General features: G+C 41.4%; 1 protein-coding gene and 1 pseudogene across 2 annotated transcripts; both read right to left on the reverse strand.

Annotated features, from left to right (window-relative positions):
• Nucleotides 1-940: 940 nt before the first annotated feature.
• Nucleotides 941-106,788, reverse strand: MANBA (mannosidase beta). Of its 2 annotated transcripts, none has more exons than XM_036340974.1 (17): nucleotides 106,560-106,788; nucleotides 90,767-90,861; nucleotides 85,466-85,571; nucleotides 84,475-84,645; nucleotides 78,523-78,646; nucleotides 64,739-64,914; nucleotides 63,748-63,858; nucleotides 50,184-50,335; nucleotides 48,845-48,962; nucleotides 46,613-46,699; nucleotides 42,495-42,662; nucleotides 30,344-30,562; nucleotides 21,334-21,498; nucleotides 8,208-8,352; nucleotides 6,328-6,470; nucleotides 5,054-5,311; nucleotides 941-1,797 (listed from the first exon to the last, which is right to left on the reverse strand). In XM_036340974.1, the coding sequence occupies exons 1-17, from the start codon at nucleotides 106,611-106,613 to the stop codon at nucleotides 1,573-1,575; spliced, it is 2,517 nt and encodes an 838-aa protein (XP_036196867.1). In that variant the 5' UTR covers nucleotides 106,614-106,788; the 3' UTR covers nucleotides 941-1,572. The 2 variants fall into 2 exon arrangements, with proteins under 2 accessions (XP_036196867.1, XP_036196857.1); XM_036340964.1 differs by lacking the exon at nucleotides 106,560-106,788 and adding an exon at nucleotides 105,858-106,141.
• On the reverse strand, nucleotides 33,698-35,198 carry LOC118671905 (annotated as a pseudogene).
• Nucleotides 106,789-107,023: the final 235 nt, after the last annotated feature.

The raw sequence follows: 107,023 nt of genomic DNA on the forward strand, positions 1-107,023 counted from the left end.
CTATTCATCAGGCATGGTGTCAGATTCCTTGCATCACCTTTCAACATCTTGTGGAGTCAATGCCAAGAAGAATCGCTGCAGTAATGAAGGCAAAAGGTGGCCCAACAAAGTCCTGATGGGGTGGTCATAATAATCTGGCCACTCAGTGTATACACACACACACACACACACACACACACACACACACACACACACACTAGAGGCCCGATGCATAGATTTGTGCATATTCAAAGGAAATTAATTAGAAAAAATATTTTAGAGGCCAAGGAGGGATTGTGGGAGGGCTCCAGGGGACATCGAGCCCGTCTTGCCCAGTCCCAATCGGCTGGACCCCAGCAGCAAGCTAACCTAATGGTCAAAGCGTCTGCCCCCTGGTGGTCAGTGCACATAAGCGAATGATGGACCAGTCAAACGAATGGTTGGACACTTAGCATATTAGGCTTTTATTATATAGGATGTATATATGTGTGTGTATATATATACACATATTTATATATATATTCATATGTATTCACATTCACTGTAAGTCATATATATATATATATATATGTGTGTGTGTGTGTGTGTGTGTGTAAATAACACATAATATGAGGAAACTCTTGGATATTGAATGAAAGGCCTGGATTGTCTGCATTTATTTTCTTTTTGGTTACTGAACCATATCTCAAACTTCTCAGTATTAAAATCAAATCTATTACCTAATCAGTCTTGATTTTAAAACCAAACTCTCAATGGTGGCCTATTTCATAAAAAACTACATGATTCTTCGCAGAGAAAAACCCTCAAATATCTCTGTCAGATTCTCCAAACTCTCCCAATTTATCAACTAGAATAAAAACTTGGCCAGAGCTAAATGGGAATTAACGGTAAGCACAGTATTGGGCACAATGGAATATTTATGGAATGATTAAATAAGCCAGAGATGAAATAAGCCACTTGATGCAATTTATGTACATTTTAATTTTTTATATGATTTCAAACTTACAGGAAGTTGCAAAAGAGTACAAAAAATCCCTACAGACCTTTACCAAAATTATTACAATTTATTAACAATTTTCCCCATTTGCTTTATCAACGTAATTTTATGAACATGATCATGTGTAATAAAGTAATATGTAGCCTCTTATAATTAATCAACCGATGTAAAATGATTTAAACCCAAACTAAAAAGAACGCCACTTTTCCGCCAGAGTCAACAGTCTAAATCTAATTCCTCTGAACGGAAAAGCTCCTTGGATTGAGCCAAATCGGAAGCCCTGTGGTCATGTCCCTGTGGATCCCCAGAGGCTGACGTGTGCAGACATCCTTCTCTGGGGAGGGAGGGGCAGTTGGGTTATAACTGGCTCATGTGGTGGTGAAGCTAGGAGGGGAAACCGAACAGCACCGACCTGGCACAGCTCGCTGGAGGGGCCCTGAGCACACAGCTGCCCTGAGAGGGGCTGTGCACACCGCTGGGGGAGTGATGCACCAGATGCCTGGCACAGGTGGACCTTCCGGCTCCATCCCTGGTCTCTGGCTGCCTGCAGCTCTCGCAGGTGGCTTAGAAGTGCTTTCGAAAGCAGCTGGGTCCCCTTAGTAAATATCAGCCAAGGAAGTCACATGAAGAGATTGCTCCAATTCACTCTTGCTGGTGGGCCTCCAGGGGTAAAAAAATATAGTCCGCGTCTTCTCCGTCATGAGGAAACCATTGTCACTGAATCTCCCCGGGACGCTCCCTACATCCAACCACACAAAGGGCGCCACGGCCTTCGTTTCCAGATCAAACACAAAGGTGTCCTTGTGCTGAGAGATGATGGCCTGAAAGGAAAAGATAAATGAAGTGAAGGATGAGGGACAAGCTCTCCGTTCCATAGCCGATGCCTATCAGAGCGTGTTTCTGTGGGCCTACCAGGGAGTCTATGTCCTACAACTTTGGTTCAGCGGCTGCTAAAGTCATATATTCCATGCACTGTGTCAGACACTGAGAAATACATGGAAATCTGTTAAGGCTCTGGGAAATGGCCAAATTGTAATCTCAAACCAAGTGCAGAAATGTGAGAGACTATTTCACGAGAAGCTCAAAGCTTTCTATCATTTACAGTGTTTCTCAGGGTATCATCAAGAGAGGAACGTCTTTGCATAACTGCTGGGCCGCTTAATGACTTTCTCGGTTTCTATCTGGAGCCAGCCGCAGAGCACAACCCCGGAGCTCACCTCCTGGTCCTCTGAAAAGATCCAGAAATCTAGACAGCAGCCTGCCGGCCATGTACAGCAGGTCTAGCGTGAGAGCTTTCTCTTCTTCCTTACATAGAACTGCAAAGCCACAATCATGAGCACTTGTAAGACGTGTGAACCCCACACAGTATCAGCAAACAAAAGCACAGTTTAAATCTTGTCATTTGTCAACGAGCAGCACGTGCACAGTGAGGCTGAGCTCAGCCCGAGAGGTGGGGGTTCGAGAGCCTCTCTGAGAGAGCATGGATGAGTGTGACCTGGTCGTCCAAGCTCGGCCTTCATCATGAAAAACGAGTCCTTAGCATGGGTACATGCCACACCATAGGTCTGACATTATGTTATGTGTGGCATCAAGAATTTCCAAGGAGAATTTTTACTATACATAACTTTAGCCTTACACACTTGTCTGATTGCCATTCAGAGTTCCAAGCTACAAACAATAAAACAAACCTACTGTGGTAGAAGCAGAAATGAAAATTAAGTACATTAGGTAGCTCGCAGACGGTCAGAGATTCAGGCTTGAAGCTAGATGTCAGATTCCCAAATCAATCGTCCACCTGTTCCGGTAAAGCAGTCACAGCACGCGATTCACACAGCTGGCCCTGGCCAGCCCGCACGGCTGCTACGGAGGCCCCGGTCACTGCTGCGCCAAGGCCAAGGCCAAAAGTGACTCTGGTACCTGCTCACTCTTGTTGCCTTCTTCCAACTGGGATCTCATTTCAATGCATCTGACTATGGAGCCTGGGGCTCAAGCTTGCACCCTGGCTTCAGGGAGGCAGAGAAAACAAATTTCTGCTATCCACCTGGGGACAGAACACTCAAGTGCCTGGCCTATGTTAAGCCTGCAATAAATGCTTTGTTGTTGTTGTTATTGTATCCCTTTAGGAAAGGCAAGTCTCACTAAAATTCAAATGTGGTAGAAAAAAATAAAGAAGTCCTACTTCTCTCCAACCCTGAATTATCCCAAGATAATGAAGGCTTAGCTAAGGAAAGAGAAAGAATTGTTTTCAAAATCCGAGGTCTAGTCTGCTACATAGTGGGGTGTTGTTGTTTTTTCTTTTCTGGAAAAAAACTACTTAAATATATGTCATTTCCTTCTTATCTGTTGTTACAGATAACTTAGATTTCATTACATGAATCTTTCATTACTGGGAAAGAAGATACATGTTTTTAAAATCAAGGATTAAGAATTTCTATATCATTACTTCTAAAGTAAATGTAAAAAATCCTCCCACTTAAGGCTTCTCAATGAAGACACACTTAAAATTCACTAAAACTAGCCCTAAACCGGTTTGGCTCAGTGGATAGAGCATCGGCCTCCGGACTGAATGGTCCCAGGTTTGATTCCGGTCAAGGGCATGTACCTTGGTTGCAGGCACATCCCCAGTAGGGGGAGTACAGGAGGCAGCTGATCAATGTTTCTCTCTCATCGATGTTTCTAACTCTCTATCCCTCTCCCTTCCTCTCTGTAAAAAAATCAATAAAATATATATTTTTTTAATTCGCTAAAACTAGAGAATGGACCTTCCTAGAAAAATATTTTCAATCACTATGTGTAGGAGGAAAAGGAAGGACAGGGTTTCAATTGACTAAAGAGATTCCAAATTCTCCAGCTGCAGTTTCATAACAGTACAGCCTGATCATGCTATTGTTTCTCTTGGCAATTATAAAGAGATTTGATAATTAAGCTACTTTGTAGCAAGAAATCAAGGAGCATAGAATGAAAATTTTAAAGATTAATAGACTCTACTTAAAAATCTCAAAATCAGAGTGCTCCCCCGGCTCTGATGCTTCCCTGAGCACATTCCTTGAGCATGTCAGTCCCTCTAGACTAGTTTGCTCACTTGTAAACACAGATGATAAAGTGAATGAAAAATGGGGTTCTGTGGAAAGTAACTTCATAGGGTGCTCTGATCATAAATTCCTAACTGGGCAGGTCATGGTGGGTGGTCACGCCCACACCTATAACTTCTTTAGTAAAAGGTTTATCTTTGCCTTAAGTAAACCCTGCCCATCATTGCCGTGTATCTAGGTTAACACACCTTTGAAAAACCAGAAGTGATAGAAGGAGACTCAACTGGGGTGGTGAATACACCATACAGTACACAGATGATATGTTGTGGAATTACTAGTATGCACCTGAAACCTGTATAATTTTGTTAACCAGTATCTAGCTATAGGTAGATAGATTAGATTAAAATAAAAAATAAATACAGAAAGAAAGTACAGAAGTAATAACCTGGAAGGGGTATTAACACTCCAGACAGCACACAATCTTGTTAACTATCCTGTAATACAATCCCTGTGTTGCTTCCTCCCACCTTCATGCAATCTTCCTTGTTCCCTCCTTAATTTCATATGCATAAAAGAAGCTGCAAAGCTGTTATTCTCTGGAGGTTTTAAGATCTTACTCCTCAGCATGTACCATCAATTTGGCTCAAATAAACTCTTTACGAAAATTCTCTACAGGTTTGACCATTTCTTACATCAACAATAATACTTCGGGGTTGGTGCCCTAAAGCCACAGGACCGAGTTTGACACTCTGGGGGGGGGGGGGGAGAGAGGGAATCCCTGATGACACTGGTGCCTCTCCCTCCACTGTCCCATGAGGGAGGGCTGATGGGACAGTAGGAGTATCAGGAACCAAAAACTTTGACAAATGCTGAATTAGAAATAAAAATCATTTGGCCTTTGCTTCCAGTGGGAAGGAGCCAAAATTCCCAGGCCTTGGGGAAACTCTGTTCCAAGGGAAAAGTTTGCAAACAGCAAGATGCAGTGTGCCTGCCCAGGAGCAGAGCAGCTCCCGAGGCCACGGTGACCCCACCGACCGGTGCTTACAGTGATGCCTGCCTTCTGGAGCCCCTCGGCTTTCTTCGGTGAGGACAGGAAGTGATAGTTGGTTGAGCTCAAGGGTTTGCTGTTGGCTGACAGGTAAAAGGAAACCACACAGCTTTGCCGTGTACAATGCCCACATCTCTGCAGCATTGCAGACACCGGCTCCTGATAGAGGAGGACAGCCTTCCCTGCTCTCATCACAAGATCCGGGGTCCTGTGAGAGCACACAGGCTCCAGGGAACTCCACCGGTGCACTCTCACCTGTGGAGAAACAACACAAAACAAAAGCAAACGTTCCTGGGTCACTACTTTTTTAAGAGGAAAATAGTAGTAATCATTGACGAAAGGCAGAACAGCAGGAACGGTTAAGAGACTATGAAATCCGGGTTTAACCTCCGCCCCACCAAGTGCTGGCTGTGTAACTGAGCAAGTTAACCAGGTTCTCAGCGTCTCTGTTTCTTCCTTTGTAGCATGCGAATAACAGCAGCACTAACTCTGCGGGCTGTTGAGAATTCAGTGAAGCGAGCTATGGGAGGCACAGTGCCCAGGCACCGCCATTCCTCCATAAGCATGACCTGTGCTCAATGTCCTCCATACCGCTGCCGCCCAAGATGAGTTTCTACCCTTTCTTTTCGCCTAGATTGTTTTCGATCCAAGTCTACTTTCCCACGTATGCATTCTCCATAAAGCTACTTCCTGCTTTCCGTGATTATCAATAAGCTTACATTTAAGTGGCACTTTATAATTCAGTTGCCTCTAATTCTTTTATCCACTACCCATAGGAAGCCTTTTAGAAAATAGGCTGGCCCGCCTGACGTTGCTCAGTGGTTGAGTGTCAACCTATGAACAAGGAGGTCAGGGTTCAATTCCCGGTCAGGGCACATGCCCAGGTTTCAGGCTCAGTCCCCAGTGGGGGGCATGGAGGAGGCAGCCCATCAATGATTCTCATCATTGATGTTTCTATCTCTCTCTCCTCCTCCCTTCTTCTCTGAAATCAATAAAAATATATTTTTTTAAAAAGAAGATAGGCTGGTATCATTTTACAGATGAGGAAACTGAATCACTAAGACATTAGGCTTAAGGTCACAGAATAAACAACAGTTTTACCCTGAAAAGAGATATGCTGACTCTGGGACAGCCCGTTTTCTACTCCAGGCGCTGGAAACATTTTGGTACAAATTAATTTCTCTTTTCTCTTTCCCAAAAGAAAAGGCACCGAATAACTAAAGAAATAACCTAAAACTCTCCATCACAGAGAGAAAAGCCAGTCGACTTACAGTGAGCGTCACCATGCGGTCCGAGTGAAGGTCTGACACCCCGTAGACAAAAAACACTCCTTTATCCTCAAAACCCACTGGCCACAGTGGCGCGAAGAAATGCTGAGAGAAGTAATGAAGCATTTTCCACTTTCCTCCGTATTCTACAAAACAGTCAGGAAAGTTAGTAGGTGGGCAGGGCCAAGCGTCAGTCAGAATCATCACCCACACGGCCCAGTGAGCATGAATCTGTCATGATCCTAAGGACTGCGAGTGGAAGGGAGACCCAGAAAGCTCGGGAACCCACGTTTGCTGAGGGCTCTGAGCATTTTGGACGTTACCACGTATTATCCTCACATCTGGGGGAGGCAGACATTAACATCCATTTTCAAATGAGGAACCAGGGGCTCAAGCAGTTAAGTCAAACATGCCACAGGCCCGTCTTTTGGGCCCAGAGCTGACTCCTTGCTTCTGGGAGCTCAAGGCGCCCCTGCTCCTTTTCACTATACACATGTGAAGAAGGAAGCCAGCAGCACCAGCAGAGAGCACCGGTTACGAATAGTCCTTTGTAAGAATGACTTGGGACTTAGTCTCCTGTTCCCATGAGCACAGTCCCCTGAGGGAGACAAAACAAGCTCTGTCACTAATGTGGCCGGCAAGTTCCAACTGCAGAACACCCAGCCGACAGCAATTAATGACAGTGCCTCACATACAGTTACAAGGTGCCGAGGACCTGCAGAATGCTGTGCCCTGTTGGCAAGTCTGGTATGCTAACTCCACAAACTAAAAAATATTTCGCCCTGGCTGGTGTTGCTCAGTTGGTCATCCCATGTGCCGAAAGGTTGCCAGTTCGATTCCCGGTCAGGGCATATGCCCAGGTTGCAAGCTCAGTCCCTGGTAGGTACATGGTGAAGGCAGTCGATTGATGTTTTGCTCTCACATGGATGTTTCTCTCCCTCCCCCTCTCTCTTCCTCTATAAATAAATAAGTAAATACTGCCCAAGTGTCTCTAAACAGTATTTCTTCATCCTGTGTTAAGGACTATTCCCCCCATGCTCTACCTGTGATTTTCATCCAATACCCTTTTGTCTGGTTGGTGTTGATAAAGGGTTTAGCCAGATTAACTTGATCAAAACTCCAGTGCCCCTCAAGAGGTGACCTGGCACTAATCAAAGCCTGTGGAGAATGGATTTTAGATTTGTATCCATAGCTGGTTTAAGGCCTTACCCTTTGCCTCATTTTTGACCCCAAACTTTTGTTGGCATTAACTGAACTTTGCTTCAAACCACCTCGGGTGAAGGCGAAAGATTTATCATTACTTCTGGATGGTTTTTCACGTCCCAAAGAAGAATAATTCAAACTGCAAGTGCCATGCCAGTCATCTCACCTATTGTTAGTTGGACTGCTTCAATTGAGAACCTTTCCTACTTGGACTTCTGACTACAACCTCCCCTTTCAAGAGATAAATAGGGCAGAATAAAAATGGCTTCATGGTCTTAAACGGGAGTCAAGCAAAGGGACATTTTAACACTTAGTGGGGCCAACCTTCCACATGGTTGAAGTCTCCTAAACGGAAGAAGAGATGCTTAAGTAAATGCTCCTTTGCCTTGGAAAGTCCTCTTAAATAAATTCAAATCTAAGCAATGATTATGACACGTAACAGATCTCCGTGCATGAATCTACCCACCTTGTTAGCCCGCTTTTGTGATATTGCACAGCACAGAACTCATAGCGAGGCTGCCTCTCAGGCTCCTGGGAAGACTGTGAAGGTAGTGGGTGGGGATCCAGTTCATTGACCAGATGCTGGAGAATCTCCTTACCTCGGCCTCTGGGTTTTCTCAGCACCTCTCCCCACAAGTATTGCTTTCTCTCTCATACACAAGGAATGCTGAAACACTTGCCTAGAGAGGCCCAGGAAGGAGCCTGCCAGATGTCATTCAGCTGCCAATACAGTGCCCCCATGGTGTGCCCTTTTCCGTCCACTATCTCGCTGCGACTGCGGCGGTAGAATTCAGTTTCTGTTTTGACACACTGGGCCTGCATCACCTGAGTCGGGGAGAACATTAAAACACAGGTGTGATTGTTTGATGTAGGCTGTCCAGATCTGAGAAAATTACAGACTGTTTGTTTTTAAAGCAAATGGAATAAATCAGAGAATTTGATTAGCATTACATATACCATTATTATACTAGATCTGGAACTACCCCCTTAGCATGAGAGAAGCTATTGTCTGTAAAAGCTGGCTGGTTTGGGAGGCTTGGTGTTTGATTCATTATAACAATTGGGTAATCAAAGAAGCAGGACAGTGTAAAGGTTCTTTGCTAACGGTAGTGTAGGCAATGATGGGAAACGAAGACTTACTCCGGAGCAAATGCTATATGTGGTGAAACACTAAGGTTTTTGCAGTGATGGGCTTTACTAACATTTGCAGAGTTGTTGTTTTAAAGCTTTATTAGAAAAAATTCTGTAGGAAAAATACCTTTATTTTGAGTCTGATCCTGACCAATCCCAATCCCCTTTTTTCCTAGTCAAGCAATTGTTTTTAAATCATGACTTTTGAGAATGTAAAATTTCTTAAGAATGCAATTCCTTCATCATGGCAGAAGAGATGGTAAACTGCAGCAATGAGACAAGCGAGTTTAGTTGTTGTTTGCGAGGCAATAACAAATTCATGTAGGATCCTTAATTACTGCCATTATCATTGAAAATCAATCTCTTTTATTGCTGCTGTTGCTGAGACTGTGGGTGTCACACACTCCCAGCTTGGAGTTGTAGCTCAGAAAGGCTCATAAATGGGAGCTCATTAGGAGACGTCACCAAGGGGAACCCAGAAAGATGGTCAGGGCTGCAAGGACTCCTCAGTCAGAGGAAAGGATGGCCTTAGAGGAAGAAAGAAGGTTTGCATATCTGGTCACTAGAAGACTAAGCCCAGATGCCTTCTTATAAAGCTGGAAAAACTAGATAAAGGTAGAGCCTTTAGATAGAAGTAGGCTGGCTAGGGAAGAAGTCATAGATGAAGTGATAACTTACATGAGGCAGAGCCATAAAATTCCAGAAGGGTAAACCAAGAAGAAATCGTGGTCATTCAATAAATATTTACAAGCACATACAGCATGTGTTACAAGCTGGCAATGGTAAGCCCCTCTCTCAGCCAAAAAGATACAGCCCACCCTTGCGGAGCTTACTGGTTTATGTAGAAACAGGTCTTAATCCAAGAATCACACAAATAAAGGTGAACTTTAAACAGGAATGAGTGCTAAGGAGGAGAGGTATGCAACGTTAGGAGCTTGGATGTTAGGGCGCAGCTGAGGGATGAGGACTGGCCTCAAAAAAGAGGAAAGAGGCAGAACCTGGCTGCAGAGAGGACAACATGTGGTTGAGGAGAAAGCCCGAGTGAAGAGCCGCAAGAAGGCTCAGGTGCCCAGAGCACAGAGAACTGAGAGCCCCAGGAGAGAGGCTAAGGAGAGGCGGGACCTGGGAAGGTTTTCCTGTGCAGCCTAAAGGCCACTGGAAAGCACAGAAGCTTTTAAGCTAAAGGGTGACGGGACCAGAGTTGTATTTCCAAAAGACAACTCTGGCTACGGAAAGGAGAACGGATTGCAGGGGGCCAGAATGGATTCAGGGACACCATGCAGACAGCTATTAAAATCTTCCAAGCAAGAGACGCCTTTAGCTGTGAGCAGATAAAGAAATGTGCTTCTCATTCAGGAACCAGACCACAGGGAGAACCACAGGGAGGACCACAGGCAAATACGCTAAGAAACTAAGAATCTCACACACAAAGCAGCAATGGGGCCAACTCAAAATGATCACAAAATACCATCTGAATGCAGTGGTCTAACACTAAGTCAGAGGGGGTGCAATAGAAAAACAGACCGGAGAACTGTGCTTTATGTCAGTCAAGCTACCTGCAATTAGGCTCAGGATCTCCAGCCAAGATCCTTGCAAAAACATCATTAGCTCAACCGAAGAAAGCGATTTATCTACCTGTAGGCCTAGATTGCTGGGCACAGAGGAATTAAGTCGCTTGAGTAAGCATTCACAGACATGTTGAGTTATTGTACAAAATTAGTGTTGTGGAGCAACTTCTAAAAAGTTCAGTAATGATGAAGCAACCAAGAAGTGAAATCTCAGTAGAAACTAATCTGAGAGCAACACCAATGATCAATCCACGCCCCCCCATCAGCACGGAAAGTAACCTTTATGTTTGTGTCAAAGAGTTGCTGAATCTGAACTCTTTTAAATCACCCTGAGCTTCCAAATAATGCCCCACCAACCCAGCTATAATTGGCCTATGACACAACATCCAGTCCCTGTCCCTGTAGCAATTACACCTGAGGCCCAGAAAGACAAGAAATCTCTGTCTTCATCCCAAGATTCCTGCAAAAGCAGCCACTGCTTTATGGGCTGTGTGAGAAGGGAGCACAAGAGGGAGACAGAGGAGGCCCTCATCACACCAATGACTAACAACAGGGGGAGTGGGGTCCTGGTCACCCTCAGACATTTCAGGAGCTGCTGGCCAAGCACAAGCATCGAGTGGCAACCACCATGGACACTCCACTCCGGTGGCGGCCACATTCTGGAAACCCCAGGACCTGAAGCAAAGTCTGGGCCATTTCTGAAGCCAAAGAACCTGGAACATCCTGACATTACCCCCAGGGACGTGGCTCGGTGCCTCCTCATGAATGGCATAAAAGGAGGGGTTCACTCAAGAAGTTTGGGACAGGAATCACTTTCCTTGGATCCATATTTATAAAGTAGAGTGGATAGGAAAAAAGTAAAACACAGAATTCTGAGGCTTGAACAAAATATCAGTGTATAACAGAGAAAGTAATCAAGTCATCTCTTTCAGGTAAAAATGACCACTTTTTTATAGGACAAAGCTATAACCTATTGAAACAGTCATACTCCTGCTTAGATGGAATCCAAAGGACAATTAGATATTTTACCGATGTGCTTCATAGAGATGGCCTGCATTGTCTTTTTCTTCCTGGTGAATTTAAGCTTCTTTTCAGGAAAAAGAAATCTGATGACCGTCAAATTATTTACATCGCTCACATTTTTTCCCCAATCTTTGTTAACATATAACTCATTTACATTTATAATTTACATTCTACTCTCACTTAATTTTCACATAGATATATTTCCATGTGCTGGCACTTTCTATATATTTCTGTGCTTTAAACAGTTATGTAGTTATATCACAATTTGAATCATTCTCCAAATATTAAGCCAGTTTTTTTCTTTAAATAAAAAAGCAAAGAACATTTTATATCCCAATTAATTTCTTCACTTCCTGCATTGCCTTTTTTGATAACATGGCAAATTTTAAAGTCCTTGTTCCATATTCCTATATTATGATCCAGTCAAGAGGTTGCCATAAACTGGTGGCCTCCAGGCTAAACTTAGCCCCACATGGATTTTAATTGGCCCACATGCAGGTGTTTTATGTTTCTTGTTGTTGATGTTGTCATTGTTTAATGTCTTAAGACAGGGCCTCTACACTCTATTTTGCCACGATTCCCAATAATCATACTCTCATCCATTCAAAATTACCTGCCTATAAACATTTGAGTTTTCAGTCCCTAAACTATTCCAATTTTCAAAAGTCCCTGCAATAATTATTTATTTCTGTTCCCAAGTTCCTTGCAGTAATTTACCTTTTGTAATTTAATAGGTAAATATTAATAATGCTTTAAGCCGAAACCGGTTTGGCTCAGTGGATAGAGCGTCGGCCTGCTGACTGAAAGGTCCCAGGTTCGATTCCGGTCAAGGGCATGTACTTGGGTTGCGGGCACATCCCCAGTAGGAGATGTGCAGGAGGCGGCTGATCAATGTTTCTCTCTCATCGATGTTTCTAACTCTCTATCCTTCTCCCTTCCTCTCTGTAAAAAATCAATAAAATATATTTTTTAAAAAAATAATGCTTTAAATTTTTAAATTAAAAATTTTTTAATGCAAGCAGAGCTTCTAACCCTTGCAAGCTCTAACTGGTCGCCTATCATACCGTAACTTAGTGTGAAGGGGAGAAATCAAGACTCTTGAGTACTCCGGGCTCTGCATGGTGAAGTACACTCAACAGACAGATGGTGCCGTGCCAATAACATGGACCTGGATTTACCCAAACCAATGGGTGCCTGTCAGGACTAATGAATGGCATGTTTGTTCAAAAAAAATGCAGAAGGCCACTTCCCACTATTCTTCCAAGGGAAGTTGTACAATCCTAGATCTCTGGACTCCCTCTGGAACTGACTCTTTCCCTTTAAAATTGTACCTGTATTTGTACACCCATGCACACTTTCCTAAAGAGGGCAATCTTCACATATTTAAGATAAATGCTTAGTCATTTCCAAGGTTACTCAGTCCCAATGTTAGCAGACAAATCTTATTTTAGTTTCAAAAATATGCCTATATTCAGCAGCTTGCCTGATTACACTCATGAAATCGGTCTCCTTAGAGAAACAGATGGTATGGTAAAAAGAAATTGGACCAGGACACCAAGACCTAAGGTTCCAATTCCAGCTCTGCTCTGTGATGGAGGTTACCAGCTGTCTACAAAAACCCATCCTCCCCTTCCTTCTGAGTGGCAGATTTGTAGGTGACCTGCATGTTCCAGAATCGCACTCCAACCCTTGGAACTAGGAGTAGCCATGTGGCTAAGTTCTGACAGATGTGATTTATATCCTTTATATAATTACTTAAAGTTATCTTGACAATAAGAATCTTCCAAGAAAGCTGTTGTCCTAAACTAAGATATAATTCACCCTTTGAGTTTACGATTCATTGGGGTTTTTTTTCTATATTAAGTTTATTGGAGTGACATTAGTTAATAAAATTATATAGGTTTCCAGTGTTCAATATACATCATCTGTACATTGCATTGTGTGTTTACCACCCATAGTCAAATCTCCCTCCATCACCATATATTTGACCCCCTTTACCCTTTACTACCTGCCCCCACTGTTGTCTGCGTCCATCTATGAGTTTCTGTCTGTCTTGTTTGTTCATTTGTTGCTTTCAGTTTTATATCCCACATGTGAGTGAAATCATATGGTTCTTGCCTTTTTCTGTCTGACTTATTTTGCTTAGCATGATATTCTCAAGCTCTATCCATGCTATCGCAAATAGAAGTATTTCATCTTTTCTTATGGTTGAGTAGCATTCCATTATTTATATCTACCACATCTTCTTTATCCAATGATCTATCAAGGGACACTGGTTGTTTCCATGTCTTGGCCTCAGTATAGTTACTGGTTGTACATCACCTAATTCCAGCATATTTTCACCACCCCAAAAACAAACACTGTAATGGCTAACAGTCACTCCTCTTTCTTCCCTCTTCTTTGCTTCTGAAAACACTAATCCACTTTGTTTCTATGGATTTGCCTATTCTGAACATTTCATATAAGTGGAATAATGCAATATGTGGCCTTTTATGACTGGCTTCCTTCCCTTACCATGTTTTCAAGGTTCATCCGTGGTGTATGCATCAGTATTTTATTCTTTTTTATTGCTGAATAACATTTCATTGTATGGATATGTACCACATTTTTCTTATCCATTCATCAGTTGATATATGTTTGGACTGTTTTAGCTTTTTGGCTATTATGAAAAATACTATGAACATTTATGTACAAGCTTTTGTGTCAACGCGTTGTTTTCCATTTTCTTGGATATATACCTAAGAGTAATATTTCTGGGTCCTATGATAATTCAATATTTAACTCTTTGAAAAACTTTTCCACAGCAGTTGTACCATTTTACATTCCCACCAGCAACATACGTATAGGGTCCAATTTCTCCACATCCTTACTGCGATGATTAACGTTCTGTGTAAACTTGACTGAATTAAAGAATGCCCAAATAGCTGGTAAAACATTATTTCTGGGTGTGACTGTGAGGATGTTTCCGGTGATTCAGTAGATTGAGTAAAGAAGATCCATCCTCACCACGGTCAGTGGGCGTCATCCAATCAATTGAGGGCCTGAGTAGGCAGAGAAAGGGCGAATTCTCTCTCTCTTGTTGAATTGGGGCATCCAACTTCTCCTGCCCTCGGACATTGGAGCTCCTCGTTCTCAGGCCTTCAAATTCCAGGACTTGCACCAATGGCTTCTCAGATCTCAGGCCTTCAGCCTCAAACTGAATTACATCACTGGCTTTCCTGGTTTCCCATCTTGCACATGGCAGATTTTAGCACTTCTTAGCCTCCATAACCATGTGAGTCAATAACTATAATAAATCTCCATATATACTAGTATTTTTACTTTCTTTTTTTAATTCTAGATATCTCACTATCTATGTATCTCACTGTGGTTTTGATTTGCATTTCCTTAGTGACTAATGATATTGAGCATCATTTCATGTACTTACTGGTCATTTTCTTTGGAGCAATACCTATTCAAATCTCTTACCCATTTTTAATTGGGGTATCTTTTTCATTATTGTGCTGGATTTTTTAAATGATTTTTCTTCATCTATTGAGATGATTATATGGTTATTTTTTCCTTCATTCTTGTGTTTGACTTTCATATGATGAGCCATTGTTGCATTCCTGGGATGAATTGCAGTTGATTATGGTACATAATTTTTTTTATATGCTGCTAGATTTGGATTGCTAGTATTTTGTTGAAGATTTTTCCTGTCTATATTTATAAGGAATATTTATCTATAGTTTGCTTTTCTTGATATGTCTTTATCTAGTTTTGATACAAGGGTAATAGTGGCTTAAAAACAAGTTAGGAGGTGGTTTCCCCTCTTCTATTTTTTGGAAGCGTTTGTGAAGGATTGGTGTTAATTCTTATGTTTTTAGAATTCACTAGTGAAGCCATCTTTGTAAAAAGACATTTTTATTTTTATTACTGACTCAATCTCTTTAATTATAGATTTTTTTTCAGATTTTCTATTTCTTCTTGAGTTAGATTTCATAGCTTGTGTCTAGGAATTTGTCCATTTCATCTAGGTGATATGACTTATTGTCATACAATTGTTTATAGTCTTCCTTTATTGCCCTTTTTAGTTCTATAAGGTCAATAGTAATACTTCCTTTTTCATTCCTGCTTTAGTAATTTGAGTCTTCTCTCTCTTTTTTTCCCCCTGGGCCAGTCTGGCTAAAAGTTTTTTATTTTGCTCATCTTTTCAAAGAACTAACTTTTGGTTTTGTTGATTTTCTCTATTATTCCAATAAGGCCTTTTTTGTTAATGTACCAAATTTCTGATGTCTATCTACTTATCTGCTGAAAATAGATGTTTTAATTCAACCAAATACCTCAGTAGTTATAGAATTCCTCTTATCACAATTGTGATGGGATATAATTTTAAAAGTAGAAACCTGCTCCATATATTGCCCTGAGAATTTTGACAAAAATACTTAGTCTTTCTGAGCCTCTGTTTTCTCACATAATAAATGAAAAGTAACACAGATGTCTGGAGATGTTAGAATTACATGAGAAGGCATATACAAAGCACCTCATCGCCTGGGGCCAGTCATTTAGTAGACACTCAAAGAATGCTGATCATCTGCCTGACTGCTAAATTACATGATGCATATAAATATAATATACTAGTATGTAATAGACTATGTTAGTAATCTCACTTTCATTCCTCTCAAAGCTCAGCATGGCCTGGATCTTCCATCATGACTCAGTGATGTTTACCAAACAAATAACTATTCTAGGGTAGCAACTGTCATTAACACCTGGGCCCACTGAGGCACAGCCTGGCTTTTGTTCTTCTTATGATCAAGTTACTTGCCACATGGGGAGATAAAATGGAGCCCTAAAGAATATGAATCTCTCAAGGACATCCTCAAGCCTCTAGCCCCCATTACACACTCAATAAGTATGTGAAAGAATAAATAAAAACACTAGAGGGGATATGAGCTAAGGGGTTATTAAAGACTGTCACTAACCCAGCTTCCTCTCTAAGAGCCTAGTAAGAGGCCAAGCTGCAGAGTAAGTCACCTAACAGTTAGTTCAGATGTGTCGGTGTAGCTAACCAGTCCTCAGCTAAGCAGTGAGGTATGTGTGACACAGCTGACGAGGGTGTGCCTGGGTATGTAGGCTACGCGGAATATAGTACAATAGCATGTGGTAGAAGAATGAAAGGTGAGGAAAGATTCATTTGGAATATTAGAAGAATTAAAGAGGCAAGAGCCTCCCGGCATACCTGTGCAGTTTATAAGATAAAGAGAAGATAGGGAAGCATCTAAATGTGAAGAAACTTACTGCACAGCTTCCTCAGCTAAGGTTTGGCTCAGTGGATAGAGCGTTGATCTGTGGACTGAAGGGTCCCAGGTTCGATTCCTGGTCACAGCATATGCCTGGGTTTTGAGCTCGATCCCCAGTGGGGGGCATGCAGGAAGCAGCTGGTCAATGATTCTCTCTCATCATTGATGTTTCTATCTCTCCCTCTCCCATCCTCTCTGAAATCAATAAAAAAAAATTTTTAAATAAAAGAAAGCTATGAAAAATAATGCTTAATAGAATGTTTTGAAAAAGTGGCACACAGGTCAGTTCCCTGTTCTTGAGAACAGTATGGCAGTCGGTGAGAAAAACAACAACAGGGGCAGTGGGAACAAAGAAAGTGGACCACAGAAGGCTTTACATGGTTAAAGGTGACTGTTCTAAAATCAAGGTAGTAAGAGGGGAAACACTTTTTTACCCCAGCCTTCTCTGTTTGTCTTTCAGTCAAGAAAATCCAGCACTAAAAAACAAAAAAATCCTAATTTGCATTTTTTTTCATCTTACATCCCATCTAATATAGCAGAAAGTCCCAAGGTGGGACTAGCAAAGACAGGTACAGTTGTGAGCCAAGACCTGATGGAACATTAATACTCAATTGTCAGACAAAACCATCACCAACAAAAACTAGCAACATAGACGTACACTTGCCCACCCAGTTCCTAACTACCTCAAATGCTAACGAGTTCAGAAAGAATTCTTTCTGTCAGTTCTCTGAATATGGTTTTGAGGAAACAGAATAAAATATCAGTCATAAAGTGAACAGCTGGGAGGAGGGAAGCCAGCATGAAAAACAACAGCTGAAAAGGTTCACACACACACACACACACACACACACACACACACACACAGATAATCTTGTTTCATATATTAAAATTGAGAGACTTTTACAAAATATTCGTTACAAAAAGCTAATAATAATGAAATGTTACACTTTCAAAGGGTCAGATATCAACCTTATCTTTACACTTGTGTTCTGTGAGGTAATTTCATAAATTACACATCACAATGGCAAAACTTCCCTAATTGATAAGATTATTATTGAAACTTTGAAATTCTCTTAACCAGTTTTTTTGCCTTTTAACAAAGGGTATTCTTTTGGCTTACAGTTTTCTGCTTCAGCTTCTATCTGAGGCTTTGCATTTTCATACGGGGGAAAACTGATGAGGGTGAGCATGAGTTTAGATAGAAATTGGTACATTTTTAGGCACTAAGATGCAAAAATGTAAATATGATCATGTTTGACAAAAAACTTGTGATCTATCTCAGATCAACTCACATGACGGGGATTAGGCTCTTACCTTTTTTCTCAGAACTTGAAATGGCAAAACAACAAATAACTAAGCAGAGGCTTTAATATAGTTTCACATAGTTCTCAGTTTCATGAAATTTTAGCAAATAAAAAAAGTAAAATGGGAACATTCAAATGAAATTATTATCCAAAATTCAGTTCAATAGTTTCGTAAAAAGTTAAACATAAATTTCCTACATAACTCAGGAATTTCACTCATATATTTCTATGTTAGAGAAATTAAAATACATGCACAAAGATCTGTATGTAAGTATTCATAGCAGTATTATCATAACAGTCAAAAGTTAGCAATGATCCAAATGTCCCTCAACTAATGAGTAGATGAATAAAAAATGGCATATTCATTCAAGAGAATACCATTTAGCAAGAAGGAGGAATGAGGTATAGATATATACTGTATCATGGAAGAACTTCAAAAACATTATAGTCAGAAAAAAAAAAAAAGCCAAATGCAAAAAGATCACATATTATACGATTCCAGTTACATGGAATGCTGAAAAAAGTAAAATCTGTAGAGATAGAAAGCAGATTAATGTTTGCCTGGGGCTGAAGGGGAGAAAAGAGAGTGAGTGCAAATAGGCACAAGGAATCCTTTTGAGATATAAGAAATGTTCTAAAATTGAAACCTGGGACAGTTACAAGACTTGATAAATATAGTAAAAACCACTTCACTGTACACTTAACATGAGTGAATTTTATGGTCTGTCAATTATATTTCAATAGAGCTGTTTTGGAAAAAGTCTAGGAAGGTGCAAAATGTAACATACACAGATCATAAGTGTACAATCCAGTGACTTTTAACATATGTTTACACCATGGAACCAGCACCCAGATCAAGATATAACAGTTTTAGTACTCAGGACAGTTTCCTTGTACCCTTTCTTATTCGTAGTTCACCATCTCCCTCCACAAGAGTGGGCACCACTAATTTGTTCTCTATCATCTGGATTCATTTTGTCTATATTGAAACTTTAGTGTTTCTTTTGCTCAATATAATGCCTGTGAGATTCATCCAAGTTGATGCTAATATTAGTAGTTCATTGTTTTTTTATTGCTGTAGAGTATTCACTGTAGTATAAATATACCACTTTTTGCTTATAAATTCTTCTGTTAAAGAATATTTAAGTTGTTTCCAGTTTGGGGGTATTATGAATAAAGTTGCTATGAACACTTGTTTTAGATGTCTGCTGACAGACGTATGCACTCAATTTTCTAGGGTACGTAGCTAGAAATAGAAATGCTGACTCAAAAGTAAGCAAATGTTTAGCTTGGGTAGAAATTGCCATAGCATTTCCCAAAGTGGTTAAACAAATTTCCACTCCTACTAACAATGTCTACAAGTTTCAAAAAAAAAGTTTCAGCTGTCCTACCTCCTCACCAACAGTTGGTAATGTCAATCTTTTTAATTTTAGCCATTGTGCTAAAATTGTACTGCAAGTAGAGGTATCCTGGCATGCCTTTAATTTGCATTTGCTTCATTAAGAATGGAATTGAGCAGACTTTCCTATACTTTCTATTTGGATATCGTCTTTGGTGAAGTGCCTATTTGAAGCTTTTTTCCATTTTTTAATAGGTTATCTGTCTTTTTCTTACTGCTTTATAGAAGTTCTTTATTGTATAATATACAAATCTTTTATCAGGTATATGTATTACAAATATTGTTCCCTAATCCGTGGCTAACCTTTTCTCTATCTTAATGGTGCTATTGATATACAAATGTCCATGTTAATGAAGTACAATTTATCATTCCTTTCTTTCACAGTTATAGTTGTTACTAGAGGCCCAGTGCACAAAAATTTGTGCACTCAGGGGGTCCCTCAGCCCGGCCTTTGCCCCTGGGGGGATCAGGCCTAAGCTGGCAGCCAGACATCCCTCTGGCAGCCCAGGAGCCCTTGGGGGATGTCCACTTGCCAGCGGGGAGCAGGACTAAGATGCAGTCAGACATCCTTAGCACTGCTGAGGAGGCAGGAGAGGTTCCCGCCACCACCACTACACTGGCTTGTGGCTGAGCAGAGCTCCCCCTGTGGGAGCACACTGACCACCAGGGGGCAGCTCCTGCATTGAGCGTCTGCCCCCTGGTGGTCATTGTGTGTCATAGTGACCAGTCATTCCCAGTCATTCTGCTGTTAGTGTCAGTTTGCATATTACCCTTTTATTATATAGGATAGAGGCCTGGTGCACGGGTGGGGGCCAGCTGCTTTGCCCTGAAGGATGTTCCGGATCAGGGTGGGGGTCCTGCTGGGGTTCCTGGCCAGCCTGAGTGAGAGGCTGGTAGCTGTTTGCAGGCTGGCCACAGTCCCCCAGCAGGGACCCTCACCCCATGGGGGTCTGGCCAGCCTGGGTGAGGGGTTGAGGTCTGTTTTCAGGCTGGCCACACCCCCTTCAGGGTGGAGGTCCCTGCTGGGGTGCCTGGCCAGCCTGGGTGAGGGGCTGATGGCTGTTTGCAGGCTGGCCACAGCCCTTTCGGGGGGGGGGGGGGGTCCCACTGGGGTGCCTGGCCAGCCTGGGTGAGGGGCTAATGGCCGTTTTCAGGCTGGCCACACCCTCCAGCGACCCAAGCTCCCAGCCTCTCCTTTTTTTCTTTTTTTTTCCAGCGCCTCCTTGAGCAGAGGCCAGGGTGGGCTGGAAGCAGGTATCTGGGATTTATTTATCTTCTATAATTGAAACTTTGTAGCCTTGAGCGGAGCCCAAGGCCAGCCAGGGAAGGCAGGAAGCTTGACTTCCTCCATTGCTGGGGGCAACCCAAGCCTCCTGCTCGCTCCAGCTCCACGGCTGCCACCATCTTAGTTGGGTTAATTTGCATATTCGCTTCTGATTGGCTGGTGGGTGTTTGGCGGAGTGGCAGAGTGATGGTTAATTTGCATCTTTCTCTTTTATTAGTGTAGATGTCCTGTTTAAGAAATCTTTCCCTATGCCAATATAATGAAGTATTCTCTTATGTTTTCTCCTAGAAGCCTTATTGTACTACCTTTCACAGTGTAATCTTTAATCACTGATGAAATTACTTTTTGTCTATAGTGTCACAGTTCATTTATTTTCCCCTAAAGATACCCACCATCTATAGCACTGTTCACTGATAAGACTATCCCTTCCCACAAGACTGCAGTGGTATCGTGTCCATAAGTCAGGAGACTATCTTTTACATGAGTCTATTTCTTGACTCTATTATGTCCCATTGCTCCATTTTATCCTTGGGAAATGCTACTGTCTTAATTCCTGGAACGTTATAGTAATCCTGAGCTGGGAAACATTTTAATGCATACATTTTTGTAGAACTTTCTGAGCTATTCTTGTAAGAGAGACAAATGCCAAAAATTAACTATTTCAAGTCTTACATGGCATCATACATCAATTTTGAAGGTCAATTCCTTAATCAGTAAAATGAAAAAAAGTTTTCACCACATAGGTTTACAAAACTTATATGATCTCTTATGTTAATTGCAGGAGCCTTTTGAACTCCATTTGAGAATGCCTTACCTGGGTAAGGTAAATGGTATCTTTGAATTCACGTAATGGATCTGTGCTATGCGGGAGTTTGAAATGAAGTCCAACCTGAAAAAGCATTTCTTCGTTACCATTTTCATGATGCTGTCGATGACTTGAAAAGCTGCTGTTGTAAGACCAGTCTACTTTAGATGAAACCTTTTGAGTAAAGAATAAGAGGTACACATTGAGAAATCAGGAGTACTTTTCTACACATTTCTGATAAACTCTATACACTGGAATAATATCACAGATGTTTTTTTCATCACATTTGTTGGTGGTGAAAGACCAGCCTTGTACAAAATTGAATCACAAAACCAGGATTTGGCACCTATACCCTTCCTTGTTCAAACCTAAGAAATTACAATGTGATATTTCCATTGAAGGTCCTATCAAAATATTGTTCCTTTTATAAACATTAGTTATGTGTATTTTTTACCTACAAAAATTTAATCCTCACATGAGGATATGTTTTTATTGATTTTAGAGATAGAGGGAGAGGGAGAGAGAGAGAGAGAGAGAGAGAGAGAGAGAGAGAGAGAGAGAGAGAGAGAAACATCCACGTGAGAGTGAAGCATCGATTGGTTGTCTCTCGCACACACCCTAATTGGGGATCAAACCTGCAACCTGGGTATGTGCCCTGACCCAGAATCAAACACACAACCTTTCGATGTATGGGATGACACTCCAACCAACTGAGTCACACTGGCCACGGCTAGTTATGTGTATTTTTAAATGTCATTTTATCTATTTAAGTAATCAAATTGTCAAAACTGAATAATGAACTGAAATCAACATTTTGTTAAAACTGTCAGTTCTTTAACAGGAATGAAATATCACTATTAAGATGGCAAATGCTGCCCTGACCGGCTTAGCTCAGCGGATAGAGCATCGGCCTGCGGACTCAAGGGTCCCAGGTTCGATTCTGGTCAAGGGCATGTACCTTGGTTGTGGGCACATCCCCAGTGGGGAGTGTGCAGGAGCTCTATCCCTCTCCCTTCCTCTCTGTAAAAAATCAATAAAATATTTTTTTTAAAAAAAAGATGGCAAATGCTTTAGCACTTGCTCATCTGTTTCTCAGTGATTACTAAATATATTTGAAATGTTTAATTTTGGTCAATCGAGCTAATCAATGATTCTCTCTCATCATTGATGTTTCTATGTCTCTCTCCCTTCTTTTCTCTGAAATCAATAAAAACGTTTAAAAAAGAATACAGCAATTTAAAAAATCATTTTTAAATAAAATATGACTTATAATCCCCAGTAATCAGGCATTGCTCAGACCAATCACCTTAAGAGGAAAAAGTTATTCTTTAGGTGTTTATTTATACCAAACTTAAGTAATGCACATTAGCCATATTTAATGTGGAAGTTTTTCTAAATGTTATATAGTTTAGAGACAGTTTAGAGAACATGAATTACTCCTGTAATTTATTTAAAATAGAGATATTAGTATTACAGTCATCTGTACACATCTGAGATGCACATATCAATAATATTTCTTTTTTTAATGTTTCTTCCTTTTTAAAGTCTGAAACACACCTCTGGACCTCCCAACCCTCTCTCTGATTGGTAATGATTTGAATGTATCCCATAATCACAACCCTATTCTTCTGTTATGTGGGAAACTGCCTACCTTCTGATAGTTGTGTTTTGGAAGTCTTATAAACTTCATCTATAACAATGTTACCAGAAAAAATTAGAAAGTGCCAGGTAAGGTTCTAATTGCTTTTAAGAATATTAATTCATTTAATCCTCATAACAACCAAACAGAGTAGACACTATTATCACCCTGGAAAGAAAGTGATCAGATTTGGGTCTGATAATAAGTTTGAATTACTATGTAGGGATAGAGTTAGAACTTTCACTCTCCACTGCCTTGGTTTCCTCCTGGGCCTCAGTGAAAGCAGAAGAGGGTGAATTACTGTTAAATAAAACATTTCATTCCTTCTTTCCCATTCTCAGTACTTGTTTCTGACTAAGTCAGAATACTGGGATACTGTACTTCCTCCTCCTGCATTTTAAAATAATATCATTCCCAAAAGACCAGCCCCCCAATATGAGAGTAATAAAACTAAGTTTATAACACTACTATGAAAGCTACAAATACAATATTACTTTGATATCTAGAAGCAAATATAGTTGTGTTCAGGCGGTGAAATTGAGGAAGATTTTGAAATTGTTTTAAAACTTTGTGGTTACGTTACACAAGTGATGGGGGAGGGGGTTAAGAACTACCTGATCATTTCAATAGATGAACAGAAAGCATTAGACAAAATCCAAAACCCTTTCATGACATAAACATTCAACAAAGTAGGAGTAAAAGGGAACTGTCTCAACCTGATAAAGGGCACCTGTGAAACACCTACAGTTAACATCATACTAAATGGTGAAGACTGAAAACTTTCTCCCTGGGAAAGCAATGGGGCAAGGATGTCTGGTCTTGCCACTTCTATTCTACATTGTACTAGAGGTCCCAGCCAGAGCAATTAGGCAAGAAAAGTAAATAAAAGGCATCCAGATTGCAAAGGAAGAAATACAACTATTTCTATCTGCAGATGACATGCTCTTTTATATAGAAACCTCTAAAAATTTTTAGAAAAAAAAAACCTATTAGAGTTAATAAATGAGTTCTGTAAGGTTGCAGAACATAAGTTCAGTAAACAAAATAAATCAATTGTATCTTTATATCACTAAACAATTTCATTTACAATAGCACCAAAAAAAAGAATAAAATAGGAATAAATTTAACCTAAGTATAAGACTTGTACACTAAAAACTACAAAATTAGCCCAGTAGGTGTGGCTCAGTTGGTTGAGCATCATCCTGTGCACCAAAAAGTTGCCAGTTCAATTCCCAGTCAGAGCATATACTTGGGTTGCAGGTTCGATCCCCAGTCGGGGCACATACAAAAGGCAACTGATCTCTCTCTCTCTGTCTCTCTGTCTCTCTGTCTCTCTCTCTCTCTCTCTCTCTCTCTCTCTCTCTCTCTCTCTCTCTTTCTGTCTTTCCCTTCCTCTCTCTAAGCATGTCCTCAGGTGAAGATTTAAAAAAAACCTACAAAATTAAAGAAGATAGCACATGTTCCTGAATCAGAAGACAATATTGTTATGATGGCAATACTTTGCAAAGTGATCTACAGACTCAACCCAATCCCTATCAAAATCCCAGCTGGCTTTTTGCAGAAACTGTCAAGGTGATCCTAAAATTCATATAGAAATGCAAAACACCCACAAAAGTCAAAACATCTTGAAAGAAGAACAAAGTTGGTAGACTCATACTTCCTGCTTTCAAAACTTACTACAAAGCTTCAGTAATCATGACAGTGCATACTCCCATAAAATAGACACACAAATCAATGGAACAAAACTGAAAATCCAAAAAGAAATCTTAACAATTGAGCCAATTGATTTTTGACAAAGGGGTCAGGAGAATTCAGTGAGGGAAGGAATAGTTTTGTCAATAAATAGTGTTGGGTCAATTGGCCATCCACATCCAAAGAATGAACCTAGACACCTACCTCACACCATCAGGACAATAAGTCACAGACCTGCCCTGACTGGTTTGGCTCAGTGGATAGAGTGTCGGCCTGCGGACTGGAAGGTCCCAGGTTCGATTCCGGTCAAGGGCATATACTTGGTTGCAGGCACATCCCCAGTGGGGGTGTTCAGGAGGCAGCTGATCGATGTTTCTCTCTCATTGATGTTTAACTCTCTATCTCTCTCCCTTCCTCTCTGTAAAAAATCAATAAAATATATTTAAAAAAAAATAAGTCACAGACCTAAATTTAAAATCTAAAACTAGAAGACAACATTGAAATAATCCTTTGTGATGTACATTAGGCAATGATTTCTTAGGTTCAACACTAAAAGCACAAGAGACAAAAGAGAAGATTGCTAAGTAGAACTTCATCAAAATTAAAAATGGCCCTGACTGGTTTGGCTCAGTGGATGGAGCATCGGCCTGCGGACTGAAAGGTCCCAGGTTTGATTCCGGGCAAGGGCGTGTGCCTTGGTTGCGGACACATCCCCAGTGGGAGGTGTGCAGGAGGCAGCTGATCGATATTTCTCTCTAATTGATGTTTCTTACTCTCTATCCCTCTCCCTTCCTCTCTGTAAAAAAACAATAAAATATATTTAAAAAATTTAAAATGTTTGTACTTTCAAGGATACTATCAAAAAAGTAGAAAGACAACCCATAAATTGGGAGAAAATATTTGTAAATCATATACATGATAAAGAACATATCTAAAAAATATATATTTTACAACTCAATAATAAAAAGACAAATAACCCAATTTAAAAATGGGCTAAATATTTGAATATACATTTCTCAAAGGAAGATATTTAAATAAACACCAAGCACTTGAAAACATGATCAAATGATTAGCCAAAGAAATGCAAATTTTCTATAAATATAAATGTCCAGGGAAATGCAAAAAAAAAAAAAAAAGGAGAAAATGGGAAATAACAAGTGTGTACTGGCAAGAATGTGTAGAAACTGAAACCCTCATACACTGTTGGCAGGAATGTAAAATGGTGGAACTGCTATGGTAAACAGTTTGGTAGTTCCTTGGAATGTTAAACAGTTAACATATGACCCAGAAACTCCATTCCTTGGTATAACTTAGTAGATGGTCACACAAATACAGGTATTCAAGTGTTCATAGCAGCATTATTCATAATAGCACAAAAGTGGGACTAATACAAATATACATTAAATAATACATGGATAGACAGAATATAATATATATTCATGCAATGGAGTATTATTCAGCAATAAAAATGAGTGACATACTAATAAATGATACAACATGGATGGACCTTGAAAATTTTTGCTAGGTGAAAGAAGCCAGTCTCAAATGATCACATATTTTATGATTCCAATTATATGAAATGTGCAGAACAAGCAAATATATAGAAATGCAAAAGTGAGTAGTGGTGCCTACAGCTGGGATGGGACTGTCAGAGAGAGTTGGGAGTGACTGCTACATACAGAGTTTCCTTGGAGGTGATGAAAACATTCTAAAATTAGATCATGTTGATGGCTGCATAACTCTGGAAATACACTGAAAACCATTAAACTGCACACATTAAATGGTCAGAGAATTACATCTCACTAATGTTGTTTTTAAAAGAACACACAACCTAACCCTCAGGTAGGATTTAGGCTAAGACCCGAAGACCTGAAGAAGTCTGGATTTCAGAAGTCAGGACTTCAGAAACAGTTTACAGACCCTTATTTTACAGCAGAAGAAACTGAGGCACAGAGGGGGTTACATGATTTGGTTAAGATCATGTAGCAAGTTAGTGGCAGAGCAATTATGAGAATTCCAGTGCCTTAACTTTGGGACCAACACGACCACCATCCCCACTGCTCCTAGGGCAGCACTTGGAGATGAGGATTGAGCTGTCTCTAGAGTCACTCACTCAAGATGATGGCTCTACATTGGACACAGAATAGAGAAGAAAATGGAGAAAGAAAAAAATAGGAAAAATATAAATCTAGTGGTTGATACACAATATTTAAAACCATGGGCATGAACAAGATTCTCTAGGTAGAAAAAAAAGATTGAGCACTGAAGACCATGGACATTTCATGTTGGGTAAAGTAGGAGGAACCGACACCTGGGATGGGAAGGAGAAGATGGTGGACTAGGACCTAATTAGGAGAATGGGGACCAGGGAAGCCTAGAGAGAAACGTGCTTCCAGAAGGACAGAGTGCCTCACTGTGAGGAATGCTGCTGAGGGCAGTAAGACAACAACAATAAAGAAAGGCGCATTTGGGAGAAACCAAGATGGCGGCATAGGTAAACACCTGAAATTGCTGCCTTGCACAACCACTTCAAAACTACAACTAAAAGACAAAACGGACATCATCCAGAATCACAGGAAGGCTGGCTGAGTGGAAATTCTACAACTAGAAGGAAAGAGAAAAGCACACTGAGACTCAGAGGAGGTGAGGAAGTAAAGTGCAGAGGTACCGAGGCGCACGTGGCAAGGGCTGGCAACGAAGGATGCCAGTGTCTTTTTCAATCAGGAGGGAGTCACAAGCTCCCAACAGCTTGAACTCCAGTTCCGGGTGAATCTCTGGGGAGCCAGACTCATATGGGGAGAAAATGGACTGTCTGGCATTGGTCAGAACTCGAGGGCAGCTTTCTCTCAGAGGTGCTTGCAGCAATTACCGTGGGACACTGAGATGGGACACTGAGACCCAGGGCCTCTTAGGACAGGGCTGAGGATCAGCCATAGCTGTTTGCTCTGCCCTGTTGATTCCCTGAGACCCCGCCCCACCCAAGCTGCTAGCAGAGTTTTTTGCATATGAATGGGCTGGCCCTTTGAGATCTAAAATTACCTAACAAACTGCAGCTGGGTCAGAGAGACCCAGAACATCCAAAAGAAGGCCCAAGGCCCCACAGTAGCTTGCATTGCTTCACAGCTGGGCCTCATCTGGGCACCTCCAAACCCCAAACAAGGAAGAGGAATCTGCAGATCTCTCCATAGCTCCTGCTGGGTTGCCTCAGGCAGAGGCTAAATTAGCACCTCCTTAGAGATCCAAGAGCCCATGTACCCAGTGGTCAGAGGGGGACCATCCAGATTACAACTCCTCAGATCCATAAGGGATACACTCAGGGGGCAGACTCAGTGAGCACCAAAGCCCCACTGAAGCAAGTCTTTCCCCAGAAGGGTGTCTCCAGCACAGAAGTTCTCCCGCTGCAGACACAGCTGATTCTCACAGCCAATTGGCCTGGAGGTCAATTCCTCCCGGTGACACCTACAACAATCAAGACTTAACTAAAACTATACTGTGCACAAAGCCCACAAAGGGGTGCACCAAGAGTGTCCACCTCAGGTAATTGGGGAGGCTCAGCCACTGGGCCCTATAGGACACCTAGCACACAAAGCCACTCTATCAACACAGGGAAGCAGCCAAAATGCGGAGACAAAGAAACAGGTCACAAATGACAGAAATGGAGGAAAGCAAACTACTAGATATAGAGTTCAAAACCAAGGTTATAAGGTTTTTCAAGAATTTTCTAGAAACCGCCGATAAACTTAATGAGACCCTCAAGAAACGTACTGAGACCCTCAAGGATATGAAAAAGGACCAATTAGAAATTAAGCATACACTGACTGAAATAAAGAATAATATACAGAGATCCAACAGCAGACAAGAGGATCCCAAGAATCAAGTCAAAGATTTGAAATATGAAAAAGCAAAAAATACCCAACCGGAAAAGCAAAAAGAAAAAAGAACTCAAAGATATCAAGATAGTGTAAGGAGCCTCTGGGACAACTTCAAGCGAACAAACATCCAAATTATAGGGGTGCCAGAAGAAGAGAGAGAACAAGATATTGAAAACCTATTTGAAGAAATAATGACAGAAAACTTCCCTTACCTGGTGAAAGAAATAGACTTACAAGTCCAGGAAGCGCAGAGAACCCCAAACAAAAGGAGTCCGAAGAGGACCACACCAAGACACATCATAATTAAAATGCCAAGAGCAAAAGACAAAGAGAGAATCTTAAAAGCAGCAAGAGAAAAAAAGTCAGTTACCTACAAGGGAGCACCCATATGACTGTCAAATGATTTCTCAGAAGAAACTATGTAGGCCAGAAGGGAGTGGCAAGAAATATTCAAAGTGATGAATACCAAGAACCTGCAACCAAGATTACTTTATCCAGCAAAGCTATCGTTCAGAATTGAAGGTCAGATAAAGAGCTTCACAGATAAGAAAAAGCTAAAGGAGTTCATCACCACCAAACCAGTATTATATGAAATGCTGAAGGGTATTCTTTAAGAAGAGGAAGAAGAAGAAAAAGGTAAAGATAAAAATTATGAACAACAAATACATATCTATCAACAAGTGAATCTAAAAATCAAGTGAATAAAAAATCTGATGAACAGAGTAAACTGGTGAATATAATAGAATCAGGGGCATAGAAAGGGAGTGGACTGACTATTCTCGGGGGGGGGGGGGTGCGGGAAGAGACTGGACAAAAATCGTACACCTATGGATGAGGACAGTGGGGGTTGTAAGGGCAGGCGGTAGGGTGGAAACTGGGTGGAGGGGAGCTATGGGGGGCAAAAGAGGAACAACTGTAGTAATCTGAACAATAAAGATTTACTTAAAAAAAAAAAGAAAGGCGCATTTGGATATGGTATCCGAATACATCGGTTAGTCATTGAGGGGTGGCAGCTAAGACTTCACCTTGGGTGGGGTGAAGTCTGAATAGAAGTGGAGAAGCGAGGACAGAGCGTGAAGTCTGCTCTTTCAGAAAGTCTGGCCACATCGGGAGATGAGAAATAGGGTAATACCTAGAAGGAGATGGGGTTGGGTCAAGAGAGTTTTGCATTTTTTTAAAACAGTATTGAGTGTCAACTGTAATTGAAAAATAAAAATAAAATAGGAACTTGAAAATAATAAAGTAAATAAAAGAAAAGAACACATATAACTCTAAAACTGAATCCATCTGTGAAACTGAATCATTAGGGACAGAGAAAGTGAAACGCCATACTGATAATCAAATACACCAACACGAAGAAAAAGGAGGAGGAAGAAGAGGAAATGAAAGAGGAGAGAAAAGAAGTGAATGACCTGATGTGATAACGTTAGACAAAGACTTATTTATCACATTCATGTCTCTTACTGTGATAAACTTTCCAGTTCTGAATATCTGTAAGTAATTTTTTAAGTTGTATGACATATAGAAAGTAGCAAGTGGGAGTTATTTTCATGTGTAATAATAAATCAGGCTTAAGCAGCTACTGGCTCCCATTTTATAATTAAAAGCAACATGGAAAAGCTATCCCCAAAATGATGACTACAAGAGTTTAGCTCCCCAAAGGTTAAAGAACAAAAAAAGTTATCTTCTATTATCTTCTTCCTAAAATGTGATTTAAAATAAATAGATTTCATTTAGTTTTCTGAACCACTATTGACGAAATGACATATGCCCTAGCTCACCATTCTGAGCCACTGGGGAATCAAAGATGGCTTACCTTTTCTAATGTACTGAAGGAAGGCCAGGACTGATATCCATATTCAGATGCAAATCGAGCTTTTGGGAAAATGGTCCAATCCCAGCAATCCCTGGTATAGTCATAAAAATGTACATCCCCAAAATAATTGTTATATGGGTCAGCAGAGAGCCAGCCTTCTGCAATGGATTTGACCCCATTTGTAGGACTGGAAGTGATAAAAGGACGAGTCTTGTCTGCCTGAGTTCAGAAACAAAATGGTTTAAAGGATAAGGTACAATTTACTTCTTCAAATATACTATCAAGACCCAGAAATGCCTCGCAGCCAATAGCAAAGTAATAGAACCACTTACGTTCTTCCACATTAAACAACCCCCAGCACCTCTCTACTATTTGCCAATCCTTTCTATCTAATCTAATAAAAGAGAAACATGGTAATTGGCGTACGACCGCTACCCTTTTCATTGGCTAATCAGCGAGATATGCAAATTAACTGTCAGCCAAGATGGCGGCCAGCAGCCAGGTAGCTTGAAACTAACATGAGGCTTGCTTGCCTCAGTGACGGAGGATCGTTGGAGGAAACCAACGTTCCCCGCCTGCGGCTGCAGGCCTCTGAGCGGGCAGTTTAAGAAACATTGTAACAAATACCGCCGGACTTCAGCCAGCAGATTCGTAACATTGTAAGCAAAGGCCAGAAACCTACTTTCAGCAGCGGAGGCCTAAGAGCTGGAGCCAAGCCTCAAGGTAAAGATGGCCCGGAATAAAAAAAAAAAGAAAAAAAGGAGCGGTTGGGAACTGCAGTCACTCTCAGCCTGAAAACAGCCCTCAGCCCCTCACCCAGACTGGCCAGGCAGTGGGGACCCCCACCCCGTGGGGACCCCACCCTGATCCAGGACACACTTCAGGGCAAACCAGCTGGCCCCACCCATGCACCAGGCCTCTACCCTATATAGTAAAAGGGTAATATGCCTCCCGGCACCGGGATCAGCGTGACAGGGGGCAGTGCCCAAACCCCCTGATCACCCTCAGGCTCTGTGTGTGACAGGGGGCGGGGCCCCAACCCCCTGAGCAGCCCTGCTCTGTGCCTGATAGGGGGGAGCTCCCCAACCCCACCCTCCCCCCATGGGCCCTGCTCTGTGTGTGATGGGGTAGAGCCATAACCTCCCCATTGGCCCTGCCCTGAGTGTGAGAGTGGCGGTGCCCCAACCCCCTGATCAGCCCTGCTCTGTGGGTGATAGAGGATGGTGCCCCAACCCCCCAATTGGCCCTACCCTGAGCGTGACTGAGGGTGGCATCACAACCTCCCAATCTGCCCTGCTCTGTGCATGACGGGGCGGCGCCCCAACTCCCCAATCGGCCCTGCTCTGAGCCCGACCAGGGGCTGCACCTAGGGATTGGGCCTGCCCTCTGCCACCCGGGAGCAGGCCTAAGCCAGCAGGTCGTTATCTCCCGAGGGGCCCCAGATTGCGAGAGGGCACAGGCCGGGCTGAGGGACCCCCCTCTTCCCCCCCAAGTGCACAAATTTTTGTGCACCGGGCCTCTAGTATATATATAAAAGCTTAAGCAACCAGTCGCTATGACGTGCACTAACCACCAGGAGGCAGATGCTCAATGCAGGAGTGTCCCCCTGGTGGTCAGTGTGCTCCCACAGCCAGAGCACTTCTCAGCTGACAGGGATCTGCTCCTCCCCTGATCCCCACAGGCCACAGTGAGGGCCTCTAGTCCTTTCATAATTGGCACTTAGCTTGTTCCTCACAGCAGGTGTTCCTAATCTTTTTCTATCATGTCTTCCTCAACCTTACCTTCTGCCATGATGGGTAATGTACAGGCTAGTGCAGAATCTCAACCTTGGCACTAATGACATTTGGGGCCTGATAATTTGTGTGTGTGTGCGTGTGTGTGTGTGTGTGTGTTGGGGGTGTCCTATGCATTCTAGGATGTTTAGTAGCATTCCAGGCTTCTACCCACTAGATGCCAGTAGTACCTCCCTCCCCCACCACCAAAAAAAAGAAAGATCAATAATGTTGCCAAATGTCCCCTGTCCCTTGGGGACAAAAATCACCTCCACTTGAGAAACACTAGTCTAGTGGTTAAGAACAGAGGCTACTGAGTCAGGTGGGACCTAAGTTTAAATCCTAAATCAGAACCTTATTGGTTTTGGATAGGTATAAGCCTCAGTAGCCTATCTGTAAAATGGGGATAACAGTACCTCCTTCATAGGGCTATCGTGAATGGTAAGGAACTTATGTGTGGAAGAGGTAGCTAAGTGTCCACCAAAATCCATGTTCCCATTTCCAAAATATATAGAGTTGTCCCCAGGAAGTGGCTTCCTAGCTTCTGCACCTCTGCGGGGCCAGGTGCCTTGTTCTCATCCTCTTCCCCCTAGGACAGTGCAGGGCCTAGGACAGTGATGGCGAACCTATGACATGCGTGTCAGAGGTGACACGCGAACTCATTTTTTTTGGTTGATTTTTCTTTGTTAAATGGCATTTAAATATATAAAATAAATATCAAAAATATAAATCTTCGTTCAATTGTGGTTGCAAATATCAAAACATTTCTATATGTGACACGGCACCAGAGTTAAATTAGCGTTTTTCAAAATGCTGACACGCCGAACTCAAAACGTTCGCCATCACTGGCCTAGGAGATGGCAGAGCTAGAAGGTGGAAAGAGCCTGTGTCTCGGAAAGGAGGACAGCTGCCTGCCCGTCAGGAGCAGCCAGTAGTAGTTACTGAGTAAGAAATGTTTATTATGCAAACCAGTGCAACTCTGCCAGCAGCCAGCAAATACATACTTAATGTACTGCCCAGCACAACAGGGAGAACGCAAAAGGTTTTGGTTATTATCACCTCAACAGATGAACTTACTTCCTATCGCGCTGAGAAGAATCCTTCATTTAGCAAGTATGTATCAAGTGTTGATTGAGTGTCGGGCATTTTGCCGCAATGCAAAAATAGAGAAAATCTGTGACATTGTCCAGTATTAATACATCAAATCTCTAGAGCGCTGGCGATGGGCCAGGCATGCAGCTCTTTCTATGTATGGAAGAGTCAGCAGGGAACAGGACAGACATCTGGCTGACCTCTTAAAAGAATAGACTGAAATCTAGTGGTGAAACCAGATGCTGAACAAGTGTGGGGTAAGAGTGATGAATGTTTTGAAGGAAAAGTACAGGGCTCTTTGGAAACAAAACATATTATAGAAGGCCACTGAGGCCTCCCTGAGAAATAGATTATCAGAAAATAGTTTTTTCCGTTAAGTTTCACTTTTTTTGTTATATCCATTTTTTCTTGTTTCTCTTCTGTCATAGAAAAAACAACAACACTCTCATTTCTTTTCTTTACCAGCCTTCCTGTCTGTGTTCTGGCCATCTTTTTTTTTTTTTTTTACTCTGGAACTATAGCCAATCAACTATCCTCCAGTCTTTAAAGAAATCTCTGTCTACTGCCCCCTTCCCTCAGCCTAAGGACTCCTCTCATCCTGACCAACAATTCCCTCTGTCCCCTGCAGTCCAGCAGATTTCTTTACACTCACTCACTCCTCAGCCCTTGACTAAGCTCTCCATCATTCTACTTAATTAAAATTGTTTTTAGTTTTCGTTTGGTTTTTCAAAAACTATCCATGGACTTCTACTTACCAAATAAAGCAAAAACCCCACACTCATCCCTCTCTGATGTGAGCAAAGGACTATTTACACCCACTGTTTCTGAAGTTCTCTCCACCCTGGGGCTCATTCACTACTCTTTCACCTTCTGGTTCCCCCAGACCTTTCTGATTCTTCTTCCTCCAGCTCCCCTCTCCTTCTCCGAGGGACAGAGCTCTCTCTTCAGCCTCTCCTTGTCAGTCCCCTCTCCCAAGACATTCCTTACTTTTTTTCACAGTGTAAAATTTTTATATTTAGAATCAGGCAGCTGGACTCGGTTTAGATGATTCCAATTTTGTTGGCAACATCCAAAGCATCGTAGTCAGGAGCCAGTCGAACATATGCCTTCTTCCCGCCATCAGGCCTGATGAGGGTGTTGCCCTTGGCCACGTCAATGTCACAGAGCTTCTTCACAGCCTGTTGGATCTGGTGCTTGTTGGCCTGGACATCCACAATGAACACCAGTGTATTATTATCGTCTATCTTCTTCATGGCTGACTCGGTAGTCAGGGGGAATTTGATGATGGCGTAGTGGGCAAGCTTGCTTCTCCTGGGTGCACTCCTCTGAGGGTATTTAGGCTGCCTCCGGAGCCTTACTGTCTTTGGCCGTCGAAAAGTGGGTGACGTGCGGATCTTTTTTTGTGTGTGTGTGGCTGTGGACGCCTTTCAACCCTGCTTTCTTTGCCTTCAAAGCCTTTGTTTTGGCTTCGGCTTTGGGAGGGGCAGGGCCTTCCTTCTTAGCTTTCAGCGCCATTTTCGTAAAAAGGGTTTCCGAGACCCGCTCCCATGGCTTATCCCAAGGCATTCCCTCTCACCAAATGTTTGGACTACTCCCAGACTACTTCGCCTCCACACTCGACTCCCACTGACCATCTCCACACTTCCACCCGGCTTGTCCTGCCAACATTTCAAATCCAACCATTCAAAGCAGAAGTCCTTATTTATTAATCACAAAATTATTTGACTGTGCTTCCTACCTTCATTAAGGGTACCCACGTAAGAGTCATCTTCAATTTCTCCCCCTCTCTATTTTACTCCCCTGCCCCTGCATTCAGTCACTTTGAATTCAAATATTTTTTCCATCACCTCATTTCCAGCCCCACTCCATTGGACTCTATTACCTATACCCAATATGACCATGAGCAATTAATCGTTGTAAGCCTCCAATGCCTTCATCTCTAAAATAAAGATTATATTACTTACATTCCAGGATAGTTACAAAAATTAAATAAATAAATTCTATAAAACACATATCATTACTATATATTAATAATATTAATTAATTAATACAATAATCATAATTAATATATCAATGTCTGGCATTTATTATTCTCAATAACTTGATATCGCTGGTTTTTATAACTTGTTTCTTAACCTCAAATCTCTCACCTCCCTAATTCTTTGCTAGTAAAGGTACCTTCCAGAATGGGTTGGATAAAGGTCTTCCCCTCCCCCAAAATATCCACTAGCTTCCTACTGTCTACAGAATACAGCCCCACTCAATAACATTCAAAGTCCTTTTAAGATTTGTTTCTAGCCTGGCTGGCGTGGCACAGTGCTTGGGCATCGACCTATGAACCAGGGCATATGCCTGGTTGCGGGCTCAATCTCTTGTAGGGGGTGTGCAGGAGGCAGCCAATCAATGATTCTCTCTCATCATTGATGTTTCTGTCTCTCTTTCCCTCTCCCTTCCTCTCTGAAAAAAATAAAAATACATTTTTAAAAAAAAAAGATTTGTTGCCCTGGCCGGTTTGGCTCAGTGGACAGAGCATCGGCCTGTGGACTCAACGGTCCCAGGTTCAATTCTGGGCAAGGGCATGTACCTTGGTTGCAGGCACATCCCCAGTAGGGAGTGTGCAGGAGGCAGCTGATCGATGTTTCTCTCTCATCGATGTTTCTAACTCTCTATTCCTCTCCTTTCCTCTCTGTAAGAAATCAATAAAATATATTAAAAAAAAAAAAAGATTTGTTTCCAAGCTAACTTTTCTATCTTTGACTTTCCAACACCAAATCAGGAATCCTTTGCTTCAAGCACTGGGCACTGCATGCTGCTTCCTACATCTTTTTACTTTTATTCACATTGTTTTATGGTCTAAAACACCTACTGAATAATCCTTTGCCTCACATTCTACTCCACCTAAAGGCTTGGTTTGAATGTCACCTTTTACTTAAAAGCCTTCCATCCTAACCGGTTTGGCTCAGTGGATAGAGCGTCGGCCTGCAGACTGAAAGGTCCCAGGTTCAATTCCAGTCAAGGGCATGTACCTTGGTTGCGGGCACATGCCCAGTAGGGGTTGTGCAGGAGGCAGCTGATCGATGTTTCTCTCTCATCAATGTTTCTAACTCTCTATCCCTCTACCTTCCTCTCTGTAAAAAATCAATATATTAAAAAAATAAATAAATAAAAGCCTTCCTAGATCCTTCCATTTAAAAATGATGGTCTTTAAAAAATCCTATATAATAAAAGGGTAATATGCAAATTGACCCTAATGGTGGAACGACAAGAATGACTGGTAGCTATGACACGCACTGACCACCAGGGGGCAGATGCTCAACGCAGAAGCTGGCCCCTGGTGGTCAGTGCACTCTCACAGGGGGAGCTCCACTCAGCCACAGCTGGGCTGACGGCTGCTAGCGCAGCGGTGGTGGAGGGAGCCTCTCCCACCTCCTTGGCAGCACTGATGTCTGACTGCAGCTTGATGTAAGCCAGCAGTCAGACATCCCCTGAGGGCTCCCGGGCTGCCAGAGGGGTATCTGACTGCCAGCTTAGGCCTGATCCCCTGGGGAGCAGGCCTAAGCCGGCAGGTGGACATCCCCCAAGGGCTCCTGGGCTGTGAGAGGGCACAGGCCAGGCTGAGGGACCACCCCCCGAGTGCATGAATTTTCGTGCACTGGGCCTCCAGTAAAAAAATAAATGATGGTCTTTCATATAGTTTCCACCATGCTGGCACTACATTTTTTATAGCACTTCTTTCATTCTGCCCTGTAATTCTTCCCATGTTTCCCCTGAGCACACACTGGAAGCCCAGGAGGAAAAGTTTCCCCACAGCATTGGGAAGGAGGCTTTGCTCCTCGTAATACATATGCAGCAGACGGTAGTTGAATTTAAAACATAAAAACACATGGTAAGACTGTAGGTACTCTTAAATTTTAAACAATATTCTGTTATAATGGCTTTGAAGTAAAATTGGAGAAGGCAAATTAATTGGCCTTAATCAATCAAGCTTGACTGATTGCCTCCCGCCCCCGATCCCATTCCTCCAGATTCTTGAAAATTTGATAAGATGAGCCAGTCAGTAAAATCACTAATGAGTCTCTCCCTAAAAATATTTGCTCTTGATGATGCACTATGATTTCTTTCCATTTTTGTATCAGTTAATCTTAAGGCCTGATTTTTACTCTATCAAATGGCCCCTCTCTAAGTCATGACCATAAATGCTTATTCAGACCAAGAAATACCATAAGATAAACCAAGAGAATTACTATTTTTTTAGGAAAAATCATTAGGAAACTAATTATTACAATTAGTATGTGGATAGATCAGTCATGGTCTTTTTCCTTAAATGTCTAATGCTTTCATAAAAATAACAGTAATGATTATATAGCACTTAATCCTTTCTATCTTCAAATAAATATTTAAGTTCAAGAATGTAGTGTTAATATTAGACATTAAAGTTTGTAACTCTCTGAAGACCTAGCTTGCTTAGTAAAACCAACAAAGGATGAGAATGATGACTAGCATTAATTAAAAGTCTACTATGTGCCCAAGTCTGTGTAATGCACCTTTCATTGATTAACTCACTCAATCCACATAACAACTCTTAATAGTTAGTGCCTATTGTTAACCCAATTTTATAAATAATAAAGTGGAGATTCAGTAATCTTGCCCAAGATTACATAGACATGTAGTGGCCCAGCAAGGACTTGAAGTCATGATCACTTAATAATTAAGCAATGAAATGAAAATCATCAGATATAAAAATCTATTTCTTAAATCCCTCAGATATGAAAAACATAATACTGTGAGTTAAAAGACTAAGACAAATGTTCTATAAATATTAATTAAAGCTTAAACCACAACACTTTGTGAAAAGAAAAATTCTTCATGATACATGACTTAGCATATCAGAAAAGCTAAAAACTTAAGCCTATGTTTTTCAAGTAATCCCACTGAAGTTTCTTCACATAAATAGAAAAGTGCCATCAACTGGGCATATTTGGGTGCCAAAATCATATAGTATTCTTTTAAATATATCCTGTATAGAATTGCTTCAGGATATAGGCAAATACTTAAAACATCTAATTACGATTAAAACTGTAAATACAATCAGATGATTAAATCACATGATAAACATTACAGTTTCTAAAAAGTTAAATTTTTTAAGGCATTACTTCAAAAACAAACAAAAATGCTGTTTCCTCTACCTGCAAAAAAAAAGGCCAATTTGTATTAAGACATGATTATATATGCATGTAGTAAATACAAGTATGCTATGCCTATCTACCAAAGAGTGGTGCAAAGAGAACTGCCCTAAGTGGAGCTGGGAACCAGTTCTTTCCTCTACATTTAGCCCTTATATCTTACACCAACATATTCATATATTAGACAGATAGCAAATTCTACTTTAGCATTTACTTACATAATTTTATTTTTTAAATAATTTTTAAGTTTTAATTATAGTTGATATACAATATTATATTAGTTCCAGGTCTACCATATAGTGACTAGATATTTGTACAACTTACAAACTGATCACTTTGATAAGTCTAATACCCATCTGACATGATTCTAATTATTACAATATTATTGGCTCTATTCTTTATGTTGTACTTTACATCCCCATAACAGTTTTTATAACTGGCAAATTGCACATTATTTTTTTAATCTTTATTGTTGAGAATATTACAGATGTCCCTCTTTTTCCTCCCATTGTCCCCCTCCACCTGGTTCCTGCGCCCACCCCAGGCCTTTACCACCCTATTGTCTGTGTCCATAGGTAATGCATATATGCATATAAGTTTTTTGGTTAATCTCTCCCCACCTCCCCTTCCCTCTGAGATTTGTTAGTCTGTTCCATGTTTCCATGCCTCTGGTTCTATTTTATTCATCAGTTTATTTTGTTCATTAGATTCCTTGTTCATTTAGTTTGATTTTTAGATACAATTGTCGATAGATATGTATATATTGCCATTTTGTTGTTCATATTTTTTATTCTCCTTCTCCTTCTTCCTTTCCTTAATTTGCACATCTTAATCTTTACCCCTTTTTATTCATCTTCCCAACCCGCTCTCATTTGGCAACCATCAAAATGTTCTCTATTGATGAGTTTGTTTCTGTTTATTTATTTTGTATTTTAGATTCCATATGTAAGTAATATATTTGTCTTTCTCTGACTTATTTCACTTAGCATGATACCCTCTAGATCCATCCACTTTGTCACAAATAGCAAGATTTCACTCTTTTTATGGTGAATAATATTCCATTGTACATAAGTACCATATCTTCTTTATCCATTCGTCTATCAATGGACACTTAGGTTGCTTCCATACCTTGGCTATTGTCAATAATGTTTCATTAAAGATATGGATGCATTTTCTTTTCAATTTAGTGTTTTGGGTTTCTTTGGATAAATATCTAGAAGTGGGATTGCTGGGTCCTTCCTTGTCCCTTGTTGTAGCCTTTGTTTTAAAGTCTTATATTTTTCCTGATGTATGTATTGCTATCCCAGCTTTTATCTTGTTTTCATTTGCATAAAATATCCTTTTTTTATCCCTTTACTTTAAGTCTGAGTGGGTCTTTTGATTTGAAATGGGTCTCTTGAAGGCAGCATATATACGAGTCTTGTTGTTCATCCACCCTATGTTTTTGATTGAAACATTTAATTCATTTGCATCTAAATTATTTTTTTTATTTTTTTTTATTGCTTAAAGTATTACAAAGGGTATTACATATGTGTCCATTTTATCCCCCTGCCCTAGACAGTTCCCCAGCCTCCCCTATCCCCCAGTGTCTTATGTCCATTGGTTATGCTTATATGCATGCATACAAGTCCTTTAGTTGATCTCTTACCCCCCTACCTCCTGCCCCCCAACCCTCCCCGGCCTTCCCGCTGCAGTTTGACAATCTGTTTGAGGCAGCTCTGCCTCTGTATCTATTATTGTTCAAAAGTTTATAATGGTCTCTATTATCCATGAATGAGTGAGATCATGTGGTATTTTTCCTTCATTGACTGGCTTATTTCACTTAGCATAATGCTCTCCAGTTAAATCCAAATTTGCATCTAAATTATTGATAGGTATGTAGTTATTGCCATTTTATTATTCGAATTTTGGTCTTTTTCTTCTTCTTACTGTAGACCCTTTAACAATTCTTGTAATACTGGTTTGGTGGTGATCAACTCCTTTAGTTTTTTCTTGTCTGGGAAGCTCTTTATCTGTGCTCTGATTATAAATGATAGCTTTGTTGGGTAGAGTGATCTTAGTTGTAGGTCCTTGCTTTTCAATACTTGGAATATGTCATGCCAATCCTTTCTGACCTGCAAAGTTTCTGTTGAAAAATCAGCTGACAGTCTTTTTTAGTAGCTCCCTTGTAAGTAACTAATTGCTTTTCTCTTGCTGCTTTTAAGATTATCTCTTTGCCTTTAACAACTGCCATTTTAATTATAATGTGTCTTGGTGTGGGCCTCTTTTGGTACATCTTGTTTGAGATGTACTTCCTGGACTTGGTGTCTTTTTCCTTTGCCAGATTAGGGAAATTTTCCATCATTATTTCTTCAAATAGGTTTTCAATTCCTTGCTCTCTATCTTTCCTTCTGGTACCCCTTTGTTGCAAATGTTGGTATGCTTAATGTTGTCCCAGAGGCCCCTTAAACTATTCTTTTTTTTTTCTGTTCTGATTGATTGCTTTCTGCTACCTTGTCTTCCAAATCTCTGATTTGATCCTCTGGGTAATCTAACCTACTATTGATTTCAGTTGTTGTATTCTTAATTTCCAAATGGTTCTTTTTTATGTTTTCTATCTCCATTTTTATGTTTCCCATCTCTTTGTTAAAGTTCTCACTGATATTGTCCACTCTTCCCCTAAGTTCATTGAGCATCTTATAACCCGTGTTTTGAACACCACATGTGGTAGTTTGCTTGTCTCCATTTTATTTAGCTCTTTCTCTGGCAATTTCTCCTATTCTCTCATTTGGGAGATGTTTCTTTGTCTCCCCATTAGGTACATCTGCTACATTTCCTGGTATTGCTAGAGTGGCCTTATGTAGTAGGTATTTGGTGGGGCCCAGTAGTGCACTCTCCCTGGTCACCTTATCTGGATGCTACAGGTGTGTCCCTTGTGTGGGTACAGCTCCAGTTGTAGTAAAGCCTTGATTTCTGTTAGCACTCCAATGGGAAGAACTGACTCTTAGTTTATTGGTTGTGAGAAATGGCTGTGACTACAGAGGAGTGCAGGGGCTGACCCTCAAACCAGAATTTGCTTTAGCTAGGGCTACCAAGACTGCCCTTTGGGTGTGTCATTTGTGGGGGTGAATCAGTGGTGCTCTAATGTGGTCTGAAGCTGGCCATAACATGTTTACTTGGGGCCTCTCTGGCTACTGCCTGTGCCCAGCCTGGGGCCACCTTGAATAAGCCAAGTTATCTACAAGTGGTTGGCACTTGTGCTGGGTTTGTAGGTACCTGGGAAAGGTACCTGGGAAAGGCTAAGCTTCTAACTGAGGCCAGCTGCCTGGCCAGGGGCCATTAGGCCAAGGGCACGGCACCCCAAGGCCTGTCGTTGCAAAGGGTTTGTGAACCTTCTAGAGATGTTAGGAAAGTCCGTATCACAAACTGAGACTGGATGTTTGTATGAAAAAGCTGCTGGAAGCAGCTTGCTGAATATAAACGTTATGAGATCCAACATCCATTCTCCTATTGCTGCAGCCCCTCTTCTCTCTTTGTGAGCCTCCTCTACTCTACTCAATTTTTAAAAACAAATTTGGCTCCTTCAAACATTTGAGTTTATAATACTTACCAGAGACCAATTTCACTTGTGAATATGAATATTTTTAATTATAATTAATATCAGCAAATTATATCTGGCATAAAGGAAAAGAAGAAAGCATTATTAACTACATAATGCTTATACCAGGACCAGGTTATCATTAGAAAATTCATTCACAGAATTCACTATATTAATGTATTTTTTAAAAAAGAAAAGAAGTGGCATATCAATAATCATCTAATATATAGATTCACAACCATTGAGGATCCATGGATGGCCTCCAAAGTGTCTGTGACCACCTTCAATTATAAACACAATATTGGTGTATGTGTGGGAGATCCACAGATACATTGATTCTTAAAGAAGTCCAAAACCCATGAATCCTTTCACAGGCTGCAATATTATAATGGACTGCTCTGCATTAAAATGATATTGTTGAAGGTTGCCCTAAAATAAAGGGTATAAAAATATATTATACCAAATTTCAAACTGATCCATTTTTAAAACAGGTTCTTAAATTCTACTGCATTAAAACCATTACTTACCTCCAAAACGAGCTCTCGGATGTTTTCAACATACAGTTTCACATAATCTTTCATGTAAGTAGGGAGGTACGTGAAGTCTATGCTATACCAATTCATCATTAGCGCCGCTTCATTTTCATTATTTCCACCCCATATGATGATGGAGGGATGAGATTTCAGTCTCCTGATCTAAAATGTAAGAAAACATAAAATAATTTTCAAATGCTCAACATAAAAAAAACTCAGAACTATAATAAATATAAAATTATAGCCATTGAATTTCTGCACATAAATTTTTAAAAATATATTTTTATTGATTTCAGAGAGGAAGGGCGAGGGAGAGATAGAAACACCAATGATGGGAGAGAATCTCTGATTGGCTGCCTCCCGCATGCCCCACATTGGGGATTGAGCCCACAACCTTCGCATGTGCCCTACCGGGAATCAAAACATGACCTCCTGGCTCATAGCTCGACGCTCAATCACTGAGCCAGGCTGGCCAGCTCTGCACATAAATTTTGACATGCCACAAAGCCCATTAGAAAATGGCTATAACTTTACCTGTGGGAATACATTTTTTAAAATCTCTGGGATTCTTTTTATCTAGATTTTCTAAATACTGATAAGGTAAGGCAGCTCTTCTCTGCTGTACAAAAACTGAAGAAAATATAATTTCTTTTATTAAACATGAAAAATAAATCAAGCTCAGCATTATCTGACTCGGCCACAACAAGGTTCTAAGAAGTACAGAATGCAGGGCATTTTACATTAAATTACAGGGTCAGTCGTCTCAAGAGCAAGTAGGGCTTTGAGTGAAGATACGAATGAGACAGAACTTAGGCTGAAAGAGGTATGAGGTTCCCATCCACCACGGTCAAAACCCATAAGAACTAGAGAGGGTTTCACAAAGCAAGTGAGTACCAGAGATGCTCTGGAAGTTGAAGACAAACATATGGAATGTTCTAAAGAAAAAAATAGATTAGGGCATCAAGAGGATGTCACGTGAAAGAAGTATCAATGTCATGTCCTAAGAAATCAACTAAGGCTGTTACTGAATCTATCTAAAACCCTGCCAGCCTCCAGAATTGAGGTCTGAAAACAAATAAACAAACAAAATTCATAGGCACAGACAATAGTATGGTGATCACCAGAGGGAAAGGGAAGTGGGGAGAGATGGAGGAGGGTATAGGAAGGATAAGTGGTGATGGAAGGAGATTTGACTTGGGGTGGTGAATACACAACACAATATAGAGATGTATTATAGAACTGTACACCTGAAACCTATACAATTTTATTAACCAATGTCACCCCAATAAATTCAATAAAAAAATAAAAGACATGGGGAAAATATCTTTTTGTGTGTGATATACATTAAAATAAACTGTAAGAATATGGAATAAAAAGTTAACAATATTGAAAAAATTGAGGTCTGCATGAGCTGGGCTCACTGTGGGCCAGCCCTGTGTCAGGTCTTCTGACACACAGGGAGATGCACCCCAATAGAAGAGGGCAATTAAACCTTTGAGGACAACAAAGGCATTCAATGGTCACGAGAAATTCTTTTGGAACATGGCTTAGCAATATAACCTCCGTGGTATTCACCCCTTCTCTTTCACAGTCAGGGATGATCACAGTGATGGATCCCAGCTGCTGTTTCCACTGTGGTCTCCATTCAAGATGCTAAGTTATTCATACATCATACAGAGATGCATTAAAGAGATATCGCTCATTTAAAAAAATTAACATCCTGTGTTTTTCTAAATCATCCTTATAAACAGTATTTCCTTTATTTGCCTCTACATATGCCCAGGTAAGTGAGGCTGCTACCAGCAATGACTGGCATGTTTGTGGTGCTGGTGAAAACACAGAGACAAACACTGAAGAGGCAAGAAAACTTCAGTGACTCTGTGATACCCTTCAAACTGACTGAGAATTTCATTGTAAGCTTCAATTTAAAATGTTAACGAACTCTGCATTAGAAGTTCTCCTCTTTTGGAAGGCACACAGATATCATATTAAATTATTTGTATAAAAGAAAAGTAAAGATAAAACTGAAATGTTTGCATCCTGGTCAGGTTGCTCAGTGGGTTGGAGCATCGTGCTATACATCAAAAGCTTGCAGGTTCAATTCCCAGTCAGGGCACATACTTGGGCTGCAGGCTCAGTCTCTGGCCAAGGTGTGAACAGGAAGCAACAAATCAATGTTTCTAAAAACTCTTACATCGTTATTTCTCTACCCTCCTCCCCCTTCTCTCTCTCTAAAAAAATCAATGAAAAAACATATCCTCGGGTGAGGATTAAAAAAAAAAGCTGAAATGTTTGCAACCTACATAACTATAATCAATAGTTTAAAGTTATTCATTCATCTCTCCATCCATCTACCTGGTGAATAATCCAGCCGGGGAGGAGGGACACAGAAGGGAACAAACCCTGGCCTCAGAGAGGTTGCAACTTTACAGGGGTGGCAATGCCTGAACGAGGAATTCAAAGTGTGACGTGGCTCACAGAGGGCAAATGACCTCATCTAGATTTGCAGATTCAGAAAGATTTCTTCACCAGAGGAAGCCTTGCTCAAGGTTAACAGGGGCCAGAGAGAATGAGTGAGGTGGTCCACAAGGGAAGGTGATGAGGATGGTGGGCCAGGGCATACACGCAGGGGAAGCGGTGCTTGGTGAGGTGGAGAGGCAGGCAGAGACGGGACAGTGCCTGCTGAGGGTCCTTAACTCTATCTGCAGGGCTTTCAGCAAGGGATGACTCAATTTGTACTTTAAAGCCTTATTTTTTTAATAAAACACAGGTGAAGAAAATAAATTATGGCACAGTAAACTATTATTAGGCAATCGGTCTATAACCACCACCCAGACCAGGAAGAAAACTTTACCAACCACTTCCCAATCGTGGTCCTGTCCTCCTTCCAAAATAGGCGCTATCTTGAGAGTTATAGTAATCATCTCCTTGCTTTTGTTTTGGTTTTTCATGCAAATACACAGTTTATAACTATAAACTCATGTATTTCAACACAATTGATGGATTTCGATCCACTGACATTCTTATCCTTATTGAACCTCAAACTGTCCCACTTTGGGTTGGTCAGAGTCCCACCAAAGTCCTTTTGGCGTATCTTTCATTGCCTCCTTGTTATCTGTCAAAATCTTCCAGGATAATCTAGTATATTTCCTGCCCCACACCTGAAGTCAGCCATGTCTCTAAGAAGACCTTCTCTCTCTCTCTTTTTTTTCTTTATTGATTAAGCCAAAGACCTTCTCTTAATGGGAAATATTATTTTAATATAAGGAGTCTCAATATTACTATGTTGTTCACTGTTTCTGGGCCTCTTCAGGGGATGGAGCTAGGATATAATCACTTCCTTGCATTTACAGATGTATAAATCTATATTTATATATATAAAAGCCTAAGCAACCGGCTGACCAGCCAACTGTCCAGTAGCTAGGACATGCACTGACCACCAGGGGGCAGATGCTCAACACAGGAGCTGCCAGCTGCAGTCACTTGGCAGCGGCAGTTCTTGGGTGATGCACCCAGAACCAGAGAGGCGGGAGCCAGATTCCGGGGTGTGTCACCCAAGAAACACCCTCTCTCAATCTGGGACCCCTCGGGGGATGTTAGAGAGCCGGTTTCAGCCCAATATCCGCAGGCCAGGCCAAGGGACCCCACTGGTGCACAAATCCGTGCACTGGGCCTCTAGTACAAATATAAGTGTGTATATGTGGAATGCAAAAGAAATCAAGGAGTCAAGAATCACTTTAAATTTTTGACCTGAGAAATTCAGACTGGCATTGCCAATTATTGAAAACTGCAGGAAAAACAAGTTCAGGGAAGGTAATATAACTTTGTTTTAGACATATTACATTTGGGATGTCCATAAGTGGAGGCACCAAGTTAGCAGTTGGATATAAGAACCAGGAATTCAGCAGAGAAGTTGTGCCAGAGATAAATATGAGAGTGGTAATATGGTAAAGCCATGAGACTGGGTGGAATCACCTAGGAAAACAATTACCTGATTGTGATTTTTTTCATGAGGTTTAGTAAAGAGAACAACAAAAAGAAACATGGAGTGGTTTAACAAAAGGCAAAACTAAAACGTAAGCCTTTTCCTTCTTGAAATGGTAGTAACGTACCTGGTAAGCAACTTCTGCTCTCACTGAATTTATGAAGTCCGCATCAGTTGGATAAAGGGCACAGGCAAACATGAAATCCTGCCATACCTAGCAAACCAAATAAAAGGTGATAAAGCACTGCCATGGATTTTACCACACAGAAACAAATTCCTCAGTCTGAACTGTGGGGATTATCTTTCATGCAGATGAAAAATCAAGTTCGTCCGATGAGTGTGATCATTTGAGTCCTACTATGTGCGAGGCACTCGGGGTCCCCTGACTTCCCAGAACTGCACATAGCTGTAGGAAAACCCGAGAAGATAAAATGCAAGGGAGGCAGGAAAAACTGAGAATTCAAGTAAGGAAATAGTGAGTGTGTTGAGGGGGAAATAAAATTCTAAATGAAGCTTCCTACCCCAGCCCCTCCTTACTCCTAACTCATTCTAATTGTCACTGGGAATTTGGTATTGAGAGATGGACCAGACTATTAAAAACATACATTTCTCAGAGAGAAGGGAGGAGGGGAGAGGTGGGAAGAGATTAACCGAAGAACTTATATGCATATATGCATAGCCCATGGGCACAGACAACATAGGGTGGTGAAGGTCTGGGGTGGGGCAGGAACTTGGTGGAGGGGACAATAAGAGGAGGGGACATCTGTAATACTCTCAACAATAAAGATAAATTTAATTAAAACAGAAAAAGAAAGAAAGAAATATACATTGTTTATGAAGGAATACATTTTCATAGCCAAAAATAATTACTACATGGACATTTTAGTACTGACACCACGTAAGCTCATTCCTGGGGAGGCTGTCATGCTAAGTGGTTGAGAGCAGGGCCTCGGCTCACTGGGCCTGAGTGGGAACCTTGACTCCACCATAGCCCCACCATGTGCTGTGGGCGAGTTACTTAACCCTGCACGTGTCAGTGTCCTTCTCTGTGAAATGGGGATATAGAGCAACAACCACCACCCCATAGAATGGGCATGCAGTTCAAACAAAATAATAGATGCAGAGCACGGAGAACAATGCCTGGCACTCAATGAATATTACAGAATATTGTCACATCATCATGACCATCAGCATTATCAATATTATTATAATTACTACTCTTCTATGGAGAGCTTTAAATTTTAGAATTGTAATACTAAAACTAAAAATATATTTTCTTTGTGTAACCCTCACTAATGTAAAACATGTTGGGAGTGCTAGCACACCTTTACTTTAATTTTTTTATTTTTCTTCTCTCTAGGGCTTGTTGGTGCTCCTTAAAGTTAAAGTTTTTAAATAACTTATTTTCTTTTTTATGCATAGTCTCAAATCACAAAGAAAATGTAGATAGATGCATACTGATATAACTATTATAGAGAATGCCTATCATTCAAAAATAATTAAATAATTTGTGATACTCGCTATCAACTCTGGCTCTTGGTTCTTAAGATGCCATTTAATCTTTTGCAAAAAAAAAAAAAAAAAAAAAAAAAAGGAACATCATTCCTGACTCTGAGAAAAGAAGGGATGAGCAATATCACCCTCTCAGAATGCTGAAAAAGTAACATATCTATACTAATAAAAGGGTAATATGCTAATTAGGCCAGATGTCTTCTGGACGTCCTTCCTGACAAAGCTGGGCCCAGGAGAAGCTGCCCACCCACGGTCCCAGGCACCTGTGCCTGTGGCCAGCCTGGGCAAAGCCGGCCCCAATCCTGTGTGCCTGTGGCTGGCTGGAGGAGGAAAGCCTGGGTCCTGGGTGTAAGGCCAAGGCAGAGGTGGTTAGGGGCGATCAGGCAGGCAGAGGAAGTTAGGCGCAATCAGGAAAGCAGGCAGGCGAGCAGTTAGGAGCCAGCAGTCCCGGATTGCAAGAGGTACCGGATTAGAGAGGGTGCAAGCTAGGCTGAGGAACTGCCCCCATGCCCATGCATGAATTCCGTGCACTGGGCCTCTAGTCCTATACAATAAAAGGCTAATATACAAATTGTTCCCTTGACTGGGAGTTCGACCGGGAGTTCGGCCAGGGGGTAGGGCCGGCCGGCCAACAACCCATGGCCCCTCCCCCCCAGCTGGCCCAATCCCTTATTGGCCCCTCCCATCCCAATCAGAGACGGGGCGGCTGGCCAATCTCCTGCATCCCCTACCCCCAGCCAGCCCAGCTCGGTCGGCCCCGATCAGAATGGGCCAGCCAGACCCCACCCGTGCACAAATTCATGCACTGGGCCTCTAGTCAAAAAGAAAAGTGCTGTCAACTACTCACCATTATTCCTAGTTCATCACAGAGTTCATAGAATTCATCTCGCTCATAAATACCTCCTCCCCACACCCGAAGAGTATTCATGTTAGCATCCACAACAGACTGCAAAAGGAGTGATAACCTATAGAGAAATTTTAAAAACAAACACTAATCTGAAAACCTGGGGATGCTAAAAGAAAAGATTTTAAGAAACACATTGTGGGTAATAAACACACTTAAAATCTCTGCTAGAAAAACACATTTTAAAATGATGATGGTTTGGCCCTAGCTGGTTTGGCTCAGTGAATAGAGCATCAGCCTGCAGGCTGAAAGGTCCCAGGTTCACTTCTGGTCAAGGGCACATGCCAGGGTTGCAGGCTTGATCCCCAATGTGGGGCGTGCAGGAGGTAGCCGATGAATGATTCTCTCTCATCATTGATGTTTCTATCTCTCTCTCCCTCTCCCTTCCTCTCTAAAATCAATAAAAATTAAAAAAGAAAAGTCTAGAAATTTACGGCCACTTTGAGAGACATGCATGTACCTTCTATCTCCAGAGCAATGCCCAGAAACAAACGAAAAAGACCAATAACAGGCTAGCCCGGGACCCAGAGCACTGACTCTGAGCAAAGGTGCCCATGGGCAGGTTTACTAATTGGCCCAGCTGTGCTGAACAGCTGCCACCAAAACCAGCCAGACAGGAGAGGAGCATTTAAAAGAGAGAGACAGCTAATTATCTGGGCCTATGCCTGGAGAATAATTTCATTTTAATATAAAATTCAAAACTATATATATATATATATGTAAAAGGAAATTACTACAAGCTTGGGCAAAATTAGAGTTTAGTTACCAACCACATCTACATTCTAAACATCTAGTAATATACTGCAATGCATATTTATACATTTATAAATACGTTAACAGTGTTTATTTTTACTTCACAAGGCTTATCTTCACTATCACAAAGACAGTAGTTTACAAACCCAATTTAAAAAATTATTTTCTTATATTGTTCTATTCTCACAGCTTCAGAAAAATACTTTAATTTTTTTCCTAGATCTAAAATTTTAAAGATTGTTTTAGTTCTTTTTATTAAGATAAAAGTAAAGGAATATGCAAATATCTTAGCATGAAGAGATAAATATTTAAAAGGATGAACAAAAATATTTAAGGTTCTCTTCAAAACAGTAGCGGGGGGGGGGGGGGGGGACAAGTTTAATCATCTTTCAGAAAAATTTTTATCCTAGAATTATATATTGCCCCTCAATTCCTTCGACTGGAACTAACGAAAGTAAGAATGAGCAGCTCTTAAGCTTTGTGGCTCTGTTAATAAAAGAGAAACAAGAAAAGAAAGATGATAACTTACAAGTCAGAGGTTACTCGATCCTGGAACGAATCTGCTGGGATCCAGTTTGATCCTTTCAGAAATATGGGAAATCCATTAATTTTGAAGTAGAAACTCAGACCAGGAGAACCTTTTATGGGCTCTTGTATCAGTTCCACTGTCCTAAAAAAAACCTATTTTGAACAGAATTAAAAACGAAAACTATATTGTAGTCTTCCTCATGAAATAGACATTTGTAATTATAACAAAAAAAATGTATTTGGTAGGGGAGGCCGGGGGAAGGTCAATGGGGGGTGGGGGGGGTGGGGGGGAAGGAGACATATTTACTACTATCTGTAATACTTTAAACAATAAAATAAATTTTTTTAAAAAAGAAATGTAGCCGAAACCGGTTTGGCTCAGTGGATAGAGCGTCGGCCTGCGGACTGAAAGGTCCTAGGTTCGATTCCGGTCAAGGGCATGTACCTGGGTTGTGGGCACATCCCCAGTAGGAGATGTGCAGGAGGCGGCTGATCGATGTCTCTCTCTCATCGATGTTTCTAACTCTCTATCTCTCTCCCTTCCTCTCTGTAAAAAATCAATAAAATATATTTTAAAAAAAAAAGAAATGTATTTAAATATAACATTTCAAAAACTGATACTATTTTACAAAGTTGTGGGGGGGAGAGAGGATGAGGGTATGGAGAAATGTCCACCAGTTAAACTGCCACATCTTTGATTGAAAAACACATTCTCATTTCAGTATTGTTAAAATATGTCAAAATGTACACTTAAGATCAAAGAAATATAGCACAAGGTATTTAATAACTTAACATCTTTCCAATTATAATAGCACATTATTGATTAAGATCACTTTGTTTAATAGGCAATTTAATCCTAGCTCATTATCACATTAAACTCAATGTGTGAGAGAGCTCTGGTATGGAACTGGAGATGTAGGCAGTGTTCCAATTAAAAGACTAGACAGGAGCACATACCCCAATATCACCATTGCTACAGAAGAGGAAGCTGAGACCTCTGTCCCTGTGAAAAGCCTACCCTGGTTTCCCTCAGCTACATGAGCAGCAAGACCCTAGGTAGAGCAGATAGATGTTCTTATCCAGATCTTCATTCTTTCCCATCATAAACTGGACCAAGGAATGAGGAACATGGTTCTACACCAATAAAGGCAAGCCCTGAACCAAGATCATGCATTTCTTCTCAAATTAAAAATGTAAATGAATTAACCAATGTATTCCATGTAATAAGTGTCCACCATTCTTCCATTTTCTTGCCCTTGCCTGTATTAATATGGCAGGGAGGCACCCAGAGAAGGCGGGACCAGCCTCAGGTGACTCAAGGGACTGAGGGCGGGGCTTGAAGTGGCCAGAGGGTTTGGGGGCTGGAGCTCTGTATGGAGAGGTTCGGTTGTCAAAGCAGGGTGGCGCTGCGAGATTTCAAATCGCGCGCTGGGTTCCTAGTATTTATATAAAATAACTCATAGATTAACATGTGATAGGGGTTTTTTTTAACCTAATTTGAAATGAAAAATATTTCATTATAAGCTTTAACATTTACTCACATAAACAAAAGCACTTTGGGGTTCTTAATAATTTTTACAAATGTAAAGTAATTCTGATTCCAAAAGAATTTGAGAATCACTAATCTAGAAAATAGAACCCTTTTAATTTTTTTTATTAATGCTACACATAGTATTACTATTAAAACACATTTTCCAACATTTTTTTTTCTTTTCTGTGCAAATATTCTCATACAAAGACACCTATTTCTGTCTCCCAACTCTTACAATAACAGTTTTATAACCCAGGTCAAAGTAAACCCTAAACCACCTGACAGTGCCTCAAAGAAGAGGCAGTAATTCCAGCCACCTCTCCCTCTGGGCATTCCTTGATAGCTTAAAGGTGTTGGGTCTATGATTAGTGTCAGTAGTTCTGCATATCTCTAGGCAGTCTTGAGAGGCAACATAAAAGCCTTCCTCTATAACAGGTATTTTACTTCTGAGAAAATAATGGTCTCTCAAAGAGGATTTTTGAAAAGACTCTCAAGTAACACATACTTACAGCCAAACTGAATATATTGTCTTTTTACAAGATTAGAAATAGTTTAAACAGCCTAACAAAGTATATTAGTGCCTAAAAGTAAATATAGGTGTACATATCTAAGAACCTAAATATGTAAGTCAAGCAGTTCGAATTTCAAATTTTTTAATTTCCAATTTTTTCTACTGTTGAAGATTCTATTTCAATAAGTGAAGGTTCTAACTCACTAGATGAGTTTTCTAATTGACTTTATGATTTCATTTCTAAAATAGAAGGATTAACTTTGAAAGTACAGGATAGCTGAATGGATTTTTTAGACAGGAGTTAGGAGTTCCAGGCCAGTGTGGCTCAGTGAAATAAAAAGCATGGGCCTACAACCAAGAATACCCTACCCAACAAGACTAACATTTAAAATTGAAGAAGAAATAAAGAGCTTCTCAGACAAGAAAAAGCTGAAAGAGTTCATCACCACCAAACTAGTATTATAAGAAATGTTAAAGAAACTTCTTTAAAGAGAAGAAAAGAAAAAAGGAGAAACATAAATATGTATAACAAAATGGTAATAAATACATACTTATCAATAATCACTTTAAATATAAGCTAATTGAATACTCTAATCAAAAGACATAGGATAGCTGAATAAATAAGAAAACAAGGTCCAGCCAAAACTGGTTTGGCTCAGTGGATAGAGCATTGGCCTGCGGACTGAAAGGTCCCAGGTTCGATTCCGGTCAAGGGCATGTACCTGGGTTGCGGGCACATCCCCAGTGGGAGATGTGCAGGAGGCAGCTGATCGATGTTTCTCTCTCATCGATGTTTCTAACTCTCTATCTCTCTCCCTTCCTCTCTGTAAAAATTCAATAAAATATATTTTTAAAAAAAAGAAAAAGAAAACAAGGTCCACATATGTTCTGTCTACAAGAGACCCACTTCAAATCAAAAGGCCACAGAGCAAGTCTCAATAAATTTAGGAAGATTAAAATCTCATCAGACATCTTCTTTGACCATAATGGTATGAAAAACTAGAAATCAATTAAAAGAATAAAACTGAAAAAAACACCAACACATGGAGACTAAATAACATGTTACTAAACAATTAATAGGTTAAAAATGAGATCAGGGAAGAAATCAAAAGATACCTTGAGACAAATGAAAATGAAAACACAACACAAAATCTATGGGACACAGTGAACGCAGTCCTAAAAGGGAAATTTATAGCAATACATGCATACCTGAAGAAAAAAGAAAAATAAATAATCTAAATGTACACCTAAAGAAACTAGAAAAAGAACAAAAGACAAAGCCCAAAGTGAGTAGAAGGAAGAAAATAATAAAGATCAGAGCATAAATAAATGAAATAAAGTCTAATAAACAATTCAAAATGTCAATGAAACCAAGAGCTGTTTCTTTGAAAAGAGAATCAAGATTGATAAACCTTAAACCAGACTCATTAAGAAAAAGAGGACCCAAATAAATGAAATCAGAAATGAAAGGAGAAAAGTAACAACTGACACCACAGAAATGCAAAGGATTATAAGCAAATATTACAAACAACTACAGGCCAACAAATTGAACAACAATAGATGAAGGTGAAATACCACCACTTTGGATGGAAACACCACCACTTTGCAGTTTAGCATTCTCTTTAAAAACTGAAGCTACACACATCCTATGATTCAGCAATCCCACTTCCAGCAGAAATGCTGTGTGTACGTGGAGCACCATGTTGTTAATGCTCAGAGCAGCAATACTCAGAAGAGCCAAGGCTGGAAACTATCCAAATTGCAATAGCAGCATGTGCAATACAAGAAAATATTATACAACAGTGTAAATAAACATGGAACAGCTATACACAACAACATAGTAAATGTCACAAATATAATGTTAAGCCAAATTGGCCAGACGCAAAATAATGCATACTATATGGTTCTACATATGTAAAGTTTAAAAACAGGCAGAAACAAGCTATAGTGTTAAAAGTCAGGGGAATGGATCTTTAGGAAGGAGAGGTGGGTAGGGGGCCACTGAGGTTCTAGTAATGTAGTATTTCTTGATCAGGATGATGGTTACATAGGTGGTCATTTTGTAATCATTCATTAAGCATTTCTCCACAGTATGTACTTTTCTGTATATGCGTTATACTTCACAATAAATAAAAAATAAAAAGAAAGCTGGATCTGACACATTCCCAACAAATAAAGGCTGGAAAGAAATAAGACTAAGGGCCAGAACACAGATAATGATGGCAAGTAGCAGTCAAATTTCTTACTTGCTGAAACAGTGGCAAGTCTGAAATCATCTGAAACACTAAGAAACTTAGGACTGGTGAGAAACTGAATTCCCTCAAAGGCCCACCCTGGATGGAAACAAGGGTGAATTAAATATTCTCTCTCTAATCTATACTTTTTATCTAAATATCAAAGCAAACATTGAATCCTGAAACTTGCAAGAAACTCAGATTTTTGCATCATTCTGTTGTCTTCTTTTGGGGAGGCAAGAGATCATTCGATCCAACCTCTGACATCTCAGTCAAACAGGCAAATGAACATAAATACTATTCAAAGTTCCCACTGCAAATGAATTCTGAGATGTTCCTCAGTTACGCCACTCTAGCTCAGTGGTCGGCAAACCGCGGCTCGCGAGCCACCTGCGGCTCTTTGGCCCCGTGGCATGGGCCACGAAGTTTTAATCGCACTGTACGTGCGTGCCCGCACGTTGTATTTTGTGAAAGAGCCACACTCAAGGGGCCAGTTTGCCGACCACTGCTCCAGTATAAACAACCATGGCTGTCACATAGCCTTTCCCATGAGTAACCACTTCCTCCTCCACACCTACCCTATGACGGATGAATGAAAGAATATCAAAAATAACAACCTAAAGAATTAGCAAGCATGTCCTCAGCTTTCCTTGAAGTTAAATTATCTTATCCCTTTGTCCTCTCTTCCTTTAATCACCTTCATGGCTCTCCTCTGAACCTTCTAAATGAGCAGACTGCAAAGCTGACTAAAATGTTGTAGGAAGGTTTTAACAGGCTCAATAAAATAGCACCTTGATATTCCTACATAGTATACCATTATTGATCCTATAACATTTTTTTTAAAGAATAGTATATTGATTTTTAGAGCTAGAGGAAGGAAGAGGGAGGGGAAGGGGGGGAGGGGGACAGAGAAACATCGATCAGCTGCCTCCTGCACACTCTCTACTGGGGATCAAGCCCATGATCCAGGCATATGCTGTTGACCAGGAATAGACCTGGCAACCCCTTGGTGCACAAGACACCCAACCAACTGAGCCATGCCAACTAGTGCTCCTATACATTTTAGAAATAAGATAATTTAAAAAACCATAGCAGAGAATGATACCTCGTTTGGAACCCAAGCCTTTAAAGTATTGCTCAAATAAAAGAGATTTAATTGGGATCTATACAAGCAGGGTAGGCAGAAGGCCCAGAAAACAATTTCAAATCAAATCACATACCTATGATGTCTTACAAAACACCACCAAACCAGCCTAATGTAGCACAATCAGAAATCAATAGTTCTTTCAAAGTCAAGGTATTCTGACTCTCAGATAAAGAGATTCACAGTTTTCAATCTCAATTGGGCCCTCAATGCTGCCTCACAATCCTATAATGTTGCCTTAGCCCAGTGGTCGGCAAACTGCGGCTCGCGAGCCACATGCGGCTCTTTGGCCCCTTGAGTGTGGCTCTTCCTAAGCCTTAGGAGTACCCTAATTAAGTTAATAACAATGTACCTACCTATATAGCTTAAGTTTAAAAAATTTGGCTCTCAAAAGAAATTTCAATCGTTGTACTGTTGATATTTGGCTCTGTTGACTAATGAGTTTGCCGACCACTGCCTTAGCCCTTTCAAGCACTTGGTCCACAGTGGCTATCTCAAGCCTTCACTTTCCTCAGATTTCTAACTTGCTTCCCTCCCACCTCCCCTGCCATTACATTCAGCAGGCAACACTACATCCTAGTTCCCAGGAAAGAAAAAAGTGATCTGACCAGAAGAACTCCCTAAACTTTCTCAGGATCACTTTTTGCTCCTAAAGAAGAGTTTACAATTCCCAATATACCTTAAGTGGTCCTACAGATCTTCAAAATTACCTCTATCCACAAGCTCCATGCTTCCCTCTACATGTTATTTTACCTTTTGTCCCTATGACAAAAACTGAGCCTCTCATCTCCAAGTGAATCCATGCTCTAGGGTGGTGGTGCCATCCTCCCCCACTTATCAGGGACCTTACCCTCTCCACTCTCTCTCTAATTTTGAGCTATTTTCAGTCCTTTCCTGTCTACTGGCCCCTTCCATCAGGATTTTGTTGCACTGCTTTTCATTCTTTTAACGATGTCCTATTTTGTGTTGAAACAATTTAAACTTATAGAAAAATTGCAGTGATAGTACAAAGAACTCCTGGATGCCCTTCATGTAGAGACCCCATTCAGTTTGGTCAGTTGCCCAATGACATTGTTTATAGGGGGAAAAATTCAGGTACTGTACCCAGCTGTTACATCTCTCTAGTCTTTTTCAATGTGGAACAGTTCCTTGGTTTTCCCTTGATACTTCCAAAGATTACAGTAGATCGAAGTAGATTTGAAGACTTTCGCTAATGGAGCTCAATTTGAGACTGTCTGATGCTTCCTCACGATAGATCCAGGTTATCTCTTTGGCAGGACTAGCACAGAAGTGATGCTGGATTCCTCGTGCAGTCTGACAGGTAGATAACATGTCACTTTGTCTCATTGGTGGAGATATTAATCACTTAATCAAGATAGTGTCTGCTGGATTTCTTCACTGTATTTTTTTCTCCAATATAATTAATAAATATTTTGTTGAGAGATGCTTTGAGTCTAGATAAATGTCCCATATTCCATGCCACTTTACCCTCTAGTTTTAGTATCCATTCATAGTTCTTGCCTGAATTACTTATAACTATGATAGTTATCAAATGATTCTTATTCTAGTTCTATTGCTTCTTCTACATTTATTAGTTGGCATTCCACCTTGAGGAATAACTTTCCTTTTTCTCATTGACTTATTCACGTACCTATACTAATAAAAGCCTAGGTGGCCCTTGCGTGCGATGTCGCCACAAGATGGCCATGACAAGATGGCCACACCAGCAGCTGCTCCGCGTGGTGAGGTCTGGGGGTCCCGTGGCTCTGCGCCATGCAGCCCAGAGAAGGCTGGTCCCCATGTCTCCACCATCTTGCGCAGAGGAGGTGGGTCCCGGAGGAGGAGGTGGGTTGCAGCAGGGGAGGGCAGTTGTGGGTGATGGGGCTGGCAGGGGAGGGAAGTTGGGGGCAATTGGGCCAGCAGGGGAGGGCAGTTGGGGGCGATCGGGCCAGCAAGGGGGGCAGTTGGGGGTGATCGGGCTGGCAGGGGAGGGCAGTTGTGGGCGATCAGGCTGGCAGGGGAGCAGTTAGGGGGCGATCAGGCTGGCAGGCAAAAGTGTTAGGGGCATTCAGGCAGGCAGGCAGGCAAGCGGTTAGGAGCCAGTGGTCCCAGATTGTGAGAGGGTGCAGGCTGGGCTGAGGGACACCCCCCTCCCCCACGCACAAATTTCATGCACCGGTCACTAGTTTATTTATATCAGTGTGCTCAAGGATTGTTACTATGTTAAATGGGTTATAATCTTTTACCACTATTCTTTATTTTAATACTCAAATTCTCTCAGATTTGGCTATTGGAAGCACATTAAACTGACTCCTGTGTCCCTTTTGATCTGGGCCATCATTCTTGAGTACCTTCTTAACTTTCTAGGCAGCAATATATTCTAGGCTTCATCCCCCAAATCAGTTATTTCTCCAAAGAGCCCTGATGCCTCTTAGTAGAAAGTGGTACCCCAAAACTAAGATTTGGATGCTATCTCTGTTCATTGCTACCAGAGTGCCACTCTTTCTAGACTCTCTGGGAAGGCCTGGAGAGAGCTAGAAAATGTGTGTGTCTGTAAATACACACACACACACACACACACACACACAATTACATCTATACTTATTTCTATATCTATCTACATATACTGAAAATCATGAGTTCACACTATTAGCTCAGATTCCAATCCATTCTAGCTTTTTCCCTTTCTATATGTATTATCACCTTTCTGCATCCATGAAAAAGCTGGCTTTCAGTACTTTAATATATTTATTTGCATAGTACCCTATATGTAGCCAATCTCCTGACCCCAAATAGCCATCACTGCCACCTGACTCAGGTGTGGTTCTCACGAACCATTTTTCCAAGAGCTGCCTGTACTCACTGTCTCTACTTCCTCACCTTCAGTCATTCCTCTACCCACTGCTATCTGATTTCCATTCTGATCAATCTCTCCCAAATCTATGTCCTCAGCAATTCTATAGAGTGAGTAAATCATCATCTTGTACCTGAATTACCACCATCGTCTTCCAACTGGCCTCCCCCTCTTGTCATTCCTCCAATCTGATCTACACAATCTGTGTAAGACAAATATGATCTCTCCTTAAAACCCTTGAAAGAATTCCCATTGCCCTCAGGACAGCCTAGCTCCTGCCCATGGGTTATAAGGCCCTGCATGATCTTGCTCTACCTACCTTTACACCATTCCTTGTTCAAACTCAAACAGCCACACGACATTTCTTTCACCTCCACAAACACACACTATTTCTTTGAATCCCCAGGCCTTGATATAGTCTTATACCTCTGACTCTTTGTTGTTTGGTCAAATTCTACATATCCCTCAGGACACAGACATCACCTTCTCTGGGAATTGTCCAAGAAAGCCCCTGCTCCGTGTTTCCACAGCACTCTACATTTCTCTAGAGTGCTTGTCACACTCTATTGCAATTGTTTGTTTAATTATTTAATTTCCCAACCAAATTATTTTATTCTGATCTCAAAGTGAAACGGAAGCAGTGTCTTATGCACAACTCTAGCGCCAAAGCCTAGCAAAGGAACTGAAACGTGATAACTCTCCCTAAGTAGTTAGTGAACAAATGAGCCTCAAAAATAACAAACTCCACAGCAGCCACAGTCAAAGGGCACATTTCATAAACATGCATTAACACAAGGCATGAAGCAATACAACTTCCTTCACTCCTGTTGCTGGTCAAAGAGTAGCATTTTAATATGATGCACCCACACTAGCCTGAGTAAAGAATAATTATTTCCCACAAACAAACAAAAAACCACAGGAGTTCCCCTTCTTTCTCTGCGGTAAGTTAGAATGACTCATCCATTTTTACACTTTCATGAAGGTGACACACAACAGACTCAACATGTGAGAGAGCACAGGTCTTTGGCCAAAAGGGTTAAAATAAGAGTGAATGTTTAAGAGAGAGAGAGAGAGAGAGAGAGAGAGAGAGAGAGAGAGAGAGAGAGAGAGAATGTTTAGGCTCTTTAGGCAGCTCTACAACATTCTCCCTATATATGATATGGACACACACTCACAATGTCCAAGGAAATATAAAGGCATGATTAAAAAAGGGAAAATAGAAAATGAACTCCTGAAGGGTATATCACCAAACTTAGTATGGTACCTGACCCAGGGGAGAGGCAATATAACATGGGAGGGGTGACCAGGGTACAACCCGAGCCAACTACAAACACCAAAGGCTGATGGGCAAGGAGGAGGAAATCTAGGAAGATTAACATCGCTACTACTTCTTATATACCATCCAAGCTACCTCAGCTTTACGGACCCATTTTACACATAAGGAAATGGAATTTAAAGAACTAAAGAAGTAACCTATACTAAATACCAAAGTGCTGTTCTTCCCAATCCTTAGCGCTGTATCCCAAACCAGGCAGGAGCCAGCATTTTCTTTAGACTAAAGTTAAAATGCTCCTTTCAATACTCTCTAGCTGAGGTTATCATAAGGTTTATTCAGAGACAGGGAGGCAAAACAAGTGGTTATGTCTCCAGGAGGAAACATCTTACTGTGGTTTGTTGTTGTTGTTGTTGTTGTTGTTGTTTTAAAATATCAGTCCTGCCCTACCCGGTTTGGCTCAGTGGATAGAGCGTCGGCCTGCGGACTCAAGGGTCCCAGGTTCGATTCCGGCCAAGGGCATGTACCTGGGTTGCGGGCACATTCCCAGTAGGGCATGTGCAGGAGGCAGCTGATCGATGTTTCTAACTCTCTATCCCACTCCCTTCCTCTCTGTAAAAAAATCAATAAAATATATTTAAAAAAATAAAATAAAATATCAGTCCTGATTTATGGGGGAGGGGAGTGTGGGAAGGAAGACAGGTCCGTCTCTAGAGGCACCTTGGGAGTATTACGAGAGGACAGGGGTTGCTTTTCCCCACTGTCCTCTCTAGATAGCTCCAGTTCCAATCCTGGCTCAATTTTACGATTTCTAAAGTGACATGGAGAGACAGTTTCATGTGTAATGACCTTTAAGATGTTTTATTCTAAAAGCAAAACTCAAGTACATTGTTTTGAAGAAGGGATGCTGAAGCTCACTATTATTTTGCCTTTCCCAGTCAGAGAGGCTGAGGATGGGGAGCCCGCTGCTAGATGACACTCTGTGGTCGATGGTAAGAACGTTCATCCCCTGCTGCCAATAGACTCCCTGAATGGTAACGGCCAGTCTTACACTCCCCAGGCAAGAGACTGGAGAATGTCCTCATTGACAAAGCTAAGCAAACACACACACACACACACACACACACACACACACACACACACACACCAGCTATAGCAACTGACATGTGGGCATCACCCCATGATAAAGTTGGTTTCCACTGGAATACCTAACATTGCAGCTCAATAGGGCTTCTCATCTGCAATTCTGTGCCTTAATCTTCAGAATGGATGAACACCAAGGACAACTGAATATTCAAGAAAAGTCTCTAATGGGGACAATGAGGCCAAAACAAATAGAAGAAGTAAAGGAATATGGGGGGAGGGGGCGATGCAGAGAAAACTCCAAAAATACTACTAATAATTAACATTTTAAGAGAAATGAGAATATATTACAACCATAAAATACAAACAGTTTACAATTTTTAAAGTAAAATTTAAAACTCTTGAGAAAAATTTTAAGTGATAAAAATAAAATATCTAATTTTAAAAACTGAATATGAAATCAAGCAACTCTCCCAAAGGATAGAATTTTAAAAGTGAGATGAAATATAGAAGAAAAATCTAACAATACTGTTCAGCCCAGGAGATACAGTATCTGATTAATAGTTGTACCAGAAAAACACAACAAAGATAACAAATGAAAAATTATAAAAAATACAAGACAATTTCCAGATTGAGTTTCTATATCAGAAAAGCTCACAAGATGACTAGCACAACAATAAAAATCTACTCATTTTCAAAGTTTCAAATTTTAGGTACCAGAGATAAAGAAATCCTAAAAACTTCCAGACGCAAACAAAAACAGCTCTACATAAGAAAGCAGAAATTAAAATGTAAGTACATTTCAAAACAAAAATACTAAAAGCTCAAAGATAATGACTTCAAAAATTTGGGGGGGCCGAAACCGGTTTGGCTCAGTGGATAGAGCGTCGGCCTGCGGACTGAAAGGTCCCAGGTTCGATTCCGGTCAAGGGCATGTACCTGGGTTGCGAGCACATCCCCAGTAGGAGATGTGCAGGAGGCGGCTGATCGATGTTTCTCTCTCATCGATGTTTCTAACTCTCTATCTCTCTCCCTTCCTCTCTGTAAAAAATCAATAAAATATATATTAAAAAAAAAAAAATTTGGGGGGAAAAACGATTTCCAACTTAGCCTTCTAATAAACACGACCAACTATCAAGTACTGTGAAGATAAACTTTACATATTTGCATATTTATAAGTTTTCAAAATGTCATTTCCCACACATCCAACTTCAGGCATCTATTGAAAAAAGTGTTTCACCAAAAGTGTAAAGTCAAAAAAGAAAAGGAGAAGTATGGGTTTAACGAAAAGGGTTCCATATTTAATCCAGGAAAAAGATGAAAGAAATACCTAAAATACCTAGAAGACAGGTGACGGTGATTCCTATAATGATAATAAAAGGAAGTTCCAGGACAACAGTTAAGCAGAAGGTCCAGAGAGTAACCAAGCAAGATCCGGGAAATGAGAAAATGGCTCTAGGAGTGTTTCGAAAAATAACAAAAATTAAAAGAATAATAACAGTAATAATAAACAGTGGGGATAGATTACCTAAGGAATATGACTATATTTATTTAAAAGGTATTCAAGTATCTAAGAGTGTTTGTATATGATTGAGAGGAAAGTAAACAGAAAACAAAGAAACATGAGGTAATTATTAACTCTAAGGCAAACAGAAAGTTGCATAAGAAAGGAAATACAATTTTAGTACACCATGAGGTTCAGCTTTGAACAATATTTCCATAATATAATCATGTAAACACTGAATATTAGTTAACAAAAATACTTTGGGAGGACAGAGGAAGGCAAATGTGTATTCGTGAGCCAAGCAGGCGTCATCAGAGAATCGTGTAAGAGAGCTATAGCCTCCTCCGTTAGGTTAGAAATCAACAGATAACATACAAAGCTGAAAAATTAGAAAACACCAGTAAAAGCATGTTATTTGGGAAAATATAGGTAAACAGGCACGAGAAATAAGCAAACATTTTAAAGTATTAATTCTGAGGAGTAGGAAATAGAAATCGGAAGGGCTGGGCAAAGGATTCTATTTTTCACATAAACCTCTAGGAATATTTGAGCTTTAAAATTATATATATGTATTACTCTGATATAAAGTAATTTAAAAACACAGTAGAGCCCTGATCGGTTTGGCTCAGTGGATGGGGCGTCGGTCTGTGGACTGAAGGATCCCAGGTTCGATTCCGGTCAAGGGCATGTACCTTGGTTGTGGGCACATCCCTAGTGGGGGGTGTGCAGGAGGCAGCTGATGGATGTTTCTCTCTCATTGATGTTTCTAACTTTCTATCCCTCTTCCTTCCTCTCTAAAATCAATAAAATATATTTTTTAAAAAACAGTAGAAAAATATTTATAAGTATAATAATAATGCTAGACTTATCAAGGTGATTACTTCCTAAGTTACTATATAAATGTCTAGTCACTATGTTGTACACCTGAAACTAATGTAATAGTGTATGTCAATTATTACTGAAAAAATGTTTTAATTATTTTTAAAAATTAAATTATATAAACTTACAATTAAATAAATTATATTTTAAAACAACAATTAATATGTAAAGTCTAATTTATTTAAAAATATAAATATAATAAGTCCTCAAATGACATCATTGTGTTCAACATCATTTCACTGTTAAATACTGTAAGAACGTAACTCTTGTTTTTATCAATTAGCCTCTGGTAAAAATGGATTCATTATACATCATTTCACTTAAGTCACATAACTTAATGACAATGTTAGCAAGGACTTACTATACACACACACACACACACACACACACACACACAAGCATTTGAATGTCTATACCTGTTACCTGTGATTATCCCTGGATGGTGGGGTTACAGGAATTTTATTGGTTTCTTCTTTTCCTACAAAGATCTGTATTGTTATTTTATTAATAAATAAACTTATTTCACAAAAAATATTTCAAATATTTGCTTACCTTAGCTGATTTTTTAATTGTTAAGCCTCCATTCAGTTTAAAAAGAACTGTCATGTTGTACCCTGTCTGGTTTCCATGTCCATGAGGCCACCAAGTTTCTACAGTAATTTCCTTTTTAAGAAAAAATAAAAGTCATTCTAAGTAATCTGTGGCCTATTTTCAGCAAAATAATATGCTGATTCAGAACATTTATATCTATTTCTCATAGAAATTCCAGGTTCTAAACAATAAAAATCTCCCTCCCTATAGTAGGCCAAATTATATCAATACATAGATAATAGTTACAAGTCAACATTTTAGGAATGTAACATGGATTAATATGCCAAAAGGGAAGGGGGGAAAAAAACACAGGATAACGTGGAAATTCAGTAAACAACTCTTCCCATTTCTATTACTCAAGATTACATTTATTCTACATTCTTTAACATTTAGAATTGAACTTTGAGGCTGACTCTTGTTTTAAGCCCAAAACTAGAAATTGTTTTGAGTTCTTACTTTATCTGAACAGTTACTGAATGCTGATTTGTTCCATCCTCTTCCATTCACAATGATCAGAGGAATTTTTAAAAAGAAAAGGTAAAGTCTAGCCTACATATACCCATGAAAGATCATGGAATTAGAATTCTGCATGTAAAACAAGCACAAATACTCAAAATAATTTACAAGTACCAAAAGTAATCACTATATTTAAATATAATGCTTACAATGTATTTTGGATTTAGAATACTGAAAAAAATTAAAATACAACACACCTGGCTTCTTGAAGAAAAAAAAAGAATGCCAAGTTTAGCACATATTTTCCATCTCTAGATGTTAAAATCTGGGAAAATCATTTCATAGCTTGCACATAAAAAAAATATATGAGAGGTTAAAAGTAAAGGAGAAAAGTAAAAAAGTACATTTTTCTTTGACTCAGACCCTTCTTTCTAACCATTTCTTTTGAATAATATTGCTTTTCATCTCATGCTTCTCAGGAAGTACCATCATTCACCTTGTTAATTTTCACAGAGAGCTTAACAATCCTTTTCCCAGGCCGAAGTTCAATGCTGTATGTCCGCTGTGTTTGCAATTTAGGGATTTCTATGATCACTTGACCAGGGACTGGCTTTGAGCTGACAACATCAAAAGAAGACTCTATTTTGAGATTCCACTGCTGGGCATGGTTGTCTAAGGCATAAAAAGAAAAAGAAAAGAAAAAATGTATATATAAAATATGCTAAACATTATCCCTGCACTCCTTAGGGTTCACTGAAGAAAAGTCCAAAGCAGCCCGCAAAATAGTAAGTACTCCACAAATGCTGCCATGATACCGAAGTTCAGTGGAAATTCTCCTTTAATCTTTAGTTTAATCCTTTATCCTGGAGAAGAATAACTAAAAATATATATTTTACAGATACTCTACTCTAATAATCATAAGCCATAAAAAATGTGTAAATAGGGTACAAACAGAAAATTGCAAATGAAAAGACAGCATAAATTTTCCAAGGTTGATCTACACTTGTTCCTTTTTATAAAGTAAAAATTCTGACGGTTTTAAGCCATATAAAAAGGTATAAACTTAGATGTATTTGAAGTAATCAAACATTAAAAAATAGAGATATATTTTAAATGTAATTATCTATCCAAGGAATATTTATGAAGAACCTTCGATGTGCCATGCACTTTGCTGAGTGATGGGGATGAACTTGGCCCTACCCTCATGAGCTTAGTCTAATGGAAGTGTGATAATATTAGGATGGGAGAAGTAAAAGGTTATTCTGAGAAAATACTCACAGGAAAGAACACCTAACTTACAGAGGGTGAGGGAAAGGCCTTTATGAAAAAGCAGTATCTAGCTGAGCCCAGAAGGATGCTGTAGTTGATAAGTCCAGAGGAAAACAATTATTCTGGGCATGGCAAAAGCAAGTGTAAAGAGCCATGTAAGCGTGAGCAACTCCATAACAAAGACTAGGCAATGATGACACTGGTAAGGGAGACCAGCACGACTAAGGAGGCGAGCAGGATTCAGCTTATGCTGGGTCCTATGAGGAGTCTGGCAACCTCACACTAGATCAATGGGAAGCCATTGAAGATTTTTCATCAGAAAGGATAACATTCCCAGATTTGCTCAGTAGAGGGCCCAGCACAGCAATTGCACCAGGATGCAAATGGAAGAAGCAGAGAGACATGAAATTTCTACCTGTGCAAAAAGGAAAGTGCCATGTGGGAAATCCAGGAATGGAGAGGAGGGAAAGGAAAAAAAAAAAAAAAAAGAGGGAACAAGGCTGAAGGGGAAAGTTATGGGGAGAAAAGAAAGATGAGACAGCTGCCTAAGAAATGGGATTTGGGAGTGGAGTTTGGGGATGGGGCAGTATGTTTCAAGGGGATTTTGATGTAGTGTTTCAAATTACGTATGGACAATATAACCCCTTCCTCCATCACCCATTTAATTTACATTGTTTGTTTCATATCTCCAGAATCAGATGTGTGCGTGAGTTTGGGGTTTTAAATGCCCAAATAGAAAAGTGGACCCATTTTTTTGAGGTTACACAGGATAAAAATACCCCAAAAGGCAGGATGGGCAGGGTGTCAGACCACCAAGCATTCCACGGCCACAGAAAGGAGGCGCTGGTGCACTTAAGTTTGTATACTTCCTGGCAAGAAATTAAGGTAGTACCTATTAAATGGCTTCTGTTTTTCTTACTGAAGAAGAGATGGGAGAAGGTTATCCGCTGAGAAATATCATAAAGACCCTTCTCCAACCAATAGCAAGGGGGCTGATAACTTTCCAATTTCATCATCACACGTTGTAGACTATAACTGGCATTCCTTCCGAATGTAGAACCACACCAGACCTGTTCTAAGGATGATCACACTCCATCTCATCACTTGTATCTCACAACCAGCCAAAAGTATAGATGGATTTGACCCACACTGAAGAAAACCTAATCTTAGACTTAAGAACTATTTTTACTTATTGATTGATTCATTCTTAAGAATACAAGTCACTGAGCCTTGAATTAGGTTTGTTCTGCCCCAGTCAATTTTGCAGCTTACCCACCGACAGACTCCAAGTTTTTCTAAGACACACAAAATATATAAGACAACTACACTTTTTAGTTAAGGATGCTTTTCTTCTAGTAAGTATATACTAAGTCTCTCAGTTTTCCTTTCATGGCATTTTTATTGTTTTTAAACAGAAGCACACACTCCAATGGATCCAAAGTTGTTTATTTTCTAAAATATCCCTAAATCCCTCTAGCATGTCAAACTCACGGCCAACAGGCCACATGCAGCCCACACGAATATTTTTGCTTCCCAGCCAATATAACAGTATGTAGGAAACATTTTTAAAAAATTTAGTAACTTAATTTTTACAATATCCTGTTATACATAATGATTAATAACGAACTACAACGTTCACTAATGACTGATTACTATAATCGTGTTGCATTCATTTCCCTTAGGCGCCTTACACGAAGGAGCACCATTTCTCTCACTAATACCAGCAGCAAATACTTTAGCAGCCGATTGACATGTCACTAGTTTTGCACTGACTTGTTTGGTGAGCTCAACAGGAAATATTTCACTTTCAGAGAACAAGAAAAATAGGTTTATTTGCATGACACTTATTAATTTGTGCAGTTATTGTCTGATAAGTTAATGTTCAAGGAAAGTATTAATTTTTATTAAAATGTTCTATTATTTTATGTTAATGATTACTCATTTATTTCAGCCCTTTGTATTCAGCATGTCTCTATCAAAATAAACCTACGTTTCTATGAAAATTGAAGCTTTTGCTTTTTTGTGGCCCACAACAACTTAACCCTTGTTTATTTGGCCCATGTTAGCCTTTGAGTTTGACGTGCTTGCTCTACTGGTTTGACTCAGCATCGGCCTGCGGACTGAATGGTCCCAGGTTCGATTCTGGTCAAGGGCACATGCCTGGGTTTGCGTCTCGTTCCCCAGTGGGGGGTGTTCAGGAGGCAGCCAATCAATGATTCTCTTTCATCATTGATGTTTTTATCTCTCTCTCCCTCTTTGAAATCAATAAAAATATATTTTAAAAAACACATAAAATAAAATATCCCTAAATCTTTGACAGCTACATGACCTTTAGATCCCTATCACAGCATTCTCTTATTTTAAGAAAGAATAATAGATCACATTTACAAGTACTTACTCTGAGCTAGGCTTTCAACATGTATTATCTTATTTAAGCATCACAACATTGCTATAAGGTAAATCTATTATCATCAATAAATAGATGAGAAAACTGAGGCAGAAAGAAGTTAAGTAACTTGCCCAAGAGCTTGGATGTGAACCAAGACAGTCAGAAACTAAAGACTATACACAGCCTCACAGTTATGCCAATCTCACCCAAATAATTCCCCAAAACTATGTCTCAGTGGTGCTCAGGATTTTGACACTGGGGAGGGGGTTTATTACATAGGGGAACAGTTGTTTTAATGATATCAAGCTATGCTAGGCATCGAACATGTCATTAGGCAGAGTTTCTCTCTCTCCCTTCCTCTTTCTCTAAAAATCAATAAACTATTCTTTTAAAAAAAAAGTTTGCTGATCCTTACTCTAGAATATTTCCCCAAAAAGGTCATTCTAATCTTTTTTTAATACCTATGACAAAAACCTCTGCCTCACAAAATAGGCTTTCCTTTTTTGCTAGCCGTGACTATTATAGTCATTCATTACACTGATTTGAAATTCACTTTTAATTTCCACCAAACTAAAGATTTAAGGTCTGCCCTCTAGGCACCTCCTACCAACCAGTAACCATCAAGGTCAAGCCGATTCCTTTGCTGCTTCCATCACTTCTTCTGCAGTGGAGAATGAGCAGCCTGTAAGGGCCTCTGGACAGAGGGTGCAATCCCCAAAGAGCTGGCAAAATCCCATGTCTTCTAGCATGGACAGTTCTAAAGTCGGCACTCCTCTAGAGCTCATCCTGTTAACTCCCTTCAGTGCCACTAAATGAAAAAAACTAAGGCTGTGGAATTAAAAACTCAGTATGAAGAGCCACCAGCCTATTGTGTTGTCATCTGACTCACTATGCCAACATACTTTGCCCTCTCATCTTCTTCCAAAAAGGGTTCAACCCTTTCTTCCAGAAGCCACGGAGAATTTAAGTAGTTTAGGTTCACAAAGCACATTTAGAGTCTTCAAAAATCAATAATTTTCCTGGTATTATCTGTTTACTTGCTAATTTTTAAGTATATAAAATCATATTTCCTGCCTTAGCTGGTTTTGCTCAGTGGATAGGGTGCCGGCCTGCGGAATGAAGGGTCCTGGGTTCGATTCTAGACAAGGGCACATGCCCGGGATGTGGGCTTGATCCCCAGTAGGGGGTGTGCAGGAAGCAGCTGGTCAATGATTCTTTCTCATCATTGATGTTTCTATCTCTCTCTCCCTCTCCCTTCCTCCTTGAAATCAATAAAAATATTTGTTTAAAAATTATTTTTAAAAAATCGTATTTCCTAGTTAAAGAGAGAGCCCTAATAAATGAAGACCCATTTCCAGAACAGAGCTTCCTATCTGGTCTCTCTTAAAGAATACCCCCAGCCCTCCTGAAGTGGAATACAAGGTCATTTCAGAAAATGGGAAAAGTACTAGGAGTGGAGAGAGGAAAAAAAGAAAGACTCTTAAATGGCATCTGGGGGTTAAGAACTGGCAGAGAAATGGAAGAACATTCAGGTCAGCCTGGGATGGATCTGCAAACACTGGTAGATTGCTTATGTAAGATAAAAAGAAGGCGCTTCATCTCATTGGGGCAAAAAGCTATTCAGAGACAGCTGCCTTGATTAGCTTCGCCCTGCAGAGCTGCTCACAGCTCCTCCTCTTGCCTGCTCTCTTCTTGCTTCTTTAACGATGATGAAAAGCCTAGTGAAAAGGTAGTCCTGCACATTGGAAGGAACAGTAACAACAGCAGCTGAAATGACCAAGCCACACAATGTTTAAACTCACACGGAGGAGATTTTCCTGTGCTCCTGCTGGAATTAGAGCACAGACTTCAGCAGCTGCTTTTCAAAGAGCTAACAGCTTGCATTAGCCAGAAAAGCAGGTCCACAGAAAAGCTGTTTCCCCTTCTTTACTGAGCAGTCAAGATCTCCTTGCCTACTCAGCAGGACGAAATCCTCAAAGATGAAATCCACCAGGCAAAACAGATACAAAACAAAATCCTCCCCGGAAAAAAAACAAAGATAAATTGGTAAATTCCAGAGGGGAAAAAACCTATTTATGTAACAAGGCAGCTAATCAGAGGAGAGATTATTCAAGCAACCTACCTACCCATAAAGGTATTTTCAAAGGTGAATAGTGTCATTTTTATGAGTAAAGTAATTCAATGATGAATGAAAAAGTGATTCAAAGTGAATGCAAGAAAGAAAAATGAGTGCATCAAACAAGGCACTAAGCAAGACAGGCAAATCTTTGCTCTTTTGTGGTGTTATATTCTCCATAGTAAACTGTAAGCAACAGGCAGCACTGACCTTCAATACAGGTTTCTATTGTGCGGCCAGGGTAGAGCTGAGAGCTAGGCTCACTCCTTCAACTCAAGGCTAAGTCCTGGAGAAGGTAGGAGGGGGTGCTTTAGGCTGAGGCAGGAGGTCAATTTGAAGGGGGTGGGGAAGGCAGGGACTGTGAGATGCTCAAGCGCAGCTCAAAGATCCTCAGCTGAAGAGGAGGATTCAATCCTGAAAACATTTCTATACTATATTTTCTGACTGTGGTAACAAAAGATTAAACAATGTAGCATTTCATCAGAACATCTACAATAATGAAAATGTAATATGCTAATTAGACTGAATGACCTTCCAGAAGACCACGCTATGACACCCACTGGCAACAGGCCAGCCAAGGCGGGTGCGATGTGATTGGTCAGGGCCTGGCCATCGCCCCATGATTGCTCCACAGAGGGAGGCCCAGGCCACCAACCGGGCTGCAGCAGGTGGGCAGGGCCTCCCTCTGCAAGGGAAGCCTGGGTCCCGGGAGCCAGAGGGAAGCCAGTGCCAGCAGCCGGGGGAAGGAAGGCCTACTCTTACACAAATTTCGTGCATCGGGCCTCTAGTATCTACACTAATAAAAGAGAAACATGCAAATTGGTATCACTCCGCTACACCCACCAACCAATCAGAGCAACTATGCAAATTAACCCAACAAAGATGGAGGTTAATTTGCATACACAGGCACAGGAGCGAAGACTGAAGACTCTGGCTGGAGTGAAGACTGAAGACTGAAGAGGCTTGGCTGCAGGGGAGAAGCCTAGCCTCGAGGCTTGGCTTCTCCGCTGCGACCGGACCAAAAGCCTGGGTCCCAGGTGCCAGAGGAAAACCGGTGCCAGCAGCCAGGGGAAAAAAGGCCTATTGCGCGAATCTTCGTGCAACGGGCTTCTAGTCCTATCTAATAAAAAAGAAACATGGTAATTGGCGTATGACCGCTACCCTTCCCATTGGCTAATCAGGGCAATATGCAAATTAACTGTCAGCCAAGATGGCGGCCGGCAGCCAGGCAGCTTGAAACTAACATGAGGCTTGCTTGCTTCAGTGACGGAGGACTCCAACGTTCCCCGCCTGCCACTGCCAGCCTCTGAGCTGCAACTCTAAGCAACTATGTAACAAATATAGAAGCTAAACAAAACCCCAGAAACCTGCTTTAGTCTGCCGGGCTTCAGCCAGCAGGATCGCAACATTGTAAGCAAAGGCCAGAAACCTACTTTCAGCAGCAGAGGCCTAAGAGCTGGAGCCAAGCCTCAAAGCTAAAGCTGGCCCAGAAAAAAAAAAGAAAAAAAGGAGCAGTTGGGAGCTTCAGTCACCCCCAGCCTGAAAACAGCCCTCAGCCCCTCACCCAGACTGGCCAGGCACCCCAGTGGGGACCTCCACCCTGAAGGATGTGTGACCAGCTGCAAACAGCCATCATCCCCTCACCCAGGCTGGCCAGGCACCCCAGTGGGGACCCCCACCCTGAAGGATGTGTGACCAGCTGCAAACAGCCATCATCCCCTCACCCAGGCTGGCCAGGCACCCCAGTGGGGACCCCCACCCTGATCCAGGACACCCTTCAGGGCAAACCAACCGGCCCCCACCCGTGCACCAGGCCTCTACCCTATACAGTAAAAGGGTAATATGCCTCCCAGCACCGGGATCAGCGGAGCCGCGAGGCCTCCCGGCACCGGGATCAGCATGACAGGGGGCAGCGCCCAAACCCCCTGATCACCCTGCGGCTCTGTGTGTGACAGGGGGCGGGGCCACAACCTCCCTATCCACCCTGCTCTGTTTGTGACAGGGGAAGGCTCCCCAACCCCCGATCAGCCCTGCTCTGTGCCTGATAGGGGGGAGCTCCCCAACCCCCTGATCGCCCTGCGGCTCTGTGTGTGACAGGGTGCGGCGCCCGAACCCCCTGATCGGCCCTGCTCTGTGTGTGACAGGGTGCGGCGCGCCCCCCCCCCCCCCCACAGGCCCTGCTCTGTGTGTGACGGGGTAGAGCCACAACCTCCCCATCGGCCCTGCCCTGAATGTGAGAGTGGCGGTGCCCCAACCCCCTGATTGGCCCTGCTCTGTGCGTGACAGGGGGTGGCGCCGCAACCTCCCCATCGACCCTGCCTTGAGTGTGACAGGGAACGGTGCCCCAACCCCCCAATCGGCCCTGCCCTGAGCGTGACTGAGGGTGGCATCACAACCTCCCGATCGCCCTGCTCTGTGCATGACAGGGGGCGGCACCCCAACTCCCCAATCGGCCCTGCTCTGAGCCCGACCAGGGGCTGCACCTAGGGATTGGGCCTGCCCTCTGTCACCCGGGAGCAGGCCTAAGCCAGCAGGTCATTATCTCCCGAGGGGTCCCAGACTGCGAGAGAGCACAGGCCAGGCTGAGGGACCCCCTTCCCCCCCGAGTGCACAAATTTTTAATATAATAAACAGCTCTAGTCCTATATAATAAACAGCTAATATGCAAATTGTCCCCACGGGCAGGAGTTTGACCAACCAGGAGTTAGACATGCACTGACCCCCAGGGGGCGGCACAGAACGTGGCGGGCATCGGCAATGCAGTGCTGGCAGTAAACAGCAGTGGAGGCGCTGCCAGCCCCAATGGGCCCCGATGAGAACGGAGCAGGTTAGTGGGTGGTGCCAGGCCAAGCTGGGTGCAAACAAGGGCCCTGATCACCCTGCTGGTCGCCCCATAGAAGGTGACCAGTGGTGGCGATGGGGGAGCAGGGCCAGTGAGCGGGCAGCACCAGGCCAAGGAGGGTGTGAGCAGGGGCCCCGATCATCCCGCCCATCGCCCCACAGATCAGCCCTGATCACCGGCCAGGCCTAGGGACCCTATCCGTACATGAATTTCATGCACCAGGTCTCTTGTTTCTTATATACTAGAGGCCCAGTGCACAAAATTTGTGGATGGCGGGGAGGGTATGTCCTTCAGCCCAGCCTTCACCCTCTCCAATCTGGGACCCCCTCGAGGGATGTCCAACTGCCCATTTAGGGATGTCCAACTGCCCGGTGTGGGATCAGGCCTAAATGGGCAGTCAGACATCCCTCTCACAATTCAGGACTGCTGGCTCCCAACCACTTGCCTGCCTGCCTGCCTGATCAGCCCCTAAACATTCCCCTTCCAACCTGATCAACACCTAACTGCTCCCCTACTGGCCTGGTCCCCCCAACTGTCCTCCCCCTGCTGGCCTAGTCCCCCCTAACTGCCCTCCCCTGCAGGCCTGGTCCCCCCCAACTACCCTCCCCCTGCTGTCCTGGTCACTCCCAACTGCCCTCCCCTGCAGGCCTGATCTTCCCCAACTGTCCTCCCCTGCTGGCCATCTTGTGGTGGCCATCTTTGACCACATGGGGGTGGACATCTTGTGCATTGGACTGATGGTCAATTTGCATATTACTCTTTTATTAGATAGGATTTGGACTGAATATGTTTATGTAACCTTACGAAAAACCCATAGAACTAGGCAATCATCATTCCTTCCTGATAAATTTTAGGGCCTAATGCAAACAATTTACATTAGATTACAAGTATGAAAGACCTAGCATAAAGAAAATAATCAGCCCTAACCGGTTTGGCTCAGTGGATAGAGCGTCGGCCTGTGGACTTAAAGGTCCCAGGTTCGATTCCAGTCAAGGGCATATACCTTGGTTGTGGGCACATCCCCAGTAGGGGGTGTGCAGGAGGCAGCTGATCGATGTTTCTCTGTCATCGATGTTTCTAACTCTCTATCCCTCTCCCTTCCTCTCTGAAAAAAATCAATAAAAATATATATTTTTTAAAAAGAAAATGATCAATAAATGAATCTCTCTCTTTCTCTCTCTCATACACATGCCACTTTCACCACCTTCACTACCACCACTACCACTATACACAGGGCCTGCATTTCTGGCCAGATTATTTGCTTGTAAATGTCCAAATCTCTAGAACTGGGGCATCACCCCCCCCCCTCACACCAGTTGTCTTCTCCCCTCTCCCCTCCCACCACACCTTGGAAACTCAAGTCCAGCCCAGACTTTCCTGTCCCTTCCCCAGCAGCTGGGTTTCCATACGTGGTAAAAAGCATCTGAGCTTCCCTTTTCAATGCCCAGGGTCAATCTTTCACTGTTTACAATACTGAAAATATAGGTGCTCTAAAACAGCTACTGCTATTTAAAACCTGATTAGAATATTTCAGGGCTAAGGATGAATCATTCAAATAAATAGTTTCTAATGAGGTCCTAAAAAAAAGTCACATCAATGAATCAATAGTTCTTAATACCTAGAAAAGTGACAAGAGCTAAGAGATAATGGAAGTAATTCTTGTTTTCCTTTGAACTCAGTATTTTTTTTTTCAAATACAAATGTGTTTTCATTATTTAAAACATTAAGAAGCTGAGCTTAAGGCAAAATCAAACAAATGACCACAGGCTATTGAAAAGTGCTAAAGTTCAGTAATGACTTTATAAGGACTAAGAATGCAGAAAAGGTACACACACATAGAAAGAAAATTAATTCACAGGAATTTCAAGTTAATTTTTTAAAAGTCTAATGTTGTTTTCCTGTCATACTATACACAATTATGTTGGGAAATTATGGTTAGCCATTTGATCCTCAGGGGTAAATTCACTAATTTTAAATTTAAATAGAACATCTGAAAAAGCAAAAATGTTATCTCTTTCTAGCCTCACCAGGGAGAAAGCATAAAATATCAGAGTCAAATTAGTTTAGCCCTCCAGATTGAGATGGCTGAAATTACTAGATAGGTTAGTTTGTTTTAGCTACTTTCCCCTTACTATGGAAACAATATAAACTCAATATGGAAATTTAGAAAACACAACTGAAGAAACCATCAACAAAACAACAAGAAAGCCCACTGCATGGGAGAACATATTTGCCAATGTTATCACCAATAAGGGCTTAATTTCCAACATTTATAGGGAACTCATACAACTTAACAAAAAGAAGATAAACAATCCAATCAAAAAATGGGAAAAGGACCTAAATAGACACCTTTCAAAAGAGGACACTCAGAAAGCCAAGAGACACATGAAAACATGCTCAAAGTCACTAATCATCTGAGAGATGCAAATCAAAACAACAATGAGGTACCATCTCACACCTGTCAGACTGGCTATCATCAACAAATCAACAAATGACAAGTGCTGGAGAGGATGTGGAGAAAAAGGAACACTCGTGCACTGCTGGTGGGAATGCAGACTGGTGCAGCCACTATGGAAGACAGTATGGAGTTTCCTCAAAAAACTAAAAATGGAATTCCCATTTGACCCAGTGATCCCACTTCTAGGAATATATCCCAAGAAACCAGAAACACCAGTCAGAAAGGATATATGCACCCCTATGTTCATAGCAGCACAATTCACCATAGCTAAGATCTGGAAACAGCCTAAGTGCCCATCAGTAGATGAATGGATTAGAAAACTGTGGTACATCTACACGATGGAACACTATGCTGCTCTAAAAAGGAAGGAACTCTTACCATTTGCAACGGCATGGATGGAACTGGAGAGCATTATGCTAAGTGAAATAAGCCAGTCAATGAAGGAAAAATACCACATGATCTCACTCATTCATGGATAATAAAGACCATCATAAACTTATGAACAAAAATAGATACAGAGGCAGAGCTGCCTCGAACAAACTGTCAAACTACAGCGGGAAGACCGGGGAGGGTTGGGGGGGCAGGAGGGGTGGGTAAGAGATCAACCGAAGGACTTGTATGCATGCATATAAGCATAACCAATGGACATAAGACACTGGGGGTAGGGGAGGCTAGGGGACTGTCTAGGGCGGGGGGGAAAAGGAGACATATGTAATACACTTTGTAATACTTTAAGCAAAAAAAAAAAATAAATAAAAGAAAACACAACTGAGCAGAATAAAATACAAACTATCTATAGCATTAATACCCAGAGATTGCTACGGTGTACATTAGTTTGACCAATCTCATTTCACACTAAATTTTAAAAACTAATATATTTTATTTTAAATAAAAATTAGATGTTTCTATTTTTATTATGAATTTATTTTTTTATTTTTAGTAACTCTCACAATGCCTGCTTCAAAGTATGCGTCAAATAAATACATAAAAGTATCCAGCATATATGAGCTTATTCTCTTTATTATTTTCAACTTTAAAAAATTTCTATTGAGAAGCATGTACAGACTGTTGAACCTCAGAGGGAAGGTAGGGGAGGGTGGGTGGGAAGAGATCAACCAATGAACTTGTATGCATATATGCATAACCCATGGGCACAGACAATGCGGTGGTGAGGGCCTGGAGGGTGAGGGGAGGGGGAAGCAGGCTGGAAGAGGTTAATGGGGGAAAAGGAGGACCTATGTAATACTTTCAACAATAAAGATATTTGTAATTAAAAAATTAAAAATTTTCTATTGATTTCAGTGATGAACAAAAAATCGGAAAAATTCCTAGGGAAGTTCCCCTCCTAATGCTTTCATAAAGTTATGCTTCAATTTTCTTAATTGAAATCTATAAAATTAATCAGAAATATAAGAATCACTACTTAATATGCACAGGGCACATCTTTTGAACAGGAACCATATTTTTCTCTATATTAAGTACAAAATAAACTGCAGTCATAAAACATTAAAAATACAGTTGCTATGGGAAACTTGTTATACAAATTTAATTAAATTTTAAACATCATTTAAATTAATTGATTTTATCCTAATAAAATTCACTGAGTCACTAATGACTAATAAACTGAACTCTAATGACTCATATTCAGGAAGAAATGTTTAGCTTCATATTTTAAAATGTTAATTAAACTAAAGTAATGTTATTCAAATGTTTTTAGGTATTGGGGTCTCTGGAGTTCAGTGCTTTCTGCTAACCATCTCAAACGCTGATTAAGCTTCAAAACTATTAAATAAATACCTTTTTGCAAAATCAGACCCCTTCTTAAACGAGACCTTATTATACACAGGGTGGGACAAAAGTGGTTTACAGTTGTTAGTATGGAAAATAATACAATAATTTATAAATAATAATACAAGAATAACTGTTTTGAGTACTCACAACTGTAAACCTCCTTTGCCCCACCCTGTAAACAGAAAAACTGTGGGTAGGGATGGGGAAGAATGAACTATTATTTGAATTTAGTAGCATGACTCAGTTCAGGTTACACCTCTGAAGAATAGTTTGAGAAGCACTGGAGAGCTAAAACAGCCACATTTATAGGTGCAAGTTAAATAAGATCTTTGAATACCTTTTTAACATTAAAAAATACCAGCACCACCAAATGACCTCCTCAAACATCAACTATTTCTGCCTTTAGAAAACACAGATTTGGTTCCACTGAACACCAGGTTCGATTGAATAGCAATCTAGAGTCCCCAGCTCCTAAAAATAGTGGGACTCCTGTACTGACACACCACATTCTTGCTTACTGACATCATCCAGTTAGGCCTGCACAGAACTAACGGAGCATCAAGCATTGTCAGCTACCACTGAAGATCCACCTTCATTCACCCTGATTCCCCCAACTTCTCAAATCCTCACTGATCTCTGATTTTCTGAACCACGGGGGCTCCCTTCCCAGAAGACCATTACACAAGCTGTTAGGTTTGGTAATCGCGTGTATCTCCCCACTCTGCCCAATCCACATGCGAGAATGAGATTCTTTCTTTCCTGTGCCAAACAAACAAGCACGGTGCTGGGCAAAGAACTCAACAAATATTTGACCAGCTCCTAACTGACCCCTGACATCTGTGAGATTTCTGAGCTTTTATTCAATGCTTCTTTCTTGTGAATAGCTCCTTCAATGGAATAAGTAGTACACTGTGCCTTACAAAACTTACATGCCTTCCAGTTTATTTTTAACTCTTAACAAGGCAGGTGTGTCATGGTCTTCAGAGGAGAAAATGTGCAGTGACAGGAAGTCAGCCTGACACCTTCAGCAAACCAAGACCTCAGGACAGTGGCGTTCTGAAAGGGACCACAGAGGAGGCGGGAAGGAGCACAAACCATCAGGCCCACTTCTTTTAGGAAAGAACACTTCGCTCAGGAAAACTAGAGCTAATCACACTTTCACTCCTTCTATCTTCCTTTCTTTTCAAAATGTGTTAAAAGGCAGCCACCTGCCTACCTGCCTGCTTTCTATTGTAAATTTTTATGACAAATCCCAGTTTGTACATATTTTTCACTTTTTAAAATTGAATGTCTCACAAAATTTTTAAAAATAAGTCTTCAAAAAGTAAATCTATATATTCAAATTGCAAACCCAATACTTGCAACACAAAAGAGGCTCAGAAAAGTAAAGCAAGAAGTCACATCTCTTAGCTTACCGTATTTAGGGGAAAACGTGAAGTAGTTCAGATGACAAATATTATAGGCTTTAATACTGACATCTTTCCAGATGCCCTGGGTCGGAAAGGAAGGCCCCCAGTCCCAACTAAAGGAACACTGCTCCTGTAATTTCATGGGGAAAAAAGGAGATAAATTCTGATTACCATGAAACTTTAAACATTTTAAACATTAAAAAAACCAAAAAAACCTTTCCTTTTAAAATATTATAAAAAAGGTAAAAAAATATTATAAAAGTAAAAATGTTTGCTAGAGCTGCCATAACAAAATAGCATAGATTGGATGGCTTAAACAACAGAAATTTATTTTCTTACTAGAGGCCCAGTGAGCAAATTCATGCATGGGTGGGGTCTGGCTGGCCCGGCCCCAATTGGGCCCAATCAGGGCCGGGCTGGCTGAGGGTAGGGACCACAGGCTATTGGCCAGCGGGCCCCACCCTGGTGGGGGGGCCAATCTGGGGTGGGGCTGGCCAGGGGGAGGGGCTTCGGGCCCATCAGGGGGGCAAGGCTGGCTGGGGGAAAGGGGCTGCAGGAGGTGGGCAGGCCAGTCCCACACCCTATTGAGATGTTTACAGCCCTGGTCCACAGCTCAACTGTAACCCCATGAGTTACCTTGGGTCACAGACACCCAGCTAAGCCACACATTCCTGACAAAAACTGTGACAATAAATGCTACTTTAAGCTGATAACTTCTGGCATTATTGATTACATAGAAATAGATAACTAATATATCAACTAGTTAAATTTTGCAGAAATGTTCTAAGAACATAAAACTTAATTATGTACATTTGGTCTCCAAAAACATATTACATTGAGGCAACAGAAGAGTTGCTTTTTAGACTTCTCAAAAATATCTCTTAACTTACCATTGTATTTAAATGGAATAACTGTAGAGAATATTATATTCAAATGTAATAACTACAGAGAATATTGTATTTAATTAGAATAACTATAAAGAATGAGGAAACACATTGGAAGATTACAATATTTATAAATAGGTATAAGAAACTCTAGCTAGACTTGCCAACCCCTATTTTCCACTAGTATGAATTCAGAAATACTTGTTTCTGAACTCACAGCCCAAAAACAATCAGTTCACTGGCACAGGTGGCCACTCTTATCCAGCCTGGCTAGCTGTCTCTCCCTTCAGACACATTTCCATTTCCATTTTAATTACAAAGGGTCAAATTCAAAAGCAGGAGATGGTTCCCTTAAAATAAATCCCTTTTCAAGCCCAATTTTTCTAATTTATACTTCTTTTTACTAATTATTATTTCTTTTTATTATTGTTGTTATTGATAATATTACAGATATCTCCCATTTTCCCTCCCTTTACCACCTCTTCCCAGCCCCTCCAGGTCTTCACTACCCTGTTGCCATGCATATAAGTATATAAGGTCTTTGGTTTATCTCTTCTTGTCCCCCAAATCCCACATCGAGGTATGTCAGTCCGTCCCTTGCTTCAGGTAGTATTTTGTTGGTCAATTCATTTTGTTCACCAGATTCCACAAATAAGTAAGATCATGTGACATTTGTCTTTCTTGGATTGGCTTATTTCACTTAGCATAATACTTTCCAGGTCCAGCCAGGCTCTGCCAAAGGGTAAGAGGTCCCTCTTTTTTTTTCTTTTTTTTTTTTACAGTTGCATAGTATTCCATATTGTAAATGTCTCACAGTTTTTTATCCATTCATCTACTGATGGGCGCTTGGGCTGTTTCCAAATTTTAGCTACTGTAAATAATGCTGCTATGAACATAGGGGTGCATAGATTCTTTCTGATTAGTGTTTTGAGGTTTTTAGTGTATATTACCAGAAGTAGAATCACTAAGTTAAACAGAAGTTCTATTTTTAATTTTTTGAGGAAATGCCATACTGTTTTCCATAGTGGTTGCACCAATCTGCATTCCCACCAGAAGTGAACTAGTACTAATTTCCATTTCTAATTTTGAAAGAAAAAATTATTTTCAAAAGGCAGTTAATTACAATGTGTGAGACATTGAGTTCGGCTTTTAGAAAGGAACACGCCCCAGAGGAAGTATTAAGATCTTTCTGAACGCAGCATTTGTAGAACACAGCCTGAGGATTTGGCCAAACTGTTCCCATTTCAGTATTATTTGCTAAGTGCTTCATTTATCAGAGACAGAAATCAATTTGTTTCCATGTCAGGGAAAAACAAAGAATTAAAACCACTTCATAACATTCCTATCTGTTTAAATTCACCGCATAAATATCAGATTCTCGTGTTCAGAATGAAACCCATCTCGGGGATATTTATTGGAGAGTGTGTAAATTCAGATGTGTAATTTTTTATTAGGAATAGGGAGAAAGAGGAGGGCAAAAATAATCAACAGCTTCTAAGGCAGACTATTTTCCCCACTAAGGGCTACAAATCACTTATACTCATACAACCTCTCCAATTACAAGTTATTACTTATTCAAAAATATTTGTAAAATGCTTTCTATGTGTTAGGCTGGGAGTACATCAATGTACAAATCAGACACAGTCCTTGTGCTTATAGTGTTCACAGTACCGCAGGAAATTCAGGCACTGAATAAATAATCACAAATACAAAGGAAGCAGACAGGGAACAAGTTGGGGGAGGAGATATCAAGGCAAGATTTCCTGAATAATAGCGACTTTTATATGGAGACTTGAAGGGTGGGTCCCCTTTGTCCAGTGTGCTGAGAGGAGAGGGAAGTGAAGCATCCCTTCAAAAGTAACAACATGTGCAAGAGAGTGTGGTGCCTTCAGGAAATGAAGAGAGAACCATGGAAGAGGTGAGAGAAGACTGGAAAAGTGGTGGTGGGCTCTAGACTTTAGCCTAAAGGCAATGAGAAAAGGTTGAAGAGTTTTTCTGTTGTTGAAGAGTTGTTGTTGTTTTTAATCCTCACAAGAGGATAGAGAGAGAGAGAGAGAGAGAGAGAGAGAGAGAGAGAGAGAGAGAGAAACATGGATGTAAGAGATAAACGTTGACTGGCTCCTCCCATACACGCCTCTGCCGGGAATTGAACCTGCAAACTTTTGGTGTGCAGGTCACACTCCAACCAACTGAGCCACCTGCCCAGGGCTAGAAAACAGTTGAAGAGTTTTAAGAAGGAAAGTGATGTAATTTTTGTCTGAAAAGAACATTCTGGCTGATGTGTGGGAAATTAACTGGAGGAAGGCGAATGAGGTTGTAGGGAGACGAGTCAGGTGGCCGGGCAATATTTCATGCAAGAAATGATGACAGACTGAACGCAAGCATGGCAGTAGAAATGGAGCGTGGGCAGATCGAAAGCCACTGAAGAGTTTTAAGTAACATTCACACCATCAAAAGGCCTTAGTCGTGGACTGAAAGAGGGGGGAAATGAGAGGGAGGTATCAAAAAATAACTCCTAGGTTTCTGGCCTGAGCAGCTGTCCTGTATGGTATTACATTCAGCAAGACAGGGCGCCGTGGGAGAGGGGTTTAGATCTCCAGGGCAGTATTGGGCACACTGAGCCTTCCGTCCGTGTGAATCAGCCACGTGAAGATGCCAAATAGGCAGCTGAATATCGGGTCTGGAATTAAAGAGAGGTCCAGACTGAAAATACAATATTAAGAGTCACTGGAGCCTGGCCGGCGTGGCTCAGTGGTTGAGCATCAACCTATGAACTAGGAGGTCATGGTTTGATTCCCAGTCAGGGCACATGCCTGGGTTGCAGGCTCAATCCCCAGTGTGGAGACTGCAGGAGGCAGCCGATCAATGCTCTCTCATCATTGATGTTTCTATCTCTCTCCCTGACCTGGTCTCCAACTCAGGCCTCTTCCTACTGGATCAGGTCAACCTAGCCAGAAACACCAAGATGCAACTCATTTGCTGGCAAGTTTGCCCCAAGTTTAGTTCCACACACTATGTGAGCAGAAACCTGGGTCTGATTCCTGATACCAGTGACAAAGGATTTTGTTCGATCTAGTTAACTTGAAAGCGTGGTTTAAATGGCACAAAGTGGCCAGGGAGTATAGGGAAACTCCTACATGGATATAGTAGAGCGTATATACACCTTATCAACGACCCGAAAAGTAAACTTTTCACATTAGGATCCAGGAAGTCCTCATTTTGAGAGAAGGTGAAAGATGGAAAAGGAGAGGGGAAAGAGCAACCTCTAGTATTAAAACTGCTGTGCCATTTGAAGCCAAAGGCAAAAAATAAAAGCTGATGGTTAAGCAGAAGTGTAAGTACACAAGTGTTCCGTGGGATGCCTGGCTGCTCGGGCACACACTGTCCAGTTACAGCCATGTGAACACATGGCTATAGACACGAATCTGGGTAGGCTGAGTCAAACAGATGGGGGTATAATTTTGACCTTAGTGCTTATCTTAAGGAAATGTGACTGCATGGTCCATCTATCCAGCCTACAGAGAGCTGCTTAACATAACTAATCAGAATTTACTAACTGAGGTTCTGGTCAACGAGCCGCTGAAAAAATACGCTTAGTGTCTTCACACTGAAACCAGTGCTTACATTTGTTGTTCAAATTAAATGCTACTTCATCAAAACATTTAAAATAGAATTCTCAGGGAACGCAGTAATCCCATTTCTGGGTATATATAAAAAAAAATTGAAAGCAGGGTCTCAAAAGAGATATTTGTATATCTGCACATAGCAACATTATTCAAAATACCCAACGGTGGAAGCAATGTCCATGTACAGATGACTGAATAAACAAATTGTGGTCCATACAAACAATGGAATATTATCATGCTTTAAAAAGGAAGGAAATGCTGGCATGTGCTACAACATGGATGATTCTTGAGAATATGATGGTAAGTGAAATAAGGCAGTCATAAAACAAATACTGTATGATTCCACTTATATGAGATACCTAGAGGAGTCAAACTCACAGAAACACAAAGAATGGTGGGAGTCAGGGGCTGGGAGAAGGGGGAAATGAGCTATTTTTGAATGAGTATAGAGTTTCAGTTTTGCATCATGAAACAAGTTCTGGAGATTGATTTCAAAACAATGTGAATATGCTTTGTACACTAAAAAATTGTTAAGATGGTAAATCTTATGTTATATGTATTTTACCACAATTAAAATAATTTTTTAAAATAAAAAGCTAAATATCACATAGAATACTAATCCAACCATAAACTAGAATCAATCCAAGTCATCTAGACTAACATCAGACTCAGAGAAAAATTCTCTTATGGCTTTTGTTATCTTTTTTTATATTTTACCAGAGGCCTGGTGCACGAATCCTGACCTGCAGGGTTGGGCCGAAACCTGCTCTCTGACATCCCCTGAGGGGTCCCAGATTGCAAGAGGGCGCAGGCCAGGCCGAGGGACCCCACCGGTGCACGACTGGGCCCAGAGAGAGATGCAGGAGGTTGGCCAGCCGGGGAGGGGCTTTGGGAGGGTTCCAGGGAGTGTTCTGTCAGCCTGTTTCACTCAGTCCTGATGGGCCGGACCCCAGCAGCAAGCTAACCTACTGGTCACAGCATCTGCCCCCTGGTGGTCAGTGCATATCATAGTGAGCAGTTGATTGGCCTTAGCATATCATTAGCATATTATGCTTTGATTGGTTGAATGGCTGACCAGAGGACAGGACACTTAGCATATTAGGCTTTTATTATATAGGATTAGAACCTACCAGTAAAATACAAGAACATATCAACAAATATATTAATGTAACAAGAATCACTAATAAATATGAACGTTACAGTCTGGTGAAGAGTTTGATAAATCTAGATGTTGAAAAATAATTTGTAAAGTTACATTACCAGTCACCTGTTTGACTTCTTTTTCTGATGTTACCTAAATTCTGAAGCATGCTTCAAGAAAAAAAACTGACAAAGACAAAAATTCTCCACAAAAATTCATATACTCTTTTGGTTCTTTTTTTTTGAATCCCACGAAGGGGGCAAGAGAGGTTAAGGTTAAGTCTCCCATCCATTTGCAAGACCATTACCTTTCGAATAAAGTTGACATGGCATTCCCCCTTCTGTACGATGGGCGGGCAGTCTGGGGGCACCTCGTAGAGAACGTGATCCCTGCTCTGCTGGGCCGCATACAGCACCGGTGACTGGAAACGCAGCTCAAGGGAGTTTAGGGCTTTGATCACATGGGTAACATCAAAATTCTGAATTAAAAGGAAAGAGCAAATGTGGAAGAAGCCTCGTGTGTAACGCTTTAGATATAGGCATATACACGATAGAAGAAGAGATGCAACTGAAATCTTTAGAGTGATCCTTTCTGGAGGAAAGCACTTTTCCAAAATAGTATATCTAAATGGCCGGCTTTTAGCTCTAATTGAGTACATTCTCCTGCCTGAACGTGGATTTCTAGGTTTCTCCTTCTGTTTTTACTGACAGATGATAGTCCTAGTAAACAGAGCACGTAGAAAATATATTTAGCTCTGTAATGTGTGCTCTGGCTATTTACATATGGCCTTGAACTGCCAAGGGTTTCCTAGACGCTTCATGACAACCTGACTCTTTGCTATAAATAGCATGTATTTCTAAGTCATAACTTATTTTTGTTTTAGAAAGTCTACCCTTGAAAGGGAAGAGAGATCAAAATATGACCTCATAGTGCCATTATTCCAGATAGGAAGGAACATTTTCTTTTAGAATGGTGGGTCAATTTTCATTTCCCATGAAACTCTGGATCATCGAGTAATGGAGAAGGGAAGAGCATTTGTTGAATACTTCCCATGTGTCAAGCACTGTGCCCATCGTTTTATACTGTGAGCTTACTAAGTCCTCACAGTAACTCCATAGGGTTTGCAGTGTTTTCATCATTCTACAAATATGTCAACTGAGAAATAAAGTAACGGACGCAAAGCTTGTACCAGCCTGCATGGGCAAATATACTAGTACACTTAGCTTTCTCTATTTACAATAACAATGAGCAAACACATATAAGTGGGAGTTTTTTGCCTGATGTTATTTTGTACTTACATATTTTCTGAACATGTTGTTTGTTTTCCCAATAAGAACATTATTGAGCAGGACCTTTGAAACTGTATCAACACCCTCAAAAATCAAATTTACTTTTTGCCATTGGCTGAAAAAAAAGAAAAGATGTTTAAAACAGGATATAAAAAACATTAACTTAGATAAGTCCTTTTTCATTAGTTAAGAACTAAAGGAATAAATATTTTACCGAAAATATACATCCTTAATAATCAGTTTCCAATGAAATTTAGAGAAGTATTAGTTTAATACATTTTTATATTGAGTGATCCTTATCTTTCTTCATCCAATCACCATAAAACCATGAGAACAACTTACAGTTTCCAAATTCACTAACTTTTTTTCTAGAAAACTTCACAAAGTTCTTTTAAAAACCAAATTAAATAATAGACACAAAACATTTTCACAAAGTATTAAATTCACGACAGTATCTAAGAGAACACATTAACCAACTAACGAGTATCTATGAGTGAATATCATGTGATCAGCACTCTGCTAAGCCTCACAGGAAATTCAAACAGTCTCTAAATTTAAGAAGACTGTGGTCTGGCTGGCATTCACGCCTAAAAACAAAGAGAAAACTCTGTGTCTCCTACTTTGTAGTATAGTCTTATTGGACAGACTACGGTCCTTTTAGAGTTTATGTTATAAGGAAAGACTTTAAGAAGGAAACAAGAACTTAAAGAAGAACAGAATAAGTAAACTGTGGTATATCCACACAATAAAATCTAATTTGACAAATAAAAGAAACCAAGTACAGCAAGTCCTTGAAAAATGTTGTTTTGTGATAGAGATCCAAGATGGTGGCATAGGTTAACGCCGGAGATTGCTGCCTTGAACAACCAAATCAAAATACACCTAAAAGATGGAACGGACATCATCCAGAACCACAGGAAGGCTGGCTGAGTGGAAATTCTACAACTAGGAGGAAAGAGAATATCATACCCAGACTCAGAGGAGGCGCAGTGCTGAAGTGAAATACTCAGGTACGGAGTGCACGTGGAGCGGGCCGGCGGCGGAGGGCGCTGTTGGTGCTTTCAATCGGGAGGGAGTCTCAGATTCTAAGCTCCAGATCCGGGCGAGTCTCTAGGGACCCAGACTCAAACGGGAGAAGTGGGACTGTCTGGCTTCGGTCGGAACTCGAAGGCAGCTTTCTCTCAGAGGTTTGCAGCGGTTGCTGGGACTCTGTGAGGCAGAGCCCCTAGGGAAGGAACTGAGAGCCGCCATAACTGCTCTCTCAGGCCCACCCTGTTGATCCCGAGCCCGAGTGACCCACCCGCCCCGCCCAAGCCTTGCACAGAGCCATTTGCCAGATAGCCTCAGGCAAAGGCTAGATTAGCACCTCCCTAGAGGACAGAAGTTTTCCCACTGCAGACACAGCTGATTCTCACAGCCAGCTGGCCTGGAGGTCAAATCCCCCCAGTATTACCTACAACAATCAAGGCTAAACTACAACAAGACTGCGCACAAAGACCACTAGGGGGTGCACCAAGAAAGCATAAAAAATGTGGAGACTAAGAAACAGGACAAAACTGTCAATGGAGGATATTCAGTTCAGAACCACACTTTTAAGGTCTCTCAAGAACTGTCTAGAAGCCGCCGATAAAGTTATTGAGATCCTCAACAAATCTAATGAGACCCTCGACGTTATGATAAAGAACCAACTAGAAATTAAACATACACGGACTCAAATAACGAATATTATACAGACTCCCAACAGCAGACCATAGGACCGCAAGAATCAAGGCAAAGATTTGAAATGCGAAGAAGCTAAAAACACCCAACTGGAAAAGCAAAATGAAAAAAGAATCCGAAAATACAAAGATAGTGTAAGGAGCCTCTGGGACAGCTTCAAGCGTACAAACATCAGAATTATAGGGGTGCCAGAAGATGAGAGAGACCAAGATATTGAAAACCTATTTGAAGAAATAATGACAGAAAACTTCCCCTACCTGGTGAAAGAAATAGACTTACAAGTCCAGGAAACACGGAGAACCCCAAACAAAAGGAATCCAAAGAGGACCACACCAAGACACATCATAATTAAAATGCCAAGAGCAAAAGACAAAGAGAGACTCTTAAGAGCAGCAAGAGAAAGAAACTCAGTTACCTACAAGGGAATACCCATACGACTGTCAGCTGATTTCTCAACAGAAACTTTGCAGGCCAGAAGGGAATGGCAAGAAATATTCAAAGTGATGAATACCAAGAACCTACAACCAAGATTACTTTATCCAGCAAAGCTATCATTCAGAACTGAAGGTCAGATAAAGAGCTTCACAGATAAGGAAAAGCTAAAGGAGTTCATCACCACCAAACCAGTATTATATGAAATGCTGAAAGGTATCCTTTAAGAAGAGGAAGAAGAAGAAAAAGGTAAAGATACAAATTATGAACAACAAATATGCATCTATCAACAAGTGAATCTAAGAATCAAGTGAATAAATAATCTGGTTATCATAATAGAATCAGGGACATAGAAAGGGAATGGACTGACTATTCTTGGGGGGGGAAGGGGTGTGGGAGATGCGGGAAGAGACTGGACAAAAATCGTGCACCTTATGGATGAGGACAGTGGGTGGGGAGTGAGGGCGGATGGTGGGGCGGGAACTGGGAGGAGGGGAGATATGGGGGGAAAAAAGAGGAACAAATGTAATAATCTGAACAATAAAGATTTAATTAAAAAAATTTTTTTAAAAAAAAGAATACTTAAGAATATAAGATAATTGATCTCAGGAAAAAAAAAATCTTGTTTTGTTCTATGTCATTTCTTTATAACATTGAGGGGGGAAAAATCAATTCCGTGTGAGCCACCATCTGTGCAGGGTGTGCATGTCCTCCCCGCGTCTGTGTGGGTTTTCTCTGGGGACTCTGGTTTCCTCCCACCTCCCAAAGATGAACTAATGTGTCTAGAATAGACTGTCCCAGTGTGAGGTCCCGCTTGCGCCCTGAGCTGCCTCGAGAGGGACCCTGAACTGAAATTAGTGGGTTGGAAAAATCATGATCTTATTTGTGCTTATTTATCTTTGTTAAATGGATGTAGAGCTCCTATTTATCTCAATGTTTAATAGTAGAAGTATTTTGGGTCCTCATTTATAAGTTTGGTGATATTTTTGTGACCAGGATTATGGCTTAGAAACTTACCTCTTATTTATATCAATTCACCTATGGTAAAACTGGCCTTGTTATATGTAAGCTTCTCTTTCAAGAATGTTAAGTGAGGACTTACTGTACTTGTGAATGTGGTAACACAGATGATCTGTGAGAACATTATCATGGTAAGTGAAAGATCTAGGCACAAAGGACCACCTGTGATATAATCCCATTTATATGAGATTTCCAGAAAAGACCTACAAAAGGGACTGAGGAACTTTTTTATTTAGCAATAACAGTGGTAGACATAATTGGGTTACATTCTGCTTCGTAGAACATTACTGAAAATTACTGAAAACTAGAACATGCTTTTCCTCATGGCCTCATGACATAATTTGACACCAAAGCAATAGTCTCAATGGCTGGTTAATACCACACTCAACAAATGCTGTATCTCTGATCCTACTTGACAATATTATAAATATACCAGAGGCTTGGTGCATTCATGCACGGGGGGGGGAGCGGTCCCTCCGCCTGGCCTGCACCCTCTATAATCCAGGACCCCTCGAGGAATGTCTGACTGCTGGGCTCGGGCCTAAACTTGCAGTCAGACATCCCTCTTGCAATCCGGGACCACTGGCTCCTAACGGCTCACCTGCCTGCCTGCCTGATCGCCCCTAACCATCTCTCCTGCCTACCTGATCGTCCCTAACTGCTCCCCTGCTGGCCTGATCACCCCTAACCACATCTTCCTTGGCCCCCAGGACCCAGGCTTCCCTCCTCTGGCCAGCCACAGGCACCTGCAACCCGGGATTCCCTCCCCCTGGCCGGCCACAGCCACAGGCGCTCAGGACCGCAGGTGGCTTCTCCCAGACCCGGCTTTGTCAGGAAGGATGTCCAGAAGACGTCCTGTCTAATTAGCATATTACCCTTTTATTAGTATAGACTAGAAGCCTGATGCACAAAAATTCATGCACTGGGGGGCAGGGGAATCCCTCAGCCCGGCCTGCCCCCTCTACCAGTCCGGGAGCCCTCAGGGGATTTTCTACTGGCTGTGGGGAGCAACCAGCCGATCAGGGGAAGGCACCTGCCCCCAACACCCCCTCGCTGCTGCTGCCCCTGGCCTCCCTCTGTGGGAGGCAACCGGGCTGATCATGGGAAGGCGACGCCCCCATCATGCCTCTGCTGCTGCCACTGCCGGCCATCTGCGGCTTGCCTAAGCCTCAGACAGCCACTGCAGCTTTGTCTAGAAGGACATCCGGAAGGATGTTTGGAAGACATCTGCTCTAATTAGCATATTACCCTTTTATTAGTATAGATATGCTCTATTGATTACTGTGAGCGGGGGGGGGGGGGGGGGGGGGGAATGTAGGTAAGAGAATTGACCAGATTTAGGTGACTTCATTATAACCACAGGAAATATGACTAAGACAATTTCTTTTTCTTTTCTTTTTTTCTTTTCTGGTTAATCCTCATCCGAGGATATTTTTCCATTGATTTTTAGGGAGAGTAGAAGAGAGAGGGAAAGACAGATAGAAACATCCAGGTGAGAGAAACACATTCATTGGTTGCCTCCTGCGGGAGCCCCGACCAGGGCCCGGGCTGGGGAGGAGCCTGCAACCAAGGTACATCCCCTTGACTGGAATTGAATCCAGGACCCTGTGCTCCACAGGCTGATGCTCTATCCACTGAGCCAAACTGGCTGGGGTGATTAGGACATAATTTCATAACTCATGATCCATGGCACCATCTTCATCTATAAATCAAAATATAATCATATATTCACTTTTATAGTACAAGGCTTTAGTCGAATAACCCTCTGATATGCAACCTAAAAAACAAGAGATTAGCCTGGCCAGAGTGGGGTGGCTGAATGTCGACTATGAACCAGGAGGTCTCCATTTGATTCCTGGTCAGGGCACATGCCTGGCTTTCGGGCTTGGATTGCAGGCTCTGTCCCTAGTAGGGGGTGTACAGGAGGCAGCCAATCAATGATTCTCTCTCATCATTGATATTTCTATCTCTCTCTCCCTCTCCCTTCCTCTCTGAAATCAATAAAAATATATTTTAAAAAAATAAGAGATTATTGCAGAGACAGGGAAAGAAGAAAAGCTTAAATAATAAACAAATACATAAAGATTAGATAGATAGATATAGATATAGATATAGATATAGACATAGACACATACATACCTAATGTCAAAAGGGATTTGAAATTCCTTGCTATAGGTCCAGTTATCCAAGGAGATCCATCTGTAGTTAAGGTCATTAAATCTGTAGTAAGGATCCTGTTGATAAAAATTATGGTAGATGACTAAATATGCAAAAATAAATTAATTAAACATGAAATAAATTATTAACAATAGCTACTTATCACCTAAAAATGAATGAACTCTTGGCTTAGGAGTACAAGCATTTCACATGCCAGCAAATCTCATCCTCAAGGCTAAAGTTCCATTCATTTAAGAAACAAAGTGAACATGGTGCCCTAGCTGGTTTGGCTCAGTGGATAGAGCGTTGGCCTGCGGACTGAAGGGTCCCAGGTTTGATTCCGGTCAAGGGCACAAGCCCAGATCACGGGTTTGATCCCCAGTGGGGGGCATGAAAGAGGCAGCCGATCAATGATTCTCTCTCATCAGTGATGTTTCTATCTCTCCCTCTCCCTTCCTCTCTGAAGCCAATAAAAATATTTTTTTTAAAAAAGTGAACATGGCATTCACATACTAAAAGTACTAAAATGCGTTGTTTTTTTTAAAGTTCAACAAAATATCTGAAATGAAGAGCTCTGAAATATAAATGATATAGTTTCTTTATCAAACAACACGTGTGGAGATTAAGATTGGCTTCCCTTGTTAAAACCAAACTCAGAACCGCCAAGGGATTAGCACTAAATGAAAGACAGACCTTCTGATGTGCAGCCATCACGCCCTCCCCACCCTGTGGGTCTCTCTCTGCCTATTGCTGCTGCAATCTCAGCTGGCCTCCGGGGCAGATGTTTCTCCTCCACTGCCCGAAGGTCAGCAAAACTCCCACTCCTTGGATTCACTTAGCATTTCCAAAGTTGTTTTTCACTCAGCTTTGCTAAGTGAGCACAAGAAGGGTCTCTATAGAGAATACACAGGAAGCACAGACACCATCAAACTTCAGGTTTCCTGGATTATCCCAGACCAGGTCAGCCACCCACAGGCCAAATGCAGCTCACTAACCTGTTTTGTGTGGCCAGCAAAGTAAGAATGGACACATGTCAACAAAATAAAGTCTTAGTGGAGAACAGCCATGCCCATTCCTTTACCAAGTATATATGGCAGCTCTCATGCTACAATGACATGGCCCAAGAAGCCTAATCCCTTGCCCTTTACTGAAAATGGCTGCCAACCTCTGCCCAGGTGACCAGGTGACCAGTCTGTTGGGTGTTCACGATGCTGTTCCAACGGAGGGTCCAGCCCCACGTCCTCCCTTTCAACATCCTTAGGTCTTCTTCTCCTACTCATTTTCCACCCTTTACCTCCCAGGTGAGGGCGCCCGGACAGGAGGCAGAACGGAGAGTGGCTAGCAGAGCTTTTCGGTGAATCTTCTGTGAACATCCCCACAGCTGCACAGAGGAAAACAGGGGGGACCGGAGGGCTTCTCCCCCTGACTGGGAGATTTCCTCAGGAACTGCAAGAACGAGACGGAAAAGCCGTCTTTGTCAGGTTCCACAGAGGTAAGGGCTGGACGACCAAGTTAGGTTGGCAAAGGCCAGCTGGGCACAGAGCCCAAACCTGTAAGAGATACCTCATCACTGGGTGTGTTTGGAGGTGTAAAGAAGGCACTTGCCAGAAAGTGCTCTTGACCGGAGGATATATTTTGATAAGCTACTAGGGGAGGGAGTGGTTGATGAGATTTATTAACAACCAGGAATCACCAAACTGATACATTTTTTAATGTTTTAAAAATGTTTTTATTTATTTCAGAGAGAGGACAGGAAAGAGAGAGATAGACACATCAATGATGAGAGAGAATCATTGATCAGCTGCCTTCCGCACACCCGCTACTAGGGATCGAGCCCAAAACCCGGACCAGGAATCAAACAGAAACCTCCTGGTTCATGGATCAGTGCTCAACCACTGAGCCACACTGGCCGGGCCAAACTGACGTTTAAGGTCTGGTTTTGTTCTGCTAAATGAGGTGTGCCAGAGCCAGCCAACTCGTTTCCTTTTCTGCTTTTCCCCACACATAGGACTTAGCCTCTCCAATGAATAAACATGGAATAAATACTTAAGGACACAGGTTTGAAGAGGCACCTAGTTATTGGCCTACCCATGTGTGTCCACCCAGCCCTATTTATAACTCTACACTATGGACTCGGCCCAATACAGCTAAAAATATCATGAGAAAGAAGGTGTGAGGCTAATGCAGTTGCAACATGTCCACCTGCTAAGCCTTGGGCTGCCGATGACGTGGCTTTCAGGGCACAAGTCACCTTCCTGTCTCCTGGATCCTTGAAGGAAGCTGCGTGTTGAGTTCAAGGGGGCCATCTTCTCAAATATATTTTTTGTAGACAGAATTTAGAGGTTAAAATTTTTTTCTTCTTTAAAAGAAGCTGATCTGAAAAGGCTACATACTCTTTGAGTCCTACTACATGTCATTCTGGAAAAGACAAAACTATAAAGACAGTGAAAAGATCAGTGGTTGCCAGGGATTAAAGGGAAGAAAGAGATGAACAGACAGAGCAGAGCCGGGAGTGAAATTACTCTGAATGATGCTGTAGTGGTGGACACATATCATTACACATCTGTCAAAACCCAGAATGTACACCACCAAGAGTGAAGGCTAATGTAAACTACAGCCTCTGAGTGATGACGATGCAGCGTCACTGTGGGTTCATTGATAGTAATAAAGGTACCAACCCTGATGGGGATGCTGGTGATGGGCAGGCTGTGCTCGTGTGGGAGTCATGCGAACTGTCTTTATTTTCCATTCCATGTTGCTGTGAACCTAAAATTGCTCCAAAAAACTGAAGTCTTTAAATAAAATTCTCTTACTAAGAGAAAATATCTTATTGTCCATAAAGTAAAAGTGGCAGAGGCTTAGATTGCATTTTTATAATAACTATTCCGAATGCTGAGCGAAAGCAACCAACACAATTTGGTTCCAGATTGGTCTGACCTCCTGTGCTCATATTAAAATTCTGAATCCCACTTAAAGCAAACAGTGGCTCAGTGTTACATCTAATGACCAAGGACCCATGTAAGTCACTGAATTGTTAAGCAAACCCATGAACCCTAAAAACAATAACAGTATCATTTGTTGACCATTTACTGTCAGCCTCCAAGATAGGCACTCACCCACTCGTATTTCCAAAACAAACACCATTTCATAGAAGAAGACACTGAAGCTCCAAAAGGTGAGTGACTTTCCTGAGGTCCCATGACGAAGCAGAAGTACATCCAGGAACGAAACCAACTCAGCCCAACACCAAGGTCTGCATTCTTCCAACTATACCACAGTACCTCACGCCACACAGACTTAACCTTTACACCAGATGATGGTGCAACAACAGAAGCTGAGAGTTACTGCCTGGGACCCTGTGGGGCAGGTATTATCATCACTCCTTTTATTAAGACTCCAAGGCTCAAAGTCAAATGACAATTATGTGGTGGATTACTGGCTCAGACCTGGAATATCTGGCTCCAGTCCGCGTGCCTCATCATTACCTGACACTGCCATCACTGTCCCAAATGTTGTCAACAACTCCAATGTCAGTGCTACCTACCAAGTGGGAACCAGGAGGTAAACAGGCTATGTGGGGCCTGAGCCAGTCATTTATAATTGATATTTACCGCACTTACTATAAGTCAACAAACTCTGTGTCACCCAACCATGCAAATGACAGTATAAGTCTCATTTTCTCTAGAACAGCGGTTCTCAACCTGTAGGTCGTGACCGCTTTGGCGGTCGAACAACCCTTTCACAGGGGTCGCCTAAGACCATCCTGCATATCAGATATTTACATTACGATTCATAACAGTAGCAACATTACAGTTATGAAGTAGCAACGAAAATAATTTTATGGTTGGGTCACAACATGAGGAACTGTATTTAAAGGACCAGAAGGTTGAGAACCACTGCTGGACACTTCTGAACTACCTCTGTCTATATCTGCATATAGACACATAGACTCCTTGACCAGGTATATATATATCTCTTTTACTCCCCAATTCTGCTTCAGTCCAATGCCTGCTTCTATCCCAGACATAATTACTTCACTGGAGAAAAGAAGAGTTTATAATCATTTCGTGTACATATTGTGTTCTTGGACACAGGCAAAAAATAAATAAACCAAGTTTAAGAAAACACTTATTCAAAAACAAGAAAAATTAAACAATATATTAATTAAGATTCACCAATATTTGGTAAAACCTTAATTTGTAAAAAGCAAGAGAATGATAATTCAGGATATTGGTTACCTTGGAGAGAGGCAGGCGGTGGGGCTGGGGGAGCAAGGTCACTGCAATGGTACGGGGAACGTGCGGGCTCATAAACTGAATAGCAGGCACATGGGTATTCATTTAAATTAGACTTTAAAATCCATAAACACACACATGCATATAACTTTCCATGTACTGAGTACTATATTAAAAAAAAATGTTCATGGGAAGCTAAGCCACTTTCAACTACATAGGGGTATTTATGTTCCTCAGTGTCTCTACTGTCAAATATGAGCTTCAGCTACAAGTCTTACTTCAGAGGATGCACATAGGTAAAAGAGATCTCAAGCTCATGAGTCATCAAAACATTTTAGTGATCTTAATATTTTTTTTTTCTAAAATGCTTAAACTACTAAGTAGTGCTTCCCAAATAACATACCTCTAGGTCAGCGGTTCTCAACCTGTGGGTCGCGATCCCTTTGGGGGTTGAACGACCCTTTCACAGGGGTCACCTGAGACCATCAGAAAACACATATATAATTACATATTGTTTTTGTGATTAATCACTATGCTTTAATTATGTTCAATTTGTAACAATGAAATTGGGGGTCACCACAACATGAGGAACTGTACTAAAGGGCCGCGGCATTAGGAAGGTTGAGAACTACTGCTCTAGGTAAAAAGGGGTTACAATGTAAAGAAATTTCTTATTTTATGACCAATGAGGATTTAAAGGGGGAATTTAAAAGAGGAAACAAGGCATTTTTCTTAGCCCACTCCTAAGGGCCAGAACTCATGGAAGTTTAGGATAGATGCCTGGCGAGAGAGATCCATGACTGATATGAAAGATCAGAGGAGAGGATCCAATCACACTTGCTCTCAGAGAGGACAGGCATGTAAACAGATCCACAGCCACAGTTGCTGTCTCTGAGATGCGGGGGGGGGGGGGGGGGGGGGGGGGGGCGGGGGTTGGTAAGAACTCAGTGGGGAGCCCGGGCCAGCTGGCTCAGTTGGTAGGAGCACCTCCAGTACACCAAAGGGTTGTGGTTTGGTTCCTGGTCAGTGCACATGCCTGGAATGCCAGTTTGATCCCTGGTTGGGGCTCATTCGGAGGCAACCAATCGCTATTTCTCTCTCACATCTATGTTTCTCTCTCTCAAATCAATAAATATATCATTGGATGAAGATTAAAAAAACACAAAACCAAACAAAATAAGGGAGGTGGAGCATAGTGGATGGAGGAACAAAATCAGTCATGAACTGATGAAGCCAGGTAATGGGTAAATGGGAGTTCATTTTGCTACTGTTATCATATGTGTTTGAAATTCACTATAATAAAATGTTTTAAAAGTATATTCACATGGCAATTGCCTCTTGAATACTCAAAAGGTACCAAAATATACATTTATCCACACAGATGCACATATTTTATTGGAATATATTGATGAGTGATAAGCTGTACATTAGGGCTTCCAGGGACAGAGTCCTGGCTCCTTGGACAGAGTGATTCAAATTAACTTGTTCATCACATGTGTAGCTACTGTGATATAATCTTATAGTTTATATTTTATAAATTTACACATCTAAAAATATTCTTCTCTGACCATCTGTCCCAATTACATGTGAAGAATTAAGGTACTGATAAAATTTAGAGAAAAGTACTAAGCATCTGGTACCTACCATTTTTAGTATATGTGTATATTTATATATTTATAACATATTTTATTCTATATTTAAGATTTTAAGAATACATCTTTATAACAAAATCTATGTGGTTACTAAATATTATTCTAGATCCATATTTATAAATACATAGATACAGAAAGATGTTCACCATATATTTTGAATGACGAAGTTACTTAACCATCTTAAAGATTTATTTCATTTTTATATTATTGGATTTCTTTGTATATACTTAGAAAAATCTGGAAAGATATACATACAGCAATTACCTCTGCTTTATAGTATGTTTTTTTATTGGCTTTTTCCCTTCCTTATATTTTATATTTTTCTGCATCAGTTTTTGTACAATAAGCATTAAACATTTATAATTATTTTTAAAGAATTTACAGAGAATAAGAAAATAATACCAGTATATGTGAATTTCATGCATGATAAAAGTAATCTACATATATAAAAGGCTAATATGCAAAATGTCCCTCTGACCATTCAACAGGTCACTATGACACATATTGACCACGAGGGGTCAGACGCTCATGCAGGAACTGCCATGACTCTTGTTGGCCATTTACAAAGAAATGGTACTGCGAACCTGGCGCTGATAAAGCAACACTCAGCTTCCCCCAAGTGGGACACAGGCCCTGCCACCACCCCAGAGTGACAGCCCACCAAATTGCAGCCAACGCTGCCAGGACCCCATGGTGCAAAATACAGCCCACAGCCCAGCCCAGCCTGGAAATGGTGGCTGTGAGCGCCAGGTAATGACATCACGTAGCAACACCCAGTTTCCTCTCCCTAGCAGCTAGCCTCCTTGGAGTTTCTTCAGCCCAGGAACACAACTTGCTTTATAGCCAGGTGCAATCATTTTACAGTTTAACCAAATGTCTGTGAAATGTTTTCACATGCCTCATCTCATTTGATCCTCACAGAAGTCCTGGAGTGGGTAGATAGGAGACTTGGTGGAATCCTATTTTCTTTTCATTATCCGGAAAATAGAGATTTAGAAAGTTTAGAACCTTGACCCCACTGAAAAGAAGTAAGAAATGGTGGAACTTGAAAATGACTTCAGGTTTTCTCACTGCACAGAATATAGTCAAACACTGCTGCAATTAAATATTTTATTCTTTGTTCTCCCTGCATGATCTACAATAATAATCTGCTTTGTGTTGACATTTACTGCTGTGTTGCTGACAATTACCTGAAAGAGAAGTTGGGGTGCTTCACTGGGCTGGAAAAAGTTTAGCTAAATCAGAAAGCAGGTCTAAATAAGCAAGTTTACTCTATATGTATAAAAGGCTAAGGTGACTAGCGCATGTGTGATACATATAAAGCTCTCACTGCCGCCAATCGCATACATGTTTCGATTTGTCATTATAGATCATAAATTTGGTTGACACTTCTATTATAGATAAAGGGCAAATAGTGATTTTAAAATATTTCTTCTAATTAATTTCCTTTCAATGTGCCCGAATCTGTGCACTAGGCCACTAGTGTTTTATATCAGTAGACAAAAGAAACATTATTCAAATCATAGAGTAAAAAAACTGACTGACCATTTTTAAAAAATTCAAATGGATCAAAATTTTAAATGTAAGAAGGAATTCTTATCATTTGCAACAGCATGGATGGAACGGGAGAGCATTATGCTAAGTGAAATAAGCCAGTCAGAGAACGATAAATAACACATGACCTCACTCATTTATGGGATATAGTGGACAACATAAACTGATGAACAAAAACAGATCCAGAGACAGAGAAGCAGCGATCAGACTGTCAAACCTCAGAGGAATAGTAAGAGATGGTGGGGGTAAGGGGGAGAGATCAACCAAAGGACTTGTATGCATGCATATAAGCCCAACCAATGGACACAGACAACAGGGAGGTGAGGGCATAGTGAGGGGGGTTGGGGGTTAATGGGGGGATGCGGACACATATGTAATACCTTAATCAATAAACAAATTAAAGATTGAAAAAATAATAAAATAAATAAAAAAATTTTAAAAATTAAATATAGCCCTAGCCAGTTTGGCTCAGGGGATAGAGCATCAGCCTGCGGACTGAAGGGCCAGGTTTGATTTGGATCAAGGGCACATACCAGGTTGTGGGCTCGTCCCCAGTAAGGGGCGTGCAGGAGGCAGCTGATCAATGATTCCCTCTCATCATTGAAGTTTCTATCTCTCTCTCTCTCCCTTCCTCTCTGAAATCAATAAAAATATATAAAATTAAAACTTTTTTAAATATAAGAAAGGAACTATAAAGATATTAAAAGGATAAAACATATGCAAATATTTATTTAATTGGAAGAGAGGGGATTACTTTTTTTTATAATACTTATTAATATTTTATTTCTAATTTTTAAGAAATAAGGGTCTTGTAATTTATTTTTATTGAATGAATAATTTTTTTTTTTATTGCTTAAAGTATTACAAAAAGTATTACATATGTCTCCTTTTTTTTTTCCCCCGCCCATGACAATCCCCTGGCCTCCCCTACCCCCCAGTGTCTTATGTCCATTGGTTATGCTTATATGCATGCATACAAGTCCTTTGGTTGATCTCTTACCCACCCCCCTCCTGCCCTCCCACCCTCCCCAGCCTTCCTGCTGTAGTTTGACAGTCTGTTCGAGGCAGCTCTGCCTCTGTATCTATTTTTGTTCATAAGTTTATAATGGTCTCTATTATCCAGAAATGAGTGACATCATGTGGTATTTTTCCTTCATTGACTGGCTTATTTCACTTAGCATAATGCTCTCCAGTTCCATCCATGCTGTTGCAAATGGTAAGAGTTCCTTCTTTTTTAGAGCAGCATAGTATTCCATCATGTAGATGTACCACAGTTTTCTAATCCATTCATCTACTGATGGGCACTTAGGCTGTTTCCAGATCTTAGCTATGGTGAATTGTGCTGCTATGAACATAGGGGTGCATATATCCTTTCTGATTGGTGTTTCTGGTTTCCTGGGATATATTCCTAGAAGTGGGATCACAGGGTCAAATGGGGTTCCATTTGTAGTTTTTTGAGGAAAATACTGTCTTCCATAGTGGCTGCACCAGTCTGCATTCCCACCAGCAGTGCACAGAGAGGGGATTACTTTCAAAGCATAATCCCAAAGACAGAAACAATCATAAAAGAAAAAAACTTTGTAAGATTTCAATATGTAGAACTTTAAAAGTATGACAAAATAATCATTAACAAATGTGAAAGTTTTTTTTTAATTAAATAACAAGAGGTCTAACAAATCTGTTTTAAAGATGAATAGCCAATAGAAAAATAGATTAAAACCCATAAATGAGTAACCCCAAATCACCAATAAACATATTAAAAATATAAAATATGTTTAACCCCACTAGAAAGTACATTGTTTTGTTTTGATTTTTTTAAGTAATATCCAAATCTGCACCTAAAATAAGCATTCTGCTAAAATGATGATGAGAATATAAAGCTAGTACAGCTTTTATGGAGAACAAACTTGGAAGTTCATATTAAAAGACTAAAAAAGTGCATACCCTTTGAATCAGCAATTCCACTTCTAAAAATTTGTCTAAGAAAATAAATGATGGCAAATGTACACAATGGACTTTTTAAAAGAGCCATTAAACATGGTTTGTAGAAATATCTTTACTGCACATAAAACTGTCACAAAATATTTAGTATAAAAAGGTTGTTAAACTGAATATATAAATACTTACGATAAATCTGTATACACAGAAAACTTCCAAATGGATGTAGTGTATTTTAAATTTTAATATTAGTAATATCTCTGGAAGTCAGGTTTCCAAGTTCTCTTCTTCTCACTTTTCTATATTTTCTAATTTTGGCACACTGAAAATCTTTTTTTTTAATATATTTTTTATTGATTTTTTTCAGAGAGGAAAGGAGAGGGATAGAGAGTTAGAAACATCGATGAGAGAGAAACATTGATTAGCTGCCTCCTGCACAACCCCCACTGGGGATGTGCCACAACCAAGGTACACGCCCTTGACCAGAATCGAACCTGGGACCCTTCAGTCTGTAGGCCGACGCTCTATCCACTGAGTCAAACCAGTTAGGGCTGAAAATCTTTCTTTTTTTTTAGAAAGGCTTTCCAAAGTTACACCACCAAGGAATTGCACGGAAAAGCTGAGAACATTCCCAAGAGTCCCCTAATCTATGCACTTATCATAAGGTTATTAATTAGGTTTTCTGTCTCACTACAATGTGGCCTCCCACAAAACAGAAACTGAGTCTCCCTTGTTTTTTTAATGCCTCTTTTAGTGTATGGCATAATAGGAGGATGAATGAATGAATGATTACCTTTAGGAGAGGGCTAAGACATCTAAGGTTTAGATTCTGTATAGGAAATACACAATCACTTACGAACACCCAAGGCTGGCCACAGAGCCTCTCAGTAAATACCAATTCCATTTAACCAACTACTCAGACTGGCAACTCCTTAACTTTTCCTTGACTCCTCTTTCTCTCACACCTCACATTCAATCTATCAACGAATCCAGCTGAACAAATCTTGTGTGTTCCATGTTTAAAATGTGTTCTCACAATCACTTCCCTGCTACCACCCTGGCCCAAGCCAGGAATTATCTCTTGCCCAGACAACTGTAATAATCCCCTACCTGGCCTCCATGCTTCCACCCTGATGCATTGTAGTCTTCACACAATAGTCAAAAATACCTTCTAAAACGCAAATCTAATCATGCAAGTCCAAGCTCAAAACACCCAATAACTTGCCATCACCTGTAGATTAAAATCCAAAGTGTTCCCCATGGCTTACAAGCCCGGCATCACCTGCCTCCCTGCCTCCTTTGAACTCATCCTCCCACCCTCTTGGCTCACAGGCTCCTGCCACACTGGCCTGCTTACTATTCCTGGAACTTTCAAGCATGCTCCCTCCCCTCTCCCTTCCCTACCCCTGTCTTTTTTTCTCTCTCTTTGCTGGGAATGCACTTCCTAAAACTGACCTCATCAAAAAGACTTCTGCTTTAAAAAGTCGCTTTATCAAATGCCTCTCTTTAACCACTTTTTAAAAGTAGCAACCCTTCCCAATCGACCTTCACTTTCTCTTCCTTTAACCTGCTTTATTTTTCTTCAGGGTACCACCTGTCATTATATTATCTACTAATCTGTTTATTGTCTCTCTTCCACTAGAGATTTTCTATTGGGCAAAGACTTTGTTTTCTTTTTCTTTTTTTTTTAAATTAAATCTTTATTGTTCAGATTATTACATTTGTTCCTCTTTTTTTCCCCCCCATAGCTCCCCTCCTCCCAGTTCCCGCCCCACCCTCCGCCCTCACTCCCCACCCACTGTCCTCATCCATAGGTGCACGATTTTTGTCCAGTCTCTTCCCGCATCTCCCACACCCCTTTCCCCCCCAAGAATGGTCAGTCCATTCCCTTTCTATGTCCCTGATTCTATTATAATCACCAGTTCATTCTGTTCATCAGATTATTTATTCACTTGATTCTTAGATTCACTTGTTGATAGATGCATATTTGTTGTTCATAATTTGTATCTTTACCTTTTTCTTCCTCTTCCTCTTCTTAAAGGATACCTTTCAGCATTTCATATAATCCTGGTTTGGTGGTGATGAACTCCTTTAGCTTTTCCTTATCTGTGAAGCTCTTTATCTGACCTTCAATTCTGAATGATAGCTTTGCTGGGTAAAGTAATCTTGGTTGTAGGTTCTTGGTATTCATCACTTTGAATATTTCTTGCCACTCCCTTCTGGCCTGCAAAGTTTCTGTTGAGAAATCAGCTGACAGTCGTATGGGTATTCCCTTGTAGGTAACTGAGTTTCTTTCTCTTGCTGTTTTTAAGATTCTCTCTTTATCTTTTGCTCTTGGCATTTTAATTATGATGTGTCTTGGTGTGGTCCTCTTTGGATTCCTTTTGTTTGGGGTTCTCCGTGCTTCTTGGACCTGTAAGTCCATTTCTTTCACCAGGTGGGGGAAGTTTTCTGTCATTATTTCTTCAAATAGGTTTTCAATATCTTGCTCTCTCTCATCTTCTGGCACCCCTATAATTCTGATGTTGGTACGCTTGAAGCTGTCCCAGAGGCTCTTTATACTATCCTCGCATTTTTGGATTCTTTTTTCATTTTGCTTTTCCGGTTGGGTGTTTTTTGCTTCCTCGCATTTCAAATCATTGACTTGATTTTTGCGTTCCTCTGGTCTGCTGTCGGGAGTCTGTACAATATTCATCATTTCAGTCCATGTATGCTTAATTTCTAGTTGGTTCCCCAATATAACATCGAGGGTCTCATTAGTTTTCTTGTAGATCTCATTAAGTTTATCGGCGGCTTTCAAACAGTTCTTGAGAGACCTTAAAAGTGTGGTTCTGAACTCTATATCTTCCATTGACAATTTTGTCCTGTTTCTTTGTCTCCGCATCTTGTCATGCTTTCTTGGTGCACCCCCTAGTGGTCTTTGTGCGCAGTCTTATAGTTAAACCTTGATTGTTGTAGCTAATACCAGGGAGGGTTTGACCTCCAGGCCAAGTGGCTATGAGAATCAGCTGTGTCTGCAGTGAGAGAACTTCTGTCCTCTAGGGAGGTGCTAATCTAGCCTTTGCCTGAGGCTATCCGGCAAATGCCTCTGTGCAGGGCTTGGGCGGGGCGGGTCGCACAGGATCAACAGGGTGGGCCAGAGAGAGCAATTATGGCGGCTCTCAGTCCTGTCCCCAGGGGCTCTGCCTCTCTGAGTCCCAGCACCCGCTGCAAACCTCGGAGAGAAAGCTGCACTCGCTCTGACCGAAGCCAGACAGTCCCGCCTCTCCCGTTTGAGTCTGGGTCCCTAAAGACTCGCCTGTATCTGGAGCTCAGAGTCTGCGACTCCCTCCCGATTGAAAGCGCCCTCCGCCGCCAGCCCGCTCCGCGCACTCCGCACCTCAGAATTTGACTTCAGCACTGCGCCTCCTCTGAGTGTCCGTATGCATTTCTCTTTCCTCCTAGTTGCAGGACTTCCACTCAGCCAGCGTTCCTGTGGTTCTGGGTGATGTCCGTTCCGTTTTTTAGTTTCACTTTTGAAGTAGTTGTTCAAGGCAGCAAACTCCGGCGTGAACCTATGCTGCCATCTTGGTTCTCCCAGACTTTGTTTTCTTAAACATTCACTATCAGGCACTTGGAACAGGGCCTGCCACCTTGGAGTTATTGAATAAATACTTATGAGATAACTGGGTGAATGAATAAATGAATGAATGACTTCGGCAAGATGTGCTTCAAGTTCTCATGTAAACACAATATCTGGGCTAGTGTCTGCTCTAAACTCTAGAATATCTCCTGAGGTCAACACCGAAAAGGAATATAATAAAGCAGGTGTTATAACATCACAGTATTTAACAATGACACTGATGTCGATGATTACTGTCAATTGGCCTGGAGTTCTCCAAGCCCCAGAAAGCTTCCCCATCTCTCATCCCACTACCATTTAAGACCCGCATCCACATTATTGAAACAAAGTTTTCCTAAGAATTTATGAACAGATTCAATAGGCACTGTAAGCTATTCCCATGAGGAAACTTCAGTTATTTCATATTATGAGTAACCTCATTCTCACTGACTAGTTACTGAACACTGTTTCCTGATATGTGGCCCTGTAACACGGATCTGCTTTGCTAAAGTCACTAATGATTTCCCATTGGCTTAATTCCACCAGTGCAAAGAGGCAAGGAGAGGCCCTGCGATGCACACAGGCGTTCTCAAGGCATGTGTAAGTGAAGCCTCGGGGTGCCAAAGTCAGCCGTGGTCTATGCCACAGACTGAGTAACTAAAAATAAAGTACATAAATTAGAGAATTATTTACTTAAAAAATAAACTGGACTGTAGACAGTGTCAGATAAACTTCCTTTCTGACTTACATTCTTGAAAAAAAGCTAATGCCGAAAATAACCCTAGTTGACCATCTTGTCATTTAAGTAAAATTTCAATGATACTCCTGACTGTGAACCACAGTGCTTCAAAAATACATGGCTTTTCAAAACACCAGCGTAAGAGCAGAATAGTACAGAACCCAGGCTACGGAGTCAGGCCAGACTGGATTAGAATTCCATTTCTGCCACTTTGTTGCTGTGTGATCTTGGATAAGTTCTCCTAACTGCTCCCGGCTAATGCAAAGACGCGTTCCATAGAGTTCTTATAAGGAATGAGACTATGCATGCAAACTGCTTAGTAAGTACACCTTGTCCCGCCAGCCTGATTCAGTGGTTGAGCATAGACTATAAACCAGGAGGTCAGGGCTGGATTCCCAGTCAGGGCACATGCCTACGTTGCTGGCTCCTTCCCCAGTGTGGGTGTGCAGGAGGCAGCTGATCAATGATTCTCTCATCATTGATGTTTCTAGCTCTCCCTCCCTCTCCCTTCTTCTCTGAAGTCAATAAAAATATATATCTTTTTAAATGTACATCTTGTCCCAGCCAAAGATAATCATAGAATGGGAAAATGACCTGCAGCAGGTGGAACCATGAAGACAGCGGAAGGTGAGAGTCTGCAAACATCTGCACACACTGGCAATCAACCAGGAAAATGTCCTCCACACGTCTATAAATTAGAGCATCTATTAAACACACGCACATCGCATGCCTTGAGAAGAAAGAGCAACTTTCTTCATATCCCAATCAGCTTTCAAAGTTATGCAGCCTTCACACCTGCACTGACCATCCCTAACCTTACACTTACAGGTCTGTCTCCTCAACCCATGTGCTGCAAAACCCCAAATCTGACTCCCTGAGGCCTAACCGCGAAAATGAAGTCCTGAAGCCCTGAGACACGTTACTAAACGTAGTTAGCATTTACTTAGCAAAACACAATAGTCCCCTGCAGGCAGTATCCAGGTAGCTGAAACAGTAATCCCCCCTTAGGCTTTATAGGTGACAGCACGTTCTTTCCATCCACGCTTCAGTGGAGAACTGAGGCGGTAAGTGCACCACAAGTAGCAAGGCCTGTGCCCTAAGGAAACTTCCGCTTTCCAGTTACTGAGGTCGGGGCGCGGGTCAGCCTCCATCCAGCCGGGGCCCCAGTGGTGCGCTTCTTCAACAGCACATACGCTGCCTTGGCAGTTCCCCTCAAAGACCACAAGCTGCATAGGGGAAGTCAGTGCCCAACAGAGGAGAAGAGCCCGGGGCAGGGGACTCCCAGGCGGGTCCCGGGCCTCCCTCCACGAAGGGAAGGCGGGCGCAGGCTCGCGGGGGCGGCCACACAGGGTACCTGGATGAGGTTGCGCTGGAGCAAGGCGGTGTGCACGCAGCCGGGGACCTCCCCGGGCAGCTCCAGGGAGCCGTTCCCGTTGCGGATCCTCCAACTTCCCCGCAAGCTAAAGCTGCGCGCGGCGGCCGTGGGGTCCGCACCGCACAGCGCGAGCAGCAGGAGCAGGCAGGGCCGCATGCTGGGACCCGGAGGGAGGTGTCGGTGCCCGCGCTGCGGGAGGCCACGGAAGCCACGCGAGCGAGCGGAGAGCCCAGGCGCCAGCCCTTCCAGCCGCGGCCGCGGCCCCGCCCCCGGCCCGGCCCCCGCCCCGCCCGCAGGTCAGCTGAGCTGCAGGGACGCGGTGTGGGCGCGGGTGCGGAACGCCAGCCCCTGGGCACAGCTCGGGCTCCTGGCGCTGCGCTCTGCGCCCGCCTCAGCGCTCATGCCTGCTGCTCGGGTATCAGAACGGGAGACGCAACGGTGCGCGGTGATCGGTGCACACAGGCCCTGGGGGCAAAGTGGCGCACAGTCCGGGGGAGCTCTGGGACAGAATAGCTCGCGGAGACCACAGCTAGAGAGGCTTCTCTCTGCTTCAGAGAAGCGAAACACCGAGACACCCCACCTCTTCCGTTCCCCAAATTTCCCCAGGCCCCCACCTCCTGCAGCTCCCCGGTGGCCTCAAAGTACCCCGCCCTTGAAGGAGTAAGCAATTACTAGAAGTACCTCATTCGTGGGGTTGTTTTCAGGGCTGAGAAATCCGTGTACAGCGCGCCGCATGGGGCCCGGTCCAGAGAACGACCTGCCCGTTAGCTAGTCATCTTAGTGGACTAAGACCTTCTGTTTCGTGAAGCCCCGCAGAGGAGGCTCCTAGGGCCCTGAAACCTTCCCTACACGCGCAGGCAAATTTAAAATCTTCTGCCGCGATCTGTGGGACTCGGCAAACCACGAATTCTCGAATACCTCCGTTTCCTGAACTGAAGGGAAAAAAAATGTAGACAGTACTTTTTCAGGTCGTTAGAAGCATCAAATGAGTTAAATAGACGGTTGGCCTGCCCGGCCGGCTGGCTGGGTGGTTGAGCGTTGACCTATGAACCAGGAGGTCAGGGCACCTGCAGGGGTTGCGGGCTCCATCCCCAGTGTGGGGTGTGCGGGAGGCAGCCCATCAATGACTCTCTCTCTCATCATTG

Source organism: Myotis myotis, unplaced genomic scaffold, assembly GCF_014108235.1.
Source record: "Myotis myotis isolate mMyoMyo1 unplaced genomic scaffold, mMyoMyo1.p scaffold_m19_p_1, whole genome shotgun sequence".
Classification (NCBI taxonomy): Eukaryota; Metazoa; Chordata; class Mammalia; order Chiroptera; family Vespertilionidae; genus Myotis; species Myotis myotis.

Coding starts and splice junctions, on each gene's coding strand:
- MANBA (XM_036340964.1), bottom strand. CDS start 106,034: ATGCGGCCCTGCCTGCTCCTGCTGCTCGCGCTGTGCGGTGCGGACCCC. Junction 78,647..84,474: donor ATGTCAACTTTATTCGAAAG/GTAATGGTCTTG, acceptor ATGAAATTACAG/GAGCAGTGTTCCTTTAGTTG. Junction 46,700..48,844: donor GTGATGAACTAGGAATAATG/GTGAGTAGTTGA, acceptor TTGGTTTGCTAG/GTATGGCAGGATTTCATGTT.